The sequence below is a fragment of the Arctopsyche grandis genome, chromosome 11, assembly GCF_051622035.1.
Source record: "Arctopsyche grandis isolate Sample6627 chromosome 11, ASM5162203v2, whole genome shotgun sequence".
Classification (NCBI taxonomy): domain Eukaryota; kingdom Metazoa; phylum Arthropoda; class Insecta; order Trichoptera; family Hydropsychidae; genus Arctopsyche; species Arctopsyche grandis.
The window spans coordinates 24490925-24635103 of NC_135365.1; the positions used below are offsets into that span (position 1 = coordinate 24490925).

The window sequence follows — 144179 nt, forward strand, 5'->3', positions numbered from 1 at the left end:
AATCTATATACGTAGTAACTAAAGATGAAGTTTTGTAATCATGCGAAAATTCAACCTTAAGATTTTGGTTGATTCGAACTCAGAATCGATCACGTTTGCAGGAACTAAAAAAAAATGTGTGTGTTTGTCTGTGTGTCTGAGTGTGAACACCGTTAGTCCTATCGAATTGAAACTTAGTATCGGTTACTGAAATTCTTATCGACAAGACATGATTTTTTTTCAAATTTTTAAGTTGACCGGAAATGGTACCTCCCCTTATAGGTATCCTCTTTTTTTGTTTTTTAATTCAATTATCTCCAAAACCACCAACTGAATCGGACTGAAATTTTTTTACATGTAATAGAAATTATAAATTTAATAAGCTAATATTTTTTGAATATTTTTACCTGAACCGGAAGTAGTACTTTTACTCTAGAGAATCGAGGTTTTTTATGTTTTTCTCAAAAACTTTTTGGCTTATTGAACTGAAACTTCATATCTAAAAGTTAAACTCAATACTTAGTTATATATAAAATTTGGTAAGCATTCGTCAACCGAAAGTGGCAGTTTACTCTTGATCGATTTTTCGTCCACTATTTTTATCGACCCCTTAAACACGTGTTCTCTTCACGTATAATTCTTGTATCTCAAAAAATTAAATTATAAATTTAATAAACCGAAAGTGGGATTTTTTACTCTTAGAAAGGTCAAAAATGTGGTGACCACGATTCTGTCCACACCCCTGAACGTATCAAGCTGAAAAGCTATATTTGTATTTATGTACTAATTTAAAGCTGATAAGGCTTTGGTCAGAATTTGTAAACCGGAAGTAGTATTTTTTTTTAAATAATATTTCATTATTTTATTTCGACCTTTTAAATTATTTTAATTTTCTTGATATTTATTATGTATAACACTTATAGTGATTTTAAGTAATAAAAAAAATTTTAACAAATTCCGACAACCAGAAGTAGAACTTTTATCTCTTGCAACTTTCCATAGATACATTTGCGCTCAATTTGTATCGAAAATGCTGTCATAGCTATTAGTATTTCATAATGCTGCCGGTATGTGTGAATGTGTATGTACGGTTCAATATTGAATTTTGTTTTGTGACCTTCTTATATATCTCAAATACATAGTTGAAGTCACGGGTCGGTCACATCCGATTTTTTATATAAATGTGATCAAAATCAATTGTACATAGCTATTCCATTCTCATGTGAATTTAATATATGAATTTTGTAGATACAATAATGCTGTATTTATTATTATTATTAAAACTTATAGATACTGTTTTCCGGTTGAAAACCATTGTCTTTCACCACTCACCCACACTACAGATAAACTATGAAGACTGCATCCTTTCAAAACTTCCCTTTTTTTTAATACACAATGTATCATTTTGCACAGCTTATATAAAATTAAAATTTTAATTAAAATCTCGTACAACCTCGCACTAACGTAGTGACATAATACGTAAAACGAAACAATTACACATATGTATGTAATTCTGAACAATCGAATCGATTCCGGCTCAGGATCAAGAACTGATCCCATATACACACACACACAAATAGACAGTGTGAGTGCAAATTTTCGATGCGTTTCTGCGATAAGAGCGAGTGCAGTTGCAGTTGCGGTGCAACGTAATGAATGCATCTGTGTCACATGGACATGGACATGCACTCGCACACACAGACGAAATGCCTTATCGGCCGTTGCCAAGGTTAGCACACAAATACCCACAGACATAACATATATGTACATACACGTGAACTCCTACAGTCGAAACTTGATTACATATGTATGTCTAATTTACATATTTGAGGATCTGCACGATGATCTCCGTGACGTATATCTTCATTTGCATCTGTTGGAATATAGGAGATTCGATGATACATACATACATATGTATGTATATGATTGGCAATGTCAATGGACAGTGGAGGCTTACCAAGAATACATGCATATACCATATATTCTAAAAACCTGACTCATGCTACGTATGTACATATGAGTATTGATGTTTACATTTTGTGAGCATTTTATCTAAATATGTATGCACTCGTAGTACCTATGTATGTTGTAAGATTTGTTTAAGGTTTTTTGACATCTTGATTTCCTGAAATTTCTCTCAATTTTCAGGAATTTGATTTTTGGTTGTTATATTGTTTTAATTAAATATATAAAAATTGTGTTGCATATTTATTTCTCACTCTCGAAAGAGTGAAGGTGTCTAGGTAAAGCTTCTGAATTACAAATTCTTCAAAATTTGTAAAATTTCATAAATCGAAAAAGTGTCAAAAATCACATTATAAAATGTAAATTTTGTTTGCAACAGTCATATTCCGGTGATGAATTGGGAATACATTTTTCATATTCAATTATAGATTTTCACTATGGCTAGATTTTTTATTTGTTTATTTCTGAATGATAAAATTAAAAATGTATTTAATATTGTATTACTTGTTTTGAATAAACTATTCTACATGGACTCTTGAACAATATTTTTAATTTAAATAAATGGGAATGAAAAAAGTTACTTTGAGCATCATCGCTTCGATCTGACACAAGATTCCGATATAATTTTTAATGAGATTGTTAATGATCAAAATTTCTCTAGCTTTATGTCGGATACATTAGCTTACTGCAATGTTAACTATCCCAAAAAATATCAAAGCGATCTAAAAAGTGGAAGTGGTTCAAAATCAGATCACAATTTCTGACGGGCAGGAATGTCACTGAACTAACAGAGTTAAACTTATAAAAAGCTTTTTTTGAATTAGATTGTGAATTTAAAAACAGATTTTTATGAATCTTACATATGTACATACAAACAAATATTCATATGCAACTCTATAAGAAGAGCAATATAACTCAAAAAATGTGCGGCATGGCACGCCTAAGTAGATTCCAGCTGTGATAGGCGTGTCTTTATATCATTGTTAATTCATAAGATTTTATTATTTCAACAAATTTCTACTATATTTCTTCAAATATGATAAAATATCACCAAAAACACTTCATATGCTAAGTTTTAGGAAGGATCGTGTTCGTGACGGTTCAAACTAGGCATGCCAGCGGTTTTTTACATGTGCAAACCTATATAAAAAATATCAATAATTAATATACATACTTAAGAACAAACTACATACATGCGTCCGCACCTTTTTAATATTACAAAATTAAATTTTCGTTTTAAAACTTTTAGAAAGAGGTACATATTTTGTCAAATGTTATGTTTCTCATATTGTATTTGTGTTTTATTAGATTGAGCACACTTACTGAAAAATATAATATATTTTTTCTTACAAGATCATAGAAAATTTTCCACAGTAAATAAAATCTTAAGACGATGCTCATAAAATAATAATTTTAATCACGAGGTTTTAACGGAATTTTTCTAGAATTTCAAAGGGGAAATTTTTGCACTCTTTTTTATTTAATTTTATAAAAATGTAAATTACAGTATAATCTAACACAACTACATAGCTCAAGCTTAAATTATTCATCAACTCGTATCATGTATGTATGCATGTATATCATATAAACACACTTACGCTTTACGAAATGAGCTACAACCTGTGTGTAGCTTTTAATTAAAATTTATAACACTTCATTATAACCCAATCAATCTATCGATAAGAGAGAACGTGCCGAGTATACAAACTGACATACAAAATTAATCAAAATTGGTACATCAGGTCAAACGTTGCGGCACACACTACATAATAGCGTACAAAACTGTATTCCATTATGAAACAAATCGATGAAATAAAAGACAATTTGGAAAATTCACTGTCATTTATTTATATTTTTAAAAGTAATTCTTTCCGCATATGTTCCTTTGTTATGACTTTTAATTTGTTTATTAGTTGAGTAATTATGAATTTTTGAACATTTCTCAACGTGCTTAGATGTTATTTGATGTTGCCATAATTAAAATGAAGTCTAATAGACGTCAATCAAAAATGTCAACCTTTTTATACAAAAAGCATGAGCAGATTGTGTTTATTTTATTTCTACGTCATTGTTTTGGCGTATTTTAGTCAATTTATATACAAAACAAAACCAGACGTGGATTCAACTGCTACGTTTAAACTGCAGTTTAAACGTTACATATCTAGGAGTTTTTGCGGAAATGAAAATATAAGAGTTGCTGTATTATAACGATTTATTTATACAGTCATCGTCTTTATTATCGAATCTTCGAATTTATTAATAATTTCGTTTGTTAATGTGGTTTGTTAATGAACCTAACAAAAACCTTCTAAATAAGTTCAGTCATACGTTTTTCGCATAACTTTGACGTAATACTATGAACCTATTCAGCTCAATTTTGTATGATTTCTAAAAACCAATATAACAATATAATTATAAAATCTTTGGGGGAGATATTTTCATATGTATAGTGATTTTAAATCTTTTTATATAATATTTTTTTAATTAAACATGTCACTTTGCCTGAAGAAAAAGATCTTCGATCAATGCGGTTTGCTAGTGATGACATATGTATTTAAAACTTGGACATTGAACGCCAAGTTGCTGCAAAAAGTCCAATGCAATCAAACAAGTATGGAAAGCTTTATGTTTGGCATAACGAGGAAAGATAAGAAACGGAAGTATGACAAGGGTAGTGTACATAGTGGACAGAGTAAAGAGATTGAAATGACAATGGACGGGCCACGTGGCTAGAAGAATAGACGAAAGTCGCACAAAATAAGTGCTAGAATGGTACCCGAGAAAATGCAAAGGGTCTAGTGGCGAGTGTTGTATTATTTCGTGCAAAGTGTCACGGGTTCGATTCCCACTAGAGTAAATTTTTCTGATTTTCATTTAAATGGTTCCTGTAAAATTGGCTTTTCCTATCAAATTTCTATTGATTTATTGTTATATCTCAGGTTTCGCCAGATTTCTCTGCATAGATGTCTCTGTGGATGATTATTGAATGTAAAAATTTGTAATGTCTGATTATAGATGTCAGGTGTAGTTTTCAACTTACATGTGTATGTATGTAATAATTATGTATTTAATTTATGTAGCAGCATAGCTCGGTCGTTAAGCTTCTGCGTAGCGTCAAGAAGGTGCCGGGTTCAATACCTGAATGAAAATGAATTTTTCAGAGTATGCTGTTGGTCAGACCTGGATTTATGACACCAGGTTGATCGTTTCCTATTAAAGTTTGCCAATTTTCTCTGATTTAATTATTGAAACGGTTCCCGGAAAAAAATTGGCTAAAAATCCTTCCTACCTACTATGTCACCACTATTTGAAGTTTGATTGATGTACAATTGTACAATTCATAGATGTCTCGTTAATTTGCGAGTTTTTCAGTGTCTCCCACTCAACGACTTGTAATAGAAATGCTGCATTTGTATTTGTAATTGTAATTTGTAATTGGGATTTACCTGTAAGGCCTTCCTGGTATATATGTAAATAAATAAATAAATATAATATATAATTTCTTGAGTCTTTAGCACACCCGCCGCTTTGAAGCAATCTGTTGGGCGAGTGTGCATAATTAATTGAAATAAAATAAAAGTTAGACCACAGGGAAGATGGGTAGACGAAATTAGGAAAATGTGTGGGGCGAGGTGGATGAGAGTTGCTCAAAACAGAAACGGGTGGAAGGGTGTTGGAAACGGGTGGAAGGGTGTCTTCATTCAGCAGTGGATGGTAAATAGATACACATGTATCTCTACATCCGAACATCCGGTTTATCCCTTTCGAATTATCAAACGCTTTCAGCATTTTTCGGTTGATTTGACATTCATTCGATTTCATCGCATTTTTCACATTCAAATTCAAGTGCATGCCAATTAAAAACTCTATCGAATTCCACTTCCGGTCGCAACGACTCCCTATCATATAACATTTTTCGGCGGCTAATTCGAGCACATGCCAAGGAAAGTAAATCCTTTGTTTGAAATTCACTAAAGTGCTGAAAATTCTCAACCCCACCGCCCACCACCCCACAGCCTCTCGACCACCGAAGGCTCTATTCGAGTCTATTGTCGGAGGTGTGACACGCAGACTAAAAGAGGTGCATTTTCTTCTTTTTTTTTTGTTGCACTCTTCCCGTACTCTACACGGATTTTTTGCCAACCCGAATCCTTTGAAGCCACCTTCGCAGCGGACAAGGATTTTTTTCACGTCGTCGTACTTTTGGAGCACCCTTTGTCTTTGGAATTTTCCCCGTCGAGGCGTTTTTTTCTTTTTTTTGTGTGTTTCAACGGGTTTCGCGGAGAAATTTCCGACCATTCTGCATGCGGGTAATTCCCTCGTACGATGAAAGCGCGCGTAATTAAAAATTTCTTCACGTCCAAGTCGGCTCGCTCTTTGGAAACACCCTGTAATTAGATCAGTATATCTTTTGCATGTACGTTTTGACGATTGAGCCTCGAATCAAAGTCGTACGAGGCGTGTACGATTTCATATTGCGGTCAGTTTGCAATGTCGTTAGATGAAATTAAATTATAAAATCCAGATGAACGATATATACTAGGTATAATGCTTACCTTTAATTATATACATACATATATGCATAACACTGACGAATAGATACATTGTTTGTTTCATACTGTGTAACGTTTTTTAGATTTAGATACAAAAAAAGTGATGCATTGTTTACGAACTATGCAAGCTAACAGAATTTATAACAGAATATTTAAATAAATTATTTGTTTATTTGAATCTTAAGTAAAATCATATTACATATATAGGTTGATTAAGGGATTCTTCATGATTTACTTAATAGCTTTGCGTAATACTATGCATATAATTTACTGCTTTTGAATATAAATTTTCACTTTAATAAATACGTATATTAAAATTCATAAATGTTTGATTGGAATTATAACGATAGTTTCAATACTGCTAGATTAATGCATAAGTTCATATCCATTTACCGCCAAATATCTATGAACTAATGCAATCATTCAATAAATATTAATTATTCAATAAACATTTAATACTTGAACTTGGCAATTAGCAGATACGTCTTCTCATCTCCGTGTTATTTTGGATCATTTGAACAATTTCTTTGTATTCGGAACAATTTCTTTGTAGTATATTATTCGGGCTCAAAAGCTTATCATTTTCAATTATAAATAAATTGCATATAACATAAGCTTCACCAGAAATTTGAATAATTACATAATTTTAACAAACGATTCGTTCATTATTCAGTACGAAGTTTCAATGTAATAGGGGCTAATGTAATTTGAATTACCTTCACATACATTTTCTACAAATTTTATTTTATTTATTCATTAAAAACAGAAAACATACAGTATTAAAATATTTTTTCAAAACATTGACAACAAAAAAGTTTCCACACACTAATTTATTTATTTATTAATCCATTATATATTAACCTCGACTATAGGTGCCACTATAGGTTGCCTAAGGCGAAACCTATGATCAAATTTTTGTTCTTAAGTATTGGACGACTAAAATTTCGTTAGTTTCTAGATAACCAAGTAACAAAAGTCATTCAAATGTGATCAAATTTCATAAACAAGCTTTGTAAAATCTTGAAGTCGTAATACATAGTTTACGAATCAACATTTTATGTATAGATTATTATAGCATTTACTCATACAATAGTATCAAACCATGTAAAAAACTAATTATATATTACATATAGTTAAAATGAAACAATGAAAATAGATCACACGATACGAATAAGTATGCATGTGCTATATACGGTGAATAAATCGAATGTTGCTAGACGCCTTCGGCGAAGACGCCCTTTTTCGCTTCAATTAGGTGCCGTTGTTCCCGGAAAAACTGCGAGCGCCAAAGGAAAAACTCGGGAAATTTTCGTCGAAACCGAAGAGAAAGAGAGAGAGAGAGAGACGGCGATCGCACTGCTCTGCTGCACTTTTTAAGCGATAATTGGAGCGCGCGGCTCAGACATACGCGCCCTCTCCGAGGAGAGGGTGGCAGGGGACGTGGAGCGGGGTTTTGGGGTGGAAAATGGGGAGGAAACCCGACAGGAGGTGGGCGAGCGATACTGCAATGGTGTGAGAGACCTAGTGCAGCGAGAAGTGAGGGTTGGGGTAGGTAAAGGGGTAAGGATGTTGGGGTGCAGGGACGTTGGAATGGGTTGGGGTGGGTCGGTTTGTCGCTTCCGCGCGCGTACGTTTTTCCCGATTTTCCTCGATTTTCCGGCGAGGCGCCGCGTCGAAGCGTTTGCGCGCGTTCTTTCGTAATTTCGCGCTTTTTATTGTCGTATCGATTTTCTTCGCTTCGTGTGAATGTGTGTGTGTGTGTGTTTATGAGCATCCACTAGACGCTCTCAAATGTTTTTAATGTCACAATGGACGTGCATATCTATATTCAGAAGATATATGTATAAACAGTAAGTGATCCTTATGACAGTTTAGAATTGAGATAGATCGATAAGATGGATTAATTGTGATAAATGGATTTTTTTTGTATAAAAATCACATTTTATATACATAAAATGTATGAAACTAAAAGCTTTTCTTTTTTAAAAAATGATTTATATACATCAATCATCTCATTTTTTTCATTATTATAACAATCAAATATTCAAAACATACATACATACTATCAAATGAAAGTCTCATTTATTATTTCAGTTTTTTTATTTAATTGAATTGAAATGTACATTTCAGTCTTTATTTAACTACTATACATACATCACTGGAAGTATAAGAGTATGAGCGAAATGAAAATCAAATAAAATTTTAAATAAATTTAAGTCGTGTTTAAAATAAAATCAAAGATCATTTAAAGAAATTTTATTGTCTTTAGAATTTGAACATTGCTTACTTTTTGAACCATTTAATATTTGTTTATGATGATTTGAAATAACTTTTTATAAACTTAGCTTTATTATATACAAACTCATATGATTTAAATCTAAAAATAAGCATTAACTAACATATGTACATACGTACATGCGTAGTCTAATTTTCATTGCATTTTTCAACGTAATGCTTCACTTTGTGTTTAAATATCTCAATTTTAATAAATTTCACGTTCATTCAAAGATACACAATCACATAAAAAAGCCTTTATAAGCTTAAAATTGGGATATTATTGATTAAAAATAAAAATAATACAAATATAATCGTCCAAATACTAATTAGCAACTCGATTTCAATCATCACCGCGAGAGAGATGAGCTCACAGCGGGCATTGATTGACGCATTCAGCGACAATTAACGCGATTGATTATCAAACACAAAAGAGCCGTTATGAGAAGGGGAGGGTGTTAACGCGTTATTAACCCGTTGGCCGAGCGCAGCTGCCGGGGATAAATTTGATTTAGTCGCGAGCGCTTTCATTGAAAACAGGTGTTGGCGCACAAAACACCTGTTGCCTGGCTCTGCACACTTTGCATCCCGGACTCGGCTACTATACCATACTACATACATACATACAATACACACTATATATGTATATATGTATGTAGCATTCACGTGTGCACGTGTAAGCCAGATATACGGCCGTCCCGCTACGTGCACGTTGAAAGTCGTCGTATGTTACACCTCGTATGGGTCACTTATTGTTGGCGTCTTGTAACTTCGACTTTTCGAAAGGTGTGAAGAGGTCGTGAGAAATGCATCTTTAGATGCAATTTCAAACGCCGATCTATTTGTGTGTCTGTTTTGTTAGTGTTTTATGATTTATTCTTGCTTATTTTGAGTTCGCACGTTGGAAAAGTATTGAAAAATATTTACAAACAGATTTCTTGTGTGATGGTTAATCTTCGTCAGAGTCATAAACTTATCAGACTTAATTCAATTTAGGCTCACGCAAGTGTATCAATGTGGTTTTTAGTGATTCTGTCATAGAAATTCCTGGTTAGTTTGTTAACGACTAACGGATCGTTAGTTTGTGACTGTAGTCTTATCAGGTTGATATAATCTTATCTTAAATAAAAATTTACTTAATATCTGCGATATTTTTCCTCATATTAATTCGCTTTAACCATCATCGCCAAAATAAAACGTATTTAAATATATATGTAGAAATATATATATATATATAGTATACATATCTGTATTATTCGTTCCTTTTTTTAATAAATGTAATATTTTAAGGGCTATAACGTGTAGTATTCTATTAATAGCCGCTTTTTAAGCCACAATATTTTAGCTAATTGTATTTTAACTAATTGTCAGCTTAATAAAAACTTTGATACCGCTATGAAAACTATGCAGGATTTAATTTTAAGCAATAACAAATTTCTTCCCGAGAAAATGCATTAGCTTTAAATTAATTTTGACAAAAAGAATCAAAAGAGTAAAAAAAATCATAAATGCCTATTTTTAGGATGCAATAGAATTTTGATTATTACACTGAGCAGCAAAAAATCACGGTTTTTGCTTAATGGAGTGTAGACTGATGATCAGTATTTGCAAAGTTAAATCCACTGAATACGATATACATATGTACATATGTACATACATAGCTCGAGAAAAACGTGTATAAAAGAAAGTATACATTTGATTTTTAAATATTATTTGAAAGTATTTTAAAGCAATAATAAATCACAACTAATAAAATAAACATGTGACTATTTTGACAGTTATACAATATTTTGAGTTAAAGACTGCAAAAGCCGAAATTCTTCAAAAAAAAACTGCGGATTTCTTTTCTCATATCTCATATCTCATAAACGAGAAGAAACCAACAAAAATCATTATCATATTCAAATTTAGTGGGTCAAACTCAGTAAAGATTGATTAGTCCGTAATTAAAATGGACATTCGATTTTTGCTTTATTCCAAGTATAATCTCTAATTCTGCTGGCCATACTTGGATATTTATATATATCCTTATATACCTATATATTCCTATCACTATCTTGGATATTTATATATATCCTTATATATGTACCTACTAGGGTTTCTGTATTCCCGGACTTTTTCAATTCCCGGGACATGGGACGGAACCCGGGATTGTTCCCGGGATTCCCGGGATCCCGGGACACGTGTAAAAAAATATTTTTTATTAATAAAAAAAATATCTATTTACAAAATATAAAAAAGTAAAAAATACATAATATAATATATCTATTAACTGGAAAAAATGTAATTATATTAAAGTAAACTTATTTAAAGTAGCTTCTTAAGAATACTAAAATACTTAAAATGAGAATCCGAAAGCCTATTTCTAGATTTGGTACAAAAATTTCCAGCAATGGAAAAAACTCTTTGAGTTTCAGTCGAAGTTGAGAATATTTTAAGATACTTCGTGTATTTGATTTATTATTTCCCTTCGTGCAGTCTTGAAAATGTTGTATATTTCCAAGATTTTTTTAATCCAATTCCCGGGGTTCGAGATAAGAATTTCCGGGACACGGGACAGCAAAAATTTCCTGAATTCCCGGGAATGTTTGTCCCGGGCCGACCCGGGTCAGAATCCCTAGTACACACATATGTATATATCCCTAGCAGATTGTGTCAATATATCTGATTTCATTATTGAAGCGGTTTCATCCATCCTACCCACTATTTGAATATGATTTCAAAAATTATATTTTCTTATATATGTACATATAGTATTTGTATTGTGATTATATATCCGGTCACAGTGATGTGTTAGAGTATTATGTAATGTCACTGTGGCTAATATGTAAATAAATAAAATAAAGAAACCTATTAAAAATTCTTAATTGTAATCATTCAAATGTCATTCAAATTTCATAAATTTTTATTATATATTATGCACATCATAACAGAATGAATAAAACTAAAGTAATATCGCTCGGTAATGTATTGCAAGAATTCTTGGTTTGAAGTCGACATTTTCCGTGTAAATAATTTACACAATAATACGCCACATAAAAGCATTTCTATAGTAAAAGGTGAATTCAAACGAAGTTCTTTTGTCTGAAAATATTCAAAGAAAAATTTAATTTTTAATTTCTTCAATTCATTTGTTTTCTTTTCGCTTCGGCCATTTTGTTTCACTGGCGAAGACCGTACAGCAGCTACGAACAAAACAGGCACGTTTTCAACACTAGCCACGCTCTCTGACACGTCTAATCCATCATTATTTTTTCAATCAACAGGTGACGAGTGCATCGAGGAAGACGAAGACCGACATCATCATCAGCGGGCCGATGGTGATGCCGGGACGCCGGGCAGATGGCCGATTGCTCGTACGCGCGTTGTCTGCAAGAACGACGCAGCATCAAGCGCGAGCTGCAACGCTGGACCAAGAACATGGTCTACGTCGTGGGTGAGTACCATGAACACACACACACACACATTCCTAAACTCGACCAATTCAACGGTTCGAAGCTCGAACGATGTATTATAGTGTAGGTCTATCGGGTGTGTTTGGGGAGCCCCATCCCCTTTCCCACCCCCCTGTGGGCCCCCATTCGTATTGGGGCCCGGGCGAGACTGTGGTCTGCACCCACCCGAGAGCGGTCGACACCTGTTGCTAGGCAGTGCTTGACACACACACACACACTTCGTGTACACAGACAGACAGACAGACGGACACACTCGAAATGTGGAGGAGAGCATTGAGCTCTAAATGAAATCTGCATAAAAAGGTTTTCGTCTACATTTCGGAACGGTATTGGATGAGTATAAATAGAAAATGTATCCGTCTGCATATTTATTTATTTATTGAAAAATCAACACGCCTCAGATGTAGAAATTCATAAAAATAAAGAATAAATAGTGCTACTTTAGTATGCGATCTACCTTTGAATCGCAGTCGACTATTTTTTTTTTACTTTATACACTGTTTCTCGTGCATACATACATATATCATATACGGGTCTACCTTACGGGCCCGAATGTGAAACGCCCGAAAATGCAAATATCGGAAGGCAAAGATCGAAAATCGAAGGATCTTAAGTCGAAAGATCAAAAAAAAAAGGGTGCATGGCAAACGGTACATACTCACTTAACACCTTTGAACACCGTTAGTCCTATCGAACTGAAAGTTATTATTGGTTACTGAAATTCTTATAGACACGATGTAAATTTTTTTCAAATTTTTAAGTTGACCGGAAATGGCACATGGCAACCTCCCCTTATAGGTGTCCCCTTTTTTAAGTTTTTTAATTCAATTATTTTTTTTTGTATCGTAGCAACGAAATGTTTGTGACAATTTTTGTTTTTTCCTGCCGCCCCATAATGTTGTCGAAGCATTGCTATCAAAATATCGTCAGCAGATAGATACATATCTCTTAATCAAATTTTAAATGAATATGGCCAAGCTTAACTTAATCTAACCTATTCTGACCCTTAAATAGATAGGTGCTGGCTGCTATAATAACATCTGAGTCAATTATAGATTTTTACAAAATTACAACATATAGACAAACAAATGAAAAAGAAAAGAATAAAAACTAAAATATGACTAAGTTGGTTTGAATAGACTTTCGGCTTTGAAGAGATTGCATGCCCTATTCTGGCATTGCAACGCATGCCGGGTTCAGCTAAATCGATCAAGACTCTCCTGATGGCAGTACTGAATTGATGTAAGGAAATACCGAATAGATCAACCACATTCAGCTCCCCGTTAAGCATACAATAAACACGCTGTAGATAGGAATATTTTTGGGGAATTGGTTTGGAAAGATTTTATGAAAAGATTGTAACGTGTCTAGAAAACCTAACTGGGATCCTGAAACCAACCTTAATCAGTAAATCGGAACAATCAAGGAAACCATTTAGGAGCTTAAAAATTAATGTAGCATCAGTGAGTGATGTTAAAAAAAATGTGGGTTAGTACTATTAGGCAAAACTACGTTCATATGTGAATTAAATTGCAAAATTTAATATTGATGTGGTTAAAACAAACCGTATTAATGTTAGTATGTCATAATTTAGTCTGGATTGTTCTCGAAGTAAACGCGTTTAATCCCACTGTTCATGTACATATGTAAATTTTAACCTTTTCCACTCTTTCCACCTTATATAGTCTTGAACCTTTTTCAGATAAGTAGACGTATTGTATTTGAAATGTAACCAAACACAAAAATCGGTATGATGTTTAATTTTTTTTGACATGTCATGTATGTACGTTTGTGTGTTTGAATGGTTGCAAAAATATAGTATTTGATTGCATAAGTGAAATCAGAATACTTTTTGAAATAACAAAGAGCATTCGTATTATTCTTACTTGGACAAAGCAATCGATACAATCGTATCGGAACGCATTCCATCGTTTTTATGAAAATGTATACTCACTGAAGTGGTGTGTGTGTGTGTGTGTGTGTGTGTGTGTGTGTGTGTGTGTGTGTACGTATTGCATTTTGGAATATCGTCGATGACCTCGAGTGCACTTTTCAATACAATATGGCGTCTCGGCAACTTCGGGCTACCTAAATCAGGAAAAATTGCTAAAGACGAGACTTTGGGAGATGCCGGGGGAGCCTTCAGTGGAGGCGGGCGGGTCTGTGGAGACGGGATGCGAGACGGGACGAGGCGATAGAAGGGGTGGGTGGGATGGGGTGTTGGCGAAACGTGGAGGTTTCCCTCCTCGACCCTCCCGGAACAGAAAGAGTGCGCCTCATCCGCGAAGAAGTCAGTCATAACAGTGTGAGGGTGTGCGGGCGTTCCGGGTAGTTTGAGCGGGGACAGTGGGGTGGTTCGGGGTGGGCCGGTGGGCGGGCGGGTGAGTGCAGCTGCGCGCAACAATAGGGTCGGAAGATGGGGTGGGTGGGTGGGTGGGTGGGTGGGTGGGTGGTTGGGGTTGGCAGCACCGGAATTAGTTTGAGAAGCGCTTGATATTCGGAAGTTGGCGCGATGCGCTCTAAAGCGCACACGTCAACCGATGTAAAATTTAATAACGCGTTCAAATTCAACAACTTTTAATACGACAAGTTCGCATCTTCGAAGATGTTCACTCGACGCGTTTGCTACTATCGCTTGTCGGCTTAATTAAACGGAAAAATGTGAATTTTCATTTGTGTGTGTGTTGTATTTTATTTTAATATTAATATTGTGTAAAAGTTGTATTAAGACAAGGATTTCTTCTTACATACATATGTATAGGTATGTACGTATGTGCAATTATTTTTTAATAAAATTATCTAAATGTGCTCATTGAATCGTCGAGGTACATATGTAGATATGTATATGAAAAAAAAATGAAGATTTAGTTACGTGCATACAAAATGGTAAATATATTTAATAATAAGGCATTTTTCGTCAGTGATTTTTTTTTTATAAAAAGTACCTATCTATAGATGGAGTTTTTTTCATATTTTATGTCAATTAAATAAAGCAGTGCTCCTCAATAGATATGAATATAATTGTGTATCATACACATTGGGTTTTTTGTCGAGTCTTTTTTCAAACATATGCGTTTTTACTATATTTAATTTTTTAATTGCATATTACACAAACTTTATCATAAGGAAATATTTATACAATTTTTTTTTCTTTGTAAGAATAAACATAAAGAGAAACAAATCTTTTAAACTCTTTTAATTATAATATAAACATTTTAACATTCATTATTTTAAAATCTGACAAATCGAGAGAGTGGCGGAAAGTCAAACATATAAGGTTATAATCCTCAAGATGTCCAAAATGTTTGCATATTTAAATGTGTCTATTAGGATTATTTGTCACCATCGGAATTGATTTAAATATCTATCGTTGACCAAACCGCGCAAAATGTCAAATTTTCAAAACGATCGGAAGAATGTACGATATAATATAATATGTCGTCATACCAATGAGTGAAGTGAAATATACAGAGCCTTGCAAAAATAAACATGATTGTCAAATTTTAGTAAATTTATGTACTTTATGAATCTTTGTTATTAATGGCTTTCTTATTATGAATATCTGACGTCAACTTGGTCAATTCTGGTATATTGTTAATCACCTTAAGACTAATTTTCGCTTATTCTTAAATGAAATATTAAAAAGAAAACTATTTTTTTGGTTCTTATTATACGAAAAAAACTCTAGCCTTAATCAAGTGAGTCACTTGAAATTGTCAAATGTGTCAATTGGTGACCCGCGGGTGATAGGTTGCCTGTACTAGGTACTCTCCCCTCCTTCTCTAATGGTCACAGCATTGCATAATTATAATTTTACTACCATAAAAAACTTATTATTCTACGTACATACATACATCTACGTGTGTATTTAGGTACAAATTAATTTATTTAATACTTTGACACTATGATGTTCTTCAAAGCAATAGTATGCACTTGAAAGAATTGAAGATTCTTTATACTATGTAAGTGCATTTTTTCACTCATCCTCTTCCTCTTCTGAATTATACATAAAGTACATACCTGTGTATATTTCCTTTCTTTGTGTGATGCAATTATTTTTGTCAAACACCTAGTCGCATTGTTTGTATGTATGTATGTTTATATTATTGTGTATTTTAAACCGTTAAAAGAATGCACTTGTGAATTTTTTAGGAAATTTTAAAGGAAAACAATAGAGAATATCTATATGTACTAAGAATTCCACGAATCGTAAAAGGATATTCCTTGCGAGTTTTGGTCAGATTATGACATTTTCGTTGACGTTGATAAGTGATAATAGTATTTTTGTTTTGCGTTTATATTTGTATGCAGTGTACACACACACATCAGTGTCGTATTGCCGACCACAACTAGTGCACGGTTGTCAGGACAATGGCTCCTCTCGAAAAACACTCGAATAAAAGGTACTTTTATGACGAATCTTCAAATTAACATTACGCCGTGCCCTCGGGTTTCATTCAAGTGCTTACACCAAACGCTGTGCATCATATACTCGTATGTACCATGGTTGCAACGAAAGTTTAACACAAGCATACAAACATTGTTTACCTGTTAATTCGCAGTGCATATGATTCGATTGTAGTAAACTTCGGCTTTCGTGACGGTGTTAAATAATGCTATCGAAGTTAATATAATATAATCTAATAACTTCCGGTTAGTGCGATAGTGTAAATCTAAACTGCTAAACGTTATCGTACGACTACTAGTATGTATGTACATACATATATAAATACATTTGCATACGAATAATCATAATAATAAAGGACCGTGCAATTTCTCGAAACTTCTTCAAATTAATTACATTTTTTCTATATTACTATTATGTTTTTGTTTGTGTGTTTTCCATTTTATGGAAATATTTATAAAAAAAAAGTAGTAGCTTGTTCGCACACAAATGAGGATTCGCATTACTCATATCAATAAACAAAAAAATATACAAAAAAAACACTAGGGTCATTCAATTCAAAGTCATCTGATGTTTCGACAGTGCGGTGGTTTATCTGCGGTCGAGACGTTTATCTCGACGTCTATTTTGTTTCCTTCGTTTGCGATTATTCAAATTACGCTATCAAATAACCGAAGTCAAATTCAAAAATATATTTTTTTACGTAATCTGAAGGTGTGGTGTTGTTTTTGTTTTAATAAGTAAAAGTTGCGTTTTGATATCCAAAATATGTATTTAGATCGATTGAAACGTACGAAAATTAATTGAATTTGGTGTGTTATTACGAATTTTGCGATTGAAAACAGTTCTAGGAACGTTCACAAGCAGTATTCGCAGTTCGTTACACTTTTATCACGTGCAATATTTTATCTCTCTTTATTTTGACACACATGACTCATCTGAATAAATCACGTAAAATTACGTCCAACGGCGTGTCGAATCTCTCTATCTTGTGTCGATGCGGTTTTAATCTGAATTAGAAAGAATTTTTCGCGTATGAGGAAAATTATGACTTTTTTCCCGAAAAAAGCACATACATAGTTACGTATGTATGTATTTTCCTCCATGTGTGGGAATATTTTGTATGATATTTCAATTCGAGCGCTCAAACGGAGCGCACACTTCGAAACTTATTGTTCAAAATGGTTTCGCTCGAATAAGTTCTGATCTCGAGTGCGGTTTTGATATAGACAAATTTTATTCAAAAGTTCAACGTACATAATATAAAAATACATATGTAGATATATTTTATATTCGTGAGTCTCTAATTTTGATTCTAATATACACACACACACCATTTGAGAACGATCTGCCGCATTGTTGACGAAATGACTATACATATTTTGAATCGTACCTGCGGTTTTTAAAGGATCTCATTAAAATAATTTTCGAGACAGCTTTACAAATTGGCCCGTGTCAATTCACGTTGATCCACTCGCTTTTATTTATGTTTTGAATGACTTTTTACGCGTCGCAGACTGCACTTTTCCCAAGTAGAAGGTGTGCATGTATGTATGTATAAGCAAGTTGTGAAAAGCACGTGATATGTATAGGTACATATGTTATGTACGTAGTGACATAGGGGAAACGAATAGTTGAGTGGAGGGTCCATATTTTGCGGTGAAGGGGTTTTCATTTTCGTCACACTTGTGTATATATATTCAGATGCAAGATTTTCGGTTAAATTTTCTATATTAAATACGTCTGAAACATAGATATGTAATGTATGTATTTTACGTCAAGTTGGTTTTTTAATTTATGTATGTATCCATATATAATAGAAATTAATAATTTTTGATAATTTGATTTATCAACGATGTTGAAATATGTATGGTTGATTGCGTTTAATTTAATTTATTTTCGTTGTGTAATTATCGGTGCAGAAATACGATGGTTGAGTGATTAGTGTGTGTGTGTGTGTGTGTGTGTGTGTGTGTTTTTATACATCGATAAACTTAAGGTTGGAATTTTCGATGTAAATGATTAAAAATGCTGGTAAGTTAAAGTTTGAGGAAAATAACATGTTTACAATTTTCCATAAATATAACGATGATGTTACAACAAGGATATATTTCTCAAGTGGTTTCACTGCATGTTTTAGAGACGGAAAGGAATTGCAGTAAGAATTCATAAGTCGTGTAATTGACGAACTAACAAACCTATCAATTAACAATTGGTTTTTAAAAGTACATACGTATATATGTATGTACGTACGTATATATGTATGTATTATATGTACATACATAGTCTTGGAAAAATTTTTAAGCAATACTTTGACAAATGCAGACATTTTATAAATATTTATCTTCATGCATAATATTGTGCGCATTGTTAAATTTCGGTAGTTTGCTTTTTATATTACAAGGAAAATACTCCGGAAATTGCGGTTGCCAAAATTTTAATTATTTTTGTATAACTGTGTCCATTACATATATGTACATACGTACATACATATGTATGTATGTATTTGAGTGATATTAGAATAAAATTGTGCATATGAAATTTTATATTTTAATAAGCGTCCCAATGTAAATCAACCAAAATTGCTATTTTATGTTTTCAACTAAACTTCAAAACGTATTCAAAACCCATTATACACATGTGATTATTATTACGGGAGTAAAATGAGTAAAAAAAGTAGATTTTTTACTTTTAAAATTCGCTAGGTCGTTCGCTAGCAATAAAAAAAAATCGCAATCAATAGGAAAAAACCCGACTATTGATTCCAATACTCCCTTTTGGCATAGCAATACTAAATTGTGACCGCAAAAGCTAAACATCTGTAAAATTTGGGCATTTTTTTTAGACGGTCGTGTGTCATAAACGAAAGCAAACCAACAAAAATCAGTGGTTTAGATTTAGTTCAAGATTGATTAGAAAAAACCCGACTATTGATTCCAATACTCCCTTTTGGCACAGCAATACTAAATTTTGACCGCTAAAGTCAAACATCTGTAAAATTTGAGCATTTTTTTTAACGCTCATCCTCATAAACGCGAGCAAACCAACAAAAAATAGAGGGTTAGATTTAGTTTAAGATTGATTAGAAAAAACCCGACTATTGATTCCAATACTCCCTTTTGGCACAGCAATACTAAATTGTGACCGCAAAAGTCAAACATCTGTAAAATTTGAACATTTTTTTTAACGCTCATCCTCATAAACGCGAGCAAACCAACAAAAATCAGTGGGTTAGAGATTTATGTAGTTTAAAATTGATTAGTCTCCACTCTGGTCATTTTTGTTTTGTTGCTCAGCGTTATTAGCTATTTCTATGCACTCTTCTTCTATTGCGTAATCATATTTACGTCCTGTTCGAAAAAATCAAACTAATTAAAAAAAATCCAAACATTTTTTTTCTCCAAATTTTCAGGCTCGATCCATGTTAAGTGGATCGAGCCTGAAAACAGTCGCGAAAAAAATCTATATATATATTTTTTTATTATTTAAAGTTCGTCGCTCTCATGTCCAATTTTCAGGCTCGATCCGTTTAACAGTCGCGAAGGAAATCAGCGCCGAATCAATAATTTCCGAATCGGTATTTATCGGCATTAGGGACGTCAAGACGCGGCTCAAACAGGAAACGCGAGACTCGGTCTCCCTCGCTCCGCGCGCGCAAATTCCAACACCAAAGTCGTCGAAATTCGTCGCGTCGCATCTCTCCCTCCGGAGCGCGAAGAAGTGCATCTGGGTGCATGCAAGAAGTGCACGCGCGCGCACGTGCGCACGTGCACCCGCACTCCCCGTTAGGCGGGGTGTACCCGGGGGGCCGCACTCACACTCCCACCCTCCCGTCCCGAAGGGAGGAGGAGGGGCGCTCCCCCTTCCGCCCCCCCCCGCCCCCCTGCCGCCGCCCCTCTCGTCCGCCGCCCCGGGCGCCCCTCCCCGCCCCGGTGCAGCCGCCTAGTGTGCAGTTCCGCCGGCAGAGCGCACTGCAGTCGATGCACAACCGCCGGACGGACGGACGCCCGGACGCCTGCCTTTGTTCGGCGCCGCGAAACGCACCATCACTACCACCAGTACCTTCATACACTCGCCACTTACACCACTGTGCGATCGATGCACTCACTATTCACATACGCCCACCCACCCACTCGCCCACCCATACGCCTATTTTGAACTAGTTTAAATTTACCCGACCCACCCCTCGCCCGTCTGCCCGCCCACCCTTTCCACCACTAGATCCCGTCAAATCCTCATAAACAAACCGCACAGTGGACGTGCCGTGCGTGCGGTGGTCGCAGTCCAATCGTATATGCGAATCGGTGTGCAAAAGATTCGCGATCGACCATGTCCTATCCCAAGCCGCGTTCGAGTGCCGGTTGTTTTCTTACGCGCGTCTTCCGCTTCGTACTTTTCTCCCGGATGGATGACGTTCTATGATCGCTGTGTGCTTCTATTATTTTCACTGCCTAATTTTTTTTTTTTTTTTTTTGACATCGAGTCTGAATCTGAATCTGTCGATCTGAAGTGAATATCTGTGAGCCATTTTTGGATTTGGAATGGATGACGTTCTATGATCGCTGTGTGCTTCTATTATTTTCACTGCCTAATTTTTTTTATTTTTTTTTTGACATCGAGTCTGAATCTGAATCTGTCGATCTGAAGTGAATATCTGTGAGCCATTTTTGGATTTGGAATGGATGACGTTCTATGATCGCTGTGTGCTTCTATTATTTTCACTGCCTAATTTTTTTTATTTTTTTTTTTGACATCGAGTCTGAATCTGAATCTGTCGATCTGAAGTGAATATCTGTGAGCCATTTTTGGATTTGGAAAAAAAATTTGCCAGTGTCTTTGCATGTGATCCTCGTTTCGGTTGACTCGGCAGTGTGAAACAAATATACACAATTAAAATCGTCATTGCCGATTTAACCGAAATGCAATTTCGAATGATTTGAAAAGTGATTGTGAAAATGTATTCTATTGTTTTCACTCTATTTTTATTTTATTTTTTGATGTCTAGTCTGAATGTGAATCTGTCGATCTGAAGTGAATCTGTGAGCCGTTTTTGGATTTGGAAGAAAAATTTTCCAGTGTTTTTGCATGTGATCCTCGTTTCGGTTAACTCGGCAGTGTGAAATAAAAAATATAACATAAAAATCGGCATTGCCGATTTGACCGAAATGCAATTTGAACCGAATGATTAGAAAAGTGATTGTGAAAATGTATCTTTGAATCTTGCGAAAGTGCAACGAATCCATCCACAAGTACGCGGGCGGTCGTCGTAAGTGCGTGAATGATTAATAATCGATTGTTATTGTTTGTTTTTGAAGGGACAAAATGTTCGAAACGAGTGCATACACGTTGAAAATCGACCGGGACAACGAGTGCACGGCGAAAGTGGTGACAGATGCATGTGCAAGTGCACAATGAAAACTCGCCGGCGGTGCACGGTGTGCCGGTACTACTACTACTATTATATAGAACTGTATACTACTACTACTCGTGGACTTTGCGTATAAAAGTCAACTTACAATCATCATCATCATAATTTTCATCGTTAATTACAAATGTGTTCGTGACGTGATATATATATTATACATATATGTATAACCGCATATTTATATTATTTATGAGTATAATTATATGATTTTGGTTTTTGCGTTTTCGCGTACGCGTTCGATTTTCGGGTAGTCGACGCGTCGTCGTCGTCGCCCCTAAGTGCAATTGCACGCACACACACACCGACGCAGGCACCGAGTGCAATTTATACGTTTTTTGTGTGCAACGAGACAGCGAGACGCGAGAGGGGCCGAATGTAAGTACAGTGCACACTTAAAAGTATATTATAATAAGTACAGCTAGTCTGCAGTGCGTCGGGTGTCTACATGCATGCATACAAGGATCGTTTGTCATGGGAAATTTTTCATTAATTTTATGCACTTTGAAAGATCTTCTTTCTATGTATGTATGCATGTATAGGTCAGGAATTCTTATTTTGTGGTTGATAAACCTCTTGGATACTTATTTTTTGAAACGTCAATTGTAACATCTTGAAAATCCAATATCGGAAAATTTAAAAGATGTTTCCAATATCTTTTATTAGAAGGTTACTCTTGCTTTTAAGATGAATTTCATGTGCGGCGCATTTTTTACAATGAGTAGTTTCGGGACTCGTGCCATTCTATAAACTTCGCTTACAATTTTTGTCTTGTAATATTAGTTTATTACTCGATATGTTTAGTTTATGTTGGATCAAATAACATCGAACACATTTTTCAATACGTATTGTATGAAACGATCGTGTGTAGTATTATATTTTACATATATTGTAATATATACGTACAATATAGACGTCGGAAGTTGATAGATTGCTCGATTTTTATTTTCACTTCTTATCATTTTTAATATTTTTCAAAATATGCATTAAATATGATAAGAGTTGTCTAAATTTAAATTCTGATTAATTCGTGTGTGTCAAATTTTCTGCGTAGCGTTAGTCATGGGCCGAAATGTAAATCAGGCGTTGTAAAGAAATAATTCCGGTCATGTGATTTGATTGAAAAATTTTAACAAATTAACTGTAGGCGGTTTTAATGATGATTGTTATTTTAAAATTTGGATAAATTTCAACGGCTATATATTAAGTTGCGTTGATTTAAATGTGACCGTATTTGGGGAGGGTATTTTCATTTTTATTAATGACCAATATGTGCATGTTACTTCATAAGCATTACATACATATGTACTTTTATATTGTAAGAGATGATTAAATATCAAATATTTTCGTTATTATAGTACTTACGTAAGCTATGTACATACGCATGCATTTATGTAAAAAAAATGTGCCAAAATTTGTATATAACAAAATTTGTATTTGGATGAATTTGTTTCAGTAAGCAGATCAAATAGAAGTATTATCGATGTACATATATATCTATTGGTTAATTGTGCAAATATTCGAATAATGCTCGTTACACTATTTGCAAATGTTCGAATTACGTTTATCGGTTGTTACACACGTTCGACCGTGACACATTTATCTCTAGGTATTATTTTATTGTGTGTATATGTCTGTTTTGTGTGTTTGTATTATTTAACCGGTGTTTGTGTGTTTATACTGCAGACGTACAAACTTGATGCAATTATGTAGTATGTCTGTCTGTATGTAAGTGTTAGCACGTTCGCGAGACGAGAGCAAAGTCTGTGATTCAACCCTTCCAGGTCTTCCGTACCGTCGAATATAACATGCAATAAATAAAATTACATACATACATAGTTTATTTGTATAAAATTGAGAATCTTAGTGGGTACTGTTTGTATGAAATAATCTCAACTTTTAAGTCGACAAGATTTTTTAATGACGTCTACGTCTACGCCCTGTAATTAGATTGGCAATAATTGTTTAAAAAAGTCTTACCTATAAATGTCAAAGATTTTATGTCTAACTGTATATATATGTATATCTATGTACATAGGTATGTAGTATTATCAATTTTAAATTTTAAATTCAGTAAAATATCAATAGAATCTACCTGATGTTTTTCCTTTTTTTCCCCAACAGAACTGGCTTAGCGTGAAGAGACGATACATTCAAATGTATTCATTTGGTAATAATTATAATCTTCAATTATATGAATCTAAATGAGTCATAAAATATATAAAGTTAAGGTTTCCGATTGAATAATCTCTCAGCAAACTACGAGCGCTATATTACACGTTTATATGCAATTCTATGATTAATCTTAAAATAGTTTGGTATGATAATTTAATGTTTGCACACATGTACTTTATTGCGCTCATACGAGAATTTTAGATGCACCATAAAACACTTTTTGTTGTGGATGTTGTGTAGTCGATTTCCAGAAAAAGAAAAATAAAATGAAATTGAATCTAGTGTGAGTGCATTTTCGTCCAAGTGAGAGTGCATTTCGGCGGCACGCGAGATGCAACGCGCGGTCCAAGTGCACTCGACATTTGCACTGTAGTACACACTACACGTGTGTTTGTACATACATATATCTATGTATGTATGTGTATTTGAGAATATACACGTGTTCAAATTTGAAAGTGTAAATATGTATGTGTACGCGTGTGCATACATATGTATGTATATTCATATGTTCGTCGGACATCTTGTGCGACACCGTTCGTTCGTGCTGGTAATTTTATTTGTATTTTTTTTCATTTTTCGTAAGTTCATCCGTTTTGCAAATAAAACTGAAATTAATTACAGAAATGAATGTACATATGTAGAAGCGGGTGTCGGTATTTGTGGGATAGTATAGTATAAAAACCACATGGCGAGTTATGAAATTTTAGTTTTATTATGATGTTTCTGCGCGAGCTTATTATTCAATAGAATGCAACTTTTCAGACGGCTCGATTTTGTAATAGAGTAAATATGTATATATATTTATTCATATGTATGTACTTATTACGCATGCTTGTAACCACGTGGTCGTTTGCACGTGTCAGTGTTACGATCTTGATTTAAATGTTGTAACATACAATTTAGTTGTTATACTGTAAGTTTGATTATATTACACATACATATATTTGTATGTATATATCAAGGGTGTAAAATTAAATGCGGTTTTATTCACATTTTTTTGTATCACAGTTATTTGTTATGTACATTTAGTGGAATATTCATAGGTATGTGTCGTGGAAATATGCCTTAATTTCACTTGCTTGGTATGTCTTCTGCATGAAGCTTACATTTTCGTAATATACACATTACTGCATTCAATATGCTGTTAAAATACAGTACTTAGTCATTTGCATATATGTATGCGAAGGTTATTAAATGTTTGTGATACATTTAAGTTTTAAATTTAGTTGATCCATAAAATTAGCATTGGAAATATCAAATATTAACTGCTTCAACTCACATCAGTCCTGAAACTAGCATATATTCTTGTCACTCGTGTATATTGAAAATCTATTTTTGAAAGATATTGTATTGCGTGTATTTTCGTGATAGAATAAATTATGTTTTGTAACAAGCAAACAGCTATGTATGTAAATATATGTATACATAACCAAAATTAAAACCGAAAAAAATTGTTATGCTCTTAAATCGTCTCAAAGCATACTTTTCAGATTTTATTATTCGACCTTCGGACCTTATGGTATAATTAGTACAAGACGAAAACAAAAATCAGTCAATTTCGCTAATGAGAGTAGACTTTTTGTATTGATCCATTGTCTCCGCTTTATGCTCATAGAAGTCTTAAAGTTGATTGACGTTTTGGATCTAATGTATACATATAATACAAATCATAACTGGAAATCTTATTTTAAACTATCAAAGTTAGTCTTTTTTATATTCCTTTTAATCAAAATGCATTTTGATGCCATAAAAGCGATGAGAAGTTATGTATGTATATTGTGTAAAACGAGTTTATAAAATGATTTGTCGTTTTTGTAGTATATTTTTAATTTGATGTATCATTCGCATACTTTTTTTTTTTAGCCAACATCGATACGTGCATCAGTTGCGTGTGGTGTCCGCCAGAAAAACCGTAAATTTTCCCCAATGTGAATAAATTATCCGGAAAAGCGATTTTTCCCTCGTAGCGCAACCGCAATTGACACAAGTCAAACAAAAATTTGCATCCACGTGTATATCTATAATATAATATAATACAGCTGTCTAGCAAGGCCTGGCATTGTCACCCACCCTAGTTTTTTTCCGCTTCTTTTTTTTCAGCATTATTATTTTTCCATTTTTGATCGCATGCTAACACGAAACTGTCCATATGTATAATACGCGCGATCGATTTTCTTTGTTATGGTGCATTCAAAATGCATTTGATTGAAGATAACGCCAAATACATTATCACACACGTAGACAACCACATGCGCGTAAAAATAATCATTACGGTGAATTTTAATAATGGACGAATCTTGAATTTGAGCCGCTTTTGAGGGGTCTAAAAAAAGGAGTGCATATTTTATTTCTCTTAGCTCGAAGTGCAACGTTACGATAGCAGCGCGCGCGTCATTGTGCATCGAACAATGGATCGTTTCGAATTCGCGGTGCACTCATTGTATGCACTTTTCGGTACACATTTTCTTTCGCTTTAATTTTTGCAGTGTGCTGCTCTTAATCTGTTATCGGCCGCGATCTTCCAACGTCGAATTAATGTAATTGCACAACTTTTGGCCTTTGCTTGGTTGTTGTTTCTATTATGTTTGGGTGTGTATGTATATGTATACCTATATATGTATATTGTCTGAGCTTTATGTATACACAGTGTTTTTCTATTAAATAAGTTATGACGTAATGTGTATTCATTTCTGGTGGAAAAATGGCATGGTTTTTGAGCACGAAACTAGCAGACTGGACATGCACTTTTCGCTCATTACGAAACAACGAAAAAATACATACCCCACCAATAAAGTCCTACAATATTTACCAAGCCGTATTTCAATCGCAATATAGTCAAAGTAAAAATGCTTTTTATTATATATTCTATAATAAAAAGCTCTCGTCCAGTCTGGGTTGTTACTTTGAATTCAGTTTTAATTTTATATGAGGTAGATTCTTTCTAGTTACATACATACATATTATATATACATATATATACATATATATATATATATATATATATATATATATATATATATATATATATATATATATATATATATATATATATATATATATATATATATATATATGTATATATATGAATTCACTTATCTTGTAAAATAGCAGACATTTAAAATATTTATATATTTTTCACGTTCAAATACATACATATATGTTTCTACCCCCTTTTATGTACCAACGTACGAGTATTGTATAGAAATTGTCGTCTCGTCCAAGAAAGTAATCACTCAGTTGGTGGAGAACGAAAAAGACCACGGTAAAAACTAATTCATTTATATCCCTTGTACACAGTACCGCAGACTCTCAAACTTTGCCACAATGAAGGTGGAAGTCTAAAGGGTGGGGAAAAAGGTTTAAAAAAATGTGTAGATCGTCCATACTTATCTTTATAACTATATACTAGTGAATCTCTATCTCAAGGCGAATTGATAGCATTCGAAGTGGCTCTGGACACGTTCTTGCAACTTACGTGATCTACGTTGACGACCGCTGGGGCGCTGGCTTGATGATAATCATCATCGGTATTCTTTTTATCTTTCTCATCTTAAAAACGAGCTATGGGTTAGTAGTTGAAACGGCACGTTTCTAAAATATGATTAGATTATAAGGTCATCTAGTGGTTCGCAAAACCACCTCTGTTTTCTGGCAAATTTAAACAGTTTATTTTAAAGAAGATATTTTTTATTATAATAAACGATTTTATCGAATAATACTTTGTTTGACTGACTTGCTGTAATATATAATAAGAAAGTCATGAGTAATAATTGAATACACTCTACTTTTTGAAGTGGTTCGCGAATCATAAAGATTAAGAATCCTCGAGTTGAATATAAAATATTATAGCTGGGTTGCATATCTGCCTTCAGGTTTGTCTCGATTTTTCTTCAAATTTAATGAAAACGAAATACATACATACATATATAACTTGCACTCTAGCCATTCAAAAGTTAAATAAATAAATTAATCAATCGAGATGAATTCTAATTGAATAAATTATTCCACTTTTATTTTGAGAAATCAACGATTAGATCTTTTCGTATATTTATTTGCATCGAACTTGAACATGCTATAAAATATACAAAAAAGACCGCACGACTAAGTATTGATTTTATCCAAATTTAACGCATAGCCGACATAATTACCGATCATAAAATGTCGTTTTATTGGCCATAATGGACAGTGCGACCTTCTTTTAACCGTGACGATTCGAAACGTTCCAATAAAAGTTATAAAATCTCGCACCAATTTTTAACGGTTTTCAAGTATACATCGAGCATGGCTCTTTTCGGCGTACGATTCAATGTTTTAATTGGCTCGAGCGCTTCAACGTGTCATATGTATGTACAAAAGGCAATGCGGTAGTGTTTACGATTTCGCGCCAAACGTCATCCGAGTGCATAATGCAAGTGAGTATGTGCATAGGTGCAGGTGGGTATCTATCCGATACTATCGTATGCACGGCGTGCACGTGTGATTGATGTTGTATGATGATGTTGAGAGCGCGGTGTGGTCGTTAATTAAAATGTTCTAATCTGATTAGCAAATAAACGTCGGTAAAACCGGGTGTCGGTTTCGGTTCACGGTTCGAGCGGCCCGGCCCGGTTGGAACCTTCTTATTTACTGGACCTTTTTAATTGATTAATTGCAGTTGCAGTTGGTGGACATTTCTGACTGTGCCGACTTTTTAAAATTTGACTAGAATTTGTAGAATAATCGTCAATTTAAGAATGGAGACAAAGCACTGATGGCTTTAATTGATTGTCGGTTAATCGGATATTTTCCGGAAAATCTTACAATCCAAGAAATTCATACACAGTATCTGGTTTATAAATAATTAAAAATATGCAAGAAAAATAAAGCGTTTCATTTATTTTGTTTTTCTATCATATATTTTAGTTTGGAAAACATGATATGTAATATAAATATGTATGTATGTGTGTAGAGAATATTGCATAAACTTGATATGAATACTCGACGAATCTTGAGATTTATGTGGGTAATTTTGCATAAATTATTTATTTATTTTATGCGAATGATGCAGTTAGTATTGGATTTATTGATTTTATTCTTCCGTGGATATTTTACTATGTATTATTTTATACTAATACCTATACGCTTTTACAGATGTTACATTAAGTTTGTTGAAAATTGCTAATTAATAAAAAAAAAAATACTATTCGTTTGAATATCACGCTAATTATTTGATTAAGTTATCGTTCACATTTACATATATATTTCAATTGACGATGATATCGTGACCTTTCAACTGATTACTTTCTGCCAATATTGTTTTTCTCATTTCCGGATGGAACTGTTCATTTCGATAAGGTTTCGCAATCGACATGCTTTTGCAATGAAAAAACCATTTTTACTGAAATATATCTGAAAAATTTCCAACATTCTATTGTTTAAAGATTACAATAATATCAAATACATAAATGTATATCTAAAGAATATGAATAGTTGAACTTTCACAAATATAAAAAATTAAATAATTTTTAATTTATATTGAATTTTTCTTTTTGAAAAGTCCTCGTCAAACTGTGATACATACATATATGTATGTACATATATATATGATATTATGAATCGGGCTATTTTATCTTATCTTCACATCGTTGTTCAATTAAAGTGTCGATTCTTGAGCATTCCTTGCGATGTTACAATTTTTTAGAACATACGTACGAGTACGTATACATTTTTCAATCTTCCAGTCAGTGATCGAATCGATTAGAGCATGATAGGCTCTTTAATATAATTAGTCGTTTGATAACAATAATCGATATATGTATGTATGTATGTACATATTTTTTCCAACAAAACTAGCTTATCAACACTTGACGCATTCTTATCGAACAAAAATTATTATGTTTTAGTTTAAATGCTGATCGATTTGTGAACGAATCAAAATATGTACATTTAAATGCGCTTATTTTGAAGAGATAAAACTCAATTTGAATATTTCAATAAATTTACCAATGATAATGATTATAATTTAATTTAATATAATTTAGTATCCGACTATCGATCGTCCAAAGAAGACATATGTACATACATACACATACACGGCTGTGGGTCATGAACTTTTGTAATTATATTGTTTATATATTTTTCTTAACCAGAATGTTGAATATTTTTTCGCCATTTCAGATTAGATTTGATAGTTTGCCAGATTAGACCTAAACTCGCGATTGGTTGTTATAGAATCGACAGCGACGCCAAATCAAACCGGTCGTCCAACCGGTACGAGACGATAAACCAACCGATATGATAACCGATATTGTTTATCAGTGTTCGATCGAATAGTTTCGGATGCACATACATAGTTCACCGAGTGTACTTTTAAGTGAACTCATTACAGGTAGGGAAAAAAGCTCATCGCAGGACTGGTAGCATACCCACAGTCTCTGATTACAACTCGACGGTTGATATATACATATATGTATATATTTCTATTTTTTATTAATATTTTCCTCTTGTGTGTATGAAAAAGTTCATCTGAGCGCACTGAAATGCCTGAAAGCCTATGCCGTACGCACATTTTTTTCAACATTGTGCACTCTCGTATAACATGCGCCGGCTAATAATAATCGATGCATTACAAAGTGCACTTGTATTTACGCAAATCCGTCCGATGTTCTTTCCCCCTGCAATAGCGAGAGAAAAAGAGAGAGAGGTGGTTTTTTTTTAGCCCTTTGTCAATCGGGTCTTATTTTCAGGATGTAGTATGTGCATGCATGTTACACACATTGTCGTTTATTTCGATTGAGATCATACATACTTCACGCTTGAAGACCGCTAAATGTAAGTTGCATGGTTGTAGATGCAGCTTTTCTAAGTGTTTTTTTTTAATATTCACAATATTTTAAATTTTTTTATACAATTATCAAATATTTTTTGTAATTTACTACCATTTTTTGAGAAGGTAATCAATTGATCGACGAAGTAGGAAATGAATAAAAATAGCATGTGCAGTTCAAAATTAAGAGACAACGTCGTGGATAAGTTAATTCATGTTTCCAATCAGGCTATATTCCAAAGGGTCATATTGCGTTGTTAGTATATGTATATGTAAAAGATTTTCATTTAAAAATATTACCCTTGTATAAAGATTAATTTTACGAAATCATTGATGTAATTAATAGACGTGATCTATAGCCTTCTATTATCAAACACAGTGTGTTAGATTAGGTTAGGATGCAAAAAATATCAATTAACATGTATTTGAAAATTTGTTACCGTTGCAGTTATATTGTCAGAGCAGACATGTTCCATTTCGATTATTTGCTAGATCATTGTGTGTTTAATATGTTGTTGCGGATTCTTTGTAGCTTTCGCCGTTGTTTCAAATTCGTTTTTATTATCAAATATTTGTTTTCGCATCAAAAATTTTTAAAACATGTGTTTCTCTATAAGCCATTAAACAGTCGTTATTTGAAACTCTCTCTCTCTGCCTCTCCTTGTACAAACTGCTGTCAAAATATATGCACATACAAATTTGGCAATGTTTACCTACCCATGTCTGGCACTTGGCTCAATGCTAACTGCATTTTAATGCACCGCGTTTTCCAATTAATATTTTTTTGTGTGTGATAAATTTCGCACACTTCCTTCAAACGAAATAGGTCACGGACAATAGCTCGATCGTTTTATCTGCGTGACCTCTTTGTGCAAACAAATTCAAATTCAAATATGAACTGCACTATTTTTAGGAGTCGCATGTCATGCTATGGATACGTGCTCGTTATTGTGCATTTTAATATAATTATCGCTATGCAACGCACCCAGACTGAAATTCGATAGTCGGTCAGTAATAAAAAACGGTCTAGTCTAGTTTTGTGTATTGTCGAATTTCGAATTGTAAATGTTTTTTTTATTATTATATAAGTGAAGTCGTTCGTTTGAAACACTTGTGTCTATAGAAAGTGAAGGTTAACTCAGTTAAACGTATTCGCAAACATCATTTTAATTTTATTTAAAAAAAATGTTTATATTTGGGAGTTTTTGGCGAGGTGTCTATTTGCAATTAAATGTTGAACGTTGTGAACATTTAAAGTTTATGTGTTGTTTTTTGTATTTTTGGACTAAAATTAAAATTATGTATAGATGAAACTTGGCCCAATTAAATGGTCGTTGCAATAGTACTTGTACGTCTTCCCGGTTTACGCCACACGCGGTGATTTTATTAGCCCGATTGCATTTAACACGCGGTTTTGAAAGTTGGACAGACTAATTAGGTGCTATTTGTACTACTCGAGGTTGACAAAAGGGGAAGAGAGAGGAGGATTTTGTTTTTTGACAAACAATGTGTTCGTGCAATTGAATACCGCTTACTATGCTAGAACGAAACCGCAGTTAAAAGAATTGAAAATTATTCAATATTCTATTACAATGTATAAAACCACTTTAATAACTTAATTGCGTCTTATAAAAATTAACTAGTACTTAAACGGAGTAGAGGAAACACGCGAATATATACGAGTCTAAATTAACCGTTCAAAACTAGGGTTTCCAATTCAACGGAAAATGGCTTAATTGACTTAAATTTTGAAAAATGTGAGTATTGAAGCATTTTAATAAATTAAAAAAATTATGATATTGATTCGAAAAATTATAAATAGTTATTATTTATACTGAATGTTTTATTTTTTTTTTTATTAAAAATATTTCCGCTAATCATATGTATAGAAGTAAGCACTTCAAAATTTTTGTAAAAATTGGCTTAACTTTTTATGCGATGCTATGTGTCGATTTTCGCCATGCTTCTTAATTTGTGCAAATATTATTTGCAATCGAAGACACACGTTCATTTGTAAAATACATTGACTGACGATGTCAATTATGTTAATTAAAATTATTAAAATTCTTTTATTTTCATACAAAACAATAGGTCTTGAATTTTTTCCTAATACTCAGTTGTAGTTTTATTTTGAAAACTAGTGCGAGATGCTATTTGTGACACTTGCACATTTAATTAACATTGTAAATCGCTCGAAAAGATGCTTATTTTTCTTTTGACAGTTGTCTATTAGCCGGTTAGCCGAGCAAGTTTTTGGTTCTGTAAAAAAATGGTTTCGGTGTAACCGGTGGTGGAAGCCCTAGTTCAAACCGAATGAAAAATCAATACATACAATAATTCGTAATGTGTGTGTGTGTGTGTGTGATAAAAACAATCGAAGGCTAAATAGTCTCAATATTCGATTCAGTTCTAGAGAAAGACAGGTTTTCGAGTATGTATAGATAAGTAGATGGCGCGATAAACGTTTATAAGCACGTTGCAAACGCGGCTCATTCAATCGTTACGACTACGAGAACTGGTTCTTGTTACCAACTATGCACGTACTCCAACCTTGAACGAAGACCACGAAGATGAATTTGTGCGTATATATTTATGGGTATACATACATTATCCACATGTGTGTGTGTGTGTGAGCCGGTGTAAAATTCAAATTTTGACCGCTTATTCAAGTACGAGAGGAGTCGCCTGTCAGGGTCGTAGCCGGAATCGGGAATTGCAACTGCTATCGAACCGGTTGTGTATCATACAACACAGCTTGTGCAACATCCATATCATTATTATGATACATAAATATGTATATGTATGTATGTATATGATCGATCGTTCGAGCTATATTTCAAAATCGTAAAATTTTACAGATTTCATTTACATTTTCTGTGGTAATTATAAGTAAATTTTATATGCTTTGTATATGTATATCTCGGAAGAAAAGAATTTGTGATATTTTTGATTAAAAGGGGATATTTATTAGTTATGTACATACATACTTCTCTCATACATATGTTGAAAGTATTTAAATTTATTTACTGGACAGGTTAAAAATGTATTTATAAACAACATTGTATTAGTCCGATGACCAATTATTGTAAATATCCTATATTATAATTACGATGATCATATTTTTTTGGAGAAAATAAAGGACATATAAGTAATCGTTTTATAACTTAAAAATATGCTTTATAAGCTAGTAACATTTATTATAAAATTAATATCACCATACAAAATTTAGAATTTTAGACAATCATATTTATACACATTATTCGAATTTAAAAGACATTTACCGCTCGAATTAGTATACGTTTAGATAAAAAAAAAATTATTGAGATAGAAAACCAATTAACGTAGTAAATTGAAAATATTTTCAAGGGGATTTGGTATATAAATAAATCTGAAAGACAGAGCAATGAAATAAGTGAAACGTAAAGGAGGTATGTGATAAAGGACTGTCCTCTTAAATAAAGGACTGTCCTCTTAAGTATGGTCAGCTTGATTATAATGAATTGAGTATATTTTAGGAGACTTTTTTAAGAAAGAAAATACACCACTTTTACTAGTGATAATGGTGATACATAGATATAATATATGTATGTCTGCATGAGATAAAAATTTGTAGGCTTGTGTGCATATAAATGTATGTACATACATGAGCTTATTTTACGGGATCGAAACGAATAAATAATTGGTAAATTCAGATATTTTTTGCTTTTACACAATTTAAATCTATAGATATTAAAATCTATATGCGCATATTTTAATTAAAAATGTCTAAATTTTGTTATTATAACAGAAGAATAATTAATTAAAAATAATATGTTTGTGGTAAAATAGCATTTACGTTTACATTTCCGAGCTCTTCTTGAGCTCTTTTTGTGTGATTTGTTTTTTTTTTCGTATCTACATAATTATGTATATCTAAATATATATCTACATATTAAATATCTACATATTAAGTAAACCGATATAAAAGTTTATTTACATTATCAGTGTTTGATGTTGAAAAAACACTTTGTAAGATTTGAGAAAGCCGCGTGTCTTCAATGTATTCTGCGCGCATTGACCTTGAACGCATCATCATAAAGTGCAATCGTATGCAATTAAATTGCATCGGATCGTTCTTCTGAAATGAAACGTACGATTAGATGCGTTCATTTGCGAACAAAATTGGAAAATTCGTAAACGAACCGTGAATTACTCAATGCTGCGTTTATGGATTTCAGATGACGCTTTTCCGATGACGGAGACACCAATATTGTATATTATGTATGTACATAGATAGTCAACATTTCAAATTAATCTTTGGTGGGGTGTTTAGCGATCGTCGTGTCTGCCTAGATTAGAATCAATCTTCGAAATAATAATCGGTTTTCTAACGTGCTAACACGTTCGACCTTGGCCCACTGTGCGGTACCTTACTAGGTACTTGTAGGTACTCCACGTACTTATGCATATATTTTTATAATCATTGTTTAAATATTTAATACGTGTGTGTAGGTTAGTGTGTTTGCAAAAATTAAATTCGCAAGGTCATAGTTTAATTTAATACGCGGACACGTCAGGCGACCGTTTGAGGTTTGATTAAGCGTCATTATTGATGACCTAGATTCGGTGCATCAAAAGTCCACAGCTGTTTGTTGTCGCATTCGGCTGCATCCGATGAAATGCAGTAAAAGACTCGCTTGTTTATGCTCTTTTATTATTCATTAAATTTGTGTATTTTTTTTTTAATTTTGATTTTAAATAAATTTTCATTGGAATTTTCATTGGAAATTTCCATCTTAATTTCAGATATTCGGAATACATATGTATTTTATATGTAACATGATAATTGCTAAAAGCGAGTTCAAAGTGCTGAATTATTTGATAAGCATCATTCCTCACGTTCTAAAAAAAATGCATCGCGATGAAATTTTATATCCGTTAACTGTTTGTCGAATTTTGTCTGTATTAAATGCATTGTATGATACGATCTGTAATTGAATATGTATCAATTTTTACTTTATTTTCGTTACGGATGTATGCGTTATCTATGTACATACATATATATCTACATATGTATGTATATATGTAGATATGAAGAAGGCAAATCATCACGCGTTTAAATATTTGTAGTAACATTAATCTGTCAAATATTTGAAGAGCAATTTGTTTCTTCAAACACTATTTAGAGTCAAGTTGAGTACATGTGTGATTGCTACCGTATGTTGTATGTATTTGAGCTTCAGTTTAGACAGTAAACTTTAAATAAACCATAAGTCATCGATCACCTCGAGATTAAAATGTATGAATGGTATACGTTATATCTACTCAATTTCCATCTCCGAGGATTTTTTTTTTGTTGTCTGATCTCACACGTCGTTTCAAATTCGAATTTAATTGTGTACTTGCTTAGAGTACATACATATTTTCGTATGTACGTAACGCACATTTGGTTCACACCAGACCCCGAAACATTCCTGGACGTCTCGACAACATGTGCACAAGATTTTCTCAACACATAAGGCCAACTTTACATCCAGAGAACGAACTGGAAGATTACGATTTTCCGAAATTATAAACGTGTATTGGATAAATGGCGAACGCATCTAGTTTTCATCTGAAAATCGAATCAGCCTAGTATTTACAAAAAAAATATCCATTTTTTAATGTATCGTTTTGATAGTGTGTCGATTATACAAGTCAAGTCTCTTCATAATGCTCATCATGTAGTTGTTGAATATATATCCAAACTTCGATTTTTAGATTTAGATTCAGACCAAATTTAAAATATTTCTAATGATTATTTGCTATGGTTGTAAACCCTCACTGTATGTTTGTTTGCATTCATAAACCTCAATATCCATATACGAAACGCGACTGTTTATCTACAAAATTTACATTAAGCACAACACATTAGCTTTAAAATCCATGTAAAGTTCACCGTAGATACAAAGTCATCCATTTAACTCTCTCAAAACTTGCACGGTGAATTCTAACGTGACCTAAATTTCGTAAGACATTCATTCTCTCACATGACATAACCACATTGAGCATCGAAATTTATGACGAATGCCTTTTCAACGGCGTGTTGTATATTATTATTAATTAAATATATATTTAATCTTTTCATTCCAATACGTATGATTGTAACACAACAAGCCACCATTATTCCCATATGAACGTTTACGAATTTAATTTTCTGGTGTGTCGCTCGCTTTATTTATTTCGATTGTGTGGTCTCGGAGTGCACAGTATGTACGAAAATTACAACACCTGCGCAAATACCGAAAACACGACCAAATTCGATTTGCGAAATTTCATCGAGCGCAAAACAAAACCTTTACGAAGTGTGGGAACCGCCTCGAACGAAAGACGATCTCAAAATCGACGAATCGTTCTTTCGAACACGGATCGTTTTCCTGTAACTATGTATGTAGTATGTACATATGTATATATGTACTTTACGATCGAAATAATAAATCTTGCATTTTATTATTTCCATATCCTTTCGGGCTAAAAATAAAGTTAAAGGAGGAAAAAACGGGTTCGACGATAAAGTTTTGCGGTCAGGTTTTTTTACGGGGATAACGGCGCCAAAAATATTAATCTGAATCGAACGACCTTTACGGCCGTTACGTTAAGATAATATAATATTTTGACCTCATTCTACATATGTATATAAAGTATATGTAAATTTTTCGTATTATTATCATACATACTATTATACTTTGCTTGTCTCATCATGCAAATATTCAAATAAAGAAATTTCATTCATTTTTCATGTTAGTAGATATTATATCATCATCATCTACAGCCATTCACTGCTGGATGAAGACCTCTCCAACACGCTTCCACTCGCCTCTGTTTTGCGCAACTCTCATCCATCTCACACCATACATTTTCCTAATTTCGTCTACCCATCTTCCCTGCGGTCCTCGTTTTACCCTTTTGCATTCTCTCGGGTACCATTCGAGTACTTCTTTTGTCCACCTTTGTCCTTTCTTCTAGCCACGTGGCCCGCTCATTGCCATTTCAATCTCTTCACTCTATTCACTATATCCACAACTCTTGTCATACTTCTCACCCACGTCTTCCGTTTCCTGTCTTTTCTCGTAATGCCAAGCATACGGTGTTCCATAATTATTTGAGTGCATTGGACTTAGTGTAGCAACTTGGCGTTCAATGTCTAAGTTTCACATCCATACCTCATTACTGGCAAAACAAATTGATCGAAGATCTTTTGTTTTGATTTCAGGCACATATTATATGCACATACATATTTACATATATACATACATATGTATATGTATATCAATTATAAAATAATTTTTTAGCATTTAAATTTATTCGAATTTTCAAGTCGTATGCTACGTATAGGAAAATTAAAATGCAAATCTAATGAAATTATAATGACATTCATTTTTATTTTTAAATTTAAACAGTTGATTAAATTAATGTACATTGATTTTATTGATAAATAGTCTAAAAATACAATTTGATAATATTTTTTGCAATTTTTCGAAGAATTTCTTTCAACTTCATATCAATTGATAGGAACAAGAAAGAGAGTAGGTATGTCCACATGTCTTAAGTGCCTGATAGAGGACTTTGTATTAACATAAAAATGAAACATTTCAATCAAAAAATATAGTCTACTTTTGATTAACACTGGATATCTATAAATAATTCATATCTACTTTTTTAGATTAAATTATTTATGATATGGCGTGTTTTGTGTATTTTTAATTGAATCTGTATGAAAAATAGCGTCTGAAATGATTACCATTTATACTACTACATACATATGTACATAATTTGGAATATTTTTGCGTACGATTTAACGATGCAGCAGTGCCACGGTTAGCAGTTCACGGCCCTGCAAGTGTGCTGGTCCGTTGCATAAGTGCCAGCCAGTTGCATTGCCGGCTAGATAAGTGAATTATTCCCACGTTTTTTGAGTCAAGGCGAAGTTAGCTAAACACGATGAAAAAGGCAATCGTGCAAACGGCATTGGGATCCACTTCTAAATGTGATGAATATTAAATCGCGTTTCGAAACCGCACCAATAACAATAATTCGATAGAATTAATACAAATTTTCAACGCTAAATACGGGGGCTCAAGCTGTTGAGCCTCACGTTCTACATATTGTAGAATTATACAGATCGGCGAATTGCCGTCATCGTCTTCCTTTTTAGTTGTGTACAAACGGATTGATATCCGGTGCAGAATTCTACCGGATGAAAGTGTCCGTAACATACATACTTCAATTATTCCGTATCCTGTGCAAACTCTCTTAGTTATCTCATTTTTCCGTCTTTGTCAGCTTCATGCATGAACATATGTACTCGTAGCCTACATACTATGTACATACATATATTGCTTTCTTGTGTATCTTCGTAATATAGTAATCCTAATACATTTTCATCAAGCTTTTTGAAAATTCAATTGCTCAATAATTGGGCTTCTATACCTACCATATTAGTGTCTACTTGTTATTTCTAATGCAACATTCATAATTGGAATTGAGTGAAAATATAATTTAAATTTTCTCTTTTTCGTCATTTTAAAAAAGATGAATTCACAATATAAATCCTGCGAAGAGATTAAAAAATATCTTTCAAGATTTAGTATTGAATCCAAAAATTTTAACTAAAACTAAGGATATGTATATAGAATAGATGTAGAAAAGATGTAGGTATTTTAGAAGAAATGGATTTGCACAACTCCAAAACATATCTTCCAATTTTAAATTATGCATTAATTAGTTTTCCAAAACCATACGCCTAGAATGATTAAGTTATATTAAAAAAAAATAGTCGCATAGTATCCGAAAAGATATATCCATAGTATATACATATATATAGAACATATGTATTTCATTTCATATGAATTGAAGAAAATGTATGAAATCCAATTATAATTATTTAGATATACATATATTACGCAAGATAGGCAGCAAATGGAAAGCAACGGAGAGGCTCTCACCCAACAGTGAACGGTGAATGGCTGACGTAGATGATGATGAATAATTCTAATACGGAAAAAAACTAGGCATTTGAAATTCGACCAATCGTGGCCTAATTCGTCGGACCGTTCTAATCGCACATAGTAGTAGTACGCGGGGGAAAAAAGACCGCTTTCAAACGTGTTCTTGTCTCGCTCGCACCCGTGTCTAATTATATTAGCGGCGATGCGTTTTGTTGTCTATTTCCGTCTCTGTTTTGTTTCGTACAATGCGACGGCAATTGAATAAATTAAAATGAAATAGATCGCACGGACGACCTTAATAGCCGCGCGTCAAAAATTGCCATTACGCGCTCGCGAACCGACTTGGCGACTGTTTTTTTGCGATGAATTGAAATTTATTACGCGATAAATGTCCGTGGAAGTGTTACCAGCGATTATTATTATTAAGTACATATGTATATAAAATATTGAAAATTTTACTTTTTTATATTTTATTATCGTTGTGTTATTCAAAAATGTGTTTTGACGTTAGATTAGGTGTGGCATGTATTGTTCTAAAATAATTTACGTGCATTGTATATCTCGGCTGAAACATTTTTGAATTTATTTTGTTGAACCTATGTATGTATGTATGTAAAATTAGCTTTATTTTAACAGTTGCTCTGAGGCGTCGACACGTTTTAAATCTACAGCTTTGTGCAAATTTTGTTTTCTTTTGTGATAAATTATTCATTTCGCTGATATTTAGTATCGTATACCTACTAAACCTATGATATCATGTACATATAATCAAACTGGTCGATTATTTGAAAAGTTGTTGGTTTGTTTTTAATAGATATGTACATTGGATGAGTGCATGTATGAATATTTAAAAAATTATATGAAAATATATATTTACATACAGAAGCTTTTTGATTTTATTTTGATAATGTAAATAAATAGTGCAACTTTCGTTAGTTCGTGTTCACCCCGTGCGTTCAACTTTCCTTTTTATTTGTATACGCATTTATCCTTTTTTTATTATTTTCGCATTTTCCATTTTTATTATGTATGACAATACAGTACCTTGTTTGGTTATTATGAGTTTATTATATGTGGTTCTCAAATATACGTATGAAAGGGCTACTTGGATATAGTTTACATATATGGTATCTGTAGGAAGCTTTAAAAAGGAAAAAAAGTTTGTAAAAATAAGCCACTGCTGTACGACAAAGTTCGCAAATATCACCGGAATATTTTTATTGCAATATAACTTTCTTGAATTTTCTTTCACTGCTTTATTAATGCCACTATATATTATATGTATGTATTATATACTGATAAACATCAACGATTAAATTACGCACCTATTATGAGTTACTCTTTTTATTTAAATTTTTATTTGTTTATAAGAATTTCAATGGGATGATAATAATGAATATATCAGTAAAATCTGTTTTATAAAAATGTGGTCTCTTCTCAAGAGAGTTGCTAATTGGCAATGATTATTGTGTATTGGGATAATATATGTCAAGCAGTTGGAAAATCATCGTGAAAACCCTTATAATTCTAATTAGAAAAAATGTGAATTTGATTGAAAGGAAATAGTTTTTCATTCCATTAAAGAATATAGCTTCAATTTAATATGACCATTGATTCAAATATAAATTGTATAATAAGAATCCCACCATTCTTTTTATTACAAAACGTAAAAGGATAGACACTTTGTTTTACCAAATTTTATTAAATGTACATATATTGGTCGTCGTCTTATCCGATTTAGATATTAGCAAAGTACGACAAAAATCAGCATCTCATTGTTTTAACATTCAATATTTCAAATATTTTTTCTCCCCTCTTATTTTCCTTTCCCTTGGGAAACAATCACAATTCAATAGAAATTTTCCATCCGTTCAGACGAAGTCCATATTCAAAGTAATTTTCATCATTTCAAATGTATGTACATCTGATTGAATGATAGTATCTTAGAAAAGACTCGAAGACTTAACGAATCGAAAACAAGCAAGGACAATTTTCTAGACATATGTTCGACTAGAACGGTCCAATTTGTCTGGAAGAAAAAAACGACAATGTATCTACATACTATATTAGATATACCTACTCTGTATGTAGGCAGGGCTGACGAGAAGGGGGAGGGGGAACCGGGGTAAAGTTCTAGGGCCCGGAGTAGTCGAAGGGCCCTAGAACTTTAGTCCGGCTGACGAGTATTGATATTTTATATTATTTTACATACAAATACATATATTTATTTAATGTATTTATTTTCTTATTCGATTATTTTAAGAAATAACAACCAACATATGAGCCGTTATATTTGAAAGTGGTGGAAGTCCAATTTTCGGTTCCAAAAACACTATTTCTGTTTGACTTAATTCACAAATTGCGATCACTTATTTTAATTCGATTTGTCCCAAATTTCGGGAAAGCATAATAAACGTATTACAGGCCACCAGTATGTTTTAAATATAATTAAACGCAAACATTATATTTAATGTTTTGGGAGATATTTCTCGAAATGATTAAAAGTGGACTTATGCCAGCAGTATGGCTCAGTGGTAGCGTGTATGTTTTGCACCAAGTGATTATTGGGTTCAATCTCGCTATAACAAGTGGATCGTGTCTTATCGAAGTTTGCCAATTTATATGACCATTGTTGGAACGGTTCCTTAAAATTGGCAAAAAAATCATCCTACCTGCTGTCACAATCTGTCATACTCACTTAATTTGCGCGAGCAGGATACAACAGGAACAAGAGGAACATGCTTTTCCTACCGTATTCTGCGCGCGCACATTAATACGGGAGGAAAAGCCTGTTCCTCTTGTTCCTGTTGTATTCTGCTCGCGCAAATTAAGTGAGTATGTACCGTTTACCATGCACCATTTTTTTTTTTTTATCTTTCGATTTAAGATCTTTCGATTTTCTTTTTTTGCCTTCCGATATTTGCGTTTTCGGGCGTTTCACATTCGGGCCCGTCACGGAGACCGATCATATACATATGTATTTAAATATTAATTTAACCTCGAATCTCTACCTACATATTAAGACAACGAATTCACGAACCGCTTAGACAATCTTTACTTTATCTATGTTGTACATATGTACAAAGTTTTGTGATCATGCGAAAATTCGAACTCGAGATTTCGACTGATTCGAACTCAGAATCGATTACTGATCACGTTTTCATGATCTAGAAAAATGTATGTGTGTGTGTGTCTTGTGTATTTTGGAGATTTTTTGAACACCGTTAGTCCTATCGTCACGGAGACCGATTTAAAATATATCTACATATATATTATTTTTTAACGGGACCCGGGATTTCTCTCGGTAGCCCTGTCTACAAATGCACATATACATATACATAGGTATAGAGTGGTAAGCGAGTAATCGGTAAACGTGGCAAGTCGCCCAACGTCGCCTGGTAGATGTAGATACAAGATTACAAGTCGACGGGGTTAAAGTGCAGTAAAGTAGAGTCGTTCGGGGTGCATACGCGGCTTGCGGGACATGGAGCATGGGGCATGGGGCATGGGACATGTGGCATGTGGCATGCGGTATGCGGCAGGTGGCAACACGCGCTTATTTGTGCACATATTCGCGTGTATTCGCGTGTGATCGTGTGTGTTCGTGTGTTGCGAGCGGGCGCGGCTTGGGCGGAGCCCGGCTCTAGTCCCGCCCACCACACTAGGCCTAGGACACGCCGAAAACGGACTCCGCGCACCCTCAAACTGGGGGGCGCATTGCCTGCCTGTCATCATCATCACCCCCCACCCACCACCCACCACTCGTATTATCAAGTTATTTTATTTTATTTAAATTGGCACACGTACAGAATAAAATATAAAAAAGAAGCAGTACAGTGGGACAAAAAATATACAAATATAAATGAAAATATTATAGTCCATGTGCAGTAACCACCACATGGTAATATAAAGCACACAAGAAAGAAAAATTATAAAAACATATTAAAATTGGTAAAAGTCGGAATTCTCAATAGGACGGACCCTCTAGGCTCGGAAGTAAGGCTCGGTCGACCCGTTCCTTCCTGTCATTGGTTGCTGTTTGCGATGCCAATAGTATTGCCGTGCTCTGAATTAACTCGACTGTTACCTGATGAAATACTCCGATATAAACTGCCTGGTTCGCATATAATTTCGGACGGTTGGGCAGCGTACGGAAATATTCCACATATTGCGAATGGAATATACACGCATTCCACATATTGCGAACCAGGCAGTATATGTCGGAGTATTTCATCAGGTAAAAGTCGAGTTAATTCAGGGCACGGCAATACTAGAGTACTCGCAAAGAGCAACCAATGACAGGAAGGAGTGGGTCGACCGAGCCTTAGGGCCGGGCCGCACCGCTCAACTCGCGAACAACTTGGTTGAGGGCGACCAGACCAATGCATGCAGGTAGATGGGACATGCCGCACCCGTCAACTTGTTTGTCGCACACATTTCCATACATTTTTTCGTGTCGCGCGACAAAGTTGCACGGTGCGGCCCGGCCCTTACTTCCGAGCCTAGATTGTCCGTCCTGTTGAGAATTCCGACTCTTGCCCAATGAATGACAATGAAGGTGAAGAAGCAAATCAACCACAGATTTGCTTCTTCACCTTAGCCCTAAAAGTAGTGAAAGAGTCGGCAGAAAGGTCGGGACAATCATCCACACTATCGTGAAGACGGCATTTATGTACGTGCGATAGTACTATTACATGAAGTGTTGTTACGACAAATTGGTTTATAGAACAGATTTTTACATCTGGTGAATCGGGCATGAACGTTAAAATTAGTTTCGTTCAAAAAAGATGTGTCAAAGATACCATTAGCAATATTATATAAAAGTAACAAATCAGAAACCCTTCTGCGATGAGACAAATTAGCGATGTTTAAAAAAGAGAGTCCGTCATTATATGTACATATGTATGTACATACGTTGGCAGCAATCTTACAAGACCAGTCTTATGTGATAAATGGCGCAAAAAAGGCTGAATTGTCTCTAAATGATCTATATGGGTTTGGTAATAAGGAGATCATATAACTCCATATTATGTGGTTTTGCAAGAAGGAACCAACCCAGGTTTGTAATATTTTGACTGTGAAGTTGGGGTTCTTTTTTCCAAAATGCGTTGGATTAATTTTTGAAGTTTCTCTGTTTGAAAGGTGAGTCAGTTATTATTTGTGTGGAATTTTGAGATTTTTGATTACGTCTAAACGTCTTACGTCTAAAAGTGAGTTTTTGCTTTGGGGAAAAAATCGAATTGTTTGGTATTTTCTTTTCCATCTTTTTATTACAGTAAAAAATCGGATTGAATTACTTTATTGCTGTTTCTCTATTTTAAAGGCGAGTCAGTTTTTCTTTGTGTATTGGAAGTTGGTTCATTATTTTATGAATAAGTTTCATGTTTTTAAGTTCCAGGGTCCGGACTAATTGAGGGGCCCCGTGATGTCGATATTTTGTATTATTTTACATAAAAATACATATGTATATTTCTTTAATACTAAATGTTTATTATTTTTCGATCCGCGCATTCTTTGTGTCCATTATACTCGTTATTCGATTATTTAAAAAAAATGGCATTTGACATATCTATATGTAAATATTTTTCTAATAGTTCTGATAGATTTTTCGCATATTGAAAATATATCTATAAGATTTTTTTTAGTCTGTAAAAGGGTATGGAATTATTTTTCTATCGCCCGGCATTCCTCTTAGCGGCCCTGCACACATTTAGGAATTGCTGAAAAATGAGTGTCTTGGTGAGCTTTTCTTTAAGAGAAAGATTCTAATTGCTTCCTATCTTCTTTTCCATCTTTGTTTTCCAATTAGAAATATTATTGAATGGGTTTTCCAATTTGATGGGTGAGTTATTTTTTCTTTGTGTGGGGTTTTGAGCCAAATTTTTTCACCTCATGAATAAGTTTTTGGATTAGATTTGAAAAAATGCATCAATTGGTAAGTTTTTCTTTTAGGGAAAGTTTTATTTTTATTTGCTATTTTTTCTATTATAAATCGGATTGAATTGAATGTAATTTCACTTTAATGTTAAAAATGTATCGAAGCTAAATTACATTAAATTAAAATTTAAAGGAAAAGTCGTCGTGCGTACCTAGCTTATTCCAATAAGATTATGTGGAAAACTTTACTGGAAGAAAAGCTTTTTGTATAATCCGATTTGTATTATTTAAAATTGGTTTTGATAAAGTTGATTTTCTGATCCAAATCTTTGTCGTCATCCTATAATCTTAAAAATGTTAAATATCGACGACGGAAAACTTTTCTAGAATTGAAAATCATGATTCCAATAGAATCAAGTTGTCAATTTTTCATATTTCTGCCGGGATGTTTGCCTTGGCATTTAAGTATTTTTAAGTATTCTCTTGACTCGAGTAAGTATGCTGATGCTATTGTTGAATAATTAACTTTAATTTCTTAGATAGAGCCCTAAGATGTACTTATACGTTATGTATTTATACGTTAGCGTAAAAAATAATGATAATTTGCTCACAAAATGAACGTGGAATACTCGTGACCTTTCACGCAATGGCCGCCCTCTCGGACTGGTAATGCGAAATGGAATACGGACACGCATGGTAACTTCACACGTGTTTCCGAATCTAGGCTTTATCAATTTTTTCCCCACTCACTCGGTGTATATACAAATATACATACACACATATGGTAGTGGAAGTTGATTGCTTTGCCTATTTATATCTATGGGAATTTCCGCGTAATTTAAAGCCATAATGCTTGTTTTTTTTTTTAATTAATAATAGGTTATATCTTCATATATGTATATGAAGCGTGGAATGATATTCATATTACGAATACGTAAACGCATTCGAATTTGTTCGGATGTTTTGAATTGAAAATATGTATGTACGTATGCCAATGAGGTATCTATTTCAGGTTCAATGTTCAAGTTGAACATTGGAGATATTATCCACGTGTAAAATATCATGTGACATGTTTTTTATCGTAAAAGTAGTTAAACCGTATCACACTAATAGTTTAAATCTATGTAATATGTATGTACATATGTGTTTGGAAATTATTTTTGTGTGGAAACACAGATGTTTAACTTCAACATGTCGCTGTTCTCATTCCAACAGTGCGAAAATAAAGAAAGGAAATGGGTTTATTCCGTTTTGTATAAGAAATTGAGACCTTTTCAACTTCCTTTCTTGGAAATGCAATACCGTCCTGTTTTCTCGGAGCAGTGTAGGTATTCAGTATGTAATAAGTTTTTACTTAAAAGAGTAGAATAAAAAATGAAAAAAGCGAACAAAGAAGGTCTCTTCCGTAATTACGCTCGAAGTATAATTGCGATGCAAAAACGTCGTTTGAATCTCATAAGCTTGTAACAAACGGATTATTCGACGCACGTAGACTACCTACCGTTTTAAATCCTTAAATAATGACCGAAACCATTAAATTCTAAGCCGATGTAATTTATATTGCCATACTCGTCCAATACGGTAATCACCGCTTGTAACAGCAATTACTTCCCATTGCACTTGTTATACATATAAACTATAGTGTATTGATGATCGTCCAGATCGTGATTTGATTATGGCCAGTTGAGTTATGTAGATTACCAAGCAAAAGCACAATGAACGAAATATTTAATACACCACAGTTTGACAATCTCGCCTGTGTGAAAATTTTAACCTTGAACGACTTTAGATATTTAATTATCGCAATGCGGTCGTAATACGCCGTAAAATGTACGTAATACCATTAACTGCATCGTTTATTATATTATATAAATAGTTTTAATAATATGTATATTAGATATATGTTTCTATATACATCCAAATTATAAAACAATTTTTTCAAATTAATATTTATTTCATACATATGTATGTATATCTACCTAAAGATTGGTGGTATGTTTGTATAAAATTGCAGAAGCAATTTCAGAAATTATATAAAATGATTCTGCATAGAATACTTTCTCTGACAATTTCGCTAATTTCGTGATTCGTCCCAGATTATTCCGGTGATTTATAAGTAATACTATGTACTATATTAAAATAGCGTGCATTTTAATGACGCCACCAGTTTATATAATTATGTTCGCTGGGTACTTTTTTTGTGACATTTCATGGCGTACTTGTTATTACATTCGAATGTAAAGTTCCATCAATAAAAGCTCGTTTTATTGGATTACATAAAAACATCTAATGCAGGTCAAATGTTTCATTGTAATGTGTGTTGCGATTCGAATTATGTTATCTCATTAATTGCATTAAAATGTCACTCGTGTATACATATGTATGTATGTATTATATAATTGTTCAGTTTTACAATCGTTGAAGGTGCACTCTATTTGAACGAATAAGCTTTTACCTATTTTTATTTTATCGAATCTATGTATGTGGATTTGATCGATCGAAATTGAAAATTCGTTCTAATACGATTTAATATTTTATGAAGCAATCATTTACACCTATCATTCTCTTCAACATATAATAAAAGAACGTTTCCTTCATGCATAAAATTTTATTGCGCTTTTGCTAGAAATTATGGTAAATGAATTTGGAATATATGTATATGCACAATAGATTAATCAAAAGTTGAAGTTCACGATAATATATTGTGGAAATTAGGTACTATTCTATTTTTCTATTTGTTTAAAACATATTATTAAAATTAAAAAGCTTACATATTCTACGTTTTCCTTTGATAAAATACTTGGAATCAGCTGCTTTCCTTTCATTTTAATTTCAGATTGAAATGGTAAGAAAAGTGTGCAAACATGTTTTTAAATGTAATGAAAGACTTCGTATAAGGAATATAAAAGATTTTTTACAAGGCTGTTTTTATTTTATATATTCTACAGTAAATAAATTAACACGTTCAATACTACATTTTTTTCAATTCAAATTATATTATATAAGGAAACCTATTTTTTTTATGGCACACTAGTGGTTTTACCCGGCATTGCTCGGTATTTGTAATATAAACCGCTTAAATCTTATAGTAAACATTTAATTTAATTTATTTCAATAGTTTTAGTTTATTTAAATTTATTTGTTTTTTATTAAATTTAACGTAACGGATTCTCCCACCCGAATCTTACATACGAAGTCTCTTTCGAAATTATATATTAGATGCATACTATTTGAATCCGTTTACATATATCAATTTAATGGATCACGTTTATTATAATGTATTTATAATTATTTAAAGAAATAAGTATACAAGTGTGTAAAATAAAAACACTATTTTCCACAGGTAAAGCTATCGGTTTATATATTTAGATGCTTTATACATATGTACGTTTGAGTATTATCAGTTAATTTTAATAAGAGCTTTACCAAAATGCATTCAATCCGCTAATCGACAATTTAGTTGGCCTTTAGATGTCTTCAAACTTTGCACTTAAATATGCAAATCTGCCAGTTATCTAACTTTAAAATATTAAGAATTCATCCGACTACAATCGTTTAGAATACTTTTGTCTTAGATTGCTAGTGTATGTACTTGAACTCATTCATCTCACGGAATTTATGATACGAACCCGACCCAATTTTCAGCAGTCGAATGCGTTCGCGTCAACCTTTAGTTCTTACCCACGGACTAGACCAGCGATCGGTTTTGTGTGCAAAGTGCAAAATCGTAAAGGGGACACTGTCGGAGTTGAACTAGCTAGAAACTAGTTTGAATTCGTGTATTGCTTGGCGGTATTGAGTTCACGGCCCGCACTTGATTGTGTGTCCCCCTTTCTATGCAGCTAGCCGATTGCAATTTTTGCAGTGGCGTCCGCGGTGACGGTCAAAAGAGCTCTTTCGACCCACCCAGGTGCGTAGGTATCTACCTCTCTTATACGCAAGTATGCGTACTCGTATGAATGGATATAGGGAGATGTGCAAAAACGTCACGGTTCGTCTACAATTGCACCTGGTTATCAAACTAACGTAACGACCACAATGGCGCGAGCACTCCACCAACTAGAGCCGCAATCAGGCTAATGAGCACTTTTGTTGATTAATTACAAACTTGCTCTCTAATGTATGGCTATATAATGCATACCCACGTCAGCGAGTGTGTGTGTTCCAAAAAAATCGACAATGGAAAGTATATAACGAGTAACAAACATAACGGAATGAATGGCAGTATTCGCCACAGGGGTGCAGTTTTTCATGCAGGGATTAATCATATTACTCTGTTTCAAACTGGCATAAAAGCTACGTACTTATCATCTACAGCTATTTATTTTCAAAATATTTAAATATTTAAAGGCAATACTCGGTTTATTGGTTGAAAATAATAAAGTCTTAAAAAAGTGTACCCAAAAATCGTATTGCGTAACGGCGAACACTGTAAGGACTGTCGGTTGAAGTCGATTGAAATTTATTTTGATTTTTAAAGTTTTTTGGCAAGTTATTGATACTCATTGAAAAGATTAATGAAGTATTGTTCACATATGAACTTGATGTATATTTAAAGCTGATTCTGAGCCTAATATAATTTTGAAAATTCCAAATTGAGAAGACACTGTCATCCAAAGTGAAAATTAAAGAAAACGTATGCATATAAACGTATGTATTTACGTATATAAAAATAATATTGATGGAAAAATACCTGTTTTTTTTCTATTATCTTCCTCCAAGCAGTTACAGCATAGCTTTGTTAGTATTTCAATTTTTATAAAATGTTACAATAAAACAAGTTTAAGATTACGGTAAGACTTATGAATGGTTATTAAGCGTCCCCTCGTACTTACTATGTACTATGTATCTTTGAAAACTACGAAAAACAAGTAGAGAGAACTCTTTCTTAATTACTTTGCTACAATATGAGGTAATGTTGGTTAAAAGTTTAAATTAAATACGCCACTTCAAGATTAATAAAAAGGAAATGTATTCCATATACGAAATAATAATAATAAATTGTAAAGCAAAACAAACGCAATGTATTGCTACGTATTTCTCAGTGGGAAAATGATTTGCCACGATTTAAATCAGACGGATAAAATATACGAAAAGGATAATAGAAGACTTTATGTAATACACGTGTGGGTGCCGTTTAATTTGCATGCACAGTGCGATGGTCGCTATAACGAGCATCAATTGTAATGATAATACGTACGCGGCGCATATTATTATAGTGGCAAGTTTTTGTGGGTATCACTGTCGCCGTTTATTGTGATCGCCACTGATAATATTAATAATTCTATCGAGCTAATTCTCGTGAAGGTCGACACGACCGCCATTTAGTGTCGTATACTAACTAATCTGGCTAATGGCTGATGTCACCTCGTCGCTTTGACTTTTTGAAGTAGTCATTTGTAAATTATTTGGCGATAATGAAAAATGTGTGTGCTATTTATTTGTTGCCGATTTTTTTCCGGTGGTTTGTCGATAAGAATTGAATTTTTCGGTGATTTTGGTCGGTTTGAATATCCTGTTTTGATTTGTGAATTTTATCTTCGGTGGTTTTGAATACATATAGTACATATAAAGCTAACAAAGGCATCTAATAATATATTTTATATTGTGAGAATGTTTTCTTTTTCAGTACTTCGGTTTTAATTACTAAACTTTAATATTTCTTACAATGTTTTCACGACACTTTTCAAAGAAAGATTCTTCTTATAATTTATATGAGCTCCGAGCAATATTTATAGTTTTATTATTAATTACCAACATTGTAATATAACATGGATGTCACACGTTAGCAGGAGTGCACTTAATACGATTCGAATAACATACAGATAATTTAAAGTCAAATAATCTAGAATTAAAATAAACATTTTTTAGGTCCAAACTGATATTAAATCAATTTACTTGACATATATGTATACTTATTATTCAGAAAAAAACAATCCAAAATACAATATGATCTGGAGAGTTCATTGAATTTTTGTAATAAAATATTGTAAATACCCGGTATACGATATAAAATTTTACTCATCATTATTTTATGAAAAAACTCATTTTATTCTTCATTTAAATTTTAGTATTATTCATTTTGGCATTATTCAACACAGGCATCACAGGGAACCGAAATTCGGTTCCCTGTGATATAATATTAAATTTAACATTTCAATGTTAACATTTTTTTTTTATATTTCATATAATTCATGGCATTAATACGAATGATTGGATTTTTAAAATATGACAAATGATTTTCAATTAGTGACTAATATAATATATGACAAACACTTCTTATGTACTTACGACATAAACAAGGAGATGAACATTTTTAATAAGCAATCACGTACGATTCGAACAGGTCTAAAGTCCACTTAACTACTTATGATTTTAACGTGCAAATAAATTCATCTAAAATGTGGAAAAACTGCAAACAGCCTGTAAACATTTTCAAGGCGAACAAAGCTAAACCAAAGACCTATTGTTTCGATCGAACGTGGCTTTTGTTTCTATTTCGAGGAGAGGCTACTTGTGTACGCACTCACACACACACACACGTGTCGTATGTAAATTCCAGTTGTTCGGAAAATTGGCCTCTCATTGTGATGCCTAGAGCGTTCGCTACGATCCAACCCTGGTAACGAAAAAATCGCAAATAAAATGGCGAATTTTGCCGACTAGATGCGCGTCAATAGCACTTCGCGAAGTGACTCAAGGTTACATACAAGCGCTAGAAGAAGAAATGTCCACATGCATAATAATATAATGAACCATGCATATGGATATGTATATGTATGCACGTAAATTCAGAAGATGTATTCAATATTATGTACATACATAAATATTATATGTAAACTTGCGAATCGTCGAGAACGAAATGTGTCAAATAAACTTCAGTATATGAAGATCGCTTTAATACATACATATGTATGTATATGAAATCAAACTACACAATTGATGATATTAATACTTAACATAAGGCAACGTAGATACATGAAAAGATTACATATATAAATAAATCATTGATTTTTTTCGATTGAATTTCATGAATATGAGATGATCGTTTCATTTGATCTTTTCATGTATGGACTTCGAAATCCATCAATGTATGGACTTTGATGGATTTCGATCTCAAATTGTACAAAGACTGATTGAAAAATGTGGTTTCTAATGCAGGTAGTTGTTAAGGTGGACAGGTCAGATGTCAATTTTTTTTATCTCAACATATTCATTAGCCTTGAATATTATTCAAGCTATTTTCTATCAAAAATGTGAATGAAAGCGCAATGAATTTCAACATTTTGGTAAAGCACAATATCTGAATACTTACAAAATTGCTTCAAAAATACTTAAAATCAAAGGTGATTTGAGATCAGCAACTCAAAAGATTCAAATTTACTGTCGAGTGCTTATTGTCACTTATATTGCCGTGGACCGTTCAATTGACGATAATAATAACGATTCGGTACAAATCAAAGAAAATATAAACCTTAATAAATACAGAACTTAATAACTTAATATGGTCAATTTCTTAATTTCTGATTTGAATTTTAAATAAATAGGGAAATTATTTATAGCATTTTCCATGCAGTGTTTGATATGAACTTAGCATAGTGGTCCCAATTTCGCATTTAAGTCGCTATAAATCACGTGTTTGATATGTGTCGCATTAAAATGAATAATTCATCGTTTATGTACATACATTTGTATGTATGTATGTACATATATACATTATATTTAATTGATGTTTCAAATTGTGCGATAGTGCCTTTTTTAATTTGGATGTTGACATATTGAAACATCCGTGTTACAAAATATGTACTTCGATAAGGGATGGATTAAGTTCAATGGTGGAAATGTGTAATACATTGGCGTATTATAATTTAAGCAATAGCAATAAAATAGATAACGCATTTAGTACTTAACTCTAACGTAATATTATATCAGAGAGAAGCAAGGTCAATGGGTACACTCATACATACATATGTGCATTGTGATTATACCGGACGTCATAGTGGTACAGCCAACACGCTACTTGACCTGTTATTTTTAATTAATTTAAATATTTGCATGGTCTTCAATAGCTTGCAGAAAATGGTACTCTTTTTTGTTGAAAAAAAAATGCATTGTTTAGAATTTGGATCGACCTTTTAGTATTTATATTAGTTGTTGTTTGAAATTTGTGCGAACGTTTCAACTGTCGAGGTTGTTTTGGCCTTGCACTAAATATGGTAGTTCCATTGAAAATTTATTATTGAAGTCAAATATTCAACTCCTCACTCTTTTGATTTTGATAAGTTGATATATATGTCTGTATGTATTATATCTATATAAATTACAAAACTATGAAGGTTAAAGTTTAGATTTTTGGGTTGACTATTTTTAAATCCTATCAAAGATACATATACATAACTTTAAAGAACACTATAAAAATAAATGAGATTCACAATTGTATTTTGCTTACGAAGGTTGTCCTTTTAATTACACTGACCAACAAAAAAATCACGTTTTTCAGCTTAGAGTGAGTATAAGTATGTACATTTAGATTTAAAAAAAATATTGTAAAAAACTTATAAACGTGTTCAAATTAAAAACTGGCAAATATAATGCATAATAAAATGAAAAAAAAATGTTACATAATAACGACTTTTAAAATTCGCTAGATAATTAATTATAAGTAATTAAAAATCACAATCAATAGAAAAAACATATGATTATTGATTCAAATACTCACTTTTGGCAGAGCAATACTAGATATTGAGTTTAATACTGCAAAAGCCAAAAAATGTAAAAATTGCGCATTTTTTAAGCACTCATGTCTCATAAACGAAAACAAGCCAACAAAAATCATTATCATATTTGAATTGAGTAGGTTGCTTGGTGTTATTTATAGTCGGCAAAATTATTTGTGCTCTTTTTAAAAAAAAAATACGTTTAAAGAGCTAGTTCCATTTTCCGAAACAGTAGACAGAGACCGTAATCTTTTCCTGTTATTTGACCCTTTTTATGTTGCGATAATTTTTTTTCTTCATTATAGACATTTTAGAGTATGTTATGTACTCCTTGAATGTCAAAATTGGGAAAAAGAAAAGTTTAGGACACAAACAAACAGCAGTCGATGCAAATACAGTCCGCGTCAAATATACACTGGGTGTATGTACATGTACCATATTTGCATGCACAAGTGGACTTTTACCGACCCGTACATAAAGTAACATTCTCTGTAAATTCGGTCGACACCCATTGCAGTTACAGTTATACATATATGTTTGTGCCGAAAGTGGAATTGAGCCTCTAAATACATACGAACATAGCCAGCAGTATGGCTCAATGGTAACATGTATGTTTAGCAACAAGTTATAAGTGGGTTCGATTCACTGATTTGGGGGGTATTTCTGACTCCAAATCGATCGTTTCTTATCAGAGTTTTCCAATTTTATCTGATCATTGTTGAAATGGTTCCTCAAACTTGGCAAAAAATCATCTTTCCTGTTGTCACAAATCGTCTGTATTTATTGTATGTACAATTTGTAAAAACTAGGTACTATGTATAAAATGCTGCATTGTTTGTAGTTAATTGTTCAGGAAGGCGCATTGGGGTCTTCCTGTCAAGCCTTCCTGGTATATATGTAGCTCGCTGCTTGCGTTTAGCACCGAGAGGTTACCAGGTTCGATCCTGTGCTAATATTGCAGGTTAGACTTGGATATTTGTGACTTCAAGTCGATCGTTTCCTATCAGAGTTTGCCAATTTATCTGATTTCATTGTTGAAACAGTTCCCTTTATGTAATAAAAAAATGCTGCAATATTTATAATTAATTGTCTAGGAAAGCGCATTGGGGTTTACCTGTTGGACCTACCGGGAATTTGATTTTTAAATGCTTTTTATTATTACGAAATTATGTTCACATGATATATCATATATATAAAGACGGTAATCTCTGTGTGTGTGTGTCCTAACTCTCGCCGGACTTAATGAATGAATCGATAAAAATCGATAAATTCATTTTTCGTCGAGTCGACTTTGCCGCAACTCGAACCACTCGTCTCAAATAGCCTGAATATAGGTCTAAATTGAGCCAATGGTTACGAACATCACGCCAAATCCAATTCTTCATTTCGCCTTTTTTTTAAAACATTAATTGAAATATTCCTTCTCGCCATATAAAAATACGTAATTTTAATAATGTCATTTAGCGAGGTTTTGAACCATTTTTTATATATTTATTTTTAATTAAATTTAAATTATTTATATTTTGACGATATTCGAGAAAGAAATTGATTTCATTCACCGCGGGCGCCGGGAATCGAACCTCGGACCCTCCGATCCAAACGCGATGTGCTCACGAGCCCGCGCCGAACGCCATACCCTCGCCCAGAATACGTGTTGTAAATACACATCATATGTATATGCACGTAATTTGTTATGTGTAATAATAATATTCAACGTTACGAGGTCAATGACCGTTTTACACAAACGTTAATCGGAAAATATTACATTTTGTTAACTTTAATTAACATTTTGCTAACGTTAACTTAAAGAATTGAAAATTATTACAAATAAAGAATTGAAAACTATCTATGAGAGTCTACGAAAATAACGGTTTTTTTTTTAGTTTTATGCGATGATATTTCATCGGGCTATTCACTAGTATGTACATATATATGCTAATCGTTTTTCATATGTATGCATGGTAAACGAAACATTCGGTGCGGTGAGGAGGGTCACCGGTAAAAATGTGTACCCGTAAGATTGTTGGTTGTGTGAATAGCAAGCAGTTGGTTTAATAAGCGCGCATTTGTTTGTTTCAGGTCTAGAACGGGTCGCTGAGGAGTTGATGGGTCGCAGGAAATGGAAACTCTACCAGGACGTGCTACTAGCCAGAAATCTACCTTTGCCGCAGCCGTCGGACGAGTCGGACGCCCTGTCGGACAGTGTGAGTGTGAGTCAAAGCCAGAGCCAACAGGCCGACGACGAGGACGCACACATGATAGCGACCACGGAGGCCATCCAGCGGCATTCCGGCGCTGCCGAGCTGGCGCCAGCCGACCACCAACACCCCGACCACCATCATCCCCATCATCCCCATCCCCAACACCCGACCCCGTCGCCGATCGCGCTCGACGAAGACTCCAACACCAAGCACGACTCGGACCCGGACCCCGACACGGACCCCGCCGAGTCGGCCGACGCGACCGCCCCCGCGCCCGCGCCCTCCTCCACCCCGCCCGCCGGACTCAAGATCAAGACCATCGAGCAGATCAACACCGTGGGTGTTGATGGCCCCGCCAACTGCAAGGACGGCGAGACGATCCTCGAGAGTCTGATCAAGAGGTCCAGCTCGGGCCCGCCGTCGCGCAGGCCGCTTCCGATCGACTGGACGCCGCAGGACAAGTGCCACTTCTGCGAGGACGGAGAGCTGGTCAGGCCTGCTGCGCCCGCGGAACAACCCCCCGCCGCGGAACAACCCCCTGTTAGTATACATACTTTTCTCCCTACCGATGACATACTCTAGTGTAATATAAGCCTTTAAGGTCTGCCCCCACTATGCGTCGAACGAACGATCCGACACTTCACAACAGTGTGCGACAATATTAGGTAAACCGCACATGAAAGACAGCGATACGACACTACACAGTAAATTATGTCAATCATTCGTTCGGTACCTCGGAGCAAGATGGACGAAACAAACGCTATTATAGTATATCTATGCTATTTTAAAGTCACGATATGAAGAAGGAGAATAATTGTCGCAAGGCAACCCCCACTCAACGACACTAGTGTCACGTCGCGAACGACACTTTATTTATTTATTTATATATATTTTAGCTATCAAGCTAATTTGAAAATACATCTTAATTATTATACTTAACTCTAAAATTTATAATTAACTTATATGTACTGTTCCTCACGGAGGTGTCTTTTCGCACCTCGCAGGAATGCATCCATGTTTTTAGCAGACCTGATGCACTCAGGGAGGGCATTATACATGAGCACACCCCTGTGAGAAATAACCCCAGCCGTCTTATTTTTTCTTACTCTACTTACAACTAGTTTTTCCTTATTTCTATATTTCTATTATCTCTATTCCTTATTATATAATCATCAAAATACTTAGGTAATAACTTATGATCTAATTTATAAACAAAAGACAATGTACTAATATTTAGACTAATTCTAATACTCATCCATCCTAATTCATCTAACATACTTCCAATACTCTTAAATCTACTCACATTCAAAATACCTCTCATAGCTTTATTCTGTATTTTTGCATTTTTTCTAAATCTTGGCCACTAAACAAATTAAGCACAGTGGCACAATAAACCACATGTGGCAAGACAATTGAATTAAACACTAAAATTTTACTTTTTTTACTTAAAATGTTTCTTAATCTACATAATATACCAACTTTTCTAGCAATTTTTTTTTATGTAGTCAGCGTGCATTTTAAAATTTAGTCCTGAGTCTATGTATACTCCTAAGTATTTTATATTTTCAACTTTTTCAATTAACTTATCATCAATTTTAATTTCATTCAATATATTTTTATTTTTACCATTCAACCACATCATTTTTGTTTTATTCACATTCAGCTTCAATTTATTTTCACACAACCAGTCATTTGCCACTTTGCGTCAAAGTTGGTCGAATAGTCAACTTTGACGCACGATGTCGTTCTACGTCATGCGACTGTCGCGCAGTGCGTTATGTCTCATACAATTTCATACAAACAATATTTGGTCGCGTACTGTTGTGAAGTTTTCGGATCGTTCGGTTGTCGCATAGTGCGGTCAGACCTTAAGGGCCGGGCCGCACAGTGCAACTTTGTCGGCCGACTAGTTGCGCGTCACGAAAAAATGTATGGAAATGTGTGCGACAAACAAGTTGACGGGTGTAGCATGTCCCATCTACCTGCATGCATTGGTCTGGTCGTCCTCAACCAAGTCGCTCGCAAGTCGCACGGTGCGGCCCGGCCCTTAGAAGTCAATGTAGTCAGCCAATAAAGCCCTCTACAAAAGGCCACCCTCACCCTTTCGTCAGAGAACGAGACGGTTGTCCGGCAATAGCACTAGAGCAACCGCACATCACTGTTCTATTAAAAAAAAGGAAACACCGCAGAATAACTACATACATATATAAACATACATAAATTTATTTATTTATTTATTTAGACTCGTATTATATAAAACACTCTTGAGTGGTATGTGGTACGTACCACCCAGGGTGGTTAAAAAATAGACCGCGTGGCCACCAGAGATTTAGGTATACCTAGAATAGCACTAGCCGAATTTGCTAGAGGTACATAGATTGTATAATATTTCCCGCCGTATTGGACCCCGATTGTATTGGACTCGTCACAACAATGAAGCTATTTGTCAAAATTAACAGAAGAGAGTCGATTTCCATTTAATAACCATCCAGATCTTGCAATCAGCAATATATTATACGTTCCCGTATATCTCATTATAATTTATATTTAGCCTTTTTCTCTTAACTGTTTATATAAAATTATTTTTACTGTTTATATTTGCTCCGTGATATTCAACTGTTTGGCTAACTTTTTGCTACTGCATTTAATGTAAGATGAAGTCCCTTTCTGTTATAATTGCCATCCAAAAGTCTCAACGATTGGGGAAATGAAGGGGGATGAACGTTGTGAAGGCGAAATTCTATAACGTTTCAAGGTTGTTTTAGAAAAATAATTCATCTTTTATGCATTTGATGTTAAATTTAGATTTTTATTGTTTGTTTCCTGGTTATTTTTCATGAATTGTTGAATTACTATTATACAACTAACTAACTCTTTCAACGGTTGATCGATATCATTTATTTTATTATATCAACTGAAAAAAGACACGTCCACAACCTTTTTCATATTACTACCAAGATTTTTATCCCAATAAAAAGTTTAGTATGAGCCATAATTGAATCACATTTTCTTTACTGAACCATCATTTGGCCAGGAAGGCGCATTGGGATTTACCTGTAAGGCCTTCCTGGTATATATGTACATATGTAAAATAAATAATCATCTTGTACCAAACAATAGTATTTATATATAATTTAATTCGCCATATGTAAAATGTTAATGATTATACAAAGTTGTATTGTTTTACTGTCTCCTATTAATATTAAACCTCCAAAGATGATGGCCAATTTTTTATTACATAAATACATACACTTGTATGTTTTAAAATCATACGCTATGGCACGTATAATATGTACAAAATATTAACAAACTATAAAAATATACAGAAATAACTTTAATCTGAGTGTGTTGACACTTTTGATAAAAAATTGCATATATTTCAAGTATGTATAATACATAATAGTATAAAATAATACTTGACCACTGAAGCTCCACAAGTGGAAAATATCCATCATCATTAGGTACTTAATGCCAAAATTTTAAATGGATAAAAGTCCCATGAAAATTGTAGAAAACGACACGATCTTCAAGCTTGATCTTCACCGCAATGCTACAATGCCTTTATAGTTTAACTTTTCATCTGTTTAAAATTAATTACTAAAATGGTATAATCACCAGACAATTGACCTGAATATGTGCGACATTACCTCAACGTTTATAATTACATTAACCGTACATCGTCCGCCACTTACATCCATACACTCAATTGGTCAATTAATTTTTGCACCAAATTCAAAAGCGAACTTTTAATCTTTCAGAGTCCAGCCGAATCAGAATCAGAGTCCAGTTCGAGCAGATCGGGAACTAGTCCACCAAGAAGTCAATTCCTCTTAACGCAACAAGCCCAAGCTCTAGCCCACTTTTTACAGCTCCAGCAACAGGCTGGAGCACCGCAAACGATGAATCAGGTAAAAATCCACATAAATTTACATGAACTTTGCTATCCAGCAAAGGTTGTCATAGTAATAAGTAATTGATATGCGTATACTGTACATATGTGAATCACGCGTCTCAAGACGTGTCCGTTTATTACTAATGAGTGCTGGCATCCTCCACGCGCATCCTAAGGGTCATCTGGACTTGAAAGGGTCAAGTCAAATTATCCGGTGATCCTTCATCTCCCTTTTGTCTCTTTTACAGTTGCCAGTTATTACGTTGTAAACACGCAACGGTATGTTTATGTTAACTCGTCGTAATTTTTATGACTTTATTTGTGCATAATCGACGGTTGTTGAGTCGGCCATTACGCGGTCGATTAATTTAGTCGAAGTGCGATTTGAATCTCATCGCATCAGAGCTTTTCAAACTTGTGAAGATGTTTTGTTTTACGAGAAGACATCTAAGCTTAATGATGGTCTTTATTATTTCGAGTACCTAATTTTTAAGAAGATATTGTTTGAAGTATGCTTTTCACTTATTTTATAAATGTTATGTTTGTCATGGTGAAGTGTCTAGAGAAAGATTGGTATCTAGTTTCCTCAGAAATTAAAAAAAAAAATAACAAATTGAAAGTATCAATGAGATTGAATATTACATGATGCCAATTTTATATGAAAATTTCAACAAAAATCTTAATTAACAATTAAATCTTATAATATAACACACAAAAAATCGAACTATAGACTAATATTTCCTAATTCTGTAGTTCTAAATTTATGTTCACAGATGTGTAATAAATATAGTACCTATATTTACATATATGTACATATAGTTTGTGTAGTTTACGAGTATAGTTTACGAGAAGATATAAATGATTTTTTATATCAATGGTTGTTATATTTGGCTTAATTATTGAGATTTTCCCATATAAAATTGGCACAAATGAATATTCATCCAAGCTTTTCACGTCTTTCATCCGTGTCTATCCCCTCCAGTTGGCAGCGGGAAACTACTGGAGAAGTACCCTTACTAAGACACTTCACTATATGATTTATAGTATAAAAAGGTTTGTCATTGTGAAGTTGTTACGCTCCAAATCGAATATTTATCTATCAGAAAGGCTCGATTTTTATTATGACGATTTTAATCAATTTTATTTTTCTCTCTAGGTGGAGTCCATGGCAGCATCGTTGGCTGCGGTGGCAGCCTTAGGTGGGGGCCCAGCCCTGCCTCCGGGCTTAGGGCTCTGCCCCCCTGCTGCCTTTTTATCCCCTTGGTATCTCAATGCCAATCAAAGGCCATCCATAACACCCGAAAGGTAACCATAACAAATATTAATAATATAAATAAGTAAGCAGTCAAATTATACACGGTGAAATTATCGCTCTTCGGTTTTGATTGGTTATTGCAGTCAGTTTCACGGTCGATCGCTTAAAAATCACTTTAACGTGTCCGCAATCGTAAACTTATAGTATTTTACATACATAAATATTATGAGTGTGGTGCGTGTTGAATAAATTAATTGTTATTCACCACCCATATTACGCATTACTGCGACGTGTAACGTTTTTATGGTCGCTTTATTGTTCAACTTGTATCGTTGCATTCACAATTTATCGCTTGTGCGTATCATATACATACGCTGTAGTAAATGGTGAACTGCTGCCTATAAAATTGCATAAAAATGATCTGAGGAAAATTGGCGCGAATCCTTCGTTATGAGATTAACCAGCTTAGTGGTCACCCTCAGACATTTTATTTGTTCAGAAAATAAATGTGGTGAATATCTCTAAAGTATATTGTATATTGTCAAAAAGTTTGCTGATGATATGGGTGTGCTTTTTTTGACCTTTTGACATTTGTAAACTTATTATTTTTGGCAGAATTGAGATAAATGTATATTATTATATTGAGCTAATTCCTTCATGTAAAATTACATTTGTATAATAATGCTTTTAAAGTATGCAAAGTATGGGTATTTATTTTTGATTGTAGTGTAGTGTGGTTTGAAGCACACTAAAGAAGCGCTTCTCTTTTTAATGTATCACAATTATTAATTAAATTTATATTTCAACTCAAACTTATGAATATTGGCAGACGTATTAATAAACTTGGTTTATGTATGTTGTAAAATTCAATTTATTCTGCATAATTAAACTTCGCCACCCTCCGATAGTCAACTGATTTACATTTAGCGTCTACTCTATAATATTCATTAAAATTTTACTAAAAATCAATAGTTAAGTTATAACTAGCTTCGACATTGGGTAGGTGCTTGTCAAATAAAGATAGACCGCTCCATTAGTTTACAAAACAAGATATAAAAAAGCATGGTTGACAATTGTGAACCATTTTTTGTGCAAAAAGCATCGTCCCAATTCCAATCCCTGGTTATAACAATTAAATTAAAAAGTTGAAGTAGCAGATTTTTTATCAAATTTCATGATTTCTAGAACTGTTTTATCGCTGTTATTTTAGAATAAATCGTCTACAAATTAATAATTATAATATTTAAAATCTTTGTGATTAATTGTTGTACGTTGGAGCTAGAAATAGTTGAAGGCAAATGCTTGGCAGTGTTGAATTGTCTCTATAAGAGAACCTTCACATTAAATTATCTGATTCTTTTTAATCGTTTAAATTCTAGTACTGTCTATGTATATTGGTTTATGTAATTTGCCTTGATAATAAACATAAATTGTGTTGTGCAGGGTGAATGCGGATGTTGAGAAGCCAACGGTAGGCTCGAGCCTGTCTTCGCCTTTGCAGACGGAGCAGCCCTTGGACTTGAGCTCCAAAAGCGCAGGTCCCAACTCTCAGGACTCTTCGGAGGCGAAACCCCTGAGTTCGACGTCCCTAGAAGCCAAAATACTGAGCATGGCACCTTCAGCCCTGGCGAACCTCAGAGCGCCACCCATGGACCCGAAGCAAATATTCAAGTACGTACAATTGTTGTAGATGTGTGGTAAAAACGAACGAAACAAATAAGGTCAATGCTTGCTGTGCAATTTTCTGGGTCGCGAGCTAAAATAAAAACGAAAAAAAAACGTATTATAAAATTCCCACAGAGTACAAGAAGGCGATGCCAATGAACTATGTATTTTTCGTCTACGTATTTTTTACACACAGTAGTATCGGATAAAGACGAACGATGAGCGTTATTTGACACTGAAATTTTGCAAATTTGCATGTTTTGTCTGTTGGTTTAATTAGGCTAGGTGCTAGTTTCTCTCCAATACTTTCTTCCGGTTTTTCCATTGTCTAATTTGAGACGCTTCATTGTTTTTGATTAGATATTTACCATTATGATTTTTATTATTAAAGATTTCGAAGAACTGTGAGTATCTTCTTTACGACTTTTCGATAAATAAATATCTTACTTACATGGTTACTTTCCAATATATGTGTTTTTAATGCGTATGTTTTTTATCACAATAATATGCATACATATGTTGATAGATAGATGCACGTACTATTCTCGTTATCTGTGCGTTCTCATAATAAAAAAGACAAACAAAAATGTTGATTCAATTGCGGCGAGCGTTTCCTTTCGTTGTTATCAATTCAAATGCAAAAATAAAAAGTGCAACGATCTCCTATTAAAAGTCATTCACACTTGGCATATTTTTCCTACATCTTCGCTCGATTCACAATAAATATGTGTGTGCTTCATTCTTATAAAACCAATATCGTAAAATACATAGTAGGTGTCAAAAGATCAATGCGTCGCGTCATTGACCGTATCGAAAAAAAATTATATATGTAAGCATACATAATGCTTTCTAAAAAAAAATGCATATTTGCTTCAGCATTTCATTGCACTTTTATCTATTGTAGTTTGACACGGAACTGAAACGATACGGGTGGCTTATATTTTCGCCAGATTATTGCGCATTATTTCAAATGCGTTTTCACTTTTTCTGCATTAGATAAATACAAAAGTTGACGAACTTCTCTAATGTGAGTAATCAAAACGTGACAGCGGTTGGCAACCGCAAACTATTTTTATGTTGATTTATATAAAGATTCAACACCGTATGATAATATATGTACATAAATGCATCATATGAAAAATTCAAAAAATGGTCGGTTATTTAGATACTATCTATTATTAGATGAAAGTTCAATTCTTTCCCTATTGACACATTTTTTATACAAAAAATAGAGTACTCATATTGACAATAGCGTAAGTAAATTAAAAATTCGTTCTATTGAAATATCGGAATTGAATTCGGTGCACTCGCGTTCTGTTCGTTCGGAATTTTTCCCACACACATATTTTTTTTATCGAAAAACATCAAATATTTTGCACGTGCGTAATGTCACGCACATGGCAATCGGTAAACACGAAATGTTACATTTTTATTTCAGTTCGTACGTTGGATGCATTCAATTCAAAATAGATAAAAAAATATATACATATATACAGGCGAACGCGGGTTAGCTGTCGCAAAAATGAATCAAACAAAAATAATTGGAAACGCAACAAAAAAGACGCGTCCAGACAGACAGACTGGCATCGTCTGTGTTTACTTTGCGTCTACGGAAGCCAACGTCATACATGTATATGTACATATATACTATGCACACACATACAATGTGTACTTTTTTATGTTTGTTTTGGCAAAGTTCGAAATTATCCGAGTGCAAGGAACCCACGCGTCGCGTCAGGTCAAAGCCGCATCCAGACGAATTAATCGAGTGAAAATTTTCTTCAGCAGGTCCAAACCCAGACTTGCGGCCCCCGGGGGTAGGAGGGCTTACTCCGAAGCCGAATTGCAGGCCGCACTCAGGGATATTCAATCTGGAAGACTGGGAACGAGGAGGGCCGCCGTGCTCTACAACATACCCCGCTCGACACTTCGCAACAAAGTCTACAAACTGGCTGTGGAGAGACAGCGAGAGTCCACACTACCTGGAACCCTCGCTTCGGCCATGGACAGAGGTAAAATTTCCGTAAAATTAGTGGTTAGAGGTGCATACGGAACTTACACGATGTACTGTTTTTGGATTAAGCATGGTTTAAATTTTTGTATGACGGCATTGAAGGTGCATCTAGTCTAATATCGTATATTGAAATATGAGCCTTTGATGCAAAAGTTGGAGACAAATTAATGTTTACCTTCTGTATACGATTGTGATTGTATAGTAGAATTTGCAAATGTGCTTCCTGTTTTTTAGATTATTTTTATTTATGTTTGAAGATAGTTTTTTTATGGATAAGAATCAAAATTTACTGAAAGTAATATTAAAAAAAGTTTTTCTTTTGTTGATGTAAACATGTAATATAACACAGTATTTCGAATAAAAATGTTGGTCAAGTATGGCTCAACATGTGCAATTAACTTTCAGCAGAAACTTGTAGAAGGAGTCAAGTTTACGGTTGTTCTTATCTTGAATCTGTGTACGTATGTATGTAGTGTGTATTTGTATATTGTTAGGCATTGGCCTGCTTTCTATCTTTATAAAGTTTCCTATTTTAGGCTTCGGCTTTCCGTTTCAAATCTTCTATTTATTTTGAGGCCATGATTCTACCTCTATCGCTATTTCTAGTATGCCTTTCAAGCAACGAGACATAACATTGAAATGTCTTTGTTTTTTATTTATGCTTTATCGTTGTTTGGAAGTGTCTTGAAAGTTGCACAATGTAATATAACGTGCTGCTATATTTGCAGACGATTCGAACGACATGGGAGACGACATCGATGATGACAAGGACTCCATCATGGACGAGGAGAAGGACGAAGAGAGAGAGACCCGACCATTGCTGTCTATGGAAGACATATTGAGATTTTCCCAAATGGACAGCGCGTCCGAGAACTTGAAAACCCTCTTGCAAAAGGGCGGTCAAAAGTTCTTTGACCTGGAAAGTCCCAAACGGGAAGCAGCGACATCGGATTTGTGGCCTACGATCGATCCGAGTGCGATGGCACCTTATATCCAATCGCTCCTGATGGCTGGCGGATTGGCAGGATCTTTGCCGAAACCCGACGACGCAACAGCACCCATGATGCCAGAAATAGTCAGACTGCTAGCAGAGGAGAGACAGAACATATTGAAAGAACACCTGATGAAACAGGATCACCTCCACAACGGCAAACAGACGGAGCAATCCAACGAGGACCTGTCCAAGAGATCGTATTCCAGACAGAGCTCGTCGACTAACTCCGTCATCATCAAAAACGAGAGATCGTCACCCGGTCGAAAGACAGACTCCCCGGAGGTGCAGATGGACACGTCAGAGCAAAATGCCGGCACCGAATCCAGAGATTCTCCTTCGAACGTCATATTAAGAATTCCGTCCTTCAAACCATTAGCAAACACGCCCAACTCAAACAAAAACGGCGGAGAAGCGTTTCAGGGTCCAGCGACTCCTCCACTTCCGTTCTTCGCGCGCAGTCCACATCCGGATCAAGCCATCAACGTCACACCCAGAACGACCGATCACATGTCTCCACCTTTAGTACATTCCAAGAATATGTTTTCACTGAGGGACGTCATCGCCAAGAGCATAAGCCAAAAGTTTCAACAGCAGGTTCCGTTGACGGGCAACCACAACGACTTATCCCAGATAAAGATGGAATCTCAGAACTTGGACGGCATGGCAGCCCTCAATTCTTTCAAACGAGGAGGATTCACACCGCCCGTTGGAGGACAGGGGATTTCGGTCATCAAGAATCTAACGAATCACGACATGTCTAGAAATTTTTCGAATAACAACGCCGGCAACCAATCGCAACAGAACAACGCCACTGGCGGAAAAGGCACACGACCCAAACGAGGGAAGTATAGAAACTACGATAGGGACAGTTTGGTCGAGGCAGTCAAAGCAGTACAAAGAGGGGAAATGTCCGTGCATCGCGCCGGCAGTTATTACGGCGTACCACATTCCACTTTAGAATATAAAGTCAAAGAGAGGCATTTGATGAGACCGCGGAAACGCGAGCCAAAAAATCCGAATCCAGAAGAGAAAACGGGAATACTCAGCGCGAGCAAACCCAACGACATTCCAGGCAGTGGCACTCTGAGGATAGACGTAAAGCCGAAAGTCGCACAGAAACCACCTTCAAAACCAACATTCCCGGCCAACTCGCCCAACGGTATGAAAATGCCTTCAATGTTTGATCCAGCCATGGCTTTGGGCTACAACCCAGCGCCGTTCCCGTTCTGGACCCACCCACCACCCTTTCACGGCATACCTGTAGAGTACTCTCCGCGAAATCCTGGAGCGTCTGGTAGCTTTCCACCCAACGCCGAATCGTTCTTCGCCTCTCAGATGATGCAGAGGCTCCAGGAGGAGTCGGCGAGGCATCCGGGCTTGTCTTCGAGCGCGCAGAAGGCCAACGTCTCCAACTCTCTGCTGAAATCGGCCAGAGACATAGCGGAGTTCTACGAAGGATCGGCCGGCACGAACGGCTCGTTTCTGGAAGGCATCATCAGATCCAGCTTGGAGCAGAATCCCCAAAGAGCACGACCCAGTGGAGTGGAAGACGGCGGTGGATTGGATAGCAGCGGTCGCCGACATCGACCTGACAACCTCCTCATAGCCGAAGAGATGAGGGAGGCTGTCAGAAAAGTGAGAGCCAGGGAAGCCGGAGGGGCTCCTTCGACTCCTACGGCTACTCCAACTCCTAAAACGGAACCTGCGTCGAGTCCCCCACCGCAAACATCCTAGGAGATCGTAAACGACCAACGTTATCCTTCTGTGGCTTGTTAGTTGTTTTTGTTTTTGTGACTGATGAGCACTCTCACATACACACGCTTTGTATACGATATTTAAGGCAAAACTCGGTCTTTTAAAATGAAAAAAAAAATAAAGATATTTTTTTATGTTTATAAAATTCTGCTCTTGGATCAAGTGGACGTGTCTACGTACTATGCCTTTTCGAAAAAAGATGTACCAAGATTTTTAACTCGAAGATAATCAGAATGTTGTGGTTCAAAATACATACATATATATGACGTACAATCTTGCCATACTGCTTGGTTCGTGTGATTTCAAAAAAAAGTATGTTTGCAAAAAATTGAATAGGTATTTTATATTTACAAAGTTGTCTTAAAAATTGATTGCCAACAAAAAAAAAACTGTTACGGTACGTGCGGCGCATTTTGAGAATCACTGGACACTAATATTACTATACGCGTTATGCGAAATTGAGAGGATTCGCATAATTCCGCTACGGATGCGAAATGAAAAAAAGAAAAAGAAGCTAAAACTTTATTGATTAAAATTTATTATTAATTATTAATTATTTTTAAAAATCCATTTTTATTATTGTAAATCCTTTTCAGAGGCTCAAAGTCTCGTCGTTGTTGAAATGTACAATAGATATAATTGATGATGATTATATTTTTGACATGGTGTACTAATTAAGAACAATTTTCAGTGATATATCACCTTTTTTGTGAATGTGGACGAAAGCATTTATATTTCCAAAGCATTTACATTTTATTATTAATTACACAAGATATTTTTGATGTTCTATCTCTCTTATTAAAAATTATACATTTACTCGAAATTAAACGAAAAAATCATATTATTATAAAAATATATATATATAAAAAAATATATATATGTGCATTTAAATGTTTGGCGTTCAAAATTATCCGCACACGCGTGCACACACAAACGTAAAATGTGCATTTGATGCGATTTTCACACGCGTGTGTGTGTGTACACGTGTGCACACTAATTATAAGTTCGATGTGTCTCGGCTGAAATCATTGTATACATTTATAACCTATCATTGTACTAATTATTATCAAATACCTACGTTGATGTTCATGTGAAATTAACCTAAATTTAATCTAAAAAATTTATATCTTTGTGTCTTGATCGTTGCGTATACCTCACATCAAAATATTAATAAATTAGCGTTTTTGGTAATATATACATAAAATATTTACCGGAGGTGTATTTAAAAGAAAAAAAAAAGAAAAATGTGATCCATATTTTATTTATCGTGTAAGGAGTAAAAATTGTATACGGGAGTAATTCAAAAAATATATAATATCATATTATTATTATTAATCCTATTCCATTGTAATTTAAACTTATCGTACATACATACATACATATATATTTAAATGTAAGAGATTCTAGTTAAAGAAAAAAAAGCGTCAAAAATACCTGATAAATTTTAAATCATATAAAAATTAAACTACTGTGTAAATTTTTTCATTTTTATATTCGTATATATATATTATAAATAAATTATTTTCGTACAAGATATATCAAAAAAATAATTTTAGGTACGTCGGTTTTCATTTGCGCAAACTTAATATATTTCATTTTTTGAAACGATTCCATTACATATCAAAAACGTAATATCACACAAAAAAGTGCACAGATTTCGCAAACGAAAGTTTTATTCACCTGAAAATAGTCAAAGTGTTATGATTTTTTGAATTACTCCTATATTTGATTTAGACTGCTTTTTAAAATTAATCTAAAATTCATAGTGAAAATAGCATATTTATCATTATCGATGTGTATAACTAAACCTATTAAAAAAAAATCGTGGAAAATAAGAGACGCGATCGTATTCGGAGATTGAGTCCGGGAACTTGAAATCTAAAAAAAAAAATTATATCTATCTGTGATTAACCAAAATTTTTAATGTATATTTTCTCTAAAGATATGTTAGGTGAACGCGGATGCCATGATCCGTAGATACTTATTATATTATTAGCGAAAAATGGCCGCGGGGGTGGGGGGGGGGGGGGTGACGCGTTTCTGAAAGTTTGATGTTCGACGACGATGACATGGGTGTGTATTCGGCTCGATGTATTAATGTATAAAAATTTAAAAAATAATCAGAAATCTTTAACTTGTTTTTAATTGAAACAAACAAAGTGCAATTAGAACTATTTGTTATATTTACACCATTAATTATATAACATATATATAAAGTTAGTATATATATATTTATCTATATATATACCTTAAGAGGGAAATTGTTTTCTTTATTAGGGAGAGAAATAAGATTGATTATTGAACTATTGGTAAATTATGATAGAACATATAATCAGGTTGACTGGAAAACAGCGCGACGATTTGCGGTGTCGACTTCTATGGCGATTTTTATTATGTTTAAATTATTTTTCGTTCGTTTCTTCTTCTCTAATCAAATGTGTACATATCAAATTTTTTTTAAAAGTCGTTTTTTATTGTTTTTATTCGTTTTTTATTCGGTTCGAAAGTGAAAACATCTTCGACGTGCGCCAATTATTGTGCTAATCGCCCCGCGATCCGAGCGTTCGTTTTAAAGACAAATCCCTCTTTCGACAAAAAAAGCCTCTCACAAATCACAACCAACCAAAAACCTAACCGATACCGACAGTTTAAGAACCGCCGATCACCTAGTGTCTCCATCCGATGTGTGCGAATTTACGATGTATATTTTATATGTTTTAAAAAAAAAATCTATTCACATATGTATGTATCCAGGAATGTGCAATTTTTTCTTTCTTTACTCTCTAATCGTATGATGCAAAATGCCTGTTCTTCAAACTGTGGCTCACGCACACACACTCTCGGATAAAGGCATTAGAAGAAGAGCGGTTCGCAATCACAAAAAAAAACCGGATTCAAAAAAAATTACATTCAACCAATCATTCACACGCAATGATACAATAAATAAATGTGCTACAAAAATAAATATAAATAAACTTACATACACACACACACACACATGCAGTAACTCAAGATTTTTACGAAAGTAAATGTTAAAAATAAATAAATAAACCATTTATGCCCGCGATCAAATATGGACAGATGCATATTTTCGTTGGACCAAAAAAGTATTTTTATGTTATCAACATAAACATATCCATAGTAATCGTGGTGAGATGTAACCAGTTTAGATGAATTGTTGGAATATACATAGTTATTTTTGGATTTAATGTTCTTTATAAACCACAAATTTAATGGAGAAGAAAAAAAATGTGTATTCGATATTCGTTCGCGAAGTAAAAAAAATTAAATTTAAAATTAATCTTAAATGTTTGGTGCTTGTGGGAGTTAGAGCTCCCGATCTTTGGTTTCAAGGTCTGTCAAAAGTCTATGTAAATCTAAAAAAAAATAAAAATATTAATTAAAATTTATCTTTATTATATATCGTCGTGCTAAGAAGCGTCATTCAGCAACAATGTTGTTTAAACTGTACATTGTAACCGATTTGGATGTTTTTGTAAAAATTAAAAAAAATTACAAGTTTTTTAACATTCCAACCAAATATGTGCCAGAAATGTTTTTTTTTTTGTATTTTTCAAAAGCAGTTTTTGTAGATGGTAAGGCGAGGCCTCGATGCTTCGGCAAAAGTTTAAAAAATTAAATTTACATCATTTACATAGTAATTGAGAGTATATAATTTAAGTGTATTAGATTTAACGTGTTAAGCGCCTAGTTTTTAAGTGAGTACCTATCCAAAATGAGAGGCCCCGCGCATATAACCTTTTCTTTTCGTTTTTTTTTTTTAATATTTTTTTATACATACTCGTGCGGTGGTTTCACTATCAGTAGTTAGGAAAAATATTATTAAAAAAATAATTAATAAGTCGATTTAAATTCACAGCTAGGATGGTCAAAATTATTGTACTATAGCGGGATACGTCCTAGGCTCACAAGCCCAACGAGACGCCTAGTTTTTTTGTTAGTTTTTTTTAATTATTATTATTATTATTATTATGTAATTGTAAATTACTAAAAAAATTATTTTAGTATGTGTTCAAAATTATGTGCAATTTTTAACACTCTAATTTTAACTGTTCATTAAAAATTTAAACACATAAATTTCCATATTTCTCAATGTGATATCTAGTTATTATTATTATTATTATTATTATTATGAAGAGATACATACTAAATCTAGTGCTACTTTTAAAATATAAATATGTATGTATTATTATTAATGTTTTTTTTTACATAATTGAAACACTCATGTTTGTTAATTTTTTGTGGTCCAAAAAAAATTCACTTTGTGAATTTTTTATCTTTATTATAAAATTAAATATTTATGTACTAAAAAATTTTGTATACGCTCTTACCCTCCTCCCCCTTTCCCCATCCATTCCATCTAAATTCAGACGCACGTGATTGGTCCATTTCATACATACTATATACAATTTATATGTATAGCAAAATCGCTTTTATATGTGTAATATGTTTGTATATTGATAGCCTTTTAAAGGATACTACTTAATATACATGGTTTTCGCTTACTTTATATATATATTATATAAATCAAATTTGAACAAACTTAAAGAAAGTTGGCTTTACGTCACTGTTTACTTGTAAGGTTTTGAGATAGCTTAAAAAGCGCATAATTTTGATATGATTTGTGTATGTATAATTGAATACGTTGAAAATATACAGATTTTTTTTTAAATGACTTCCTCTGTACTCATAGTTCAAATGGGGCTGATCAACATCGATCGCTCGTTTTTTTTATTTTTAAGGAATTGTATATTTTTAAGGAATTGTATACATTCCATTGTAAAATTTTTTCTTTTTTGAAAAAAAATATCAACAATGTGTAAAAGACATTTTTGTATCCACTCAAAAATAAGGACGATCATTTCCAGACTTATTTTTAATGTCATATTTTATTATTGTGTATGTATATTTTAATTAATGAACGATTATTAGTACTATTATTATTATTATATATAATTATTTTATATATAAAAGAAATTATGATTTTGACGGAGCGAGTGTTACTTAATTGATTAACACGTTACGTGTCTTAAGTTTTTTTTTTTTAATAATAATTAATTATTATTAATTTATGGTTAATTTTTACTTGGTAATTTATTCGAGTAATTTCATTTTATTTTTTATTCATACATGTACAACAATTTATTATTACGATTATTGAATATTGTTATTAAAAACAAAATGTTATCTTAGATAATTTATTGAAATTTCGCCTGGGGAGTTTTTCCGTTTCCGAGGCTTATTTTTGCTGGGACGAAAGCTCGTGGCATTGTAAATATTCCTAAAGTATTTTTTATTTCAAAAAAATATTTCTTTTTGCATTCTACGTAGTTAAAAAAAAAAGGAACGTTATAGTTGGGATATCGTTTGTATTTACATTTGAGCGTCTAGCTTTTTTATTGTATTTTTTTATAATTACATATATATTAAATATATATTTATATATTTAAATTGATGCTAAGAGATATGTTTTATGATATAATACACATTCACACATTGTATTGCACACGATTATCTGTTGTTGTAAGTGTGTGTGTTTTTATTTTATGTGCATCACATATCTCATTACATAAATATAAATATAAATAAATACAAACTGTACGCATCTAGATATTTTTGTTAAAATGATTATGTTTGTATGTTTTATTATTAAATTGTTCTCACTATTATTGATACATTTATATAATTAAACAATTGTGTTCATTGAAACAATATGTTTGTTTTAAGATTTTTCAAAATATACTTACATACATTTTGAACTGCATATATATATAAATATATAAAAAAAAAAGATAATAAATCCACATTTGAACCTTTCTCATTTTTATTTTATTTTTATCGCTATTTTTTATTATTATTTAATATAATTTGCTTATACATACATCTTAAATATTTTCATACTATTCTTACCACGTGTATACTAAAATGGAATGCAATCATTCATGTCTATAAAATCACAATACAATTCAAATCGTATTCGATAATAATAATAAAAAATAAAAAATACAAGTTTTTATTTTATTATTTTATATCAAAGGTCTTTAGAAGTGAACACGATGATTGCATATCAATTTAATTTTATTTTGCCACACGCCAGTAATGTATTCCATGTACATATTCATATATGCGTCACGCATATATTGATATTTTTATTTACCCCTTTGTGATAAAACAAATTGAAAAAAAAAAGTATTTAATCAGCTTGTATCTCTTATATAAATAAAAATAGTGAGCAGGGACCAAACCAGTGTGAATCAAAACCATATCCAAAAAATAATGTAAATCATTCTAACTCACATAATCTGAACCAGAATAAAAATAAATAAAACTATTTTTAAGGAAAGGGCACCATGATGAAACAAATCTTTCATAAACTCGTGAATTTTGTTTCGATATCTACAAATTGTAATTTAATTTTATAAATTCATAAATACGTGTAAGTTTGAGAGACGAGTGTTATTCGCTTTTTTCCCCCACTTTCAAAATGAAAACCTTTCAAATATACTTTTTATTCAAATATATATATATAAAATATTTTTTTACGTTTCAACCATTTTGAATAAGTACATATTTTACTGTTGCTTCAGTTTTGTTTTTTTTTTTATTTCATTAATTATTACTTTTGTCGTAATGTTTAAGTTAGTCGATGTAAAAAAAATATATATTATATATATTAAATGTATACCATTCCATCTTGACAATATTTGTATTTTTTGAAAAAAATTGACGATGTATCATCTCAAGTGGATTTGAATGTTCTGAGTATGTTTTTTTTTTTCGATAATTGAAATGTGGTGACTATATTTGCCTTTTACTGTGAAAATATATTATCAAGAAAAAAGAAATAAAAATACAGACTATAAATTTTTGTGTGTATACTTTAAACTTCCACATTCACAACAAAAACAGTTTTTATTTCACTATTTTTTCACACGTACACGATATGCATAAAAATGAATTTAAAGTATAGAATATGATACGAGATTATCAAAACATTGAAGAAAATCATTTTGAATGATTTTTTTTATAAATCTAAAAAAATTATACTTAAATATATATAATATATAAATATTATTGTACTATATTTCTATTGTGACAATGGAATAACCAGTATTTATAATACTGTAATAAAAAAATGAAAATATTAAAAAGTGTTTAGAATGAACCTGCCTTTAAAAATAAGTTTATATCAACAATTATTTTGAGCTACACACTAGCTATGAGGAACTTTTATTAAAGTTTCAATACGCATGTGAAATTTAATGACTTGGAAGTCAAAAAAGGATCGATGCTTTTATATACATTTTCAGAGCTGACAAGAGGGGAGAGAGGGGACATATTTGGGGCTCCTTCAAGGGCCCCAAATAAATATATTTAAATAAAAAACCGACCACAAATATCGAATCTACACTCACTAGGCTATAGCATTTCATATAGACAATAGAACATTGTACGTAGAAAATGCTATCGGTCGAGATGGGATGTGGATTATAGTTTCTCCGATGGATTAAAATATACATATATAACTAATTTTGTGACTGACGTCATTTTTATGTCTAACTATTTGAATTATCTTATTCAAAAATGTTATTTTATTTATAAAATTTAACAAAAGTATACATAAATTTTGTGTATATAATTTTTATATACATACATACATACATATGCACCAGTGGCGTGTCGTGTCTCTTAAAACATGTGACTAGGTATGGAAAAAAATTATAATATAATATTTTGAATTTTTGAACTATAATAATTTATCTTGAAGTGACGAGTAATAATCTTTCATTTTTGTGCTAACAGAAATTTGTGTTATTTTAACCTTTCCTCCCCTGTGATATGTATTTACTACAACTCGACTCTAATAATGGGAATATCGATATGAAATGTAATAGATACGAGGTTCAGAATTTTTGTATTCCTCCGTAATATAATTACGAATTACGTCAATTTATGTGTACAAAATACATATCATCGGAGCGCGCTGATGTTTTTGGCACCGTAAGGGAAAGGTTAGCAAAAAATTCGCCAGTACCGCGAAGGGAATCGAATTGAGACGGCTAGTCCGTGCAAGCGAACGACGCTGCGGACCATACCATAACAATACATACAGTACCTCAAGAAGGGCCGATTCCGGTTTCTGAATTTCGCTAATCTGAGTGAACAATATCAATATGGACAACGATTTGAATTAATTATAAGGCAATATTTCCTATATTCTTCCGATCGGTTTGAAACTTTGCCATTTACATTTTATTAGTTTCACTTTGTCAGTTATTCACTTACAAACAGTACAAGTTCATATTATTTATGTATTATCTAGCCACAGTGTCATATTGGGGTAACCTGTGAAGACACTGTGGTATCATCGTCGTCATCTACAGCCATTCAATATCCACTGCTAGATGAAGGTCTCTCCAACACGCTTCCTCTCGTCTCTGTTTTGCGCAACTCTCATCCATCTCACCCCACACATTTTGCCAATTGCATCTACCCGTCTTCCTTGCTCTCTTCTTGTACCCTCTTGCATTCTCTCGGGTACCATTCTAGCAATTCTTTTGTCCATTCTTCTAGCCACGTGGCCCGACCATTGTCATTTCAATCTCTTCACTCTATCCACTATATACACGACCCTTGTCATACTTCTCATCCACGTATTCTGTTTCCTGTCTTTCCTCGTTATGCCAAGTATACAACGTTGCCTACTTCATTGAGTGCATTTGATATAGGGCCATAATACAGGTCCTATACAAGGTCATAATACAGGTACTATACAGCCGCTCACCATCCACTGCTGGATGAAGGTCTCTCTGGAAGACAACTCGAATCCAGTCGTCTCTGTTTTGCGCAACTCTCACAAATTTCACCCTACCCATTTTCCTAATTTCGTGTACCCATCTTCCTTGCGGTCTTCCATTTACCCTTTTGAAGTCTCTCAGATATGATTCAAGCACTTATTTTATCCACCTTTCATCCATTCTTCTAGTCACGTGGCCCGCCAATTGCCATTTCAATATATTTAATCTATCTACTATATTCATTATCCTTAATTCTCACCCACGTTTTCCGCATCCTGTCTTTCCTCGTTATGCCGAGCATACAGCATCCCATACTTCTTTGAGTGCATTGGACTTTTTGTAGCATCTTGACGTTCAGTGTCCAAGTTTCACATCCATACAAATAAAAATAAATTATCTTTTTTAAATGACTAAATATACATATATTACATACTATAGTTGTATTACCCGGCTTCGCTTTGTATTTGTAATATAAAACACTTAAACATGACTAATCTAATAGTAAACATTTTATTAAATTTATTTGAATAGTTTTATTTTATATATGTATATTTATTTGAATACTCATTTGTTTTTTTTATTAAATTGACTGTCACGAACAAACAAACATACATATATAGTAAGTATTTTATAAAAAAATATATGTATACGAAATATGTATACCAGAATCCGGCGCCTGCGCCCCCCGCGTCTGCGCCCCCTAGGGCTTCGCCCCAGGCACGAAGGCTGCTTCGCCCACGGCGCCTTTAGCCCCGGGGACTTCGAATCCTTTAAATCGAAAAAAATCGAATCAGCGCCTATGAATCGAAAAAAAAAATCGAATTTGTCGTCTACGAACGAAGGTTACATACATACATACATACAAATATGCAAAGTCTCTTTCCAAATTATATATTAGATATCGAAAATATAACTAAATTTCCGTCTTAAATTACGTGCATTTATAAATTTTTCATTAAAATAGAAAAAAAAACTAAAAATTCGGCACTGACGTGACCACCAAATCAGCGCCTAATCACAAAATGGCGCCACCCAGAACGATTAGGCGCACAAAATGGCCGTTTCGTTTCGCACGCAAGAACGTTCTCCTTGGAACAGGTCAGTTTTGGCCGAAACGAAAGCGAAAACGAGCAAAACCACCGCACCGCAACGATGCGGCAGGTCCTCTTTTATTCCTTTTTCACTTTTTCACTTTTTTAACCTCTTCTTCCCCCTCTCGCCGCTCCGTTTCGCTTTCGTGAGGAAATATATATTTTCGTACAAACAAAATTTGACCATGAAAACGGGTTTCTTTGTGCGGTCGACTCGACGCTTTGGCATGTCTTCTTTTTTTGGAACATCGTCCATTTTTATTTTACGCGCCGTTTCCTTTTCGTCTTTTTCGGTATCCAGAGTGCGCGAAGGCTGTCTGGATGTTATTTTTACTCGCCGACATTTTTTTTTTATTTCGGTCTCGGCTTTCGGCGATCTTTTTAAAATGCACGCATTTCACGCGTGTGTGCGAAATTGAAGGAAAATAATAACAAAAAAAAACTGCGAACGAGTCAAGGTCTCGACGTGCCACACACAAAGGACCATTTCGAGACTGGTTTTCTGGCCGACAAACAATGACGATTTCTTTCTTTTGTGCGGCATGTGCACATTGTTATATTGCTTTATGTGCAAGCCTCGGCCATTTTATTCGGCGGTGTGTACCTACCTGAAAGTTTAAGTTTCCGGTGGTCCGAGCCGAACAAATGGGGAGAACCGTCTGGTTTTTCAGGGTCGTTGGTGGAAATTGCACGTCAACGTAGCGAGTGCAATTGCAGTTGCATTTACAATTGCAATATGCCGAAATAAAATTCTATAAATGCCTGTTATGCACGCTATACTTATCTGAATGTACATATGTATATTATACGTAATGATCGGTATTTTATTGCAGTAGTTCATTATATTGAGACCATGAATGCATACATAATACACATATATACATATATGTATGTATGTATCTACATGTTACAGTGAAAGCATATTTCAAGTGAAAATGTATCAAACAATGAATTTAGAACGTTTAACTCTATAAATTTAACCCTAACGACCCAATTTTAAATGAATAGGGCCAACCCTTACTTAACCTAACCTAACCTAACCCTTAAATAATACCAACCCTAACAATCTAATTTTTATTTTATTTTATTTTACAAAATCAATTAATCAAGCACACTCGTCTAACAGATTGCTCCAAAGCGACGAGTGTGCTAAAAAGATTAATAGGAAAAAGTACAATAGGAAAAAATACAAGTTAAATAAACAAATTATATATACGAATATACAAATTAAATAAGGAAAGGATAACTAAATAAAATATGAAATCATAATAAAATCATAATTAAAAACACTAACTCAACATTTCTAAATGGCCGCGACCTCCATAACTTAGGAAGTGGTGCAGAGAATGAAGAGAGACGTGACAAATGTCAATGGCACCATCCAGTAAATTTAAGAAACCGAGGCCGCGAGGAATGGGAGAATAACTAAAAGCCACAGTACTAGCCAAAGGAGTGTGAAAAAGGGGACGATGGCGGGTCCATATCACACTCTCTGGAGCATGAAGGCCCAACTCAGCCAGGATAGACGGACGGGAGATACAGCCTCTAAATATGGAAAAGAAGAACTTGATGAGGGCAACACTCCTCCTGTGGTCAAGAGAAGTGTAGCCGACCATACCCATGATGAATTTTGAAGGAAATAAGTATGGGTAAATCCCATATTGCTCCTTATAAAGCAGTCTGAGAAATCGTCTTTGCACAAGTTCAAGCTTCAAAATGTAAATGAATAAAACCAATCTTAAATGAATAAAACCAACCCTGAAAATGTAACTGGTTATGATTACACTGAAACGTCAGTGAAAATATATTTTCACTTGAAAATTAATTTCAGTGACATACATACATATATACTCAATCTTATAGGGTACCATTTATCAGCCCGGCAAATAAAAAGAATGCCCTTCTCTAAAATAGCTCGGACGACAGATTCGGTTTTCGCCCGGAAGATCAAACGTCAAATGACAGTTACAAGCTTCCACAAGAAAGTTAGTTCAAAACACTCTTGCTATATGGCAGCAGTTGGAATTTATGTAGATGTGTCAACTTTGAAAAAATCATGGAACAAAATTTTAAAAAGATTGTTAGTTAGGTACTTCCAATAATGCAACATAAAGTGATTTAGAAGATATCATGAAAGTAGTAGCAAAAATTTCAATATGCAAAGAATGCGAAGAAGCAGATATCACCGAGTGATTAAATAATAAGATATCACCGATTATTGATTCCAAGTTTTAAATGATGAGTAAATAATTATTGAAATGTCTGGCTTTGAGGATCAAGATCAAGAAGACAAAGAGGAGATTCTCGAGGAGGGGAATAATGGTCCCGCACGTTCTGAAGCCTTTCAATACTTAAATGAAGTGGAAAATAATGCAACTCGAAACAACTTATGTATATGTATGTATTTATGTACATACATATGTCTTAAAAGTATTCGCGATTTGGCACCTTCTTAAAGAATAGCTGCTTTTAATCAAAAATCAATAATTTAATTACTTACTTATAAATCAAATGTAACAGATTTACAATAAAATTATTCATGCTTAATGCTCTTTTATTTACCGGTATTTTTTTTTTTCAATTATGTATACGGATATTGCTTTATGCAAACAACTTTCATTCCCAATTAGTCCGGATAATCGAGGTTCTACTACATATATAAGACAAAAATAATAAAAATCCACCCTCGGCATTGGCAATCCGAGTACTTATAAATCAAAATGGCGAAAATAATTGGTTAATATTTTTTCAAACAAATGAATATTTACTTAATACATATATATTTTCAGTCAAACCTCGTTAAAACAAACTACGAATTTTTATTGTTTCGTACTGAGTATTCGTTGTAACGAAACAAGATTTTATTTGAAATTGTTTTTACTTTTGTAAAATTTGGTATGCGTTAATGAAATTTAACTGTAACAATGAATTTAATTCGGTATGTTGAAAGAAAAATGTCCTGAGTCACTTAAGCACCGTGTGAACCTTACAGGAAAGTTTGGTCTCAATTAATCAATGGATATGAAACTGTATAATTACCAGACAGACAAACAAAGAGACATTATGTCGTAAGTACTATACATACATCACAAAGGGATTATATAAAAAAAAACCGACTTGAAAATCTGCTCGCACAAAACTTTTTAAATTACATTAAATTTTCATTACCAATACTTCTAGTCTAAACCTAAAACCATCCTCATTGGATAGTGCGATGCATTTGGGAGGAGCTTGTTTAGTCATTCTTTTTTTATCAAGCAGTGTTTGGGAAGTGTGTTACGTGAGGTCTGGGTCTGGGTCTGGGCCTGACCTTGCTCAACGCCGAATGGCGACAGGCCTTGAGGCCTCCTCGTCGTTTCTTCTTTTTATTTCAACTTTATTTTAAGCCGTCTATCTTTTGCTTTGGCCAGAAAGAGATGGACGAGAGCCGGCTGTCGGTTTTTTCGGCTCCGTCGAGCATGCAACGCCCGCCATTAAAATGCATTATTCATCATGCATCACCGAAAGGTAGATGACATCGCCATGTCTGCAGCCGACCCACCTCTCCTCTCCTCCCCCGAAGGTAAATGCGATCACGTAATTTCGGGGTAAGGTAGGTCGTTAACGGAAGCGGAATTCTGACTCCACTCCCTTCGTGACGTGTGCATGTGTGTACATTTGTGTGGGGTTTTTTTTGTCGGTTGTTACCTGCACGCTAGACGTTAATTGGACGCTCGTTTCGGTGGTGGGTTAGTGTACAGAAACTTGGGTGGAACTTGTCGATAGGTTTCAAACTTCACTGTGTCTAATTTGCAGGAGAATGTCTTAAGCTTTGAGATGTCTCCACGGTACACAAGTCTTTGTATGCATACATATGTACAATTGTGCAATTAGTTTTATCCACCGAATCCATGTATGTACAGTAGAGTGCAAGTGAGAAGTCCTGTAATGCCACAATGGTCCAAAATAAGATCTTTTTCTTCAGGAAATATAATAAATGAACAAGAAAAAGTCTATCATATGCAACGTTCAAACTTGACCCAATTCCAAACATTACAAATTCAAATTAATATGCATAACATATGATATGACAGCAGAAGCTTACACACAAGTCACAAGTAGACGGATACATAAATACCCAGATCGCGAGTCCCGCGGGTGCTTTTTTCCGTCATTTTCGCAGTACTTTGGTTAAATTGCACTCGAAAAAAGTGCAGCGGCGGCGGCGGCGCAGGTTATTAGTGCAATTTCGCTGCAGAATATTGAGGTTTTTAATTAAAATGAATGCACACACGCTATCGCGCGACGTCATCTCGGTCAAATCGACCGACCGCCTTTGTCCAAATCTACGGATCGCGTGCACAATTCATTTCACTACCTACCCCAACGTGGTGCATTTCACGTGGCCCACCACCTCGCCTTCTTGTTCCGACCCTGCCGCAATTATTCCCTCTTTGTGCACACTGGCCATTTTTAGAACTCAACTTAAAAACGCAATCGAGCTCCCCTCCCCCCACCCATCCCCACTCCACCCCATTCGGACTAGCGCCGAGTCGCCGCTCTTTTTTTTTAGTTGAACTTACCAGGGTTTTGGGAAGGTAAATAATATAATTTCGAAAGACACTTTGCATATACATATGTATGTATATATGTAACCTTCGTGCGTTGGTTCGTAGACAACACATTCAATTTATTTTTTTCGATTCAAAGGATTCGAAGTCCCCGGTGGTGCCGGGGGCGAAGCCCTAGGAGGCGAAGCCCTAGGGAGCGAAGGCTCCGGGGGACGACGGATAGGGGGCGAAGGCTCCGGAGGCGAAAGCGCTGGGTGGGAGTCGCCCCCGGATTCTGGTATACATATAATTTCGAAAGAGACTTAGTATATATGTTTGTTTGTTCGTGACAGTCAATTTAATAAAAATAAAAAATATATATATATATATATATTCGAATAAATTTATTTATATTTATATACATATATATAGCCAGCAGCATAGCTCGGTCGTTAAGCTTCTGCTTAGCGTCAAGAAGGTGCCGGGTTCAATCCCTGAATTAAAATGAATTTTTCAGAGTATGCTGTTGGTCAGACCTGGATTTGTGACTCCAGATTGATCGTTTCCTATCAGAATTTTGCCAATTTTCTCTGATTTCATTGTTGAAACGGTTCCCGGAAAAAAAATTAGCTAAAAATCCTTCCTACCTACTATGTCACCACTATTTGAAGTTTGATTGATGTACAATAAAATTTATGTACAATTCATAGATGTCTCGTTAATTTGCGAGTTTTTCAGTGTCTCGCAATTCAACGACTTGTAATAAAAATGCTGCATTTGTATTTGTAATTGGCCAGGAAGGCGCATTAGGATTTACCTGTAAGGCCTTCCTGGTATATGTAAATAAATAAATAAATAAATAAATATAAAATAAAGCTATTCAAATAAATTTAATAAAATGTTGACTATAAGATTAGTCGTGTTTAAGCGGTTTATATTACAAATACCGAGCGAAGACGGGTAAAACCACTAGTAAAGCTATATTTTCGAATATCCCTTTTTTAATATAATACTAATGTCTAAGTATTAAAATTGAAATTAAAAAAAATAAACTTTTAAAATAAAATACAACTAAGAAATTAATTCAATTAAATTAATTATAAAATTAAAAAATGGGACCTTGAAGGGAAAACAATGTTTAAATATTACATGTGACAATACATATATGCAGTAACATCAAAATTTTGACATTTCGTGATTTATAATACGATGGGTTTTTTTGTTGACATTTATATTACAATTAGATTTCTCACATTAAGGAATGATTATTTCAATTACACATATATAAACTAAATATCAAATATATCGTCATATATCGTCACGTAAATAAGACAATTTACTCACATAGAATTCTAATCCGATCTTGGGTCAAAGGTTATTCCAACAGCAATCTCATTTCGAAGATTCCGACGTGTTTGTCATCTGTTCTAATTAACGTTTTCCAGTGGCGTACATAGATATGTAGTTGTGTATCGTTTCTAGCACCCAGTATCGGAATATGACCATTTCTGGAATATCCATCCATTCAGAAAATGAAAATTCACACTTCCAATCAACTTCACGCCGAGAAAAGTCGACAGGGTGCCCCGAAAGTGCGGTCGCCGCTGTGCCGGTACTAATGTCGCGTTCGTCGAGAATCACAAATCCATTAATATGTGAGCCGTTGAAACGACGGACAAAAACTCGTTATTCCGATACGTTCGCACAACCCGATCCTGATTTTCACACAGTAATTATGTGGGAAGTCTATAATTACCGAAGCCACATTGGCGCTTAATAACTTACATTAGTAATAGTGAGTAGTACCTAGCGAGCGGCGGCACTGGTACCTACGCTAATTAACTACCAGTGCCAACCTCTCCTGTGGGGTACATATGCCAGTGTACAACCAATTTAGATCTATAAATGATAAATTGAGTCGGATTCAATGCGCGCCCCAATACAAAAACAGACAGAAATATAAATAAATGCAATTTGCCAAGCTGGAATATTGTGCAATTGCACAATCGTTGTTGACTTTCTATGTAAAAATTGGCACCTATAAATCTGCAAAAAATTTAACTGTGAACTAATTATTCATCGTATTAACAAAAAACATCTGAATTTCAATTATTATTGATAGTTTAAAATTGATTAGAAAAACGTCCGAAGAAAAATTTGAATATTTGAAAATAAACAATAGAAAAACTATCATTGAATCAAAATTATACTAGTGACACCTTTTGAAAAAAATAAATACTAAAATTATCTTCAATAAATGGCCGACGTCTTATATACATATATCAAAATAATTAATTTCAATTCTACACATAGATGGAGACACTATAATAATAACTTTTTTATTCCAATTTAGTGCAATCGCATTCGTCCATATAAATAATATACATACATATATCTAATATATAATTTCGAAAGAGACTTTGTAAGTATTTTTGGTTTGGAATCGAAAACAAGTCAGTTTCTATGATCGGTTGAATATTATTTTTTTTCGATTCAAATAAATTTAATAAAAAAGCAAATGAATATTTACTATTAGATTCGCCGTGTTTAAGCTGTTTATATTACAAATGCTTAGCGAAGCCGGATAAAACAACTAGTAGATAATAAATACCATAGTATTGAATAATAACAAAAAATAAATATGTAAATAATAATAATAATAATCAAATTTATAATATCGCTATTCTGTCTGTCTGTCTGTGTGTATATTTGAGATAACGCTCGCCGTTCTATAATAGTAGTTTCGATTCGACATACATGTGTACGTCACAGCTAAACCACTGCCAACAAAATGGACGAATATAATATCGAAAGAAAATACGTCTATATATATACTGTCCGCTATCAATGTTCTCTCTGGGCGAGGTAAGTCTTATCTCGAATCCCGGGAATTGGATTTAAAAAAATCTTGAAATCAAATAAACTCTCGATTATCCGGGCGCGGATTATCCGATTTGCGGATTATCCGTGCTTGAAAAATATAAATTATCTTTTTTAAATTAATTTAATTTTTTTCTTATATGCTTAGGAGACGCACCGATTGATTGCGACACATAAATGTTTCTCGTTCCCTTTTTAAATTTCTTTTATTATTGCGTTAAGTCTTTCAGTCAGTTAATTCTTTCATTAACAAGTGCGTGTATTCAGAGCAGGTTTTTTTCGTAACATATGTACATATGTTTTAATTACTTTCAATGGCTGATGAATTCTGCATCGAATTTCGAGAATATCACTAATCATCGCAACCTTCTCAAATTTCATGTATGTGTATTGTATTTATGTTCTGAGAACATAGGTAATTCTTTTAATACTCAACTTACTAATTTTCTTGAAAACATGTCTACTATTTCAACTAACTACCCGGATGATAGATTTTTAATCGTTGGAGATTTCAATCTAAGTAACATCCAATGGTCCCAGGATATCTCCAGAGGAGGACTTATACCTATCAATTCGTTAAGAAGCACCGAAATGACTCTTATTGATGCATTACATTTTTGTAATTTTAAACAATATAATGGAGTACTTAACTTATTCGGCCGTATTCTTGATCTAGTTTTATCAAATGAACATTTGGTAGTAGATGCCTGTTTAGATCCTCTCGTTCCTGAGGATCCTTATCATAAATCTCTTTTAATTACTGCTGATCTAACTATTTATCGATCACTTAGATCTAAACCTTATACTAGATTCCTTTTTGATCTTGGTAACTATAACGAGATTCAAAATGAATTAAACTCTGTTTCTTGGTCTTATTTACATACTGTTTCTCTTGATGATGCTGTAAATTCATTTTATAATCTTATATATAATTTAAGGGATAAATATATCCCACAGAAACATGTTCAAAGTAGAAAATTTCCCGCTTGGTATACTGCACCCCTAAAAAAAATCCTGAAGGAAAAGTACAATTTTTTTAAGAAATTCAAAAATTATAACAACCTGGCTGACCATCATACCTTTGTACTATTACGCAATCGGGCAAAAACTTTAGAGAAAGAATGTTTCAAAAATTATATGACTATAGTAGAAAACGACATTTCCTTGAATCCCAAAGCATTCTGGTCCTACATTAAATCAAGGAACAAAAACAACGTCCTACCTCATATTCTGTATCATGGTGACATTACTGCTGGTACGGGGGTGGACATTTGTAATTTGTTTTCTTCCTTCTTTTACTCGACGTTCCTTAAACCTGTCTCTAATCAATCGACTTCCTCTTATCCCTTACCAACCAACGTCTGTTCTGTCACAACTTCCTCTGAAATTGGATCAATTGAAATTCGAAGTGAAAAAGTATTAAATATTTTGAAATCAACTGATATTCATAAATCAGCAGGCCCAGATTTAATTTCTCCAATTTTTATCTCAAAATGTACTGAAAGCCTAACTTTACCACTAACCATTATCTATAAAAGATCTATTAGTGAGGGCCTTGTACCTTGTATCTGGAAATCAGCATTCATATCTCCTGTACATAAGAAAGGAAAAAAAACGAAATTTCCAATTACAGGCCTATATCAAAGCTAAGTATATTTGCTAAGATACTAGAAAAATTAGTGTACGACCAACTTTTTCCAGCTATCTCGCAATCTCTTAGTATGCAACAACATGGTTTTCAGAAAGGACGCTCAGTTACAACAAATTTACTACTATTTAATGATTTCGTTACTAATGCCATGAACGATCGGTCTCAGGTTGATACTATATATACAGATTATAGTAAGGCATTTGACAGGATTGATCACGATATTCTCCTTGAAAAACTTTTACAGATCGGTATTCATGGTGATCTCTATAGATGGTTCACCTCATACATTACACGTCGATCACAGGCTGTCTTATTAAATGGATTTATATCGAGATGGATTAATATTCCTTCTGGTGTTCCACAAGGCTCCCTCTTGGGACCTCTATTGTTCAATATTTTCATCTTCGATATTGAAAAATGTTTTCAGAATTCAAGTGTACTATTATTTGCTGATGATATGAAGATTTTCAAGAGAATAGACAACCGAAATGATGCTTTGGCCCTACAAGATGATTTGTTCAGGCTAGAGGCTTATTGCAGCATAAATAAGTTGGAAATTAATGTAGCAAAATGCTCCTGCATAACCTTCACCAGAAAACTATGTCCAGTTGACTTTCCTCATTCAATCAACGGACATAGACTCACAAGGGTATCGGAAATTAGGGATTTGGGAGTCTTTTTAAACTCTGATCTATCCTTTAGTAAACATATTGACAATGTTGTAGCTCGAGCGTCGAAGGCCCTCGGGTTCGTCATCCGGTCCTCCAAATGCTTTACTTCTATAAAATCATACAAAATACTATATTGTGCATACGTAAGAAGTATTGTTGAGTTTGCATCCCAAGTTTGGAACCCAGAGTACTCTGGTGCAAGAGACAGATTGGAGCGCATTCAGAAGAGATTCTTGAGGTACATCAGTAGCCGTTTTGGATTAACCTATACTTCCTATGAAGATGCTTGTAGGTGTCAGCATCTACTTCCTCTTGTCAAAAGAAGGGAGATAGCTGACATCTCAACAATTTTGAACATCCTTAACGGCTCGATCGACTGTCCTCAATTATTGAGCAGACTATCATTGCGTGTACCAAATAGAATGACTAGATGTAATGAGCTCCTTTACATACCTAATACTTTTTCTAATTATGGAAGAAGCTCATTCATCTGGCGTGCAAGCTCCACCGTCAACACACTAATTTTAACAATTTCTATGTTTGACTTATTTAATATTAATGCTATACAAGCTAGAGTAATTATTGCAAATTTGTTTTTCGATGATTAATTTTATTGAAAATTTACGATTGTGATTATGAATTTTTATTTTGATGTATTTATTTTGTCTTTTTGTTTTTTGTTATATATTATATTATTTTTATTATTTCATAATTTTTATCATATTATTATTCTTATTATTTTGATATTTTTATTATACTGTTATTTCAATTTTTTTTCTTTTTGTTTTCTTTAACTATCTTACTCTATTATCATTTTTGTTTCTTATTTTAAATGTTTGAGCTTTTCTTTTTTTTACCTATATGTGAAAATTATTAATGGTTTACTTAACATAATTATATTTTTTTACTATCAATCTATGTAACTTAATAAACTGTAAATTTTCCAAATAAATAAATAAATATTTGCAAAGAGAAATTTTGCAACCCGATCAAATCTATAATGCAGATGAAACAGGCCTGTACGGAAGTACCTGCTAACAAAAACGCTGGCTTCAATGAGAGAAAAGTCCACTCCTGGACATAAATCGTCCAAAGAAAGGATAACTGCCATGTGTTGTGGAAACCCATCAGGAACTCATGAAATGAAACTTTTGATGATTGAGAAAGCAAAGAAACCTCGATCTTTTATAGTCAGCAAGGGGAAATCTCCATTTGAAGATTGGTTCAAAAATAAATGGGTTCCAGAGGTGCAAGATTTTCAAAAAAATAAGGGATTGCCACAGAGAGCAGTATTGTTAGTAGATAATGCCCCTTCTTATCCGAACGAAAGCATATTGGAAACAAACGATGGACTTGTGGTTACAAAATTTTTGCTCCCTAATGTGATATATTTGATTCAGACCATGGACGAAGGTGTTATATCATCAATGAAATGTCTTTATCGTCAGTCTTCTGAAAACTCTTGTTTAGGAAGTAACAACCTGATATTGGATGCTAAACACGGAATAACACAATCTTGGGTAAAAATAAAGCCAGTTACACTAGTTCGATCATGGAGAAAGATTCTTACTGACATGGAAACAGATTCTAAAGAGAATGAAGCAAATGATATATCTGAAATATGTGGATTATTGGAAAATTTCAATTTTTCGAAAACGTGGATAAGGAAGACATCGAGGAGTGGCTCAAACATGATTTAAGTGATCCAGGTTTTAAACGCACGGATGATGCAGATATCGTTTATTTTGTTTCTCAAGAGGAAGAAAATGAGAGTGACACTACAATTGAAGAAGATACCAGTGGCTAGATAAGTCATAAAATGGTACAACTACTAACGGTCACTTATCTGCTTAATTCTCCCTCGCCGAAGTGGGGTATGCAAGTGCCCCCAATTTTTTACGTTTTTCGTAATAACTATGTGGTTTTCATAGTTATACACTCTATATTTCTTGTATTCCTAGAATGAACTGCAAGAAAATTATTTTAATAGATTGTGTATGATTTAGAAAAGGGGTAGGTACATCGTAAAAAAATACATTTATACATTTCTACGTTCAAAAGTATGATTTAAAGGCGGTAGCGATAAGTCATGTTTTGACTGTTCACTTGCATATTCTTGTTGATCGATGAATCAATGCGAGATAAAGAGACAGCTATATTTTCGTAAGCTATTGTTTTCGTCAATTTTGGCGCGTGGCTATTGAGTCATGCAGTCGCCTGTTGGCCTTACCTACATATGTGCGTTTGCGTGTTGATGCTTGTCGTTATTTTTTAATACAAAAATAGTCAAAAACGTGCTATAGGACTAAAACTTTTTTATGTTGGTGTATAAAATGATTAATAAGATATATATTGAACCGATTTGTATTAAGAAAAGCTGTATTTAGATTAAAAAATACTGGGGTCTTACTCGACCCCGGTTTGGGACGCTCGTTCGATCTCGACGCTGCGTCCTTCGAAGGTTAACTATGAGCGTTTTTCTTAATAAATAATAAGTATTAAAATTATAAAATAAAAATTTGTGTTGTAAATATGATATTATATTCGAAACCAAGTCAAAATTTGATGATTCGTATTATCCGTGTTTTTCAATTATCCGTGCCCTTCCTCCCTAACATTAGCCCGGATAATCGAGAGTGTACTGTATACAAAATTTTCACGACTGCACGAAGGGAAATAATAAATCAAATACACAAAGAATCGTAAAATATTCTCAAAGGTTTGTTGTTTAGCAGTAAGTATAGCGCATTCCCCGAACGTCGAAGTTTTATGAGCATAATATAATGGTTATGTGCGTTTGGCCAAAATCGTTTCTTGTAATTCTATTTTTGGAAAATCTCAATACCGAAGGACTTGACCTTACCGATGATTTTGGTCATTCGGTAGGAGTCCATAGCCGTTGCACCATCGCAGTTGTGCTCCCTCGAGATATTTCAAACTTTACAAGTAAGTCAATTAGTACCCTATTATTTGTAAAATGTTTTGTAATTTTGTAGTTACATTATTTTCTTTTATTTACAAGATCAATATGGAAAAACAAGTCTGGAAGCATTTCAAAAAATGCGACAAAGAGACAGCTCAATGCCAGCTTTGTCCAATGAGAATTCTCTGTAAAGGAGGAAGTACGAGTGGTATGAAAAGACATTTGGTTAGATGTCATAAAGATGTAAATACAACTAACGACGATGAACATTGTGAGACAATTGAGGAATGTAACAGTGCACCTAAAAGACGAAAAACCGATCATCAATTTTCAATGTCCAAATTCATATTAAGGAGATCGCTTGCAGAAATTGTAGCCCGTTTAGCTGCTGAAGACGGTATTTCCATTAATATTATTACGAATAGTAAATTTCTAAGAGAATCCATAAACAATAAAGGCTATACATTGCCGAAAGATCCATCGGATGTGATGAATTTAATTGTACAATTTTATAATGAAAAAAAAAATGAAATGATTGAAAACATAAAAAAAACCAAGGAGTCGGGAATTCGATTTAGTTTAACATTAGACGAATGGACCAGTTTGAGAAATCGACGTTACTTAAATATTATCGTACATGGAGAAGAAAATGTAATATTCAACTTGGGTCTAGTATTCGTGTCAAAAGAATGCGACGCTATTGAAATAAGCGAAATGGTTGAAAATCGCTTGATTGAATTCAATATCACATTGACGAGAGATATCGTGGCTACAACAACTGATGGTGCAAATGTTATGGTAAAATTTGGACGTGAAAGCCCAGTGGAAAATCTGTTGTGTTTGAATCGTGGGATTCACTTGGCTGTTACAAATGTGCTCTATAAAAAACGTGAAACACTCAAAATAGAGGTAGACGATGAAAATGATGAAGACGACGAAGAAAATGTCTACAGTGACGAATATAACTTTGAAAATGAAAATGATTTCGATGTCGATAACTCATCGAGAAATTTTTCGAGAGATCGAGAGATTTCGATACGCGAAAAATTATAAAATTATTTCGAGAAAGTTCTGCGAAAAACGCAATACTTCAAAAGTATGTTAAATTAGAATTTAGGAGGGAACTAACATTATTTTTGGGTGTGAAAACGGGGTGGGGCTCATTAATTAAAATGATCGAGAGATTTATTAAACTTCGGCACAGTATTAAAAAATCACTGATCGATATTAAATTGGATAATATATGGGTGGAGAAAAATATTTCAGTACTGAACGAAATACTAGAACTGTTGAAACCGATAGAAACCGCTATCGAAGCTTTATCCAGAAGGGATACTAATATTTTGAAATCTGAAGTAATAATAAATTTTTTAATGACAAAGATTTCTTCCATAGACAGTTTTCTGGGAAAGGAATTATTCCGAGAGTTGAAAATTAAAATCGAAGAAAGAAGAAGCCTTGAACTGATTTATTTAACACAAATTTTGAATAATTCTAATTTTATACCGAACAAAACATTCTTTGAATGTTGTAATAAAAGCGAATGTATATCCTACGGTGAAACTGTTATGAAGCGAGTATATCCTTCTTGTATTGACGATTCCACAATGGAAGAAAGTCTTTCAGATTCGGATGAAGATGAAACAATCTTGTGTTTGACGATGGATGAAGAATTAAATAGGGAGTTGTCAAAAACAAATATACAAAATAACGTAAATATAAATAACCTGGACTTTAAAAAATAAATTAAAATATACATGCTGACAGGAGAAAAAACCGATAATTTAAAAAAATTGTTTTCGTCCCTTTTAACAATAAAACCAACTTCGACCGAAACTGAAAGAGTTTTTTCCATTGCTAGAAATTTTTGTACCAAATCTAGAAATACGCTTTCGGATTCTCATTTAAATATTTTAGTATTCTTAAGAAGCTATTTTAAATAAGTTTACTTTTATAATTACATTCTTTCCAGTTAATAGATATATTATGTATTGCTTACTTTTTTAATATTTTGTAAATAAATAAATATATTTTTTATTAATAAAAAATATATTAAATTAAAAAAAAATTTTTTTTACATGTGTCCCGGAATCCCAGGAACGGTCCCAGTCTCCGTCCCGTGTCCTGGGAATTGAAAAAGTCTGGGAATACAGAAACCCTATTTAGGTAGGTAGTTTTTACCTGTTTTTTCATATTAAATTAAATATATTTAAAAGTTATTCGCAAAAATACGACCGCGTGCGGATCGAACACAGCACTGATACGTTTCTTTTAATTTTTTTTTTATTTAATAACTTAATATGCCATAACCCAGAGCCACGCAACCTTTTGATATTCGCGGCACACACTGTTTACGACTCGTAGAGTTTGTCAGCTACGTACATACATACAATGTACTTCATCGGCAGTCGCTAGCTAGTCCCTACATACATAGGTGACATAACGTTTACTAACATAGGTTTTCTCCCTCACACGCGTTAGATCAAAGTGGTACTCGCGGTACAAAAAGGGCCGGGGCACTCACGTTTCGATGCTCTGCCATAACCCATGCAATGATATTTCTTCAGGTACAACACTAGTAAATAATAATAATAAGAATAATTAAATAATTAATCAATTTAAAGTATATTTAAAGCGGTCTGTGGAGTAGTTCTATCCATCGAACATACAATGAAGAGTGCAAATGAGAAGACGCAGCAGCAAGAAGACAATTAGACGGTAAAAATACACAAAGACGTAGAGAGGCCGCTCTCGTCCTGAGAATAGCCTTAAAGTGATGCACGTGCCCCTCCAAGAACATTTGCGACGCGCTGCAACTCCTCAGTAGCTTGAAAAAAGCACGGTAGCGGTTGTTATATAAAACCTTTATCTTCCTCATCGTCTCCCGCTTGTATCTGGTCCATAGTTCTCCAGTATAGAGGCTAGTACAAGAGAACATAAATAATTGTCTATTAACCTCGACACTGGAGTAGTAAAACCATCTTGCCAGCATATTTGCCCTTACACAAATAGCTCTCCTTTGCCTTTCGATGTCACGGTCATCAAAGAGATTGTCCGTCAGCAGGTGTCCCAGGTACTTGACTTCCCTCACGGTTTCAAGATTACGTTCATCCAAAATTATGTTGGGAACGAAATGAGCTATATTATGACTACATATAGCAATTAGTCAGTTAAAAAATATTATTTTTTCATAAGAACAGCAATATTTCGGTTGTTCTTGTGCAATATTGCTGGAAAACTGTCTCGTTCTCCGACGAAATGGTCTCTCAGACTGCATTCGTTGGAGGGGGGGGGGGTCGTGTTGAGGGCTTAATTAAGTGTCGAATTCTTTGACCTTTTAAGTGGGCTGCAACAATTTATATTATAATATCAAAATTAAAAACCACCATCTTAATTTCACTATGTACTTATGGATGAACATGCTTTATATTCTAAGCAACATTCATTAATTTTCCACGTGTACATATGTATGTCCTCCCATCTCAAATGTGATCTCTTGGATACCATTTGAACACTTCTTCTATTCATTCTTCTAGTTACATAACCCGCTCATTGTAGCTTTCAATCACTTAACTTATTTCACCATTCATACATCTCACCCATGTGCTTCGTTTTATCTTTATTCGTCACAATTTCTCCGGATATCGCCATAAAAATAGTAATAAAAATTACTACCCCATATATTCATACGACGTATTCATTTTCGTATAAATCTTAAAGCATAACGTACACAAAAACATCAATGAAAATATGTTATCTACGTTTCTATGGATATAACAAATTAACAATATTGATTCACCGTTTAAAACCACCAGTTGACAAAATGGTGTTCCCCAATGAAAACACCTTAAAAATAATCGTAGCCGAAGTGGTTAAGGTTTGTACATTAAAAAGCATATCCCTCGATAATGATTTTGTACAATTCTACATGAAATTAGTATCTTTGAATCCGGACAACGGTAGACACTTCTCGAAGAAATCACCTCAAGACGAACTGGAATCGTTTATAGACAAGTGTGCCGAAAAAATATCAGGTATTATTCTAATGTGATCAATATTGTCATTTTTTTCCATGCAATGCTAACAATTTGTCATAGATGAAAAATACCCATCAGTTTTGATGATGAAGATGCAATTCCACTTTGAAATACACTATGATTCACTGGAAAATCTGGTGACGAAAAATCAAAACAGCATTGATAAACGTACTCAGCCACTAGTGAATGAAATCGTACAAGCAAGACCTAGTACCAAAGAGGAGTCTGAAAAGCTTCTGCGGCGAATCTCAATATATCTAGTGTTGAAATCTGGACTTGGAAATCCTGGAAATATTCAAGTAATTTAATTTTGATTGAATTTAACCAGAGCTTTGCATATTATTCGATCATTTTTTGCTTAGGTTTTGCGAGAAGGTACTGCAGCTCTCAATAGCATATTCAACATCGATGATCTTAGAGCTTTCGTAGAGCAGAGAAATACAGAAAAAGAAAAACAACTAAGCGAATTGTTGAGCGTCGTTTCTGGCATACGAATATTTAATAAGGATTGTGGTAAAGGGGGTGAAAGTATACCAGAATGTATGTCACTATTCAGAACTGCGGAGATTATTCTCAATATTTTTATATGTTTTAAGTTATAAATTAAATTTCAGTGATCGTAAATCTTTCCGAAGCGGCTGAAGCAACGAGCTTAGCCTTATCTCACTGCCTCATCAGAATCATGGAACGTGTCAACCTCCTCACAACAGCCATAGACACTTACATAGCAATCAATCCCGACACGCGCAACATAGACATCATCATTCCGAAGAGCAAGAACGTAGACCGAGATGCATACAACGTCTTGTGCAAGATACTTTCTGTATATAGGCAGTATGAAATCCTAGTGAGGAAACTGATCAGCGATATGGAGTACGTTCAAGCAAGCAACAAGGAAATCTGCAACAGTTTCACTACCCAACTGAATGATCTGCACACACTGGTCAGATACAGGACGGCCATACCTACGGATCAAGTCTTTGTAAGTGAACTTTTTCGCAATTCCAGACATTTCCATAATCCCATTGTTGAGGCTACTGTACAATGCTCTGGTGAGAAGTATCATGGAGTACGCCTCTATGATCTGGAGTCCTTCAACCAAAATTCCATCTATTAAACTTGAACTTATCCAAGACGCTTTCTCCGGCTGCATTATAAGGAGCAATATGGGATTTACCCATATTTATTTCCTTCAAGTTTTGTCATGGGTATGGTCGGCTACACTTCTCTTGAACACGGGATGAATGTTGCCCTCATCAAGTTCTTGTTTTCTATATTTAGAGGTTTTGTCTCATGTCAGTCTATTCTGGCGGAGATTGGCCTTCATGCTCCGGAGAGTTTGATTCCCCTATTTCATATGCCTCTGGCAAGAACTCTAGCATATTTTAATTCTCCCATTCCTCTGTGTCTTAAATTCAATGGATGGTGTCGTTGACATTTGTCATATCTCTTTTCATTCGCTGTACCGCTTCAACTAGAGCAGTTAATAGTTCACAATTTTAATTGTTAACTGTTGACTTGGCTGTTATATTTTTATTTATTGTATTTAATCTATACCAGGAAGGCCTAACAGGTAACCCCAATGCGCCTTCCTGGCCAGAATCATTGTATATTTTATACAAGTATTATACAAAGTAAATACATATCAATTAACATCCACAACATCTATGGTCAAATTTGTAAATTTGCAGAATTTTTAAACAATTCAGCGAAATTCAGTAAATATAAATCAATTAACATTCACGGATACATTAATGGTCAGATTTGTAAATTTGTAGCATTTTATACAATTCAGCGAAATTCGATATTGCTGAAAACTCGAGATTTGCGAGAAAATGAGTAAGGTTGCCAATTTGTTGGAACCGTTTCAATGAAAATCAGATAAATCGGTAAACTCTGATAAGAAACCATCGACTAGGAGTCACAAATCCAAAGTCTGGCCAGCAGAAATCAGTGGGATTTGAACCTGTGACCACTCTGTTCAAAGCATCAAATGTTAACCACCAGTCTATTCTGCTGATATAAAATAAACTAAAATAAAAATAAAAAACTTATATAGAATATATAATTCGATGATGATCGGTATTCAATCTTCCAGCCGTACTTTGTACAATTGTGGTACCACTGGCGGAAGATGCAGAACAATATGTTCCTCATATCGGCGATGAATAACGTGATGTGGAATTTGGACACGGCACATGAGAAGATGGAAGTTCCCCATTCGATCATAGACTCACTATTGGACGGTAGGCGTATCGTGTCTGACGCCGAAAGAATCCAACGTACAGAAGATAACAAAATCGAGCACACGTTCGGCAAGTGCCAAATAGTGTTTCTGAACGAGAACATATCTGACGATTTCATTTATCAGGTTGTACAATCATCATAATATACATATGTGTAGGTAGAAGATCAGTGATTTTAATTTAAATTTTAGTATTTGGGTTTTTGCAGCTTGTGTTTGTGTACGGGTGCTTTGATTCCTGCCAATCCAAATATGGGCTTGTGTAAATGGGGTGGGAAATATTATGCCTTTTGCGTTCCAGAACATGGAAAACAATTCGGATTGAATCCTAATAGGTAATTAAATTTATTTTTATCATGGTGCCAATACAGGTTGCCCCAAAGTGACACCTATGGTTTGATTATAAATTTGAAATCATATTCAACCAGCAGCATGAGCAAAAAGGTCGCAGGATCGAGTTCCAATGGTTGCTGCTGGCCAAACCTCAATTTGTGACTCCAGGTCGATCGTTTCCTATCAGAGTTTGCCAATTTATCTGATTTTCATTGAAACGGTTCCTGCAAAATTGGCATCCCTGACCATCTCTCTAGCAAAAAATCCGGGATATTCAGCATCTCGATTTTTAGCTGGTTTGTGTAATTACTGCAAATTTCTCCATAGATATCTCTGTGGATTTTGATCGTATTTGCCTTTTATATGCTTCTGTACAATTTTTGAACATAGATGCCGTGTTCAGTATAAAAATATATAATAATTGTATATTTATAATTGATATTTCTTGATCTGTATAGTACACTCGTCGCATAAGAGCGATCTGTAAGACGAATTTGCATGATTGATTGAGTAAAAATAAAAATAAATAATGGTGACAAGTAGTAGGTAGGTTGATTGTTAATTTGGTGAGGAATCATTTCAACAATGAAATCAGATAAATTGGCAAACTCTGAAAGGAAACAGTCGACTTGGCATCAGAAATATCCAAGTCTAACCAGCAGCACTGCAAAAATACTCGGGATAAATTATTTTTAATCGATTTCAAACCACGGCTCGCACTCAGGACCTCTCGATAGTTAGCATTGACGCAACCACTGAGCTATACTGTTGGCTAGAATATAGTAAATAGACTTAATTCTGAACATTACAAGAATTACATGCAAGTATTTATATTAGTAGAAATATGTCGATCAAAAAGTATTACATTAGTTCAATTAAATTTCTAGATATGTCAAGGAAACATTAGAATATGCGAGAAATAATGTAGAAATGATAAATTTCTTGCAAATATATGATGAAGTATATGCAGTGCGTCAAATGCCCACTTTGACAATAAAGCATCAAGAATCAGGTGAGTTATAATAATGTGAAATGTGTATATAAATTTATGTAGTTATGTATAATAGACTTAACTCTTAAAGAAATTATTGAGATATTTATGATTGTTATAGTTAAAACCGAGGACAAAGGTGTACAGACAGAACTGCATCCGATTCCGACATATATAGACAAAAATTACATTTGGAATATTTGGGACTATAAGAAGAAAATTTGTCAAATGGTAGCTATGTATTTATATGTATGGTGATTATATAATATATATATTGTTTATTTCGTATTAAAATAAAATTTAAGGCAAACCTCGTGAATTGCAAGACTCATTCTACACAAACGCATATAAGTGCATCCAAAGTGGAAAACAGTTGCCAAACAAATACAGTCTCAGTAAAGGTCACAGAAAAAAATATTTAATGTGGATGTGGAGTAATTGATACAATTTTTTTATAATATGTAATATTAATATTAAAAGCAAATCACTTTTTTAATAAATATTTTAGTATGGTAAATATATGTAACATTTCTTTTTCTAATATATACAGTTTAATTCCATGATCTTAAGCTCAATCTAAATTGTGGAACACGACTCTACTTTTGAGCCTAGAAGTACTACATTATTTATTCACTGGATTTTATTTTATAAAAATGAAAAATACTTAATTAAAATCTTTACACTTTAAGCCTAAAAGATCTTTCTTTGCACTCTTTGCTAAGCTAATATTATGGGCGGCCGATTTCATTTGATTGCGTTTCTTACACGCGTTATCAACGTCGATTTTCATATGCCGCATACTCTCCGGTAGTACTTGTCCTGGTATATGACATTTGGCTAATTTCCCCTGAAAAGAAATAAAATAAATAAAACATAAACATTACATACAAACAACACAAAACAGGTATACCTCAAGTCCGTCCAACTTCTCTTCATAAGTCTTAATTTCAGTATCGTTGGATCGTTTTTTCTTTTGAAATTCCTCCTCGCTCATGTCTTTCGCAATCTTATCCTTGACCTGCTTGAGATCATTTTTGAACTTTTCCAAATTGCGTCTGTCCGCTTCGATCTGTCTATCCGCTGCTTGTATGTTCTGCTCCAATGCTAATATGTATGGCTCCAATTCCATCTTTTCCATTTGCAAGTCGGTGTACCAGCAATGTACACTCATGGGATCCATAGCTCGGAGATTTAGAACTCTTTTATACTCGGCCATCTGTGTGAGGAGGCCGTCCGCCTGTGACGACAGATCTCTAGTATCGAGACCCATGAATGATAGCAATTCATCGTAATCTTTACCTATAAATTGTTTTGGTTAATGCTTTCTTTAGATATTTTAGTATTTATTAACCTTATATAATTAAAAAATTCAGATGTGACCAACTCATGACTTTATATCTTTGTATGTATGTATTTGAGGAATTAAAAATAAAATTTGATAGTGAAAAATACGTATACTTTCACACATATCGGCTATGAGAGCATTTTCAATACAAATTGAGTGCAAATGTAGGGAAACATACACAAGACAAAAGTTCTACTTCCGGTTGTCAGATTTTGTTCAAATTTTTTTTATTACCTACCATCATTATAAATATTATAAACATAAAATATCAAGAAGATAGAAATAATTTAAAAGGTCAAAATAAAATAATGAAATATTATTTTTAAAAAAAATACTACTTCCGGTTTATGAATTCTCGCCAAAACCTTATCACCTGTAAGTTAGAACGTAAAAAATACAAATATAAATTTTCAGCTTGATTCGTTCAGTGGCGTGGAAAAAATTGAGTGGTCACATTTTTAACTTTTCTAAGAGGAAAATTTCCCACTTCGGGTTTATTAAATTTAATGATTATTTTTTTATTTTCATCACATTAATACACGGATTATATCTAAATTTTCTCGTGAAGAGTACACATATTTAACGGGTCGAAAAAAATAATGGAAGAAAAATCGAACAAGAGTAAACTGCCACTTCCGGTTGTCGGGTGTTCACTAAATTTTATATATAACTTAGTAGTGCGCTTTAGCTTCTAGATATGAAATTTCAGTTCAATACACTAGAAGTTTTCTGAGAAGAACATAAAAAACCACGATTCTCTAGAGTAAATGTTATGTAAACTTCCGGTTGAGGTAAAAATATTTAAAAAATATGAGTTGACAAAATTTATCATGTAAAAAAGTTTCAGTCCAATTCGTTAAGTGGTTTAGGAGACGATTTAATACAAAAACTTTAAAAAGAGATGACACCAATAAGAGAAGGTACCGAATTTTCGCATGATCATAAAACTTCATCTATTATTACTATGTACATAGATAATTAGTTAAGGTATTTTAGGTCATATAAAACAAGATGAGATCAGACCTTCATTAACTTATCAAGTATCCTTTTTGGAAAAATGACATCTACATACATATATAGTATACCTACAATGCTTTTTACCTCTTTGTAGAATTGCATCCATACATGTTATGTGTCGTTAAAAAAACTGCAATATTTTCTAACAATTCAACGATTTTATTAATAATAAAAATCCAAAAGTTTGTATCACAATATTTCTATATTGAAAGATTACATTCATAACTTAAAATCTAGCATTGGAAACTTGACAAGACTTTCAATCTTCTTCGCAACACCAAAGAGCAGAGACTCAGAACAATTCGGACCCATCAACTGCAGCGACAGAGGCAGCTTCCTATTGGAGAGTTTGATCGGCAATGAGATAGCTGGCACACCAGCCATATTTGCCGGTTGTGTGCAAAAATCATGAACAGCACACTGATCTCTATTATCCAACCTAACGAAATCACTATAGAGCGGAGCGTCACTTAACGTAGTCGGAGTCAACAGCAAATCGACACACTCTTTATCATCACACCTGCCAAAGACTCTGTCAAAGTCGTCTTTGATCAACCGTCGAATCTTCATAGCCTTCATGAAATAATCATCATAGTTTTGAGTCAGCAGGAAATAGTTTCCGGCTAAGATTCGATTGCGCACAACGTCGTTGAAACCTTCAGCTCGGGACTTGGCATATAGCTCGTTAGTCGACGAGCAACCTTCAGCTCTATAACCGTACTCCAATCCGTCATAACGAGCCATATTACTCGCCACTTCGCATTGATTCAATATTGAATACACGGCTATGGAAGCCGAAGTGTACGGCATTGAAACTATTTTAACATAAGCACCTTCGTTCTCCAACAAATCGACGACTTCCATCCAAGTGTCTAATACTTCAGGACTCAAACCTTCACAACGGTACTCTTCAGGTATTCCTATTCTCACCGATTTCAAATCAACGTCGTTCACATTGACTGTTTGGAATTCATCTTTCAAAGTAGTCGAATCGAAGCTATCAGGTCCGGCTATGCAATTGAATATTGAAATGCAATCATCGACATTCCTAGTCAGTATTCCGGGTACGTCCATAGAATTGACTAAGGGTATCAGGCCGTGTCTCGAGACCATTCCGTAAGTAGGTTTAAATCCGACAAGTCCACACAAAGCTGCTGGATTCCTCGTTGAACCACCGGTGTCAGATCCAATTCCGGCTAAGCAAACTCCCGAAGCTACAGCAACGGCAGATCCACCTGAACTTCCTCCAGCTATTCTAAAATCATCACCATCTTTAGATTCATATCCAACGTTGAATTCAGAGCCCCAAATATTTCTAGTCGGTCCGTATACAGAATCGACAGTCCCCGAGCCCATTGCGAATTGATCTAAGTTAGTTTTGCCGACTATTACAGCTCCGGATTTCTTCAGCTTGGATACGACTGTGGCGTCGTACATTGGTGTGAAGTTCTCAAGCATTTTTGAAGCGCAAGTGGTTTTGGCATTTAGTGTGCAAAAGTTGTCCTTGACGGCTATTGGAATGCCGTTCAATGGTTTCGTTGGATCTTTTTGTAGTTCATCAGCTGTATGTTGAGCTGTCGGTAGGAGGGTGATGAAAGCGTTTAGATGTTGGACATCTTCAACTCTCTTCAGCGATAGTTTCATCAGCTCTGAAGGCGATAGTGAACCATCTTGGAACTTTTTCTGGACGGCCCTTATACTCAGCGAAAGTAATTTGTCCATTTTAATTCAACATTTGCACACTGAATATGATGCTATAACTGTCAGTGCACTTTAAGGTTATGTTGACGTTTCTCAAACTAGGACGACTTGCGCAATTATTACACAATGTGTTAGTGCGATACGAATATCTAAAATGATACATTTAATAATTAGTTCTAAATTTGATAAGACTTGAAATTAATATTGAGAATATTAAAACTGATAAACTTACCTTAATTTGAAAATATATTAAACTTCAGTGAATATTAAAAATAAAATAAAAAATAAACACATAAATACAACTACAGATGTAACTTTGTAAGGCACATTATTTTAATAAAAAAATTGTAATACTTTACGCGCCACAGTTTGACATTTTTAGTAGCGCTAACGCATAAAAAATGTGAATTTTTAACTACATATACTTCTTTCAAATATGCGTATGTATATGTATTATTACAAGTTGAATAAAAAACACTATCTTTAAGTATGTTGGAATAAGTTTTAACCGTATAATTAATGTTTCAATTGAAACTTGTACGTAAACAAACTTGTAAGTAAAATGCACTGACTTTTTGAAGTCTCCCGATCTTCGAGCTGATCCAGTTGCTCCAAATCACGAGGCTGCATCTCTTTCGATAAGCGTTCGCTTTCAGTATTCAAATCGCTGTCAAACGGGGTGACGGTTTTGGTCCTAAAAGGCGCAAATGTCGCACGAATTTCAAGTATCATTTTGATTTTAAATTTATAAAATAAGAAATCTATTATATTTACATTAATGATAAATCAATATATAATTTTACCGTCATTGTATACGTTGCAAAAAATATTGAATTTGTTAGTAACTAAGCAAGGCTGTATAGTAAATACGACAACGATTTTTCTCATTGGACTAATTTTCGAATATCTTTGGATTATTATATACTGGAGTATTTATTTATTGAACTTATATAAATCAGTTACCTTTAATTAAATTTTTTTAATTTAATATTTTGTATTTAATCAAATGTACGTATTTGGTGTAATGAATAGTCCTCTCCTCAGTTTGTCCTAAACATGAGAAAAAGACAAAGATAGAAAAACTCCGCTAAAAATCAGCAAACTCCATTTGTAAATCAGCATTTATGTACATATGGGTTCGGTGATTATTGCTCACAAAACGTTCGCCCAAAAGTCATTAAAATCTCTATAACGGAACATCTGACAGCCGAAAAATCCATCATACTAACAATAACTATCATACTAATGAGAACTGGAGTGCCAAATATTCCGTATTCGCGATTTTCATGACAAAAATTGTCTTTTGGGCGAACGCAACGTGCGTAATAATCCAATTACCGTACATACATATGTACGGTAAACGGTTTACATTCCAAATGTGAATCGTTTGCGCGGATCTCCCGTCGCACGAAAATGCGGCGTACTATTTCACTAATGTTTTTTTTACGAGATTTGTATTATTATCATAAAAAAAACATTCGTGCAATAATATTTGCGTAGTTTTCTGTATGCCGATTTTTCTGCACGCCGATATTTCATACGCCGGAAAACCGCGCACGCGATTTTCGTAGCGGAGGTTATCCTGGTAGCGATTCACTTTGCGATATAATCAGGCGCAGCTCGTGCATAGGAACTGCAGCGCTGCAGCACCACCAGAAAAAATCACATTTGTATGCATTTACAACTTGTGAATATAATTTAAATAAGAATGATTAGATATTTGACATTATGGGGGATGAACGAATGAGACGACTGGCATGTTAATGCACGTGTTTATTATATGACAGCTAAAGGCAGAGTGAGTAGTGGCTCTCCGAACCCAGCCGAGTTGGTCCCCACTCGCAGGAAGGCAACCAAACTCGACCATGTCGTATAAGCGAGCCGCCACAACATAATCATTATTAATGAGTATGTCAAATATATCTAAATACAAGTTGTAAGTGCGATTTTTTTGAAATTTTTCTGGGGGTGCTGCAGCGTTGCAGTTCCTATGCACGAGCCGCGCCTGGATATAATCACTGAACTATTCTACGTCACCAACTTTAATAACCCACAGCCATTTTTGAGTAGGCATTACTGATTTTTTTTCCATCGATGTTATAATTGGAGAAGGTAATTTTTACGAACCAGATCAATTAATAAGATCCTCCTTCTATGTATTTGAAGCAGAAATACAAATTAAAAATGAAAAACAAAACAAATAAGAGGAAAGTTTTCATGGGCGTTATTGAAGGGGTTACGTGCAGCCACACAGCCACACAGTACTCATTGACGTGTCTTGTGGGTGTCATTCGGTGTCCTGCTGACTTCAACCCGCCGGCTCCATCCTTCAAGACGACTCCAGGTCCTGGCCTCTCCTTCACCACACCACACCACACCACACCACACCACACCATACCGACTGTCGAACCACACGCCACACTCTTCGTCACATTACCATTACCACTGGTACAGAAGTGCCTGCACATTACCCACCTACACAAGCCTACCTGTCATAATTCATATTGCACATCACACACACACATTGCAGACACGTGTATTATATGAATATAAAGGACACACGTCAGATCAACATTTGAAATTCGCATTGTTCAGTTGGCTTATTTACGTTTTCAGGTTCGGCTTGAGGAGTGCATGAGTTACGAGGTTAGAGTGCAGGTCTTTAGTCAAGATGCTGACTAAATTCGAGACTAAGTCGGCTCGCGTCAAAGGCATATCTTTCCACCCGCTGAGGCCGTGGGTGTTGGCCAGTTTGCACAATGGTGCCATTCAATTGTGGGACTATCGGATGTGCGCGCTCTTGGACAAGTTCGAAGAGCACGATGGACCCGTTCGCGGCATTTGCTTCCACTCGCAACAGCCACTCTTCGTATCCGGAGGAGACGATTATAAGATAAAGGTCATTTTTACATCAATATAACCATACATAATTCTAAGCCAATTAGTTTTATTCAGTACAGTTCTATACTATTATACATATATAACCACAGAATTGACACATAATTCTTTGAACAGAGTAGTCACGGGTTCAAAGCCCGCTGGTTTCTGCTGGCTAGACCTTGGATTTGTGACTCCAGGTCGGTCGTTTCCTATCAGTTTGCCAATTTATCTGATTTTCATTGAAACTGTTCCAAAAATTCGAGTTTTCAGCAATTTTGAATTTCGCTGAATTGTATAAAATGCTGCTAATTTACAAATTTGACCATAGATATCTCTGTGGATATGAATTGATATGTATTTATGTACTTTGTATAATATTGTAACGTGGGGATTAACCGTCGCCTAAAGTGCATTCGGGGGCTAACAATGGAAACCTCCCAATTGGCCTAGCGGGACTCTAAGTGGTCGGTAGAATTCCTAAAATCTTGAGAACGTGAGACACTTAAAACTGTCTAGACAATGGAGAAACAAACGGATCGGGGAAGCTATAGTGAGTCATATTCTGCCTTATTCTGGCATTCTGGAACGAGCGGTGGCTGCACATGGACCTCCTGAATCAGTCAATATACATATGTTGTGAAGTGACTTTGGCCAGTGCCACTTTAGTATGCGGTCTACCTTCACATATCTACTTTAGTTTGCGATCTACCTTCACGTTTTTTACTTTAATATGCGGTCTCACTATCTCAGTTCTCGCGTCTGACAGTGAGACTGAATAATACCGACCCTAAAAACCTAATCTTAAATGAATAGGGCCAACCCTAACTTAACCTTACCTAACCTGACCCTTAAATCAACAAGTGTTGGCTGCTAAGATGCGTTTTTTTTGTGAAAATATTGATGAAATAAAACTTAAAAAAAAAACATATCTTAGCAGCCAATACCTATTTATTTAAGGGTCAGGTTAGGTTAGGTTAAGTTAGGGTTGACTCTATTCATTTAAGATTAGATTGTTAGGGTCAGTGTTTTCTTCGCTGCTGAGAATATATTTCGATAGAAATCCTTCGACAGAATTATAAGGCAGCTGGAAAAAACAAAAATTATAATAAACCGGTCATTGCTACGATACAAATAAAAAAATAGTCGACTACGATTCAAAGATAGATCGCATGCTAAGGTAGACCGCATACTAAAGTAGCACCCTTTGGCCTTCTATTTGGATCCTCCACCCACCCCTACGCAACAATATTAATAATATTTGTATAAAATGTACAATGTTTCTGGCCAGGAAGGCGCATTGGGGTTACCTGTTAGGCCTTCCTGGTATAAATTAAAGATAAAATAAAATAAAATAATATTTTCAATATTGCTTTCTATCTTTAGGTGTGGAATTATAAGCAAAGGCGTTGCATATTCACCCTTTTGGGTCATTTAGATTACATTAGAACGACAGTATTCCATCAAAAATACCCGTGGATCCTCAGCGCTTCCGACGACCAGGTACTTTCTCATGGCATAAAACATATTGTATATGTATTTACATCATAACCACATTTTTATGAAATGTATAGACCATCAGAATTTGGAATTGGCAATCGAGGCAATGCATTTGCGTCCTGACTGGACACAACCACTATGTCATGTGTGCTGGTTTCCATCCGACCGAAGACCTGGTCGTGTCGGCATCGCTAGATCAGAGTGTTCGGGTCTGGGACGTGACTGGATTGAGGAAGAAAGTCGCCCCAGGACCGGCTGCTCTTTACGACAATTCGAGGAACCTTCAAGCGCCCGATCTCTTCGGACAAGTATGCCAATTATTTAAAGTTAAAATATGTATGCATGTACTTGATAATAAAATGATGTAATTTCAGGCTGACGCAGTCGTCAAGCACGTGCTCGAAGGCCACGACCGTGGAGTCAACTGGGCATGTTTCCATCCTACTTTGCCGCTTATTGTATCGGCCGCTGACGATAGACAAATTAAATTGTGGAGAATGAACGATTCTAAAGTAAGTATTCTTATATGAAATTTTGATAGTTTTCAATTGGAAAAGTTGATTAATCTGTTTGTCTAATCTTTTCAGGCTTGGGAAGTTGATACGTGTCGCGGTCATTATAATAATGTATCGTGTGTTCTGTTCCACGCTCGTCAAGAAGTCATGATATCGAACGCTGAAGATAAATCTATTCGCGTTTGGGATATGAGCAAGAGGACGTGTTTGAATACTTTCAGAAGGGAATATGATAGGTGATTGTCTACGGTTTCAATATAATACTGTTTTGTAGTGATTTTTTTTTATGTTATGGATGTGTTTTTTAGGTTTTGGGTTCTTGCTGCTCATCCTACATTGAATCTGTTTGCTGCTGGTCACGATTCTGGAATGATTCTATTCAAGCTTGAGAGAGAACGGCCGGCGTACGCCGTACATGCGAATCTCTTGTATTACATCAAAGAAAGGTTTTTGAGGAGGCTCGATCTGACGACATCTGTCGATTCAGCCGTCATGCAGATTAAAGGAAACAGCAGAACACCGCCGTATAGGTGTTTATTTTATCTATATTTAATTGATTGTTTACACCAGGCAACATAAACAATTACCAGAGCGGAAAATTATTTATCTTTACTAAGTTTGACCCGCTTAATTCGAATATGACAATGATTTTTGTTGACTTTCTCTCGCTTACGAAATATGAGCGTTTAAAAAAATGGGCAATTTTTACAGATTTTTTATACATTTATTGCTGTGCCAACAGTGACTATTGAAATCAATAGTCAGATGTTTTTTTTTATATTGATTGTGAGTTTTTAATACTTTAAATTAATTATCTAGCGAATTTTAAGTCAAAATTTTTTTTTCGTAATACTATGAGCTTATTTAGCTGATTTTTCACTTAACCCAAGTTGGTTGTTGGTTTTCAATATCAATATTTTATTTTTATTTTATCTGAACGTACTTATTCAAGCCATACATGATTTTAAATTGAGTTTAACAATAAGTGGTATGTAATTAAGAGCGCATCACTCCATCTCACTCGCTAGCCTAGCCTAGCTGAGCCTAGAACATTTCATATTGTAATTTATGCTTATTTTCACACATTTTTTCCTCATAATATGAGTTAATTTCTCTAATTTTTCACATTATCAGGTTTATAAGGATTGATTTTTTTATGCCAATATTTATTTGTTTTATCGAAACGTACTAAGTCCAGCGGTGAATGATGTTAAATTGAGTTTAAAAATGCACACAAATGGATGATGCAAGAGCGACATGAAGAATAGAGATTGCATCACTCACTCTCGCTTACGAAGGATGAACGATGAGCCTGGAATATTTCATATTGTAATTTAAAATCATTTACCGCTCGAATAAATACGTTCAGATAAAGTAAAAAAATATTGAAATTGAAAACCAACTCTTATTAAAATAAAAAAAAATTGCTTAATTAGCTCATAGTATTACGGAATTAAAATAATTTTGACTTAAAATTCGCTATATGATTAACTATACGTATTTTAAAGAAATTAAAAAATCACAATCTATAGAAAAAACATCTGAATATTGAATCCAATGCTTACTTTTGACACAGTAATACTAGATTTTGAATTGATTTCTCTTAAACGAGAGTCAGTCAACAAAAATTATAATTGTATTCGAATTTAGTTGGTTAAACTTAGTAAAGATTGATCAGTCTCTGCTCCGGTAAGTACAAAATGTGATTTTTTTTATTGCTCAGTGCTATTTTTAGCAATGGAAGGGGAGAAAATTAATAGTTAAAATGTAAAAAAAATGAACCAATACATCATTTTGATTTCTAGTATGTCATATAACCAAGCCGAGTCGTGCATTCTTCTAACACATCGGCCGCAAGGGGGTGCCGAAAAGTATTGCTATGAACTGTATTGCGTGCCTCGAAGCGGCGATGGTAATAATACCACTCCATCCTCTGCAGAAGAGCCGAAGAGAGGATCTGCCATCACAGCCCTTTGGGTCGCCAGAAATAGATTCGCAACGCTCGATAGAAACAATCAAGTATGAAATCTCACCGCTAATCCTTTCATTACACATCACCCGTACAGACGTAACAACTCCGTCGTTCTTTGCTTCAGCTCGTAATCAAAAACTTAAAGAACGAGGTCACAAAGAAAGTGCAAACGCCTCCGTGCGATGAAATATTCTACGCTGGAACCGGCATGCTTCTGCTGAGAGACCCTGAAAATCTCACTCTGTTCGACGTTCAGCAGAAACGCACAATGGCTCAGGTTGTAATTTACTTCATTTAACAATAGTTAATCTATTGAAATCACCGTCAATAATATTGTACAATTGCAGGTCAAGATCGCCAAGTGCCGATACGTGATCTGGTCCGCTGACACGTCACTCGTAGCTCTTCTAGCGAAGAATTCAGTAACACTTTGCAACCGAAAGCTAGAAACCCTCTGTTCTATACATGAAAACACTCGCGTCAAATCGGGAGCTTGGGACGATTCCGGTTTGGTGTTTATTTACACGACAACTAATCATATCAAATACACTTGCACTAATGGGTGAGTAGTATTGATTCGTCACGCTTTGACTGGTTTTTTTTATTTATTTTTATTATTAAATTACGTGTGTGTTTTTATGTGATTGTAGCGATCATGGTATTATACGTACGTTGGATGTGCCCGTGTATGTGACCCGTGTGAAGGGTTCGCAAGCGTACTGCTTGGATAGGGAGTGTCGTCCGAGAGTGATGAAGATCGATCCTACCGAATACAAGTTCAAATTGGCTCTCATCAATCGCAAGTACGATGAAGTCTTGAACATGGTCAGGACGGCTAAGCTCGTCGGGCAGTCTATTATTTCATATCTGCAACAGAAAGGTTCGTTTTTGTGTTTGAATTTGTTTTGTTGTCGTTTTGAATTGGGATTTGAATGTTGTTTTTGTATGTAGGTTATCCGGAGGTGGCTCTGCACTTTGTCAAGGATGAAAAGACTCGTTTTACGTTGGCGTTGGAATGCGGTAATATTGAGGCTGCTCTGGAAGCCGCCAAGTCTATCGACAGTACTCCTTGTTGGGATAGATTGGCTAAAGCCGCCTTGGCTCAAGGCAATCATCAAGTTAGTTCGATTAACTTTTTAGTTTCTTATTCGGGTACGGTTGATAAGATTCGAATTAGGTGTATAGGGAGGGTGATAGGTTTCGACCGATTCCCGGCCTATGGAAACACTGTTTGTGTTTGTAGGAGGATCGTTTATTTATGTTCAGTTGTTACAATGGTAATTGTATGTACGAAGAAGTTGAGCTTCGGAGAAGTGAGCTGTCTGAACTCCAGAGGTTCACTCTGGCGTTTGGAGCTGGTGCGTTGGTTTATATACGTTGGGGCTTGAAGCGTGCCGTGTGCAATGTCTTTGTCTTCAGGACACGTGTTTTATCCGTATGTTGACCTGTTTTCAGGACGCGTGTTTTATCCGTATGTTAACCTCAGCTCTGGGCATCGTTTGTTTTATAGCTATGGCATCAGCGCCAGGACGTCGTTCATTTAAGAATGCGATCACTGCAGATACAATGTATCCTTACACGTGTGCCACATGCAGACGTCTTTGTCATCAAGACACATGTTGCAGTTGTATGATGACATCACTCTTGGGTTTCGTTCGTTTTACGATCGAGCGATGAACTCTTTCTTCTGGAATAGTCAAAGGGGACGTTGTCCTCGAGTATCGATTAGTTCTGCCTTTTTGATTCGGAATAGCACAAGTTGTGCTATATTTAGTCAGCAGTATGCCAAGCACTGAGAGGTTACCGGGTTCGATCCTGTGCTAATCTTTAATACTGCTGGTCAGACTTGGATTGTGTGACTCCAAGTCGATCGTTTCCTATCAGAGTTTGCCAAATTATCTGATTTCATTGTTGAAACTGTTCCTCCATCAAATTGGCAAAATCCTTTCTACTCACCATGTCACCAATATCTGAATTTGATTTATGTGCAATATTTAAAAATTTGTGTACAAGTCTTAATCCATAGATGTCTTAATTCATTGATTAATTAAAAATTGATTTCGTATTCTTCGGCATCTTGAAATTCAGCGATTTATGTAATAAAAAATGGTACAATGTTTGTAATTGGCTTGGAAGGCGCATTGGGGTTTACCTGCTAGGCCTTCCTGGTATATATCTATGTAAATAAAATTTAAATGACAAGGATGGATTGAAAATTGAAACATTTGTATGGTATGAATTGGTTAACATGTAACTTAGGATAGTAATGATGAAGATGCAGAATGCAAGGCAGTTAAATAAATGGCTAACAGATGAATTCAAAATATATTATACTAGTATAGAAGAGATTTGGTGAAGTTTTTTCCGACTAGTTGGGTTATGAAAGGTTGACGACGATGAATCTTTCGATATGAAGGTATGTTACTTATGATTGGTGTTATTTCAGATTGTCGAAATGTGCTATCAACGTACAAAGAGATTCGAAAAATTGGCTTTCTTATATCTGGTCACTGGAAACCTTGAAAAGTTGAAGAAAATGATGAAGATTGCTGAAATTCGCAAAGATACGTCTTCGCACTTTCAAACTGCGCTTCAGCTCGGTGACACTAAGGAAAGGATTAGAATATTGAAAAATTGTGGACAGGTATGATTATATTATATTATATTCTAGCTAAAGTCGTTGCTATTGACCTGTTCTGATATTAGAGATCTCCGACTAGTTCATACAAATGTCAAATTTATGATGCTTTTCAGAAAACCTTGGCATATATGATTGCGTCTACCTTTGAATTCACCGAGGAGGCTGACCAGCTCAAGGAAACCCTCGAAGAGAAAGGTTGCACTTTACCAGCTGTCAATCCAAACGCTAAATATATCAGAGCACCTCTACCTGTACACAACTGCCAAACTAACTGGCCTCTTCTGACGGTTTCCAGGTGCTTATTATAATATGCAAAAATCCCTATTTATCTTAACTGTACTTTCAATTTATTAAGGGAACAATGTAAACGTTCATTTTATAAAATAAATGTACATTTAAAATTTTTTTTGTACATTAAAAAAAGTTTCTGTACATTACAAAAAAATTGTGTGCATTTCTAAATGACGGATACAGATTGCATTATAAAATTTGCTTTGATCATGGAAAAAAATATTTGCTACTTAAAAAGTGGATAAAATGTCCATTAAAATGACAGATGAACTGTATCGTCAACGTCGCGAATACCAAAATAGGAACCAACGTTTCGTTAGGTTTTATTTATTTATGGTTTGGTTAGGTTAGGTTAAGTCAGGATTGGTTTTATTTATTTAAGATTATATTTCACTAGCGAGAAACAAAAGTAAACACTTTTGACAGTTGACAATATTGTCAACAGCGGAAGACTGCAACGTTGCCTCTTTTAGTATCTATTCTAATGCTAAAATCTATTTATTCGAATGATCGTTTCATATTTTTTAATGGTCACTATAATGCCAAAATATTTTATTCGATGCACAATACGAGATTGTTTAATGCACCGAAAATAATGCAATTTTTTTTTAAGATTTAATGCACAAAGTATTTTTCTCAACGTACGGTTAAATCGTACCCATTTATTAATTGTACCATTCCTTGCAGAGGATTCTTTGAAGGGCAAGTACTGAGCAGAGGAGCAGCTTCAGTACAATCAGCGCTGAGCGTCGCTCCAGGAATGGCCGCCGAACCAATCGACAGTGCCGAACAAATCGGCTCCGCCTGGGGTGATGATGATGATATTTTGGACGGTGATGAAAAACCTGAGGTAACAATCTTTCAAATAAGTTTTAGATCATTGGAATTTTTGTATTGATGATTGTATTCTGTTTAGGGTGAAGTCTCCGCTGCATCGGAAGGTGCTGGTTGGGACGTAGGAGACGACTTGGACATTCCCGAAGAACTTTTGACGCCGTCTGGACCCGTTGGCTCCGGTGACGGTGAAGGTTATTATGCTCCGCCTACTCGAGGCCGCTCGTTACGTGCTACTTGGCCTGATACTTCTCGTTTACCCGCCGATCACGTGGCCGCTGGATCATTCGAAACAGCATTCAGGTATAATCCGATACTGTTCTGGTGTTGTATTTGAAAGTTTTCTCCTACTTATGGTGGATTGTGTGTTTTAGACTGCTCAACGAGCAAGTTGGTATTGTTAATTTCGCTCCATACGAAGGTCTGTTCATGGCTTCGTACGCTACATCTGGATTATGCTTCTCGGCACTGCCCAATTTGCCTTCTTTGTACACGTATCCGCAACGGAATTGGAAGGATGCCACACCTAAGAATGGACTTCCAGCTCTGAGTATGTTTTTTAGCATATAATTTTAATACATATGTATATTGATTTTTGTTATTTACTGTGTTGTTTTTATCGACAGCTATAAAATTGAGCGATTTAGTCCAACGACTGCAGCAGTGCTATCAGTTGGCGACGTACGGAAAATTCTCCGAGGCCGTTGAAAAGATGAGATCTATCATACTAGCGATCCCATTACTCATCGTCGAGAATAAGCAAGAAATAGCTGAAGCTCAGCAGCTGTTGCAAATATGCAGAGAATATGTGCTCGGTCTTCAAATGGAGACGATTAGAAAAGGTAAATGGAATATTTCATATTTGACACCTCATCGTATGTGTGTCGTATTACAAATATTATTATTTCAGGATTGCCTAAGAATACACTTGACGAGCAGAAGCGCAACTGCGAACTCGCCGCATACTTCACACATTGCCGTCTCCAACCCGTTCATCAGATTCTTACGCTGAGAACGGCCCTCAACATGTTCTTCAAATTGAAGAACTTCAAGACGGCAGCATCGCTTGCCAGACGACTACTCGAGCTCGGCCCGAGCGCCGAGGTGGCCCAACAAGCTAGGAAAGTTTTACAGGCATGCGACAAGAATCCTGTCGACGAGCACAGGTTACTGTACGACGAGCACAATCCCTTCAATCTGTGCGGCGTCAGCTATAAGCCGATCTATCGTGGAAAGCCCGAGGAGAAGTGCTCGTTGTGTGGTGCCACATTTTCTCCCGAGTACAAGGGCACGCTCTGCACCGTTTGCAATGTTGCCGAGGTCGGCAAGGATTGTATCGGTTTGAGAATTTCAGCATTGCAATTCCAGTCGAGATAATCATCCACATATAAGACTATCATCATTCAAAAGTATTCTATGCCATTGATCGGTGTGAGGTATGCCGTTTCTTTTCCTCGTAAAAATGCATTTGATTTGTAATGTAATAATATACATATATATATATCTATATTATATTGTTTTATTTTTGCAAAGAATAGTTGAAAGATTTTTAACACCTGTTTATCAAATAAGATGTTTAGAAAATTATGTGAGTAATGCTTTTTGTATTACAAAATTACACTTATTATAAATTATAAATATATTATATTATTGAAAACATTCTTCTTTATCACGAATATTATGTGTAATCAAATAAATTTCTTATAGTTTATAATTGATTTTTATTTAAATATTCAAAAAATTCATACAAGTAAATCAACAAAATTTATTTGACGAAAATTATATCGGTAAGTATTTTTGCAAATGATTATTTATTATTTATTAATAATAGTTTTGGACCATTGTGGCATTACAGGAAGAACCTAATGCGCCACAATGGCCTACATTTAACAAAGATATAATTACAAGTAAAGTTAGTAATAAAGGAGGTATGTAAAAACAGAAAAATTAAAAAGCAGAAAACATGGTAAAATAAAATAATAATAAAAAAAGTAACAAAAGCAAAATAATAATACAATTAAAATAGTACATAAAAATGTACAAAGGAGAAAGAAAAAGTAAAATAAATAAAATAAAATGATATGAGGCTTGTAAAAGAACCCAATACATATGAATGATAGGGTTGTCAACTGATAATGATAGGATTGTCAAAAATCATAATAAAACCTCGACATTAAAAACTAGTTAAAATATAATACCGTTTAGAACAATGGTCGCCAATATTCCGCACCCCACACACCACTAAATTCATAATTTTAAATTCCGCCGACCATTTATATGAATTTTTGAAAAAGAAATATACATTTGTATCAGAAAACCATTTTATTTACATATATGATAATGTATATTGATGACCAAAATGAGCAATATGGCAAAGTATGAAAACGATCGGATAATAGATAAGAGATATAAAAAATGACTTCTTAAACGAAGACCGTGTGAAACGTAAAGGAGGTTTGTAAAAATTTGAAACGATTTAAAATCTAAAAAATTTTGTGCCAAATTTTTGTAAAAAAATTTATTTACTACAAACTCAAATTTACAAAAATTATAGGTAGAAAATAATACTGTACTTGGCGCTGCAGACAAAATTTTTTTTACTGAATCTTGAAATATTGCATATTTGCTGATATGTAGGTATAATCACTTTCACTTTATCATTAAAAAAAAATTATCTAGTGAGAAGCGTATTGTTTAATAAAATAGTATAATGTGAATTATATACCTACTATATGTAGTTAGCACTCACAAATTAAAAGTAATTAACAAAAATAAATGTTGGTAAGATCAGATTTTAATTTTTCAATACATTCTTATTAAATATCCTTAATAGATACTTAAATTACTCAAACGTTAATTTTCAGTAATCCTAGAACTACGCAATTCAAACTCTCCCAATTTAACACTTATAAATGTCAATTTAATCATTACAAAATATTTAAAATTATACTAAATCAAAAAAGAGAACATTTTGAGCATATAAGACAAAAGAGAGAACAAAAGAATTTTGCCAAAAAAGAAGACACGTCCTGTTGAAAAGAGACCTATTGGAAACCCTATGGGCCGGGCCGCACCGCTCAACTCGCGAACAACTTGGTTGAGGGCGACCAGACCAATGGATGGAGGTAGATGGGACATGCCACACTCGCAACTTGTTTGTCGCACACATTTCCATACATTTTTTCGTGTCGCGCAACAAGTCGGCCGACAAAGTTGCACGGTGCGGCCCGGCCCTATGTATGCTATGACAAACACAACTTTGAACCTTTTTTTGTACCTTGTGAAAAGCAATATGTGTATAAATTAAATAATAATATATTGAGTTTGATATATCGTATAATTTACAATCTAATTATAAAATTTATAAGTTCTGTGAGCAGGCGGGCTCATATGTTCAAATTTCATTATATTACTTTTTCCGTTAGTCTATAATAGCTATGGTAACTTTAAAAAATGATACATGTGGTATATTTATCGTTATAATCGCTTTCTACAGTCTACCCATTTTATTAAATAAATTGAACTGACCCAAATTATTATGTGAAATTGATCCAATTAATTTTAGTGCCAACGCTTATACCGTGTAATTGCTCATTAATATTATTGATTAATGATCATCATCATTGTGTGAAGCATTTAGAAGTATTCTAGGATACACTTATTCGGAATACACCGTCATCATGGTATTCGCTCGTCTCTTTGCCGCTCACCGTGCATTAGAAGCTATCTATCCCATCATCATCATGAGTCGAATTATAGGCTTCGCCCCTTTCGAGTACATCATTAAACGGGGCAATTCCAAAGCCAAATTTCACTTTCCATCACTGTTGTGGTCTATCTTCATCTATTCAGTCTTCACTACGAGCACTGTGATAGTGTTCAAAAGCGGAGAGTCGATAACGAAGATCATGCAATATTCGCACTTCTTCCGTGTCGGCGATAATATGCGACTGTTGATCGGATTTTGTGTGGTAACACTTCTCATATTTCCGACTATGACCAAAAAAGACAAATACTCGCAGATCATAGAGCTGCTTGAAGATGTTGAAGATCTATTTAAATCGATCAAAATTACTAGGTCCTATCATAAAGTGAAAAAGTTATACACAATCAGCTTGCTGATTCATATCGCAACACACTTTGTATACATACTTTTTAGCATTTTCGTGATCCAATCTACCGACAACTATCCATCTTGGCATCTTTTGCTGTGTACATATTTTCCTGGTTTCGTTTCTGTGTTCACTTACGCCGCTCTGAACTCATTGAACATACTGATATGTGACGACTTGAAAACTTTGAACCTCGAGCTGAAAAGTATGAATGGCAGAATGATGTCTACTGGGACAGTATTAACGGGAAATTCCCTTAAGAGAAGCTTTTACCACTTCAAAACTGTAAAGGTTATTGACCACAAGCAATTGGAAAAGATTGGAGTACTGTGGAAAGCCTATGATAAAATTTGCGACACGTGTGACTGTATAAATGAAGCTTTTTCAGTGAGAATTCTAATAATTCTTGCCGGTTCTTTCATTTCGTTCGTGTTCAACGAGTTCCAATTGCTCACCACCATAACTGAAAAAGGATTGATAGCAAACTATTATCCCGTTATCACCTTTTCTCTGCACCAAGTTCTGCTTTATATAATAATGACAACTCTAATGATTGCAATGTGCGATAAATGTAAAACAATGGTATGGGTAAATTTTTAGTATATTAATATATATGTGTTTGATCATTAGATATTATCAAATAGCAAACATAGAATTTAGTTTTATTATTCATAATTGAAAAACATGAGAAGTGATCAAAAAAGAAAGATGATTAAAACAGTCTATCTGACATATTGAGTAGACAAATGAGATAGATCAATGGAATAAAACCATCAAATGCAAATCAGTGATATGCTGAATAGTCCAGATAAGTGTTTTATAATTATAGTTGTTGGCCACTTAAAAAATAATAATTTTAAAGTAAAAAAGAAAAATTAGGCCCGCATGCAAATATTAGCAAAAGGCCACCCACTTTAGTAGTTTTTTTTTTTATTAAAAATTAATTGATAATTAACTCACATAATTTAAATGTTCTTTTTCCTCCCCTTCCAAAGTCATAAATTCTGCAATTACATCTTTTTTCAAAGACATTTGAGAAGCTTCTTGATGTTCAATTGATAATAATGCTAATTCACTGAGTTATTGAATTTCTTTTATAGCTTTTATTAATTTTTACGGTAAACGGACTACTAGTCATATGTAAACCATTCACAGGACAACCGGTCGCTCTAGATCGGTCACACGTGATCACCCGTCACACTAAAACTGGTAACGAGAAAACTGATCACACCCGAAAATTGGTCACGAAAAAACTGGTCACACTCGAAAATTTCGACCAATTTTTAATTTTCGGGTGTGACCAGTTTTCTTGTGACCAATTTTAGGGTGTGACCAGTTTTAGTGTGACGGGTGATCACGTGTGACCGATCTAGAGCGACCAGTTGTCCTGTGACCGGTTCACATTTGACTAGTAGTCACCGAACCAATTTTTACATACTAAAAGTTCGTTCATCACAAGCGACAGTAACCGACAAAGTGAAATATTATACAAAGAAAGGAAGTGTACACTTCAACGAAGTCACTTTTCATAGAATTATATTTTGAAATTTACAAATCCAAAAACCGTTTAATAGACATTGTTGCATTAAGATCACTTCTTAACAAAGTTATAACTTGCTTAGTGATCACCAATTTAGTAGTCGGTGGTCACCAATTATATGACGGGTGAAAGGTTTCGACCGTTTCCCGGCCTATGGAAATTCAGTTGAGTTTGAAAGAGGATCGTTTATTTTCGTTCAATTGTTACAATAGTTATTGTATGTACGAAGAGGTTTCTTCGGAGATGTGATCTGGTTGAACTCCAGAGATTCACTCTGGTGTTGTGGGCTGCTGCGTTGCTTTATATACGTTTTGGGTTGGAGCGTGTCGCGTGCAAATGCTTTGTCTTCGTTTCCAGAACATGTGTGACCTATATTCGATGCGCGTGCATTCGGTGCGTGCGTTGACCTATTTACGAGGCGCGTGCAGTATAGCTGGGGTCGGGGTCGTTCGTTTGCCACGACACGTGTGTCTTTTTACGACACGTGTGTTCGGTATCCTGAGGACATCACTGTGAGGTATCGTTTGTTTTACGATCGAACGATGAACTCTTTTTTCTGGAATGGTCAAAGGCTCGTTGCCCTTGAGTTATTTGGTTTTAGACTGGATCGATGATGAGATCGCTGGTTTTGATGTATTAGTACAAGTTGTACTATATTCCTACACTTGACTTCCTAGACTTTTATTTTAAAATGTCTTGTATTTTTATTTAAAAATCTAAATCTAAAAGGCCTGCACCACCGCATGCCCTTGCGGCATAGTAGTTACGCGCCTGCACATCACTGAAAACCTTTTGTGCCCTCAATTTTATTCTTACTAATTTATATGATATATTTTTCGGTGTTAATTCGTTTTAGTTAATGTGGCCAACGATTATTCACTAGTCAATAACTATAGCGTTTCCCCCATCGTACATGTATTTGGCAAAAGAAAAATAGTCAGTTCCGGCATCTAACATTCTTCTCTTCTTCTAATGCCGAATCCGTATTCGGACGTAGGCGACTACCATGGGCAGACATCGTTTATGGCCCGTGCGAATTCCTCCCTATCATGGAGAAGCCGAAATAACTTTTCGAGTCCGAGTCCCATCCATGACCTGGTGTTCCGGAGCCAAGAGTGCTTCTTTCTCCCAAGCAACCATTTGCCTTCTATTTTCGTTCCTTAAATGCTCCTTCCATGAGATCTTTAGCATCCTCCGGTAACACCACATTTCAAAGGACTCTATCCTGTTCAGACATGCCACTAACAGCGTCCACAGTATAGCAACACCGACCAAACATAGGAGCGCAGGATTTTTAAGCGCAATTTCATAGACAACTTTCAACAACTCAAAACATTTTTCGTGCTGCCGAAGGCATTTCTTGCTATTTTGATCCTTCTTACTAACTACATTTCGTAAATGACGTCCGTATTGACATAACGATTCCAAATATCTATACGAAATTTATAAATCTTGCTACTTGCAGTCTGCAAGCTGCATCTGCCTTTGTCCATTTGCGAGTTACAGATTACAGTTACAGAGTGAAGTAATAAGAATAGAGGGGCCCTTACGAATAAATAATTGTTGTCAATTTTACGCGGTACGTCTCTATAAATACGCTACATCGCACGGAATACAATCGGATCAATTTACTTATAAAAATGTATCCCATGTTGTTTATTGTGTGTTTTTTAATGTATTGTGCAATTTTTACCGATGCTTGCCCATCTTGCGAGTAATATAAACAAACAGAGAAGTTTTTATCGGACATACGTCGAGCACCAAGCGTCAAATATGACTGATGCTAAAATTATTTAGATCTGTCCATGGACAGAATGTCACTTGACAACAAAAGAACACCTAAAGCCACTTCTATTAATATTACATTTCTCTGGTTAAAGGTGCTTAAATGGTATCCCAGAGAATGTCATAAAATAAAGCAATGAAATATGTGGGATGATGAATATTTTGAATTACGATTATGCATAGTTATGTACTAAACTAGCCACATTTCAGTGGCAAATATACGCAAGGATGTTGTTTTTATTGTCATAATTATAGATAATTGTATCATTTTAGGCAAAATTCACTTCTACTGTTGTCAATGAAATGATGGTATATGAAACGGATGATATGATAACGCGAAAGGTATAATACACATGCTACATTTAAATACACTACATCATGGCCCGGGCATCGGGGGGGGGGGGGGGGGGACAGCCATGGCTCTAGCCCGGGGGTCCGGATCGCGAGGAGGCCCAAAATATATGTTATCAATTATCAGGCAATCCTCAATATTATTACTTCTTAATTTGTATTGTGAAAAATACTAATGAAATGATTTTTAATTTCAATTTTGTAACTTTTTGGGGAGGGGGGGGGGCTTAAGCATGATAGCCCGGGGGCCTGGCATTTTATTAAGTATTATCACGAACAATTAATCTTTTAGTAGTACTTACATACATGCATACATATGTATTTTTGTATCACACCTAAGCTATCATAACAATTCTAGTTACATCGATTTTCGACTCATTTACTCCATCGATGTCCTAGTTATAGCGGAGTTGGATTATTTCCAATTGATAATTCTCTTCTATTTACTGTATGTATATTGTATAAGTATATAAATTAAATCCAATCTAATCAAGATTCAAAATGGATAATTTTCTTTTTATTTTTTTATATACATATATAGGTATATTTATATGTATATATAAATTTGCGAGACATTTATGGACAAAGGTCAATGGGCAAATAGTATGGGAGGAAAACCCACGGCGGACAGAAATGAATTTGTGAGGATATATAGATAAATATCGAATATTGAAAAAAAAAACTTATTCATATTTCACATTATGTATTCGGCGTGATCAATGTCTACTGTGATTTCATCTAAAAATACTGCAGGGGCTTCGATTTGTTGTTGGTGCCTAGCCCAAGATTAAAAAAACGTACAGAACAAGTCAAAGAAACGCACAGATTACAACGAAAGACAACGAAGGACTGCGATGACACGAATGAAACAATGCGCCAGCGCAACGAGCGAGACGCGACCGTATACCTGCTTGTGAGAGAGAGGGAGCGAACGTATACCTGCCGATTTGATCACGCGGGACGTACATCAACTCGCCAAAACCCTTTACTTACTAAAGTTTTGTAAGCGTCGAAGGGTAGCTAGCTACCCGTGGAGAAGAAACCAAAACAAACCCGGAAGAAAAAAAAACTGAGTATGGCTGCTTTAGTAGCTATTTAACAGAACGACAACTTATATTTAATAGTAGTATTCGATTTTTTGAATAAATATATTTTTGGTTCAAACTTTGTTCTCCCATGGATTCTAAATAAAATAACCATATGTATATAATGTTAAGTGAATTTTTACTCTTTCATTTTATATCATTTTCATTCATGTCCGTGACCGGGTCGGATTGCGCCCAATGACCTTTGCAGCATTTTTAAACGAATCAGTGAAATTCGAAATGCTGAAAACTCGAAAATGGGGGAAAATGGGTAAAGGTTGTCAATTTTTTGGGACCGTTTCAATAAAAATCAGATAAATTGACAAACTCTGATAGGAAACGATCGACCTGGAGTCACAAACCAAAGTCTGGCCAGCAGCAACCAGTGGGACTTGAACCCATGACCACTATATAAAACTATAATTGAAAGCGTATATGCTAACCGGTTAATAATATAATTAACGTTAATAATAATAATAATAAGTATAATAATATAACGTTAATAATAATAAATTAATTATATAATATCATTAGCCAGAAATTTATAAAATATTGTTGCGTGGACGTGAAGAGGGGGCTTCCAGAATCGGAGAGAAAGACGCAGATGTAGAAGGTGTTTATTCGTGTCCTCTCGTCGGCGCTCCAGATCGGAATGGTTTCCAGGCTGAGAATGCCCCATATTTATACCCGTTGGGCACAACACACATACATACAAACACATGTAAGCTATTGGTCGATGAGTGGGGCGATCCCATTGGCCGTTGCATACGGCTCAATCATTCAGCGAGGACATTTTGGCGCGAACGAGAGATCAGGTGATTAGCGCTCGTAAGCCATCGGTCCACGAGCGCCACCAATATAAAAACTCTAATTTGCTTTACATTGTTAATTATAAAGTTTACCTATATTTTATGAAATTTTGCCCATGTGGAAATCGGGATCTCCCAAAATTGCAAAATAATAAGTAATCCATAATAATATTTGAATAAGTCCATTTTGAATCTTGAAACTGACGCGTTGAACTATTTAGAGAGTACTATAATTAAGTTAATTTTATCATTTTAAAGATTGCAGGTGCATCGACTACTTACATAGTTATTTTAATTCAATTTTCAACATCTGTTGCTGAGACTGCAAATCCACATAACGAAACCAGTTATATAACATGAATATTTTTTTATCAATTTTACTTGAATATTATGCTTTTTGAATTATAAACGATACTTTTAATGGTTCGATTAAATTATAAAAATATAAAAATTGTTTGTTAGCGTTCAATGTAATGCTTTTATTGATTTCAGCTATAATTTATTCAAATGTAAAATATGAAAATAAATTGACTTTTCTAATTACGATCGTATCATTCACACGCCAACAAATAAAAATACATCAATTATCATAATTAATGGCTTGATAAATTTGAAATCTTATTAGTCGGACACAGATATTCTTAGCTAGTCTTCACAATTCCAAAGGTTTTCTCTGCGAAAAATGTCATTAAAAATAATTTTTGATAAGCTACTCGAAACCGAATCAATAATGAAAGCTCTTACTCCGGTCACTTTCTTTGGCAAAGTAACTGGAATGGCACCATTCCACTACACAATAAACCAAGGCAATTCAAGCATCAAAATCAGCATACCTTTCTTCATATATTCCTTATCAATGTTTATGTTTTACACCACCTGCGTGATAATTGTTACCATTAATAATGAAACTTTGGTACCTTCTGATATGAATTTAGATACATTTAAAATCGGTGATTTTTGTCGAATTCAACTCGCTTACACATTCTCGTTATTTATTTACTTGCTGGCGTATTACAGAAAGCAAATGTACATAAAAGTATTAGAAACGTATGTGTACATTGACTCTCTATTCAAAATTCTTAATAAAGAAATCGACTACAAAGCGGTTAAAATAAGATTTTGCATTGTTGTATTAATTTTATCTTCATTTCAAATTATTCATATGAGTATGCATTATTTTTTTCTAAATATTGGGTCGGAACCCTTATCGTTCGCTCTAAGAATAGCCATATACACACCTGGTATTATATCATCCATATTCCTTTCAATTTTCGTATCACTGGTTCTAGTTAGTAATAGGTTTCTCAAATTGTTAAATGAAGAGATAGCATTTGTTTTGCACATGAGAACTTTGAACAATAATGTTTCTATCTTAACATTGGGCGACGGCGTAAGAAACCTGAATGCTGAAATAATTAACATTGTCAATAGGATATCCCTGTTCTGGGAGATTTATAATAAGATATGTAATGCTTGCAGTTATATCGATAGTGTATTTTCTATTAAAGTATTGGGAGTTTTTCTTTCATCGTTCATTTCTTTGATTTTCAATTTGTGTCAAATGCTCAGTCTGAGTGTGAATTTGGGCTCCGAATTGAAGAGGTCGCTGTTTTCATTTTCAATACATCAAGTGGCATTGCAAATTGCACTGGTGACAGTGCCAGTTTTAATTTGTAACAAAGTTAAAGCAGAGGTATGTACGTAGTTTTCATTTACTTATATCGTTACACTGAAATATTTAAAATTTTAATTATTTCAGGCAAGTACAACTGCCATTTTGATCAATCAAATGATGATGAACGAGTCCAACGATACTGTAGCTACAAAGGTATTCTCTTTATCCCTTTTATTTTTTAATCAGTTACTGTTGTGTGAAGAAATTTCGAGTCTTTTTATTTTTATTGTTTAACTATCATACATTTCCCTTAATTCCTTTCGCCAACTTTTTTTTCATTTTATGTACTCATTGACCAAATGGTCAATGAGTACATAAAATGAAAAAAAAGTTGTTCATTTACCCAGTGTTCTCTAGATTCTTATGCTGCCTGATTTAATAAAAAAAATTAAATATTCAAATATTGTAGTTGCATCAAATGTCGACGCACATGCTGCATACTACTCCAACCTTCTCAGCATCTGGATTGTTTACTGTAGATAACACTTTAGTATTCACAGTAAGTATCTTAGATCAGCGTTTCTCAACCTGGGTCTACCTGGCCCCCTTGAGAGGCCCAGACTCTCTCAAGGGAGGCGCAAACCAAAATTCTACTTTTGGGGAGGCATAACTAAGTCAGAATAAAATTATAATTTTTTTTTTGTTTCAAATGAACTTAAATGTTTCATTTGTCAACAAACTGAATATACGTTTGCATTTCGGAAAATATACTAGCTTGTGCAACCGATGGGGTTGCTTCAATGATTGGCAAATATCGAAGATTTCACGCTTTATCTGAAAAAAGATGTGCCAAATATTTTTTAAATAAGGTTGGGAAGGCGTTTATATGGGTCTCTTAATATTATAATAAAAACAATAAATTTCATGATATCAAATCTATCGCCTTTTTCGACAAATATGTGAGGAAAACGAGGAGAATTTTGAGTACCTCCTATTACACACAGAAGTTTGTTGGTTATCGAAGGGTGTTTGTTGGTTATCGAAGGAAGAGTTATCTTAAACTTTAGTACAGTATTGTGTCCTTTATGAGTGAGAACCAATTTGGGGAAGAGATGGTTGGTGCAAAATTCGATATATTTGAGAAAATTAATTTGTTAAACAAAAAATTACAAGAAAAAGGTTGCAATTAGCAAAAAATGGGTAAGGTTGCCAATTTGTTGGAACCGTTTCAATGAAAATCAGATAAATTGGTAAACTCTGATAGGAAACGATCGACCTGGAGTCACAAATCCAAGGTCAGCCCATCAGAAACCAGTGGGATTTGAACCTGTGACCACTCTGCTCAAAGCATAGTCTGATAGTTCTGCAAAGTAATATGAATGCACAAGTAAGATTTAAATTAAATAAAGATAATTTTTCTATCAGCACTGAAATAGCGAGTATATTTCCACAGCTGTGGGAGAAGGCAAGTTTCGTCGAATCTGGATTTAGTCGAGCTATGCATCTTCCCTAAGACTGGCCGCGCACTAGGCAGCCAGGCTGCCGCAGCCAATCTAACATACGGTGGCTCATTGGAGCCCGCGCACTAGGCAGCCAAGAATTCCTGGCTGCGGCAGCCAATAGATCGCGTACGATTGCACGGCAGCCAGCTGGCTGCACGCAGCCAGAGCGTGCAAGGTAGAACTGACAGGCTAGTATGTGGCTGCCTTCAGTCTCCGCGCACTTGTCGTAGCATCCAGAAGTATTTTACGCTCCGAAACTAGTTTTAACTTATTTTTGAAAATGAGTTTCGATACAGAGAAACTAATTCGAGAAATCGAAAATCGTAAGGCAATATGGGATATGTCTTCAGAAGAATATAGTGATCGGGATGTGAAAAGACAAAATATATTTGATTTATGTACTCACCTCAAAGTAATTATCAATTTTTCTTCTGGAATTATACAAGCTCGCATACGAGTATTAGTACCCGTAATTGAATTTCTTATTTTGTTTAAGAGCTTATCAAACGATTTCACTGACATTCTTGTAAAGTTAAAAAAACGTTCTTCGTGGTTACGAAGATCCATAAAATAATTATTAAATAAGCCTTTTGAGTGTCGTTCCAGAAGAAGAGGATGAATCCAAAATCTTCTCTTTGCTTTGCGTTTCTTACGAAACAAGAGGTAAAGAATTATTTCTTCTACGTCCATATCGCTTGACGGATATGACTACTGGCCGTCGACTCTGGCTGCCGAAACTGGCTGCTCAATATTTTGGCTGCGGCAGCCTGGCTGCCTAGTGCGCGGCCAGCCTTAAAAGCTCGTAAGCGTCTTGATGTTGTAAAAAAAGGCGATCTCCGTATGTCACTAATAACATTTGAGCCAGATATAAATAAACTCGCTAGTTTACATCAGGCACAAGGATAACGTTAAATAAAATTATCTTTCAATTTATTACTTTCAATGTAAAATTTATTTTCGATTTATTGTGTTTAAAAAAATATATTACGTATGTGTGTTCAAATTTGTAATTATAAAATAAAGTTTGTAACGCGACGTCCTTCCGAGTCTCCCTACAGTTGGTAGCAGTAGTGATAGTTAGGGTGGCACCCGTGAGACCCAGCCGCGAAAACCCTTAAAACTGGCTCGAGAGTGGCTCTCTCGCCTTTCGGGGAAGGCCCTTCTCCCCCCCGGACCTCTCCCGCGCCCGTTCCCTTCGAGAACGGAGCCCAGAGATCCGCCATCTTGTTGAAGAACCGCTGTGAGGTCGAGTGCATCATCACTCCCTCCACTGAGTTCCAACACCACGTCGCTTGCATCTTCACGCAGCTTCAGGAGAAGCGTTAGCCGTGGAAGGACCGATCAACTGACCCGAGAGCCAGTTTTCCCGCCCCCGAGGAAAGCTGTTATCGACGAGGCGAGCCAGCAATCAGGAACCTTTCCGAATATTTATACTGTATCCCAGGTTAGTCAACGTTTCCTCATATCCGATTCCTGGAAGGACGAGGTATCCGCCCTCTGGATCTCCCACGCGAGATCAGTGTAAGCGCGCGCAAACCGTTCGTTATAAGTTTATATACTTTTTTTTCCGAGAAAATATGGGGGAGGCACAGAAAAATATTAAATGCAAAAGGTCCAAAAAAGGTTGAGAAACGCTATCTTTGATTATATCTAATATTTTTAATTCTATGTACATTCTTATTCAAATATTTATGTTCCATATTTCAGATCATAGGAGCTACCACAACTTACTTGATTATTTTAATTCAATTTACTGTAGCTAATTGAAATCATTATATCTACATATATTTTGAACGGGAATACTTTTTAAGTGAATGTATTTATGTATTATGTACATACATATGTATGTACATATATGTGTTTATTTAAAAATTTTAATACAGACTAATGGCATATATTCAATATTATACATGTCTACTTTGTGAAGTATTGATAATAGCAATTACAATAATGAAATTAACTGTTTTTTTTAACATACCACTTAATATGATTCGTATGTATATCGAACTTATCTGTCAAAAATACATGTATATTACGAATGAAAGTAATTGATTAGTCAAATAAATTATAATTTTATTTTTAGCAGTTGGAACATTCTAAACACATCATAATATTTTCGAAATCCACCATACAAATATGTTTTTTAAAAGAATGTATAATAAACTTTTAGAAACCGAAACAATATTGAGTGCTTGTTCTCCGTTCATATTTTTTGGGAGACTTAGTGGATTGACTCCGTTCATTTACACAATAAAACACGAAAATTCAAGCACCAAAATCAGCATTCCGCTTCTCATATATGCTTTATTCTATTTCGGCTTCTACTCATACTGTGTAATTACAGTGACCATCAAAGCCGAGAGCATTGTCCCTGTCGACGAATACTCCATCATTTTCGCAATCGGCAACTTCTGTCGAATTCAACTGTCATATGTATTTGTATGTCTTTTTTATTTGTTATCATATCATAAGATGAATATGTATGCGAAAATATTAGAAATATACATATATATCGAATCGCTGTTTAAAATTCTGAATAAGACAATCGACTACAGATCAGTTAAGATTAGATTTTGCACCACTGTGCTCATCCAATACACGATTCAGATTTTTTATGTGTTTTTACACTACTTCTTTATCAATTTTGGTGTGAAAAATCCGTCTTTTGGTTTACGGATCTCCCTGTACACCCCTGGTGCAGTTTTTGGAACGTTCCTGTCAATATTTTTATCTCTTGTGAGCGTTTGTAATAAATTTCTGGAACTTTTAAATGAAGAGATCACTGCCACCATGCAAATGAGAAATTTAAACGGTAACATTTCAATTGTGACACTATGTGACGATTTAAAATACCACACTCCCAAGAGAATGAACCTCGTCGAAAAGATATCCCTGTTTTGGGAGATTTATAATAAAATTTGCGAAGCTTGCACGTGTCTCAATGAATCATTTTCGGCAAAAGTTTTGGGAATTTTCCTGTCGTCGTTTATTTCGCTAGTTTTCAATTTGTATCATATGCTTATTTTGGTCACAAAGTTAGGAAACAAATTAAATCAAACAATGTACAAAATATTGTTCACATTTTCATTACACCAAGCTGCGTTGAATATAGTCATAATTATGGTACCGATTGTATTTTGTAATTTGTGCAAACAGAAGGTAATTAATTATAAAATATTTTTATCAATTTACTTGAACGATTGTTTAGAATTTTAGGTGAGTAATGAAAATCATTTTAGGCATATAAAACTGTAGTTTTGATAAATAAAATGATGATGGATGAGTCTAATGATGCTGTTGCTAGAAAGGTATGAGAGTACATATATCCCTAACATGTTTGCAAGTGATAGATTTGAGTAGAATATGTATGTTTGCCGTTTTTTTATGTTTCAGTTGCATCAAATGTCACATCATATGCTGCACACATCACCTAATTTCTCAGCATCTGGTTTGTTTGCTATCGATAATACTTTTGCGTTCACAGTAAGTATTTTAACTGTTTTTGCTTATTTTATGATTAGTGTGAAAATTAAAGTGGTCTCATTTCAGATTATAGGAGCTACAACAACATACATGATAATTTTAATTCAATTAGCATAAATGAAAGTGACAATTTATACGTCGATCAAAAATTATTCTTGTTGCTACAAATAATTTTAATATTAATTTATGTATTTAATATTAAAATTCACTATAAAATTTATTTTTGTTTGCTTTGATTGCCATTCAAATATTTAATGTTTCCTTCATAGAACAAAATTTGTTATACATATGTACCTATTCATATGTAATATTGATGCGCAATATTTGTCTGAATTTGGCTATGAAGTCGACAAAAATCGATTTTTATGAAACTATCTCCAAAAGAGTAGTATATGTATGTATACAGTGGCGGACTGGGACTGAAATCAGTGCATGCCAGGAGTCAAAGGGGGCCCCCCAGGGTTAAAAAATTTGCCCCCCCCCTCATATAACAAAATTTTCTTCTTTCCATCACGCTAAAAATCAAGGGAAAATTTTTTTTTTTTCAAAAATGGGAATAAACAAATTTAGGTAAAAGAAAAATGGCAAAAGCAAAATAGATCCATAAATTACATTGTATATTTCATTTTAACCCTTGTCCTAGGTAAATAGAATGCATCATAAAAGAATCAGGGACTTCATTTCAGCTTTTTCTTGGGCTGGCAAAGATTGGTCAAATTGAATTTTTTTTCAAAAAATCTTTTTATATCGGAATAAAAATGGAAAATATTCTTTGAATACACCTTATTGAGTTATAAAATATGAAAAAAATAAGCTTATATTTGAAAAAATAATTATAGAAAAATATTATGTAAAAATCGAAAAAAGCGCCGCAGGCGAAAATTTTTTTCTAAAAATCTTCACATGGTCAGCAAAAATCGACCATCGAACTGAGTCACTAAAAAACTATCAATTAACTTAATTTCTACCGACTGTCTTTTCACTTTATCTATGTACATACATACATACATATGTACGTAATAACAATAGATAAAGTTTTGTGATCATGCGAAAATCTGGATTTTGGGAAGGGGGCCCCTATCCTATATTTCTATATACATGGATGTGTCTAGATTAGGATTAGATTTTATATTCGGAAACTGTTTACAATTGTATATTTAAATCTTACTATATCGTCGAAGTATAATCAAATGTTATTTTGAAAGTATGAAGTAAATTTAAATAGCTGGTATTAGTTGTTTTTGTATATCGTAAGATATTTGTTTTGTTGAAATACCCAAACTTTAGGTCCCAAAGTGCAATATCCTATAAATTTTTACACACGTGAAATAGATAAAAAGTTATTTAATTTTACTGAGGGCCCATATTTTCTAACAGACAGTGGGGCCCACATGCCATCGGGCATGTTCGCTTGTATGGCCAGTCCGCCACTGTATGTATACATGTATATGTATGTATATAGAGAGATTGAAATGTGACGAAAACATCGGTTAGGAGTCATCGTACAAAATGTACTCTACTCAGGAGTTGTTACAAGTACATACATACATACATATGTATGTGCATATGTCAGACTGACTAAAATAAGTAATGAAGAAAACTTCATTAATTATGAATAACTGATTAGTTTTTACAAAGATGGACATATGTATTTCATGTTATAAGTTAAATGTGTATATGTATGTATATAAAAAACGGGTCTACCTCACGGGCCCGAATGTGAAACGCCCGAAAACGCAAATATCGAAAATCGAAAGATCTTAAGTCGAAAGATCAAAAAAAAAGGGGTGCATGGTAAACGGTACATACTCACGTACATACTCACTTAATTTGCGCGAGCAGGCTACAATAGGAGCAAGAGGAATAGGCTTTTCTTCCCGTATTCTGCGCGCGCACATTAATACGGGAGGAAAAGCCTGTTCCTCTTGTTCCTGTTGTATCCTGCTCGCGCAAATTAAGTGAGTATGTACCGTTTACCATGCACCCTTTTTTTGATCTTTCGACTTGAGATCTTTCGATTTTCGATCTTTGCCTTCCGATATTTGCGTTTTCGGGCGTTTCACATTCGGGCCCGTCACGGAGAACACATAATATGAGGTATGAAATATGTCAAATTTAATTATTTATTGAAAAATCAATAGACAACAGATGTAGAAATGCATAAAAATAAAGAATAAATGAAACAAAATAGCATCTGAGCTCAATTATAGATTTTTACAAATTACATAAAATGGTACATAGAGACAAACAAATGAAAAAGAAAAGAATAAAAACTAAAACATGACTAAATAGAACAATGCATAACTAAACATAAATTGGATAAAGATTATATAATAATAGTAATAGAAATGGATCAATCAATAAATCTCTCCCGATGGCAGTCCTGAATTGATGCAAGGAAATACCGAATAGATCAACGTCATTAAGCTTCCTGTTAAACATATGATAAATACGATGTAAATAGGAATATTTTAGGAAATTGGTTTTGAAAAGATTAAGTGAAACAAGTGCAACGTGTCTAGTATACCTAACTGGGATACTGAAACCAACCTTACTCAGTAAATCGGGACAATCAAGGAAACCATTTAGGAGCATAAAAAGGAATTTAGCATCAGTGAGTCGTCGCCTGACAGAAAGATGCTGACAAATATTGGTTTGTTAACTTCAAATTAACATTCAAGTTTTTGTTTTTAAATCATTCATTTTATAAAATCATAGTTCCAGTTAACAAATCTCCATTTTCATTGTTTGAATTTTATCTAGTTTATTTTTCAATTATAAAAAAAATGTTTATAAAGTTGTGATCGTTAAAATATTGTTCACTAAACAAAACTACATTTTAGATTGAGCAACCAAATTTCTCAATTTTCACACAATGAATATTGTGGTTGTATTGAAAAGCTGGTTAGCTACATATGAATTAGGATTCGGACATATTTATTTATTTATTTATTACAATCAATGTACACTCCAATGCGACGAGTATACGATACCGGTCAGAATACAATAATACATAGAATACAATCAGAATACATAGAATATAATAATTAATCAAGTACAGAAATAATAATCATAGAGACATCTATGGATTATTTTTAGATTTTGTGCACAATTATTATTACAATTTTTATACACATAATAAACACGAAATTATAGAGATGTACATAGATTTCAGATTACTGTGCATAATTTCTACAAATTATACACACAGATTTGTGACAACAGGAAATGATCTATTACCAATTTTCAGGAACCGTTTCAACAATGATCAGATAAAATTGGCAAACTCTGATAGAGAAACGATCGATTTGGAGTCACAAAACCCCCAAATCTAACCAGCAGTTTGACGACTCGAACCATCGTTCTCAGTGGTGCTAAATATATACGCTACCATTAAGCCAAACTGCTAGTTATATGTATATATGTACATATGTCATTTAACATAACATAATAATAATAATATTGATGGCAATTCAAGTAAATTATAATTTATAATTTTGAAACAGTAATTAATCATGTTAAGAGCTATACTTAAGGCAATTTCAGAAATGGAATCAATAGTTTCTATTAGAATACCTTCCATATTCAATTTCAATAATACAAGTGGAAGAAACCAACATGGAATTCAGAAGATGTATCCAAAAACTTTTAAAGGCCGACTCGTTATTAGATATTTTGACACTAATTATATTTTACGGGAAATATAGTGGATTCGCCCCTTTCAATTTCGTTATAAAGTATCCAAACTCAGAAATCAAACTACACATAGCTGCATTCATCGTGATGTTCATACTTGGAAATGTTTATTTGTTTTGTTTGGCGTTTATTTTCATTACTGACGAAATGGTATTGTCTGCAAAAAACTACTCTATGATTCTTCAAATTAGCGACTATACTCGCACCTACATCAGCTCCGTTCTCATGCTCTTAATTGGTATATCGTTCCCCTATAAATATAAAACATATGCTAAAATTTTCGATCTATTCATCGGTGCTGATTTAACATTGAAAAATTTCCGTAAGAAGATACTATGGAGAAATTTAAAATTGAATATTATACTATCCATTCTTTCACAGAATGCGTTTAGCTTCGGGAATATTTTTATTCACATTTATTTAACTAGATCAATGAAAGATTCACCCAGCTATCCTATGATGCTGGTCACTTACATGCCTGGACTTGTATTCTCGTTGCTCCTGTTGATTTTTTGCATTCTAAATAATATGTGTATTTTATATCTGAATGCAATTTACGATATTATAACAACACTTTCCCAAAAACGACTCGAGTGTAACATCGACTTTTCAATACTACCGGTGAAATATGCATTGAAAAACCGCATCCCACGTTTCAATCCGAATAAATCTGAGATGTCTGATGTGCAGAAAATACACGAGCTCTGGAAAATATACGATTTTATCTGCGATGCCTCCGATGAAATAAATACTTTGTTTTCATTTAAACTGTTGATCATATTCACAGGCTCATTCATAGCTATTGTTTTCAATTTATTCCATGCTGTGATGTCACTGGCCGAGTTGAGGGGTGAACAGGCCTGGTTCAATACTATTTTGTTGGTGATGTCTTTGCACCATACTACTGTTTATTTGGTTGTGGTGACAATACCAATTGTAATGTGTGACAAGTGTAAACAAGCTGTAATAACTTTAAAGTTTTCTCACATACATATATCAACCTGAATTATGTTTGGTTTGATTTATTAAATTTTACATTTTCAGGCTAAAAATGTGGCCGTATTAGTAAATCAATTAATGGTACTCGAACAAGATGTTATGTTGTCAACTAAAGTAAGTCGAGTATCTATTATCATAATATTTCATCAGCCCATTCGAATTTATTATTGAAATATTGTACATTTTAACATTAAAATCATGTATATAATATCGCTATTCTGTGTGTATGTGTGTCTGTGTAAGATAACGCTCGCCGTACTATAATAGTCGTTTCGATTCCACATACATATGCACATCACAGCTAAAACAATGCCAACAAAACGTACGAATAGAATAATGAAAGAAAAAAACTTCTATATATACTGTTTGCTACCAATGTTTCCTCTAGGCTAATAGACGGCGCTAAGTCTTTGAGCATTTACCGCCATACATATATTAAAAAAAAAATTAATTCATTAATTTTCTATTGGTGTTTTATACTTTTATATGTGGGTAGGTAGGCAGTTTTTACCATTTTTTTTCATATTAAACAATCTAATATATACTTTGTATGTATGTATCCTTCGATCGTTCGTTCGTAGATCCGTGACGTCATCGAACAAAAGATTCGATTTTTTTTTTCGATTCATAGGCGCCGATTCGATTTTGGGGACGCAAATGCCCTAGACGGCAAATGCTCAGGGGGGCGCAGAGGGCGTAGCCCTAGACGGCAAATGCTCAGGGAGGCGCAGAAGGCGTAACCCTAGACGGCAAATGCTCATGGGGGCGCAGAGGGCGTAGCCCTAGACGGTAAATGCTCAGGGGGGGCGCAGAGGGCATAGCCCTAGACGGCAAATGCTCAGGGGGCGCAGAGGGCGTAGCCCTAGACGGCAAATGCTCAGGTGGGTGCAGAGGGCGTAGCCCTAGACGGGCTACTACGGGCTATTTTTATATATACATTTTTTTAATAAAATGTTTACTTTTAGATTAGTCATGTTTAAGCGGTTTATATTACAAATACCGAGTGAAGCCGGGTAATACAGCTAGTTTAATATAAATATTAAATTAAATATATTTAAAAGGTATTTGAAAAAAATTCGACCGCGCGCGGATCGAACACAAGACCAACACATTTCTTTTAATTGTTTTTTATTTTTATTTAATAACTTAATATACATATAACACTAGAAGTAAAATAACCGTGAATTTATAAAGTTGATAGATGTTGAATTTATACCAGCGGTTTCCAAACTTTATGCTACTACGCCTCCCTAAAAAAAATTTTTTTTTCCGCGCCTCCCTACCTTTTATTTTTAATAGATATAATAATATAGACCCGTTTTAAATAATAAACCTTTATTTAAAAAAAAATACTGAACACTACAATAGACAGAATAATAAAAAGTTTTTGCTATAACATAAATTTATACGAACACGTATATTTATTTTTATATTAAATTACTAATTAAACTACATCTAACACATCAAAATTTAATGTGAAGGATGTTGTTGTTTATTGGCACAAAGCTTATCAAATCTTGGGGGCAATATGGAGAGTGCCACTCGTAACTCCTTTTCGGATATTAACCTGGCTCGATATTTGGTTTTCATTGCAGCTAGTGCCGAAAAGCCCGTTTCGCTTAAATAAGACGTTACAAACGGTAGAAGCACTTGCATTGCTTTGCAATACAAAGATTCATACTCTCCACTAAGGTTCATCCAAAATTTAATTATGGTTTCGTTTTGAAACTTTTGTTTTAGTGAGCTATCGCATAATAATTCTATCAATTTTTATTTTTCGATGGTTGTCAGCTCGAATTCGTCTTCTTCATTGTAGTTAAATGGAATCTGTATCCACAAAAACTTTGAGAAATCAAGGTCTTTGAAATAATTGGAAAAATGCAGCACTAAACCATCCAAGTGGTCAATAAAACGATTTTTACCTTCTTTAATATTGGCTGTGGCCCAGAAATCTTTAGAAAGTGAAAGCATATCTAACTCATTCTTTGTAAATTTGATTTCCATAACTTTAACTTTTTAATGAAAGCTTTTACTTTGACTTTTTGAACAAGTGGATGTATTTGTGATCCCTGCATTGATTTATTTAAACCGCTCAATTTTCCAAAAATTTCAACCAAATAGGCAAGATTAACAATAAAATTATCGTTCGTCCACAAATGTGCCTCTTCATGTTGGTTTTCTTCTTGAAGGGTTGCTAATTAAATGTGTATATAAAAATTAAAGAAAAATAAAAATAAACATTCATGCATTGAATTTTTTCTGTTAAGCTACGATATGAAGTTTTATTTATTTGTAGATATTATGGTATGAAAATTATTTTTTTATTAAAAAGTTTTGGCGCCTCCTCTGGCAATAGCCCGCGCCTCCCCAGGGAGGCGCGCCTCCCAGTTTGGAAACCGCTGATTTATACAGTACATTTTGTTTCGGATATAAAATATAAATGCTACTTTTGGCCTTTAGTATGAATATAATTTTATTATTTTGAAATTATTTAATAATAACCTATTTATATTAATGTTTTGTATACTTCATCTTATTCTAATTACAGTTGCACAGTTTATCAATGTATATGGTTCACAGAATGCCAAATTATTCAGCTTCCGGATTCTGTGCTGTAGACAATTCTTTCATATTTACAGTAAGTAATACATGGGCTTTGCGTGGATGCTTTTCAAATAACAACAGACCGCTCTATTAGTGTTCGAAGCTAGAGAGCAAAAAAATGGTTTTTCTAATAAATTAACAATAGTGAAACATATTTCGGCAAAAAGCATCCACTCAACGTCATATATATTTATTAATTATTTATATAACAATTATCAATGTTTTGTTTTTATATTTCATTTTAGATTATCGGAGCTACGACGACTTATATAGTAATATTAATTCAATTCGCTGTAATAAATTTCGATCCACAAGATTTAAATCTCCTAGTTTTTGATAATAGCACTCAAATATAATTTCCGATATTGTATCACATTTTTTAAGTATATCTAATTTTAGTAATTTAATAGTTTATTTTTCTAAAATATTATTTTTACCAAAAATATTGAATTTTGCATTAATTTTACTGTCAAAATACATACATATGTATATTCCCAATTAAAATTATAAATTAAAGTTGCAATACATTAAAATTTTTGTTTTAATAATTTATTTCATCTTTAATTTATACCAGGAAGGCCTAACAGGTAACGCCATTGCGCCTTCCTGGCCAGAATCATTTTACATTTGATATAAATATTATTAGTATCACACAAAGTACATAAAAACATATCAGTTAATATCCACAGAGACATCTATGGTCAAATTTGTAAATTTGCAGCATTTTAAACAATTCAGCGAAATTCACAAAATACATATCAATTAAAATCCACAGAAATTTTTGGTCAAATTTGTAATTTTGAAATTTGACATTCGAGATTGCTGAAAACTCGAGATTTTGCGAGAAAATGGATAAGGTTGCCAATTTGTTGGAACCGTCTCAATGAAGATTAAATAAATTGGCAAACTCTGATAGGAAACGATCGATTTGGAGTCACAAATCCAAGGTCTGGCCAGCTGAAACCATTGGGATTTGAACCCGTGACTACTCTGTTCAAAGCATTATGTGCTAACCACTAGTCTATTCTGTTGGTAAATATAAATTTTATATTTACTATATTTCGACGCTTATGCAACAATTCGCAACAACTTATGTATGTATGTATATTTTTGGCAGATCCATTATCCGTATAATTGATATCATTTTAGCTGTAAAACGAAACCATTAGTAATTGCTTGAAATATCATAATTTAATTATATAATTTCATTGTTTCATTTGAATCAATAATTTGTATTAGAACAGCTATTGTAGTTGATATAAGAACAACAAACCACAATGGAACTCCGAAGACGGATCCAACATTTTTTAAATGCCAACTCACTGTTTGATGTCATTATAACGATCATATTTTTCGGGAAAATGAGTGGATTAATTCCTTTCAATTTTAATATAAAATATCCGAACTCTGGAATGAAACTACATATACCTGCACTCATCCAAATATTCACGTTTGCAGTCGTTTACTTGTTTTCTATAATATCCATATTGATTACTGGCGAAGTGGTCTTATCGGCTAAAAATTACTCTACCATCCTTAAAATCAGTGATTATATCCGTATCTACATTAGTTCTGTGCTCATGTTCTGTCTTGCAATATCATTCCTATATAAGAATAAATCTTATGCTAAAATTTTCGATCTATTCATCGGCGCCGATTTAATATTGAAACGAATCAACAACAAAATATGTTGTAAAAATTTAAAATTTAACATTATAGTAACTGTTTTGTTACAGCATGTATTTCATTTCGGAAATATTACATTTCACATACTTCTGACTAGTGCGTGCAACGTTACTCTTAGCATTCCCATGATTCTGGTGACTTACTTTCCTGCACTGACGTTTTCAATGTTTCTGTTTTTATTTTGTGTTTTAAATCATGTGTGTATTCTGTATCTAAATAAAATTTACGATATTCTATCTACACTTTCACAAAAACGAGTCAAAAATGAAGTTCAAATATACAATCAGAGTAAGTTTGAAAAAATGTTTGATGTGCATACGATACACAAGCTCTGGAAAATATACGATATTATCTGTGATGCCTCCAATATAATAAATGACTTGTTTTCGTTTAAACTGTTGATCATATTCACCGGTTCGTTTATAGCTATCGTTTTCAATTTATTCCACGCCATGATGTCTCTAACCGAGTTTGATGGTAAATTCAACTCATTCAATACTATATTGCTGGTGATGGCTTTGCATCATACTATTTCTTATATGATTGTAGTGACAATACCAATAGTAATGTGTGATAAATGTAAACAAGCTGTAAGCATTTTTAATTTTTCTAACATGTACCAACTGATATTCAAAAAAAAAAATTGTTTAATGTTTCACATTTTCAGGCTAAAAAAGTAGTAGTGTTAGTAAATCAAATAATGTTACTCGAGTCAGATGTTATGTTATCAACAAAAGTAAATTATATACATTATACATACATATATTATTTTATTTTTAATATTTGAACATTGTATATGTGCATTATTCTCATTTATAGTTGCACAGATTCTCAATGTATATGGTTCATAGAATACCAAATTATTCAGCTTCAGAATTATTTGCTGTAGATCATTCATTGCTATTTACAGTAAGTAAGACAGGATTGTATGGCGTAGTGATCAATTATAATAATTTAAAATGTAATATTTTTGTATTTTATTTTAGATAATCGGTGCAACGACAACTTACATAGTAATATTAATACAATTTTCTGTAGTGAATTTTGATTCTCAAGATTTAAACTTTATTCTTACCGATAACAATACTCAATCATAAATTTTGTTATTGTATTTAAGAAATAAATGAAATGTTATTAATGAGACTAGTTTATTTTTCTGAAGCAGCGATACACAACTTGATTTTGCCGAAAAACATTCCTAATGATTGCATATCATATTGTAACGTAGAGATTAATAGAGTGGCGCTCATGGACCGATGGTTTACTAGCGCCGATTACCTGATCTCACTTTCGCGACAAAATTGCTTCGGCGTATAGAGGATTCGTATATAACGGCCAATAGGATCCCGCGACTCATCGACCAATAGGATCTCGCGAATATCTGTGAACGAAGAGGGCCCGGAGAGTATAAATATTGAGCGCTTTCGAACTGTAGGGCATTCGGAGCTGGAGAGCCGACGAGTGCGGACCAATAAACAACTTCCACAACACTACTGCGTCTTTCTCTCCGATCCTGGAAACCTGTCTTCACGTCCACGCAACAATATACATATGTATGTGTATGAATGCAGTACAGCAATTGTAGAGATACAAAGTATCTCCAATTTTACAGTTACGCACCCAGATGTGTGAACCTAAGCACACGACCCTTACCGGAAAGAAGCGGTAAATGCGTGAAACCATCCGGAACCCGTGAGCAAATATAAAATGCAGCCACACGACGACCTCTAAAAGTTGACCCAAAACGTAGCCTTAATGACCCTTTGGACATGCGTCAATTCATCTGGAGTTCGAGAATGCACCCAGTTCAAGGAATCCATATATTCCCTCATCGAACTAAAGCCGCAATTATGTAAGTACTTCCAGATGTTTACCCCCATCACACCGATGTAATGCACCCTTCTGAATTCCTGGGAACTCGACCAGGGACCATGAGCGAACCCAAGATGCAGCCACAACTCGACCTTTAGGCAATGATGTTTTCGACTGCAATATATAAACCCCCAGAACGGATTCAATAGCAGTTCAGTCAGACCTTCCATGGAAGACAAGCAACTAGCCTTCTTCTCTGCGATTACACTGTACTAAACACTTGTATTAACTCTACATACAATAAAGTACTCTTTAAATCTCAACCGAGTTTCCATAGGCCGGGAAACGGTCGAAACCTATCACCAATATAATATCGATTTGCTAGTAATGTTTCCTCTAGGCAAGTCTCCGAGCATTTAGCGTCATCTATTGAAAATGAATTAATTAGTCTATACCATTTTTTTTCATATTAAAAAATTTAATATATTTAAAAGGTATTTGAAAAAAACTTGACCGCGTGCAGATCAAACATGGGATCGATAGATTTATTTTAATTTTTTTTTTTAATAACTTAATATGCCACCACTAGGGTTTCTGATTTTCCGGACTTTTTCAATTCCCGGGACACGGGATGAAGACCGGGATCGTTCCCGGGATTCCCGGGATCCCGGGACACATGTAAAAAGATGTTTTTTTTCAATTTACCGAATGACCAAAACCATCGGTAAGGTCAAGTCGAATAAAATAAATAAAAATTACAAGAAACGATTTTGGCCAAACGCACAGAACCATTATGCTTTTAAAACTTCCACGTTCGAGGAATGTGCTGTACTTTCTGCTAAACAACAAACCTTTGAGAATATTTTACGATTCTTTGTGTATTTGATTTATTATTTCCCTTCGTGCAGTCGTGAAAATGTTGTAAATTTTCAAGATTTCTTAAAATCCTATTCCCGGGATTTGAGATAAAAATTCCCGGGACACGGGACAACAAAAATTCCGTGAATTCCCGGGAATTTCTATCCCGGGTCGACCCGGGTCAGAAACCCTAGCCACCACCCATGCGATGATATTTCATCGGTTACGACACTAGTTATGTTAATAAAAAAAATATATCTTATGTGCGTTCAATGGGAAGAAAAATCTTGATTTAAATATTTCATTAGTATATCAGTATTTATAGAGATCACTATTAGAATACGAACAGTTTGTACAGCAATTATTGCCATAATTGGTAACTAAGTAATAAATAATTGGTAAATTAAGTCTTTTTTTTATGAATTTATTTTTCGGTAAATATCAGAATAGAATGTCGACTTGTTATGTATATATGCTATTAAACTGAGCTATTTCAATAAACTACTCGATGCTTAAACCCAGTATATTTTACATTGAATTAAATTGAAGTCCAATTGTGTGTATTAGTGTAATTATATATTTTTTCATGTTGAAAGCATTAGTAATCGCTTAAAAACTATAATTGAATTATATCGGAAATAATTGTTTGTATTAGAGAACGTCAGGCATTCGATTTTTTCAGTACTGAAAAGTACATCAAACCACAATGAAATTTCGAAAAAGTATCCAGATTTTTTTAAAGTCAGACTCTCTCTTAGATATTCTATCAGTGATCATATATTTGGGTCAGTCTGCTGGATTTATTCCTTTTAACTTTTATTTAAACTATCCACACTCAAAAATGACACTCAACATACCTGCAGTGATCAAGATATTCATTCTTTCGATCGGTTATATGTTTTGTACACTTTTTGTTTTGATCACTTCTGAAATGGCCTTATCGGCTCAAAATTGGACTCTGGTTCATCAAGTCAGCGACTATGCTCGTATCTACATCAGCTCCATTATCATGACGTTCCTCGGAATTTCCTCCTTCTATAAAAATAAATCATATGTCAAAATTTTTGATCTATTCATCGGTGCTGATTTATCATTAAAAAACATCGGCAAGAAAATGCATTGGAGAAATTTAAAATTGAACATCATATTGGCCATTTTTTTTCAGAACGTATTTAGTATTGGGAATATTTTCATCCATGCATATCTGACTAGCTCTTGGAACGTTATTCCCAGTATTCCCATGATGGTAGTGTCTTACATGCCTGGGCTGATCTTCTCGATGTTACTGATGCTTTATTGCGTTTTAAATAATATGTGTATTTTATATTTGAACGCAATTGAAGATATTCTAATAAAACTTTCTGAAAAGAGACTCAAGTACAACTACAACGGCTCCATTTTACTAATAAACGGAACAATCAAGAAGCGAGTAAGTCTAAATAATTCTCGAGAAATATCCGAAGTTCAGAAGATACATGAACTCTGGGTCATATATGACATGATATGCGATGCTTCCGAGAGAATCAATGACTTGTTTTCATTTAAACTGTTGATTATATTCACTGCATCGTTCATAGCTATCGTATTCAATCTATTCCATGCCATGCTATCACTTACCGAGTTGGATGGTGAGTTCGCTGAGCTAAATAGCATATTGCTAGTGATGGCTTTGCATCACAGTCTTGTTTTTATGATTGTAGTGACAATTCCAATATTAACGTGTGAAAAATGTAAACGAACTGTAAGAGTTATTATTTTCTATCAGATATAGCAACCTGAATTATCTTTGTTTTATATAAATGTTTCATTTATTACATTTTACATTTTAGGCCAAAAATGTGGCAGTATTAGTAAATCAAATAATGATATTCGAGCAAGATGTTATGTTGTCGACAAAAGTAAGTTGTTTATTTTATTTTTATTTTATCTTTAATTTATACAAGAATGGCCTAACAGGTAACCCCAATGCTGGCCAGAAACATTGTATTAGTATCAGTATTATACAAAGTACATAAATACATATCAATTAATATCTACAGAGACATCTTTGGTGTAATTTATAAATTTCCAGTATTTTAAATAATTCGGCGAAATTCGAGATTGCTGAAAACTCGAGATTTTGCGAAAAAATGGGTAAGGTTGCCATTTTTTTGGAACCGTTTCAATGAAAATCAGATAAATTGGCAAACTCTGATAAGAAACGATCGACATGGAGTCACAAATCCAAGGTCTGGCTAGCAGAAACCAGTGGGATTTGAACCCGTGACCACTCTGTTCAAAGCATTATATGCTAACCACTAGTCTATTCTGCTGGTTTCATTTAGAATCCGAATACCTACAATATTATTATTTAGATACCTAAAGTTTCATTGAAAACAGTTTAGAACTCCAAATGCTGAAACAAACATGCTTTTTACAGACGATAAAATAAAGTATGTACGTATTATTTTTGCTACAAAAATTTCAATACAACGTCTGGTCTCAAGTATAAATATAATTTTATGATGTATTTAGAAATTTTTTAATTAAATATTTATTTATTCATACATATATTTTGGGTAATGTGAATTATTCTGATTTCAGTTGAACAATTTTTCAACGTATATGGTTCACAGAACACCAACTTATTCAGCTTCGGGATTCTTTGTTATAGATAATTCGTTGTTATTTACAGTCAGTTGCACATAATTATGTACATGGAGCAGCTATTATATATAATATTTTACAATATTATGTATTTGTATTTTATTTTAGATTATCGGTGCTACAACGACTTACATAGTAATACTAATACAATTCTCTATTATAAAGTTCAATCCAAAAGATTTAAATCTCTTGGTGTCTGATAACAGTACTCAGTCATAATTTTCTTCATTGTATTAGTAGAATATAAATATTTAATTTCAGTGATGAGCATATTATACAATGGTGTTGTGCCCGATAAAATATCATCGCATGGGTTATGGCATATCAAGTTATTAAATAAATAAAAATTATAAGAAATATGTCG

The 144179-nt window shown here is 34.1% G+C and overlaps 5 protein-coding genes across 8 annotated transcripts; 3 read left to right on the forward strand and 2 right to left on the reverse strand.

Moving 5' to 3' along the window:
* The first annotated feature begins 20601 nt into the window (after positions 1-20601).
* Positions 20602-68866, forward strand: Eip93F (Ecdysone-induced protein 93F). 4 transcript variants are annotated; one of them, XM_077441845.1, is made up of 8 exons: positions 20602-20689; positions 21947-22074; positions 56673-57334; positions 60553-60702; positions 61843-61991; positions 63385-63612; positions 65395-65618; positions 66349-68866. In XM_077441845.1, exons 3-8 carry the CDS (start codon positions 56699-56701, stop codon positions 68346-68348), a joined length of 3387 nt encoding a protein of 1128 aa, XP_077297971.1. In that variant the 5' UTR covers positions 20602-20689; positions 21947-22074; positions 56673-56698; the 3' UTR covers positions 68349-68866. The 4 variants fall into 4 exon arrangements, with proteins under 4 accessions (XP_077297971.1, XP_077297973.1, XP_077297972.1 ...); XM_077441847.1 differs by having other exon boundaries at positions 20605-20720; positions 21947-22431; XM_077441846.1 differs by having other exon boundaries at positions 20605-20689; positions 21947-22431.
* A 23239-nt stretch (positions 68867-92105) lies between these two features.
* Positions 92106-98961, forward strand: LOC143918608 (cilia- and flagella-associated protein 206). The gene is made up of 11 exons (XM_077440548.1): positions 92106-92288; positions 94470-94543; positions 94654-94967; positions 95031-95269; positions 95333-95510; positions 95585-95952; positions 97069-97341; positions 97408-97550; positions 98436-98560; positions 98661-98770; positions 98845-98961. The coding sequence occupies exons 1-11, from the start codon at positions 92106-92108 to the stop codon at positions 98959-98961; spliced, it is 2124 nt and encodes a 707-aa protein (XP_077296674.1).
* On the reverse strand, positions 98347-103292 carry LOC143918979 (uncharacterized). Its single transcript, XM_077441114.1, has 3 exons — positions 103175-103292; positions 99450-99838; positions 98347-99386 (listed from the first exon to the last, which is right to left on the reverse strand). The coding sequence occupies exons 1-3, from the start codon at positions 103230-103232 to the stop codon at positions 99204-99206; spliced, it is 630 nt and encodes a 209-aa protein (XP_077297240.1). The 5' UTR covers positions 103233-103292; the 3' UTR covers positions 98347-99203.
* On the reverse strand, positions 101044-102998 carry GatA (glutamyl-tRNA(Gln) amidotransferase subunit A, mitochondrial). The gene is made up of 2 exons (XM_077441113.1): positions 102835-102998; positions 101044-102751 (listed from the first exon to the last, which is right to left on the reverse strand). Exon 2 carries the CDS (start codon positions 102621-102623, stop codon positions 101121-101123), a length of 1503 nt encoding a protein of 500 aa, XP_077297239.1. The 5' UTR covers positions 102624-102751; positions 102835-102998; the 3' UTR covers positions 101044-101120.
* A 1542-nt stretch (positions 103293-104834) lies between the features above and the next one.
* On the forward strand, positions 104835-114942 carry alphaCOP (coatomer subunit alpha). Its single transcript, XM_077440992.1, has 19 exons — positions 104835-104946; positions 105219-105501; positions 106866-106982; positions 107054-107287; positions 107354-107491; positions 107567-107730; positions 107803-108024; positions 109300-109513; positions 109591-109743; positions 109814-110028; positions 110117-110346; positions 110418-110584; positions 111913-112110; positions 112221-112402; positions 113086-113248; positions 113315-113535; positions 113607-113782; positions 113859-114074; positions 114143-114942. Exons 2-19 carry the CDS (start codon positions 105274-105276, stop codon positions 114607-114609), a joined length of 3705 nt encoding a protein of 1234 aa, XP_077297118.1. The 5' UTR covers positions 104835-104946; positions 105219-105273; the 3' UTR covers positions 114610-114942.
* The last annotated feature ends 29237 nt before the right edge of the window (positions 114943-144179 follow it).

What these genes read in the sequence shown, in the direction of transcription:
- Eip93F (XM_077441845.1), top strand. Translation starts at nt 56,699, where the DNA reads ATGGGTCGCAGGAAATGGAAACTCTACCAGGACGTGCTACTAGCCAGA. An exon ending in CCATCCATAACACCCGAAAG is followed by an intron (nt 61,992 to 63,384) that starts GTAACCATAACA and finishes TGTGTTGTGCAG; the next exon opens with GGTGAATGCGGATGTTGAGA. An exon ending in CGCTTCGGCCATGGACAGAG is followed by an intron (nt 65,619 to 66,348) that starts GTAAAATTTCCG and finishes CTATATTTGCAG; the next exon opens with ACGATTCGAACGACATGGGA.
- LOC143918608 (XM_077440548.1), top strand. Translation starts at nt 92,106, where the DNA reads ATGATCGAGAGATTTATTAAACTTCGGCACAGTATTAAAAAATCACTG. An exon ending in CTAATATTTTGAAATCTGAA is followed by an intron (nt 92,289 to 94,469) that starts GTAATAATAAAT and finishes TCATTCTTCTAG; the next exon opens with TTACATAACCCGCTCATTGT. An exon ending in GGGTGAAAGTATACCAGAAT is followed by an intron (nt 95,511 to 95,584) that starts GTATGTCACTAT and finishes ATTAAATTTCAG; the next exon opens with TGATCGTAAATCTTTCCGAA.
- GatA (XM_077441113.1), bottom strand. Translation starts at nt 102,623, where the DNA reads ATGGACAAATTACTTTCGCTGAGTATAAGGGCCGTCCAGAAAAAGTTC.
- LOC143918979 (XM_077441114.1), bottom strand. Translation starts at nt 103,232, where the DNA reads ATGCAGCCTCGTGATTTGGAGCAACTGGATCAGCTCGAAGATCGGGAG. An exon ending in AGATCGGGAGACTTCAAAAA is followed by an intron (nt 99,839 to 103,174) that starts GTCAGTGCATTT and finishes AACAATTTATAG; the next exon opens with GTAAAGATTACGATGAATTG. An exon ending in AGAAGTTGGACGGACTTGAG is followed by an intron (nt 99,387 to 99,449) that starts GTATACCTGTTT and finishes ATTTCTTTTCAG; the next exon opens with GGGAAATTAGCCAAATGTCA.
- alphaCOP (XM_077440992.1), top strand. Translation starts at nt 105,274, where the DNA reads ATGCTGACTAAATTCGAGACTAAGTCGGCTCGCGTCAAAGGCATATCT. An exon ending in AGCAGAACACCGCCGTATAG is followed by an intron (nt 108,025 to 109,299) that starts GTGTTTATTTTA and finishes TTTGATTTCTAG; the next exon opens with TATGTCATATAACCAAGCCG. An exon ending in TATTGAAAAATTGTGGACAG is followed by an intron (nt 112,111 to 112,220) that starts GTATGATTATAT and finishes GATGCTTTTCAG; the next exon opens with AAAACCTTGGCATATATGAT.